Source organism: Camarhynchus parvulus, chromosome 5 (assembly GCF_901933205.1).
Source record: "Camarhynchus parvulus chromosome 5, STF_HiC, whole genome shotgun sequence".
In the NCBI taxonomy this organism is placed as follows: Eukaryota; Metazoa; Chordata; class Aves; order Passeriformes; family Thraupidae; genus Camarhynchus; species Camarhynchus parvulus.
In genome coordinates this window covers 24,390,792-24,534,970 of record NC_044575.1, presented here as the reverse complement: position 1 = coordinate 24,534,970, position 144,179 = coordinate 24,390,792, and the positions used below count along the sequence as shown (strand labels likewise).

Genomic DNA, 144,179 nt, shown 5'->3' with positions numbered 1-144,179 from the left:
ATTCCCTAATCCTTCTCCTGGAGCTTCTGAACCATTGCAATTGCAAAATCTTCAGTATTCAAAGAAATTTAGCAAAAAAAAAATCACTTTAAAATATTTTTATACTTTCATAGACCATAAGTACTATAGCTGGAAATGCTGAATAATGGTATTTGTGTGGCACCTATTACCCGAGTACAGAAACACATGTACACACACATGTGTACATATATATATACACACACATGAATAGTTCCAAAACACATTAATATCAGTTACACTGGCATATTATTTGCTCCAAGTAAACTAACTAAGCAGGCTGATAATGATTTAAAGTATTCTGATAATAAACTTACAAAGGTGTGTCTCAAGCTAGTTTTTCGTAGACATACCTTGGTCAGAGCTGAGCATGTGGGGCAATCCTCTGCACCCATTTGATAAGTGGAACTTTCCAGACTAAAAGAATGAAATTACAACAATACTTATTTGTGTTCCTGGTACATTTGAAGCCAGAAGAAAAAGAAAGTACCAGTACAGCAGCTCAGTGGAAGGTAGGGAAAAATCTCTGAAAAGAGATAACATTCTCAGTGGTTGAACCCCATTCTGTACTTAAGCCCTGTTAATCCCTTCAAAAAGACAACTGCAAATACATACATACTGATATGAGCATGGATACATAGAAGGTGAGGAGGGGATGATGGGTAGAAAGCCACCAAGAACAGGAAAACCAAGCTCTGGATGCAGTTCTGCATGTGTTGTTCTATTAGAGTGAGTTGCAAGAATAAGACCCTTGTTTGACCAAATCTGCAGCACCCTTGCTTCTGTACAGTTTGTGATGAGTGGACAGGAGGGAGAAAGACCCCAGAAAGTGGAGCCTTATCAGCCAGACTGGCCTGTCCATGAAGTGGAAAATCAGTAATGGGTTAGGAAACTCACACAAGTTACAGACAGCTGAGGGCTAGAAAAAGTGTCTGATCTGGGTCATTTTGCCAATAAGAGACTGCATTTAACATCATCTCATTTGCAGCAAGGGTTGAATGGTGTCAGGTGAGAATGGGTAGAAGCTCACTGGGGAGACAACATATGGGCTAGGCTGGGAGCTCCTGAGGATAAGGCTGACAAGGGTGTCCTACAGAACAACACAGCACTGAGGTGGGTACAAAGCAACAATTTCCATTACAAGCACAATCTAAAACTCTTGTTCTGTGGTCACCTCAGCCCTCCATTACTGCATCAGACTTCCTTCTGGTCTCAGCAACTGTAGTGATACCTTCCTTGCTGCCATCATTAATCTGCTTATTATTCCCATTATACCGTTTCTTATGCCTGCCTTTTAGCTTTTCCTTCTCTGTTTAATTCCACGTTATCTCCTTGTCTTACCTTCCAAACTTTTTTGTTATCTATCATTTCTCATGCAGCATTAAAAGCCCAGCTTTACTTTCTGATATATCATATTGGTAGCCCCTCTTGTCATTAGCCCTTGATAACAAAGAAATAGTTCCTCCTTTCTCCTCTGCTGCCCCTGCTTTTGGATTAAGTTTATGAAGCACCTACAGAGCCATTATATTTTTCACCTAAAATCACTCCTAAAAGTTTTCCCTTTCAGGGATGCCAACACCAGTTATGATGCCAGTATGCTAAAACGGTTACCAACCAGTCCACAAAAGAGCAAGCAAAAGGAAGAGCCAGTTTGGGGTTGAAAAGGACCAAAGTGAAGAGAAAAAAAAAGAGTTCATGGGGAAAGACAGCAGCAAGTCTGACAGAAAAGCTCCCAGAGAGAGGCAGGTAACAGAAACCCAAGAAAAAGTGGTAAAGCTGGGGCCCAAGGGAAATGGAAAGTTTCTGTAGCCTGCTCTAAGTAAGTTGTGAAAAAGTGAGGTTGAGAACTGGACTGAAAAAGACACAAAGTACAATTCAATGAAGATGAAGAAGAGCAAATTCAAAGAAATTAATATACAAAGCAGTATGCTAATTATCCAATAAACTACCACAGATGTTTAAAAAGGAATGAGAATATATGCACTGCAGTCACTCTTGTACTAGAACCCAGCCCTTAGTATGTGATCAATATTGTATTTCTTTTCCTTCCTGGAACTGCAGCCAGAAGGCCACGGACTTTTGATTTCCTAGGAAGAGATATGTTCAGTGGGAAGAGCTGGCTTGTGGGTGGGCCCAGACTGGCTGGAACCTGGGAAGCTGGATGCCAGCTCTGCTGCAGCATCACTGGGGCAGGGACTGGTGGCCTCAGGAGGCTGACACAGGGTCCTGGGCTGTGGGCAGGGGGGCCAGCCCCAGAGGACTGGGCAGTGCCCTGTTACTGCTTTTGGTGCCTGACATCTGGTAATGGGCTGTGGGGCCTTTTTATCTAAATACTTAATTCAAAATTCCATGCACTTCTCAACTGCCATTTAAATCCTGCAAAACCAATCACAGGAGAACAAACTTCACTGCTTTCTTTTATGGAATCTGGATAAGCCTAAAAAACTTGGAAAGAAGGAAAAAGGAGAAAAAAGAAAGCACAGAAGAAAAGTTTAGAACAATGCACTCTGGCCAGGGTGGCAGTTAATGATCTCCCCCCAAGCTTGTTTCATAGCAGATGGGCCTGACAAATCCCTCTGCTTTGTCACATGCATAACTAACTCTCTGCATACGTCTTAGTGTCCACTCCCATGTTTCTCTTCTCAGTTAATGTCAGTAATAGCAATGTTTTCCTTGTCATTCAGGTCTACCTGCCTTGTCTCAGACCTAGATCCTCTTTGTCCCCTCCTGCTTTTCATTTCCCTGTGCAAGCTTGATTCATTTATCCCTGCCATTGCACACCAAATAGTACAGTCAAAACTGTTTGTAAAAGTCCTGGTTACTTAGAACACCACCCCCAGGCAAACTCCTGTTTGCTGTTCACCTTGTTATACCCTTGTGTCCCCACCCCTAGTACCCCTTAACCATAATTGACGACAGCTATGACCTCTCTTTCCCTCTTTACACTCCAGTGAATACAAAGCGTTCCTGCTCAAATGGTTTTCCTTTTTGCTCCTATCTCTTCCAGCTTCTCCTGTCATTTTAGTCTAGATTTTGAACCTTATTTTCAGGATCCAAAGCTAATTTTGTCTGAATCCATACCTCTACTCTCATTACCCCCCACTCTTTCTTTTTTATACTCCTTCAAAGACTCCCTTAGAGGAATCATGTGCAAGTCCTATCACCAGTGATTTGGTGTCTGCTCTTTTACAGAAATAACCTCTTTGCCTGAAACATCCTGACACTTACTGACAAAATTTTCTTTTCTCTTCCTACATGAATCTAGGCTTATTCCTTCTTTCCCTTCTGCTCTCCTGCGCGTTGCAGGGCAAGCTGTTCAGCAGAATCATTATGTTTAAAGTCTGTTTCTATGAAACATGTTTTTATAGCATACTATGACACATGCAGTATCAAAAATTAAGAAGTTTGGAGACAGTAGGATTAAACTGATAATTTAAATCATAGAGAGTATAAAATGAAGTGTCTGCTGGCTTTTGGCAGAACAGTCTTGAAACTAAAGACTTGACATTTCAGAGCATTTGATGTTACACTACACTCTAAGTTCAAAATAGTCTTGTGGATTCAGTTACAGATAGAAATGCTTGAAAAGTCTGCAAATCTGGTTTCCAGACTCTGCTTAAGTATCCACAAAATGGAGAATTGTTAGTCAATGAGTCTTTGAAAAGGTGGGTACCCCACACCACATGGGATTATCATAGCAGACAAAATACAAGCTCTCATCCTAAAAACTCTTGCCTGATTCGCTGCACACCTTCCTTCATCTGACACACATAGTGGGGATCCTGTTGGACAGCCTTTGAGTGTCTCAAGAACATGTTCATCCTCTGAACCAAACAGATGAAGTTGTGTGGAGTATTTTGTTTCTTTAAAAACCAAGTGTTGAAAAGGTACTCAAAAAAAGTATTCATGAAGTATCACAACAACATGCACAAAAGTCATTTTCAAGGTTGAATCAGCTCCCTTGACCAGTCTTAGGATACTCACTCTAATGGAATAATCAATAGTGGCAGCAGATTTCTATCTTTGGAACAAACCCAGCATGAACAGTGACAAGTCCCAAACTCACCAGTTTTACCTACTGGCAGCAACAAAACAGTGAGACTTGGTCGTGTGGGATGCCATTCCTGGCACTGAAGGAAAATGGTCCATAGCACAGCTTGTCCCTGCTTCGTCTGCTCCCAGCATTAGCATGGCCTGCCCAGACTCTTCTTCTCCTGGTACCCCCACCTCTTTGCACTCCACTGTCCAGCAGCACTCCCACACTCCTGCTCAACACATATTTATTTGCATGGGTACCAGAGCTTTTCCCTTAGCCCCCATCCCAGGTGTGACCCCATCTTTCCCAGTCCCTTCTTCTACTCCTCAGGCAAAACTTTAACCCAATCTCCAGCAAATTCTCACCTCCAAAAGCCTTCCTCATGTCGTCTCCAGGCAGCTCACCCAGCAAATCCTGTTTTCCAGCTTTCCAAACACCCATCAGATCTCACCCTGATTCTGCTTTCAGCCTTCCTCATGCACAAGCCAGCTCTTTGCTGGCTCCCCCTGCCAGACTCCTCCCTTTGTCTCCTCAGTCAGCCTCACAGCCCCCCCTCCAACAACCACACTTCCGAGCCCAGCTCATCAGAACTGTCTCTCCTTCTACTTCCAAGATTCCCACACAGCCCCATTGCTTCTCACTCTCAGTTCTGTTCTCAGCTAGTTCTGTTCTCAGCTTGTTTCAGACTCTACACTTCAGTTTCTATACTTATTTTAGTATCTCCCAAACTAAACTGACACATTTTCCTTTTTTTTCCCTCCCACATCAATTTTACACTAGTCATCAAGGCGCATTTTCCTGCTGATTTTGTTCCTTGAATCTATTTTGCCAGCAATCCCCAACAATTTTTCCCTAGAAATCTTGCTCATGCTTGTTCTTTAAAATGAATTGTTTATTCTCCTGTGCAGAAGAGGTTCCACTGAGAATGTACAAGAGGAAACTCTTAACCTCGTTTTTGAAAGGCTTATTTCAAAATCTGCAATGTACCTGAAGTTCTTAGAGAAAAGGTCGCTGGAATAATTTAAGGGAAGAAAAAAGAACACAGATTTCCTGTATAAAAATCAATAAATTATTTTTGCTCAAAGGGATTAAAAATATCCTCAGGCAGATATCTAGCCTGAGGATAAAACTTCTGCTGAAATGTTTGAAATTTGACAAAATCCTATGTAGATGCAAACTGTATTGAGATTAGAAGAATCAAGATGCATACCACCCTTAATAAAGTCAGAAAGTGAATGAAAGCCATTGTCATTTCATTTCAGGCACCTGAATCCCTGTAACATCAACTTCTTAACCGAGGAAAGCCATACCAATGAATAATAGGCTGCCAAAAAAATCCTCTGTAGATTCATTTCATCACGGTATGATTTGAAAAGCTAAACAATGTCTCAGTTTATGCCTTAAAATATTTGATGTCAATTTCTAAATATATAAACAAATAAAAAATCCAATCAACTCTGAAAAAGAAATCTCTTTTTGCAGAGATTTGCCTATACTTACAAAATCATGGTGACAGGAAAAGCTACTAACAATCCAATTTTACTCACCAATCAGACAGCCTCAGTGGAGATTTCCCATGCCTCTGAGTGATGCTAAACAAACAACAAAGATTCAGACAAAGAAATGTCAGTTCAGAGAAACATGTCATTTTAATTTTATGCCTAGGGATGGAAAGGAAATAGGGGAAAGGTTTTGTGTTCTCCTTACCTGATCTTTAAGGCTGGGCAAAGTGCTTCTGTATCCACACAGATGCTTTCACAGGAGAGCATTTGAAACACTTTGTACACTTAATATTTGTCTCTGTTTTGATTAAAAGCCCCACTAAAAGTTGCGAGTGTTTCCCTGAGGATGTTTAGGTGAGCATCTCCAGTTGCCCTTTCCAAAGCACTGTGCTGTGCCTGTCTCTAGTATAAGGAGCAGCGTTTAACCACTCCCCGCGCAGGGCCTACAGCAGCTGTTCAAGACTGCCAAGTGCTTCAAGAGCAGCCTGCCAAGAGGCTGCCTGCTAAGCAACCAAGAAAGGGGATGGTCGGGAATATGAGGGCAAAGGTAATTTGGTTGAGAGTAATTGTGTTGTGATAATATGCATTATTTTTAGGTGGAGAACAAGAGGCAAGATCAATTCAAACCCAAAGAACTCTATCCAGGAAAACTCCAATAAACTCTGGGAACTGGAAGGTAAGTTCTCATGGGAGACATGGCTAAAGCAGAAGGAATTCAGTAGAGTTGGCACTTCCTTAAAGAAATTATGTTTAGGGTACAAACACAAACAGTCCTACAATGTAGGAGGATAGGAAGTATAGTCAGAGACTAACTTGGCTACTTGGCTAAGCAGCACAGTCTTCAGTGACCTGAAACACAAGAAGGAAATGTACAGAAAGTGGAAACAAGGTCAAACTCCTAAAGAGTGGTATGAAAGAATAGCAGTAGATGCTGAAACCAAATCATAAAGGATAAAGCACAAATTTAACTGCAAAAAGCAATGGATATAAAGAGATAGTAAGAAAACAAATCTGGAAGGAAAAGAAAAACCTAATGATAGTTCACTTGCAGAAGGCTGATGTACATTTTCCATAATTCTTCATAAAAGAGTGAACTGCAATTACATGACTAATAACTAAACTCAGCAAGAAAGAATTTATCTAAAATAGGAAAAGAACAGGACCAAAAATAATTTGAATATACTGCAGTTCACATCATCCTCAATTATACCACTACAGCATGTCTCCAGGAGAGCCCTCTTAGTTGTGGTTGATGTACTAAGTGTCCCTGGACTGATATAGGAACCTACATCCCTGCACAGATACAGGAGGCTCCTTCATTGCCTGCTGAAGAGGTGAAGTGAGTGTTATACAGACTGGCACCTGGGCCTGAGGAAGTGCATGTTAAGGTACCTTGGCAATGGAGAGAAGAAAGGTCAGATCTGTTTGCTTTGTCTGAAAACTCTCAGAAGTTGTGTGAGAAATGTGTGAAGTGGTGAACACAGTGCTACATTGCTTTATAAAGTCAAGAAATGAAGAAGAGATCAATTCTGGAAAAAATACTAGAAAAAAATGAAAATATAGATTATTCATAAAAGGTTGGAGATACTCAAGCTACATTGCTTTGTATTTTTTGGCACATTGGCCATTAATTTCTGTAACATGCCAAGAAGTCTTGCAAATACAGATGCAGTAGGTCACATAATATGTTTTAATTTTAATAATGGTATTGACATTATAGCATTGACTCATAACATTTTCAAAAGTATATTAAAGTGAAACTGTTTCTAGAAGAGTGAAAAACTAGCTGGGCATAGGAAACAAACAAGGAAAACAAATCCAAGCAAAAAAACCCAACACCAAAACCACAGACTAAGATTAGTTTTTTATCATTCACTATCTAACTCAAAAAATATAATAAATAAGATTCTAGCTGGGTCCATTCTGGGCAGAGTAATGGTGCAGGTCATTAATGATTTGGATAAAGGAACAATCCTTCCACCTCATAGATAGCAGTAAGCCCATGTGAACAGTAAACTCACTGCATGATACATTAAACTCAGAATGCTTTTGACAAATAAGATAAATTATCTCTAGGAGAAAACACATTACAATGCAGTTGTGTTTACAAGTATTAGGTTCTAAGGGGGAATAATAGTTCATAAAAATGTGGCAGCCGTTCTGCCAAAAAAGGGATAAGAGGGGTACCAGTCAGCCACAAGTTACTCATGAATAAGTAGCGTTTCATCATATCAAGAATGCAGACTGCATATTAGGAAGAGAAGCTGCTTTGACTGTGTATTTGGTTGATACATTAAGGAATGCCTTCTATTATATTTTTGTCTAGCACAGCAACCAGTAGCACTGTGTCCTGTTCAAGCAAAACTGTTCCAAGAGAAGGCAGACCAACTGGAAAGAGTCCAGAGCAAAGCAGAGAAAATGGTCAGTTGTCTTGGGAAAAAAGAAAAGTCACAAGAAAAAGAGATTGAAATAATTTGGGTTACTCAGTTTAAAGAACAGGACAACTAAACACATGAGAACCATCATCTACAAAGGTACCTCTAGGGACGTAAGGAGGAATTATATTTTTTTATCTGTAGTGGATAAAGTGATGGGTTCAAACTGTGACACTGAAGATTATGCTAAATATTAAGAAAATCTTATTAACAGTAAAGACAATTAGATAATTTTTCATTTCTTTATTCTCTTTTGGAGATTCAGAATGCAAAAGATGAAGTCTTGAGGTCTTTTCCAGTCTCCTTTCCTTTAAGTCTGTGGTTCATCCTGTTGTATAATTTAGACACTCCATCTTTACAAAAACTACATTTATCAAAATTTTCATGCTAAATTATACAAACCCAGATTGTTATTTCAATATAGTGACTCCAAACCAATGCAGTCACTATGGGGCTTGACACAGTCCAGACTGGCACGAAGTCATTTTTTTTTCTACTGTAAATCCCATTAGCTCTCATAAAAAATGTGAAGAGTTTTGGCAAAAGGACTGCTACCTTCCAGAAATGTATCTGGTATTTGATGGTTGTACACTGCTATTTCAACTGCCATAAATTTGTTCTTTCCTCAGGATTCCAGTGGAGTCTTCTAGAGAAGTCTTCTTATCTGCTGAAGCCTGCCCTTCTGGTAAGCTACTCCACCAACTGCTAACAAGACACAGAGCTCATTTGCCTCAGGGGTCACTTATTACGATCAGAGACGAAAGATACAGAACTGAGTGAAATGAGATGTGGGCAGAAAATATGGAGACACACCTTTTTAGAGGGCTGCAGAATCAGGTTGCTTCATCTAACAATTTTTTCATGTGCTCGTTCTTTGTATTAATCAAAATTCCAGATCACATGATTTTAATAAAATATCCTCACTTGGCAGAAAATATTAAATTCCTTTTGCCTGCCTTCCACCAAAGATCCAATTCTGTCAAAGTACAGACATTCTTGGCCAAAGAACTGTGTCATTTATATGAACAGCTGCCCTGGTTTAGGGCATATTTGGAAGGAAACTCAAAGAAAATCTCAGAGGGATGTTGCATCATTACAGAAGTTCCAAGGACATTGACTCCATTGCCAACAAATACCATTGTTGGTCATTACCTGTATTGCCTCTGCAATTTGCTTATAGACACATGGTCAGGTGATTTTGTACAGAAAAAAATCTCCTTGAAGCAGTTTTAATCTTGCAGAAAAAATACATTTCTCACATTTTATAAACTATTGGAACCAGGAAAAATCAATTTGATACTCCTTTGTGGCCTTCTGAATTTCTATTGAACTCTGCATTTGTCTAAAATATATAAGATAATCTGTTTCTGTGAAACATACATTTCAAATTCAGAGTAATATCCAGCATAGCACAAAATTCATGCTTGCTCTATAATAACATACTGGAGGAGTCATACAACAAATATTTTTTCCATAAATTCATTAGCCTACAATTTTTCTCTGGGTAAACCTTTCAGATTTTGCTGAAGTAAATTTTTGGTGAGGGCTAGGTATTTCACCTCAAATAAGGCTGAGAAGAAAAGAACAAATAAACTAAATCATTCATTTATACTATCAGAGTTTAAAAGCTTTATAAATCAGGGAAAAACTTTACACGTAAAAGCAATGTCTGTCCCTCTGTTTAAGCAACCATGGCCACTTCCATCTAAATCCACAAGGCAACATTAGTGATTGAGTCCCAAAGGATCTGCCAATAGCTGTGCTTCTGAGCCCCTGTTCCATTGAAATTAAAATGTAATAAAAGTTTAATAAACTTAATAAACAGAATCCCCAGGGCCAAGTTCCAGTACACAAAGCAATGGTTATCCTGAGAGAAAAATCCTGTTTCCTCAAAGATAAAAGATGTCAATGACATTTTTGGATATGAGATTTTTTTGACCATGTGGAATTGTTTTATAATATCAGTGTTCTTATAAGGCTTCAAAGATGAGAGATGTTAAACTATGTTAATCAGTAGCAATGCTATTTAGAATTAAGTAATAAGTCAGATAAACTTCAGTTTTCTCACAACTTCTACTCTTCCAGAAAGAAAAGTAGCACTAGCAGCATCCAGATTTCAGATGAATAATGCAGCCTCAGAAAAGCAGTTCTGAATGAAACCTTGCAATGAAACTGTCTGGAAAGATCATAAATTTTTAAATTATTGACTCTTCACTGCATTCTCTTCCCCCTCAGATCCTACTTTAGCCTGAATGTAGTAATACAAATAAAACATGGCTTGTAATGGCCCTTTTAACAGATATTTAAGAAACAGGCCATGGTACCATGTTGTGTAACCATAGCATGGGTTGTACAAATGTGGCTAACCATGCCTATGTCCAGCTGTGAGCCAGGGCTCACTCATCATGGGAGAGCAGAATGAGGAATGTCTACAGGAAGACGGCAGAAGCCTTTTGTGCAGTCACAATACGGTAGCACTGGTAGAGCTATCCCTTGCTTTGTCCACACAGGCATGACTAAATGTCTAAAGTATGTCTCTGTTACACATTTACATGCTTACTCAGAAAATCTGCCAGTACTGTTCACTAGAATTTCTAACTAGTGATGCACTTCAAGTATATGTGAAGCCCAAAGGGGAACAAACCCACAAGATGATCCTTCATTTCAGTTTTATTTGCTTTAAATTTAGAATTATTAAAATCTTTTAAAAGGCCAAAATTAAAAAAAAAGCAGAGTGTGAAATTGAAGCAATAGAAGAAATAGAATAATCTATTAATTTGTATTGTCAATTTGCAACCCCTATTCAAATGCTACAAGAGCTGAAAAAACGGCAATTTTCTGCTTCCAAAATAATGTAGTAGAACCCATCTTACAAGTAAAAGTGCTCGGAAATTTAGGATTTTTATTGGGGAAAGATTTACCAAGCAGCTTCAGATTTTGGCAAGTAAGAATCCAAAAGGAAAGAGTTTTCTAGAAATAATCCCAAAAATAAAATGTCAGTAAAAGGAACTTGTGAGCACTTTTGTATTTTCTGTATGTTTTCATGAATTAGAGTCCATGCACTACTAAAAAAAACAGGTTCATACATCACCATATCTATCATATTGATAGATAAAAAAATTCAGAAATTTGAAGGGGCAAAAAATCTCTTGCATTAAGAGACTTTTTTAGGGTTTTGAGGCCAAGAGTTTGAGATATCAGCGAAGAAAGTGAAGAAGTTAAATAGGACTGTGTTCTGGTTTTTGATCAAAGCAGACCGAACAAAAATACAGAAAACATAGAATGTAATAACCCATGCTGTTCAAATGAGTCTATAAACAATATCAACAGTTCTTGTTTAAACTACTACTTTGAATCTATTATCTAAAAAACATTTAGCTTCTTATGTGATTTATGTGTCTCCTGTACACGGATAGTTACACATAATATTTCCCAGATAATAGGAATTAATCCTGGATATCTGGCTTAAATCTTGTGCTCTTTTTTTCCCCCTGAAATTAAGACAACATAACAAAAAAACTAGCAAACCACATGGAAATGTTAACAACTGCAAAATTATTAAAATTATTTCTGCATCTGAGGAGATCAGTTGAAAAGCCGATTGCCTGTGACATCACTAAACATAAATCAGAACTCAGTGTCTTTTAAAACACAAACAGGAAACACAAAAGTTTTAATTTACTAAGAAAACACCTAGAAGATTAAAAAAAAATCCTACTACTCTTCTAAAAGGAATAGATAAAAAACCATAAGTACCTCTACAACATTTTCTGTCTCTGGAGGTTCCTGCTGGATACGACTTTCTGCAAGTCTGGCTGAGTTTACTGCTTTCTGTTTACTTAATGCCTTAGCTCAGATAAAAAAGAAGGTGTATCCTTGAATACTATACATACAGCACGGCACATTGTGGTCTTTCTTCAGCAAGCAAGTTGGAATCTTTTCTTAGCAATGTTTGACTTCTGAAAAAAGGGAAGAAAGTATTTACGCTGAGTGACCTTTACCTTAATTTTAAAAACTTCCTTGATTTTAAACAATTTCTTTCATCCATTCCCTGTCCCTGCACTATGTAACCTTTCAATTTCTACTTCAAAAAATGTCTGACTCAAAGCTCAGAGAAGTTCCTCTGAGACATTTCAGTCACTGATGTCAAATACATTGATTTCTACCTCTTCTGATGAGGTATGCAATCATTTCACTTCTAGCCTGCCTGAGTGTCAAGAGCTGTTTAGTGACGTAAGGATGGATAAAAGTGCACATGTGAAGTACTCAAAGAGATGAAAGTGTATGCATTGGATTCATCTTGAGACTGACATTGATTGAAGGATTGAAGAAGATGGAAAAAGGAATTAAATACTTGAATAGAATGCATTTGTAAATATTTTTTAAATATCTGTCCTTAACTCTCACAGCTCACTGATGATACTATGAAATAACCCTTGTCAAGGGGATGCCTGAAGCCCCTGCCATCCAAAGGGACATGACAGACTTGAAAAGAAGGCCTTTGAAAATGTCATGGGTTCACAAGACCAAGTGCAAGATCCTGCGCCTGGCTTGAGGCCATCCCAACAACAAAGGCTGGCTGGACATGGAATGACTGAGAGCAGCCCTGAGGAAGACTCAGTGAATGAGAAGCTGGGCGTGAGCTGGCAATGTGTGTTTGCAGCCCAGAAAGCCAACTGTACCCTGGGCTGCATCAAAAGCAGTGTGGCCAGAGGGGTGAGGTAGAGGATTCAGCCCCTCTGCTCTGCTCTGGTGAGACCTCACCTGCAGCGCTGTATTCAATGTTGGAGACCCCAGCACAGAAAGGACATGAATCTCTTGGACTGAGTCCACAGGAGGGCCACAAAAATGACCAGAGGGCTGGAGCATCTCTCCTGTCAAGACAGGTGAAGAGCTGGCATTCTCTCAACCTGTCTTCTCTCCCATGAAGACAGGTTAAAAGAGCTGGCATTATTCAGTGTGGAGAAGTGAAGACTCCAGGAAGACCAAATTGCAACTTTCCAGTACTTAAAGGGGGCTTATAAGAAAGATGAGGACAAACTTTTCAATAGGGCCTATAGTGATTGGACAAGGGGCAAAGTCTTTTAACTGATATATAAGGAAGGTGTTTTTTATTATGAGGGTGGTGAGACACTAGAACAGCATGCCCAGAAAAGCTGTGGATGCCCCATCCCTGGATATGTTCAAGACCAGGTTGGATGAAGATTTGAACAACCTGATCTAGTGGAAGGTGTCCCTGCCCATAGCAGGGTGGTTGTAACTAGATGATCTTTAAGGTCCCTTCCAACCCAAACCATTCCACGACTCGATGAAAACAGTTGTTCAACTCTAACAAATACATAAATAGAATATGGGCCTGTCTTATGCACAGCAACCTGTATGTTGTGACTGCCCCTTTGTCATGGGCAGGAAGGGGATTGGAAGAGGTAAGCTGGACTTCAAGCCTAACTTATTACCTACCGAAACTAACAGCAACTTGAGCTCACGAGTTTTAAGTCTAATATGAGTCACAGTAGTGCCCTGTAGTCCTGCATCAGCAGCTTTGCCTAGGCTTATCTTTTAATTCATTTCACACATTTCTTTGGACCTCAAAAGTGAGACTCTGCAGTCTGCAATAGAGTTAGATGTTCATTTTGGAAGAACAAAATCAGCCCACATCACTAGACCACAGTGACTGCCTAAAGACCGATATCACTAGTACTAACCTATCCAAAGAGAAGAGCAACACTCTAACCAAGTCCACGGCATGAATCTGATTCCTTCAATTTCTGTAAAGCCTAAAAGCGGTATGGTTGCAATTAAAAATGCATAAGTGCAAGTGACTTTCTTGATAAATTTGCTGATTTTGTGCTTTCTGGAGGTATAGCACTATGTTACCTAATGTACTTTAAACAAAATGGAAGAAAATCAACAGAAGTTCACTGGAAGTTGCCTCCCAGTATGCTTCTTTGTTGTCAGTGACTTAGAAATCCTTTGCTGAATGATGGACTTTATTAGCCAATCACAATTAATAAGATTATAAGATTTAATAATTTTGCACATAACCTTTGTTAAAGTTGTACTCTGAGGCAGAACAACACCTTATCAAATAAAATCACATGTGGATCAGTTATACATTATCTTTAGAAGTTAAACTGCCAACAAAAGCAACTGTGACATAAGTATGATATACAGGCAATTATTTTCAGTTATGACTGTTTTTAGGAGAGCAATACCTAGAGAAGAATCAGAATGTAATTTTTCTACCCAGAAGACCTAAATTACAAAGGAGTACTGCTGATAGAACAAACTAACCTTGATGGCATATGCTCATTATTAAGGAGGCTAAGCAGAATGTTTCAGCAAAAGTGACTTTGGTATTACAGAAATAAGGGAGGAGTTCTTACTCTCATATTTTTATTAGAAGAATGGGGCAAAATGTTTGTGGTACAGGAAAGGAATAAGCAGATCATGTTGCAGATGTGAAGGAAATAAGCAAATGCTGGTATTTTTACAGAATAACATGGTGCAAATTGAAGAGAATCTTTCTATCTCAGTCTTTTAAAACAATTCTCTGGTGGAGTTTTTTAAAATTTACTTCTGTTTCTACTTGTGGTGGGAAAAGAAGTACAGCAAAGGGAAAAAGTGCCTGTTCAATTGTGTTGCCTTGTGTTACAATGACCCACAGCTTCTGCAAATTTGGAAAATCCAGCTTGTCACTGACTTAAGAGACTTTTTAGAGAGATATAAAGCACCCCACTACAGATGTAGTATCATGAGGACCTGTGCCCAGAACAATATTTGTACCATCCTGGCTCACATCACAGATTTATGAGAGCTTCTTAGTGGAATTACTGAAACCTTTAGTTTGGGGAAAGCTTTCCTAGATGTCATGGGGCAAGGGACTCTGGTTTTCTAAGCTAGTCTCTTACAGAACTCACATCTGACTTAGTTACTGCTTGAAACTAGGTACATACATTTGGGCTAAAACACACTTCTCCAAAAAGCACCCAACCCTGTTTGTAATGATATGAAATATTTTAATGATAAGGAATCCATCCTCTGGTCTTCCATCTTAACTCATCATCACTTGAGTCTTCCCTAATAAAAATTGCCACCTTTTTCTGAGCTTGAATTTGTGAAAACTCAGTCACCAGCCCCAGAATCTTGTTAAATGCTTCTCCAGCCAGATTGAACCAACTTCTGCCATCAAGCTTTGCTCTGCAAAGTAGAACACAGACAGGAATAAAAGGAAACCAAGAGCAGCTGGTAACTTTGAAATGTACTCTACATAAACACATTTCAGTTATTTTGGTTATTCTTATGACTCCTCCCAATCTTCAATATCATCCATAAAGTACAAACAGAAGTACTGGAGCTGGTGCCAGGAAAAAGCATATATCAGTATCACAAAGAAAAGTTTCAGTTTCATTTAATCAGTATTTGAAATGCAGTATTTTCCTAGAATATAACACATTGGAGCCTAGAGGGCTGGATGCATGCCGTCTTCTCATATGATGGTTTGTAGCAGGCATTATCATTACAGTCTTTTATCCTTTATCTTCTAAAACAGTGACCTGCAACACAGTACATTTGATCTTGCTTTGAAAATATCAAATAAACTTAGTTTTAATTGGAAAAAAGTAACACATGAAAATCAAATGAACATTTTCAATCTGAACAAAAAATTTGGGAAAGATGATAAGAAAAAAAATCTTAAAACACTAAAAATTTGTACAAGTTTAAAGTAGGAGTAGCTGTATACCCTTTACCTCCATACATGGATAAACATTAACATACTTACATGGTTGTTCAGAAGCATAATAATATCAGTTACCACTGCAAAGCACTGTAGTATTTGTCCCAAGTAAACTGATGAAAATGGCTGATACGTATTTAAATCTCCTGGAGATAAATTTCTAAGTGCAGGTGTGTCTCAAACAAACATTTGGTGGGTAAAAATCTTGGTCACAGTCAAACAGGGTGATCTTCAGCACTTGATCTAGGGATAAGATTTTCCATGCAAAAAATAAAATTACAATAATACCCATATATGTTACTGATATGTTCGAGTGTCGAGGCAAACAGTTGAAGTGGCAGGGTTTTCTAATAAAAGACCAGCAAGACCTCTGGAAGCAGATAGCAGGAATAGTCATTGGGCTGAGTTCTCTGCATAAGCTCTCTTAATCATTTGATGGTTGATATGCCAGCTGGCTTTTTCATAATTCAAAACTATTTCAATTTGATTATTTGAATAATCAATGCAAAATAAGTTTTGCTTTCATTATTTTATAATCAAATTCCTTCAAAAGTCTTGAAAAGAACCTCAACCAACCAAAGCCAAACACACACACACACACACACACACACACGACCCCAAAACAAAACTGCTGATGCTGTGATCTGAATTTGGAAGAAAAATATTTTCTCTCCTGATGGAAGAAACGAAGGAAAGTAGCATATACTTGCTATGCATAAAAAAGCAATATTCAATAAGGAACACAAAAAGGAAAGGAGAATATGCATAGAAACCCCCATGGTCCCTCTATTAATATGGTTCAGAAAAATAAAACTCATAATTAGACTGTTGCTCTTCACACACCAGTTATTCACAGTGCTCTTCTCAGACCTTATTAACTGCAGTCTTACCTTGCTGTAATCACTACATTCAGAAGTCTGATATATCACATCCAATGTTTACATCTCTTTTCAATCCTTCATTTTGATCACACCACACATCAATTGCTTGTCTGGGTTTTGAAGATTCAGAATGTCTTTGCTGTGTTCACCAGAAGTGCTCTCTCAGCTGCAAGACTGCCAAACTGGTGCTGTATTACTGGTTCTTCTGAAGTTGAAGAAAATTAAATCAATAGCATTCCTCTTAACTAGACAATAAATTTTATCAAAGCTATCAGATCAGTACAGCATGATCTACCTTTGGAATAATTTATGTTTCATTTATTTTTTCTGCTTTAATTACTTTCTTTCTTTAAAATCTTGGAAAAAAAATGTAAAAGCTGAAGTTGTTAGGCTTAGAGAAGACTGATATGAAACATAACAGTCTTCAAGTAAAAGAAACCTTTGCAAAGAAAAGGAAATAATCTCTTGAGTTTTGAAGAAATGAGAAATAATGTGTGTGTACTACAGTGAAAACTTCAGTTAGACATTAGAAATAAACATTTCATGATCATGCTGTTAAACTCCAGCAAGAGGCTAAGTAGGCTGCAGTTTCTCTGCCAGCTGGGGCTTTTTTGGCTGATTTGCATGTGTCCCTTCTCTACTTCTCTGTCATTCTCATGATGTGGCTTTCTTGGTTCTCAGTGCTTCCCCTCCTGCAAGACCAGAGTTAATGAGACCCAGCCCTCTGCATGAGAAGGTCAACTCTGGTTTTCACTTTTGTAAGGGAGAAAGAGCGGGGTTTTTGCTGTTCTCAACCCCAGCCTATGCAGCCACACCATACAGCAGCCACAGAGGTGCCTCTGGAGCACCATCATTATCTTCTCTCATAAAGAAGGTTTGTTCTGCCCTGGTAACCTAGAACAGGGACCAAAATTCTGTTCTGTTGTGGAAAGTCTATGCACAACCCCCCCGCCTCCAGCCATGCTGGGGTTGCTGCCTTTTCATGCTTGACGGCGAGTACCACACAATGAGCACATCAGCGGCCACGGACGGACAGGAACAATGACTTTCTTTCTTTATGAAAACTGCTTGAAGAGGGCTTCCAAAAGCCCAAAGCATACACATTAGGGTCCAAGAAAGAAAGAAAGAAAGAAAGAAAGAAAGAAAGAAAGGTAGGTTTCATTTTCCCTGGCTTTATGAGCATTTCTCAGTCAAGTCAGGGTCACAATTTTGTCAAAAGTCACCTGTTTGCATGCTAAGATAATTATCTTTTCACATACCTCTGCAGATGTGGATATACCTCCAGAGGTGAATTATGCAACATACACATATGAGAAAATGCATTTGTCAGCTAGGCAGAAAAATTGGGATGTGCAGCTTATGAATGCCAAGGGAAAAAAGGACAGATATTCTGTAATTGCCTTCAGACTCCACAGAAGGCTTAACTGAGCCCATTGCAGTGAGATTATAATATGGAATAATATGGTTTCTCTTGTTCTAAGAGATCAGACCAGTCTGAAATTTTCTAGCCATCAGATCAAAGGGTGAGTTCTAATAGAAAGGTATGGATGCAGTTCAATTCTTAAAATGCAATCATCTGTGACTCAACTGCAATAATTAAAATAGTGCTGGCACCAATCAGTATAATAATTCTAGAAAGCTTCTGACAGTGCTCCTCTAGCTGTAACAGAAATGTAGTCATCAAGAATGGGGCTGTCAGAAGGTAGTGCAATCTTTTGTTCCTTCATTTTACTTATTGACTACTGATACAGCGTAGGTGACCAGTCCTTGGATCCTAGCCTTCAGACCACAGTTGTTTATCTACCCGCAAATTGGTTCATTCTTTTAAAAACTAGTCTCTTCATTGCCTCAACTCCATCCATATTTTTTCCCCTAAACAGAGACCAAAGTTTCCTGATAGCCTGTATGCTTTATTTGGAATATCACATTCTCTGCTCAAATGCTGCCCTTGTGCTGGCAGCACAAGACTACTTTAATAAAGACTACTTTATTAAAAAAATGTCAGAAGAAACCTCTGAAAGTCACCTGGTCCAACCCCACACTTAAAGTGGGACACTCACCAATACCAAACCACATCATCCACAGGTTTGTCAAGATTTGAAAAACTGAAGCATAAGAAGGTAGAAGGTCCTGTAGGAGGGTACTACTACAGCTTGTACAGTGTCAGTGTTAATTCACGGAAAATGTGAATTTCCCTGAGATGCAGCCATGGTAACGAGACAAAAGCCTTTGGACACTGTTCTGAATGCACACATTTCTATGCTCTAGTTGTTGTGATACAACAAAAGGGTGTTTGAAAGCATCTGAGGTAAATAATCTCTTTATTTACCTTTTGCAATACAGAATGAATGATGGTTTCCATTACCTGTATGTTTATGATTGCTTTGACAAAATCCCAGAGCAAGGTGGATCATTTAACACAAATCTGTCGTGAACAGCAAGGTGTATTAAGTTAAGCAACACTAAAAAATAGCTGTCTTTTTCTCTGTTCCACAGTAAAGCTTTCACCCAAACAAATGCTCCAAATTAAGACCTAAGGCCTCATGAAGAGGCACAGCTGATGTTTCACTGCTAGTAGAAGTGCTAGCTGTGAAACTAGGATAGTGGGGCTGGGAGTGAAATCAAAGATATTGTTGTCACCTGGAGCATCTAGAAACTGCTATAAGGAAGTTTTCCCTGACGCTCAGAATAAGTCGTCCCACTGAGAAAGGATCAGTGCATATTCACTAAATTCAGGCCAGTTCAGGAAGGAACTTGGCCTAATGAATCATAAAATAGTTTGGGTTGGAAGGGATCTTTAAAAGTGATCAGGTTCAGCCCTCATGCCATGAACAAGGACATGTTCAACTAGACCAGACTGGTCAGAATCTGATGAAATGAAGTCTTTCTGACAACCCTAATACACAAAGAAAGTAGTGCTCCCATACCATCTCTGGTAATAGTTGTATAGGCCTTGGCTCCTGACTACCTTCACCTGTCCCCATATGAGAGGACAGGTTTTTTTCTAGAGATACCTCCTCAGAAGGTTCCTGCAATCTTCTTAGCATCAGCATGATCATTTTGTCTATTTCAGAGGCAGGAGAATATCTTCATTTCTGACTCTCCTGGGACCCTTTCCATAACCTCCTGCTGTAGAGCTGAGAACAAACTGATGGGTTAAATAAAATTGTATTTACCTTGTGCAATATTAGCCCTTATAGCCAGGTATGCTAACTGGCTTTCATAGAGTGTGTCTTGATTCCTTTCTTCTGCCTTGTAGTAAGAGTAAATTTACCATCAGCTTTCTGATGGTATCTCAGAGCAATGACATACAATATAGCCATTGTGCAACCTATTCTCCAATTCCACTATACATTTACAGATTTTTACATTTACTCAGATTTTTGATAACTTGGAAGGAAATTTGGATAAAGATATTTGTCTTAACTACATTCTGCCAAGAGTGATATGATTTTATAACGTTAAGCAGTGTTTAAACAGCACTAGAAATGTACATTTTCTGAGGAGAGATGGAAGGGGTCTGGGAAGGCCAATCTTAAGGGAAAGACAGACTAATATATTTTGGGCTGTCATCTCAAAACTGCCCTAGAAGCTAGAATATGTTAGGGATAAGGGACTGCAAGAATGCCTTCAAAGAAGTGCAGAGAATGCTTCCTCTTTCTATGAGCAAAAGCTTCATAAAAGTAGTATTTTTTTTCTCTGCCACACAAAAGACTCCAGCCTTTGCAGAAGACTGGAAAAGGTGTGCAAGCACTGTGTAGTCTAATACATAAGTGACAGGTAATTGGGGAAGAAGAATTTTTTTTAATTTTGTTTAAAGGTTATCTTCCAACACCAATAATTGAGTATCTTGTAATAAAACAGAATAGCCTGGGCTTTTGCCAATAACTTGCAAGAAAGCATTACAGAGACTTGTCTTCAAGAACTGCTGGTTCTTTCTTCCTGTATCCTATTTTTGCTTACATTTTTGTAAAACTAACAATAAAGGTTAATCAGGCTAGACATTGCTGATTTTAACCCCTGCCCTCTCTTTAAGATTACCTCCTTAAGACATCTAAAAAGTTTCCAACTAGAAAAAATTTACAGGAAGTCTGATTAAGATTTCAGACTCTCTTTGCAGGGATTTGGCTGGATATTGATTTGGGAAGGCAGATGAAAAATACAGAAACAATGAGAGGAGAAACAACACTAAACATGGGCCCTCCATACTGCAGGGAAAATCCTAAAGTTGTAAAACACTGTAAGTGCCTACTGAAAAATACTAGCTGTGGAAAGTTACCTGACAGTCTTCCTGTATGCAGGAGTGCAAGTTCTGTCTTCACTCACAGAACTAGGCAATCTTCATATCTAGATCTTCTGCCGGGTTTTCTTCCTCCTACATGACTCTTAACTCTGGTATCTGCCTGGAGATAAGAAGTGAGAATTTCAGGCATCTTGCTTTTCTGAATGTGATACATGTTCAGAAACTGCAGGTTTTTAGTTTCTCCTGGTCTAGCTATTCCATAAAATTCCATATCATATGTAAAAAAGAAAACAGATACATAATTTTTAAAAGGTTTTGTACTGTAAATAAAATATTTGAACTTGTGGACAAAGATGTGCAAGAACTGACTAATGGATGGTGACTATAGTGTGTTTTTCTGATCATGCAGAGTTTGGCACTGTATTTTTGGGAAAGTGAATCAGAAGAGCAGTTGTTACACTCCAAATGGGCCTTTGTATTGCTGATCACTATTATCAGACAGTCACTTCACCATTGTTTTCTAGAAATCACCTGAGCTGGATCTTCTGGTATAAGACTGACGAATGGTTGAGATTATTTGCAGACACTAAAATGTTAGACTTAAAGCTTCCCTTATTATTCTAGGGGATATTGGCTACTTTTTGAGGGAAAAAACAGGAAATTTCTTGTTAACAGAAGGAATAGAATAATTTCAGGTAAAACAATCTGTTTGTAGTTTCTTGGGAACCACCAGTACCATCAGTTAAAATAGAAGTAGGAAAACAAAATCTACATCTTTAAAATATGGTATACGTAGTAATTTTACCAATCAAGGCTTTTTACCTAGCCTGGGCCAAAAGAGTGCTAAGGGAAGGGAGGGAGTTAAGAGACAGCCACACTACCAGCACAGGCTTGAGCTCTGCTCTGCACTGGTGCAGCCTCACTTGCTGTCCCGTGTGCAGCTTTGGGTGCCACAGTATAAGAAAGACATTAAACTATTAGAGAGCGTCCAAAGGAGGCCATGAGGATGATGAAGGGCCTCGAGGGGAAGCCCTTCATATGAGGACTGACAGAAGTCACTTGGTCTGTTCAGCCTGGAGAAGAGAATACTGAGGGGAGGCCTCACTGCAGTCTGCAACTTTCTTGTGAGGGAAAGAGGAGGAGCAGACATTGATCTCTTCTCTGTGATGACCAGTGACAGGACCAAGAGAACGGCCTGAATTTGTGTCAAGAAGTTTAGACTGGATATTAGGAAAAGGTTTTTCACTCAGAGGGTGGTTGGGTACTGGAACAGGCTCCCCAGGGAAGTGGTCACAGCACAAGCCCGACAGAGTTCAAGAGTATTGTTTGGACAAGACACTCGGGCATATGGTGTGAATCTCGTGGATGACCCTGTTCACCCCAAGAGCTGGACTCGATGATCTTTGTGGGTCCCTTCCAGCTTGGTATATTCTGTGATTTTGTGATTTTACCTCCCACGGGCAGAACTGAGAGCACGAGGGAGCTGGCGGATTCAAGTGCCACAAAACAATCATGAGGCAAAGGTGTGACCTGGCTGGCATAGAAACAGAGTCACATTAAATGCACTACTCACCTGCTTGTACGTTAGTCACCCCACAGCTTTACACTAATGACCAGAGACTAAAGCCACAACCCTTCCTCTGGGTAGCAGTCCTGGAATGAAGACTGAGTGCATGGAGAAGCTCCTGCATCCAAGATGAAGATGGAGAACAGGATGGTGGCCAAGGAAATCCCCAGGATGGCAGAGAGATATCAGTGTCCTGCTGAGAGAGACAACAGCCAGGTCCCACTGACAGGACCAGGCTCATGGTCCTGGGCCAGGGCTGGATAAAAAGCCAATGCAGAGGGCTGGGCTCAGCTCCATCATGGCCATGGGGACAGGCCATGCCAAAGCACTGGCCCAACACAGGCCCAGAGCCAAGGTTTTCCACAGGCACGGCTGAGCTGGGGGGCCAGCACCTGGCAGGGCAGGCAGAGGCTGAGGGCCCTGGGCTGGGCTCACAGCGCCCCTGGGCCTGTGGCTGTGGGCAGGCAGAGGCTGGGGCAGGTAAGGCCGGGTGGAGCCCCCAGAGCTGGCCCTGCTGCTCTGGGGGGCCTTAGGGGTGACATGGGAACTTACAGAGAGTTGTGGGCCTGGGCCCCTGACCGCCTGACAAAATAACAGTGCTAAGGTTCTTCTATTTCTGCTTTTTGAACTCCTATATTTCTTCTTTTGCAATCCTTTTTTTGCATTATTTTCACTGGTTTGCTGCACTTTGTGAAAACGACTTTTTAGTAGATTTCCTTGAACTCATTCCTATGTTTGAGCTGATTGGTCCTCAGGAGGATTTAGCTCACTTGTGGGAGCCACAGCTTCCCTAATCTATGGCTGAAGAGAATCCTTGGGCTGTTTTCTCACTAGGTCCCCACACTCATGTTGGAGACAAACCACTGGTCCCCTCTAAGCCTTGGCGAAGAGCGGCTCCCTGGGGCTGCAGCAGCCTCCACAATGTTCTCCCATGCCAGTTCCCCTTGTCCTTGCAGTGCTGCAGCCAGGACTGCATGGATGAGGCTCACAGGGATTTGGTTTCCCATGGAATGCCCATCAGCTCTTGTTCTCTTGTGTGCATGTAGTTAATCATTTTTGAAAAGCAACCTTCCCACAAAATTTCATATCTGCTGTTGGAGCTTTAATCTCATTTGCTGGAGAAAGTCAGATAAATAGTGAATGGAAATAATCGAACTGCTGCACCATAACAGCATATTTTCTTTACATTCAGCTTCTAACAGACCCTCAGCCCTCTGAAATGTTCAGTTTGCAATTCAAGTTTAAAAGCTTTATTTTTTGTTCCTCATCTTGTTTGCTCAGTGCCTCACTCCCACTGTTCTGCTGAAAAATGGGCAAGTGTGAGTAATGAAGCCAGAAATAATACATGCACCAAGCTGCTACAATTAATCCACCAGTTAGACTAATGTAGTCCAATTTTAAACTCTAGTTTTCCTGATTTTTCTGTATAAAATGCTGTACTTTTAAATCTATCACACCAAAACTTCTGCCTTGAACCAAAAAACTTATAAGAAGGGTATATTTTTAACAGAGTTAAAAGACTGTAAGGGGTAAACATGGAGCTTAAGACTGAATGAATAAGTGACAGAAATCTGGTACATCCTGCACTTCCACAGATCAACAGATGATCTGGGTTGATTGTGCCATTTTCAGAAAGGAACAATTATCTTTACAACCCTCTCTTCCATAAGAAAAAAGATTACACAAGGCATTTTCAAATGTCATTTGATGGTTTCCAAAACAGCTCCTACCATTTGCTCTCTGCAGTGATTGGCTCACTCCTGTTCTTCAAAGATGTCAAAATTTAACAGCCTTTTCTGTATTTTAACTTAAAAACTCCTATTCTCTTTCCCACCCCTTCCCCTTTTTATGCAATAATTCATATTTTCACTGTTGCTTTTATATACCTGGTATTGCTAGATAAGAATTTTGTCCCTACCTGATGAAAATTTAGAAATGCCTCTAGTCTTTCCAACTTGTTTGCCACTGTCTCAAGTCTGCTTTTTTCTAGAATATTTTGAGGTTTATTTTTTGCTTGTGCAAGTAGCAGATCACAATATTTATATTTTGAATATTGCTAATTATATTCTAAGGAAGTTCAGTTCTCAATTTTTTATTGAAAACTACCTGAATTCAAATATTTTTAGCTATGCCAATTAAGAGTTTGGGCCTAACTCACTAGTTTAAAAATATCTATACTTTTTCTTCTATGGGAATATTGGGTTGTGGATACTCTACACTCAGTAGAAAATGGACACAGTTGATCATTTTGCAAAACATTTGAACTTACGGTAATCACATTGCGTACTATTTAAAAGCAGTTATCACATTTAGCATGGCTTCACATACATACCAGATATTACTTATAGCTTTTTCAAAAATTACATTAGATATTTAGTACTTGAATTGAATTGTTGCTGCAAATTGAGAAAATAATCCAAACTGGAAGAGAATTTCAAGCACATGCAAGCAAATCAAGACCATTTTTCAACTGCAGATCTGAAGTCTCTGAAGATACCTTTGCAAATTTTTCTTGGGTATTTCTGGTTTTTTTCAAATTTCCCATTCTTTGATATATTTCTAAATCTTCATTCCTTTGAGTCTAATAGTATACAATTTTAGCCATTTTTAGTTTGCATTATTCCCTGGAGCTAAACCTAAATAAACTTTTACACCCTCATTTTCCATAATTACTACAGAATTAAGCAATTTGATAGACTTCTCTTTGCTGTTCTATTTATCAAATTCATCTCCACACTTCTGCTGGAGCACTAAGGAAACATTTGTAGGTGTGCTGTAGGTTTTTGGCAATACTGCCACATCTTGTATTACAGCAATTTCCTTCTAACATGTTTTAAAACATTTTTACATTGATCATCCTGTCTGTGAATATATGTCTACCCAATGTACACTTTCTCCTAACAAGCCCTGGCACATTTTACAGGCATGGAATAAATATTTTCTATTCTAAAACAATTGAAAGCTCTGCATTTCCAAGATTTTATATTTACAGCTAAATTATTTATGCCTGGGAAATTATTTCTGTGCAACATATTCTGAGTCATGTTTAACAAGAATACATTTTTCTCATTTTTTTCTTAATGTACATTAATACCTCACTGCCTGATAAATATGTATTAAGATTTCACCCTACAGGTAGATGTTCCAGTCTCTTGACACAGCTCTTCCTTTAATGTTTTCAAAATAATTGTGTAGCACAAAATCCTGTCACTTCAGAAATGCTGGGAGTCACTTCAGTCTTTGTTGCTGCCTCGTGCAGTCCTGTGTGCTGCTCCCTGTCAGGGCTCCCTTGGAGCCTTATTGGTTTTATTTTGCTTCCTGGTGCATTTGATCGTTGTTTACTAAGTATAAATTGGGTAATTCTAACTATATTTTCCTCAGTTGTGGATATTGACATCTTCTTGCAAAACGGCCTTGGACCAGATAGCCTTTCCCCAACATCTTTTAACTCAATTTTATTGTAAGGACTTTATTTCTTTCTTTCTGGAAATTCTGTGTTCTTTGATACCCAAATGACTTTTCTTAACTTGCCTTCTATTTTTAACAGATATCTAGCCTCTGAATCAGCCTTTTTTAACACCTGCTTTACTTCCCTTCCTCATGGTGCTCAGGGTTAAACACGACTCACACATGTGCTCCTCCAATTTGCCTGCCACGCTTCTGCAACACTTCAGGCACCCAGGGGGTTTGGTTTCCTCGTCTCATATACACAAGGTCTTATGCAGTTTCTTGACACACTCTTTTTCCTACCCTGCCCCTGGCATAACTCCCTGTGTTTGGGTGCTAGTGAAGATGGTGGTCCTGCTTCCAAGGAGCACTCTGCCACAGTAGCTAGAATGAAGTCAGTTGGTGACTTAGACTCCAGAGGAGACCTTAATAAAACACCATCAGTTTCCCCAGCCAGGCGCTCCCGTGCCTCTTCCTCTTTTCCCAAGGTTTCCTCTTGGCAGGGCAGACAGCAGTGCAATGGTGATGAAGTAACTGTGAGCACAGTATGTGTACCCTGAATAGACAAAGCACTTTCCTCTGCAGGGTTACAAGAGGAGCACCTTTTACCAGCACCATGTTTGTCCAGAGTAAACAAAGGCTAAGGTATTGCAGATCAAAACATTAACAAATCAGGTTGTCATAACATCATAATACTGAGATTTCAGCTCCTCTTGAGTGAAATTCAGATCTTTCTGTAGTATCATTTTCTTTCATTCTGCACCAAACACACCAGTTTAATTATATTATCATGAGCCTGGACAATTGATTTTTTTTAATCCAAAAGGATGAGTTTCTGTGGAGGACAGTCATAGTTTTCTTCATTCTTCAGTTTTCTGTGAAAGACATATTCTGTGTGTCAGAAATATTCAGTCCTAACCCTAATGCACTTAGTCCATGAAGTAAAGCTGAAAGCATGTTCAGGCTTGGAGAGAGAGAGGGAAAGATATGATGAAACAGCAATTGTGGTATACTCATTGTTTGACCATTTGAGAACTGTATGACCTTTGAGTTTACTGAGAAATATGAATAAACATGTGAACATAGTGAGCAATTTCTCTTCTCTGAAAGCTTATTGTGTCTCTTTTGGAAGAGACTTTTATAGCATTTGTTTTTGTCAAAGATAAAGGACAATTCCTCCTAGCTACCTTTACTCAGCTTCAATGCACACATTGTGAAGTTTTTTCTGTAGAGCATGAAATAAACAGAAACTCCAATGAGCATAAATATTTGAGGACAGATTAGAATTTTCTGTCCCAATCATACATTTGTAAAATAAGCCTGACTTGGTTTTGTTCATGTTTTTCCAGGAGGCACAAGCAATTCTGCAGAACTGATCTAGATAGAACAGAAAGTTATGTGCATTATGGTGGGGAAAGAAGAGAGTTACCAGCAGTCCTGTGAGGACATGACAGACACCGTTACAAGCAAAGGCCCCAGGATAAAGTGTATGAAGAGGAACACAAAATCAGCAAAATAGGGTTCAGCAAGATCGCCTTAATTGCTTACAAGCAACTGCTTTTCCATGCAGAAGCAAGGAGTGCCCACAGGGCACTGTGAAGGGAAAACCCAGCAGGACACCAGTGTGCCCCTTGGGAGTGCCTGCACACATGCATGCAGCACTGGGAATAACCATGAAGAGCTAGAGATCTGCCTGCCATCACAGGCCATGATCTTTTTGGGGCCACAGAGACATGGTGGAATGGCTGTCATGGCTGGAGTGCTCCAGCAGAGGAGTACAAGCTCTCAGGAAGGACAGGCTTAGAAGACGAGAAGAAGTTGCCCTTTGTGACAGAGCAGCTTGTGTGCATGGAGCTGTGCCTGGGGATGGATGATGAGCCAGCTGAGAGCCCAGGATGTACTCCATAGTCCTGCGTAGGGAATCAGGAAAAAAGCATCATGAAATGTTTTGCTGAGCACTAAAAGAGGTCATCAAAGAGAGGTTATGAAATCTCCGTATCAAAAAATAATATATTAAAAAGCCACCTGAACATGATCTTGGGCAACAAGTGACACTGCTTGAGCATGGGGTTGGATATTTCTTCTAGCTTCAACCATTCTATGATTTTGTGATCATACAAAAACTGAAGACAAGTGTTGTCTGGCTAATCCAAATAGAGTCTTGGCTTTGGCTTAATAAAACAGTCAAAAATAGGTAAATTACCAAATTCTGTTGGTATGAGTCCTTTCAAACCACCACTCTGTGAAGTCTGGAGATACAATCAGCAATGAACCCATTCTTCATCACAGGAGCAATCTCTGAACTCTAATCATAACAACTTCATGATGACTTAACTCTTTCATAATGAAAAATAGCACCTGGAGTTTTAATGGACTACACTGTCTTCCAAGGCCACAGAACGCAACAGTTACTGCATTGGACAATGTCCTCTGCCCACACAAAAATGCCTATTCAGGATGCTGGAAGTGGGCACCAATACCAAAGAAGCAATGTTTTGAGACAGAAGTTTTCATTTAAGTCCTATGATTAATGCAAGGAAGTACCAGAATTAATACTTTCAGTAAGAGCAAACTACTCATATGTTGGAATCACATAAAATACATTGACACAAGACATTTGCTTTGTTGATTCAGATGATAAGTACCTCAGTAAAAATTCCTCAGTGTTGAACAGAGTAAAGGGATCAAGTCATTGTGCCCTTTCTGTGATACTCATCTGAGACTTTTCACAAGAGTTCCTCTGTGGGTTTAGTGGTACTGGTAAAATGTTAGCAACACTGGAATTATTTGTTTGCTTCAAACTGGATTGTCACTAACAGGCAAGAGATCAGTATCTTTGAAATTAACCTGTGTGTTCATTACCTATTGGAGTGGTATTTAAAAAATGAAGTCACCTGGTTTACTCTACCAGTTCTTCATCGTAAGATCTAGAGATTATACTTCCTCCTATTCCCTTTAAAAACATCCTGAGATTTGGGGGCAAAAAAGAGAACATTCAAATCAGTTCATCTCTGTACTTATTTACTCCTAAGAGGAAAAGAGAATGTGTGTTACACATAATTTTGAAGTGGAAAAGTGTGTGATATGGAGAGAGGACAAGATTATTTAAAAGTTATCTGAGAACAAAAAAATAAAAGGAAAATATTTATCCAATTTTTCATAAAAAAGTTAAGTTTTAAAACATCCTTACAAAAATCTCAGGCTTGAATAAAGGAAGGAGAAAATATGGGGAATGTAATACAATTACTAGCTTTATGGCAGATGAAAAATAAATATTCTGAAAACCCAATGTATGGATATAAACTTTTAATCTAGAACACTTAAGTAGCATTAAGATTTATAGTTTAGTTTCTTTTTCAAACACGTTAAAGGAATAGTAAAACTAAAAAATAGCACTTGTGACCATTTGGGAAGGCCATGACCTGAATGAGGGGATCATGTGCCCTCTCGGTCACTTTGCAGGCAGTACCAAGTTGTGTGGGAGTGTTGATCTGCTGGACGGGAAGAAGGCTTTGCAGAGGGACCTGCGCAGGCTGGATTGACAGGCTGAGTCCAGCTGTGTGAGCTTCTGAAGTGCTGGGTCCTGCATCTGGATCACAACAATCCCATGCAGCACTACAGGCTGGGGGAAGAGTGGCTGGAAAGCTGCCCAGCAGAAAAGGACCTGGGGTGCTGGCTGACAGCAGCTGAACATGATCCCAGCTGTGCCTAGGTGGCCAAGAAGGCCAGTGGCATCCTGGCCTGGATCAGCAACAGTGTGGCCAGCAGGGTCAGGGCAGTGATTGACCCCCTGTACCTGGCACTGGTGAGGCCACACCACGAGTGCTGTATCCAGCTTGGGCCCCTCACTACAAGAAGGACGTTGACCCTGCTGCATTGGCACAGAACTTAGCTGCTGTAAGTTGTCAGTCACAGGTAACAGTAATTCCATACTCTCTCCTTTGAGATGGAGCCCTTAAACCCCACCGAGTATGCCTAAGCCTGTAAGCCTTGTCCCAAGGCCGTCTGAAGTTGTAGTGAATGTTACAATGATAACAGAAGGGGAACAGGAGCTTCTAGCAAACAGTCGAACTCTTGAGATGGCAAAATTGCTTTCTTTCAGCTTTCAGCCCTTTACATATTGTGATGGTGGCTCCATAGGTTCTAAAGGATCAGAAAATATTGATAGGTTTGAAAAACATAAAATTCACCCAGCAAAACCTCTTCTTCTGACCTTACATTAAAACAGAAAACTAAAGCAAAGGAAAGGAAAGCTGCACCAGCTATTAACAAACAGAAGTGGCAGTTCAGCAGCAGTGCTTTGCCAACTGGACAAACCAAACGGCAGTGAGTCTGTAGCCTGACCTCAGCCTTGATTTCCCTTTTAACTGCCTGACCTCAGCCATGATTTTCCTTTTAACTGCCTGTTAGAAAATTGTCAGTGACTTGCAGCCCAAAATAACACGGCAGAAGCTGGTGCTGCACTGGCACCTGCCACTAAATGTGAGGTTAAAAACACAATGGGGAAAAAAACCAGCTCTACTGCTTTCTCCTGCTGAATGGCTGTGGCACACTGCCCAGGGAAGAGCCTGGGGAGAAGACTGAGCCTGACAGGGAAGTGAACACAAAAGGAGGGTAGTGTGGCTGGAGGTGCCAGGGTGGGGAACTGGGGCTCTGTAGAGGAAACAGAAGGATGAATCGATATCCTTGAGAATATTTACATAAATATTAAATACATAAATTCTCAAAACCAGACAAGCAGCATGGTAAGGAAGCATGGAGGAACTTTCTGCAAGATATTTAAGTCAGCCATAGAGATCAAAGACAGGAGTCAGTGCCTCATTAACAATGACAGAAAATTAATAGGGTGGGGATAAATAGCCTTAAAAATGAAGGCATATAGCAAATGTCTGATGTAATTGGAAAAGTATATCCCAGAAATGGGATATAAAGAGAAAGAGAGAGTGGATTATATATTGTCAACCAAATAAGACCTTAGGACAAGCCCCAAGCAAAGTGATCTTGTAATCAAATTAAGAAAGATGGCAAAGCCGTGGGGACAGCAAGTGACAGACACTATAGCAATTTCTCCTAGACTTTTCTCAGGGCAGCACAGCTCAGACAGCTGAATCCTCACAGCAGAGGAGATCATGAACATACATACCTGCCAGAAGAATGATGCTTGTTGCCCCACACCAGCAAAACTTCTGTATTGGTTCTGCTTACACCTCAGCAAGGAGCACGTGCCAACAAGCCAGCCAGCTAAAAAGCATGATGGTTGGGCAGGAACTCTGTTGCTCACTATGCTCATGTTGAGGTTTGCTGTCTTGATCCAATAAAAAGCAGAGGCTTTGAAAAATGTCACTGACACCTGCTCAACACAATACTGTTTCCTCCAGTACCACACTTCCTTTTAGCTCCTCTTCACCTATTCATTGCTTGAAATGAGAAAAAACTCAAGATCTTTAACAACAAGACTGTTGTTAAATACTGACTTTTTTAGTCTACAATCACACCCACAGTACGCAACTCCTCTGCAAATTTTGGATCCACCGAAGACCATCATAGTTTCTCCTTGACCTTTGTTCCTCCTCCAGAGATCTCTGGACCAGTGAATCCTAGAAATTCCTCATCATGTTTCTTAGCTTCTATTAGCTGTAAAAAATGTTGTATTTTCTGCCACTTTAGTCTTCTCGTGCTTCCAAAAGAGATTGTGAACAAACAGGAAGAGGCTAGGTCTGCTGATGGCTTATTTCTTACATTCGTGTCCTAATCATCCCACACTGGCTGCTGTCTGAGACAGGATAATGGCTCAAAGGTATATTTCACAAGACTCAGCCTGGCAACTCTGATGGAAGCCCTTCCCTGCCTAGAAGGGGAATGTTGCTTCTCCCACTAAAGAAGCAATGGAGCATTTCCTGCTGAAACTTCTGACAGTCTGCCTTCTTGTGGGAGCCCTTCCCACCCAGCACAACTTTCTTTCTCCACTAGGCATGTTTGCAGTATTCGTAAGACCATCCTGTTGGGAACCTGTCAGAAAACCTACTATATTTCTCCCTCACAACACAATTTTATTGTGAAGCTTTCAGTCCCCTGACAGAAAAGAGAGAAATCAACCTTCTACAGCCTGGTCAGATAAGTAAGAAAGTAAAGCTTATTAGAGTTGCACATCTGTCCCATACAGGATGTCTTTACTTTTTGAGAGAAATCCTTGCAAGGGATGGTCCAGTGCACGGCCAGGAGTCAGACTCAATGGTTCTTTTGGGTCCCTTCCAACTCAGCATATTCTGCGGTTCTGTTTCTGCTTTCATTTTTTTAAATTAATCCCAAATCACTTTCAAGACCACAAAGAGACTAGCAAAGATTCCCCAAAATCCTTGTCTCTCCGCCTGATTACCAGCTTCAGGAGTGTTTGTTTAATTCTTGGAAACTGAATGCAGTGTTCACATCTGACACAAGTTAGCTCTGTAGCCTCATGGTCTGCTGTTGTCTGGGACAAGAAATTTCACCTTAAGTATCTTATCATGACAAGCAAGTGCTCCTTCTCTTTTTTCTTTCTAATCCAATTACCACTTTTTGAACAAGTCGCACTTTCTCCTAGCTTTGTTCATGTCTGAAGATAAAGTCTGGGATAAATGAAACAAAAAAGAGCACATAAATATTTTCATAGGTATAAGCTAGAGCACCATCTCAGCCTATTCAGCCAGTGAGCCACTAGCTCCTTCCAGAAGCATGCAAGCAAACCAAACAATTTTATTCACATCCAAAGGATACAGTCTTAGTCGTCCCACACCAAGGGAAACCCCTCAGGAAATTCACCTTTTGCTGTGCTTGTTCAATGCTAGAACTAAAAGGGCACCTAGAATTGCAACAATAGCCTGGCTCCTAACCAGGGTTTGACCCTAAAAGGGTCAAATGCTGTCACTCACTTCACTTGCAAAAAGTATAATATCTGAATGTGCTTGCCCAATGGATTGTTACCACAGCTCCCTGCCATGGCTGAATGGTACTTTGCCTCCCTGAACTTGACAAATCAGTTCTTTTTATTACTGAATGAGTTTCTACAATACCATGTTGGTTTTTCCACAGGATTAATTTTCAGGCTTGGTAATAAGTTAAGGATAGAAGGATGCATAAATATTTTTTTAATAAAGAAAACAAAGGCAATAGTAAACTACATACACGTTTTTTTCCAGATCCTAATCAGGTACAGCTGTATTATTACAAGCTTGTGGCAAAAAGCCAGTGCAGGCATTTGGAGAAGGGTGCTTAGGAGATGCTGCTGAGCTGTGCCAGCTGTTCAACGTGCTCAGGAGCAGCCTTACCTCCCTGCTCCCTGGAGCTCAGGGAACTGGAAAGACAAGCCAAGAGACCACAAATGGAGCCAGGCCCTGCTTTAGAAGCACAGTTCTCAGGTTTGAATGGGCTTGCCTTTGAGGCACTGCCTTTCATTCTCTTTGCTGCCCAGGCACTGCAGCCCCAGCATCACATCTTCGGTGTTTGAGAAAGGCCATGCTGAGAGACCAAGAGTTAGAAATACCTTTATGCAGCCTGGACCACTCACTCTGTGACAGCCCGCTCTGCCAGCCCCGCCTCTCAAGGCTGGGGTTCAGATCACATTTGTTGTATTTTTGTCAAACTCCCACTTCAATTCAGCCCTACTTTAACATCTGAAAAAACATCTGTTGTTCTGCTGTGACCATCTGCTTCCATCCCCAAGAAGGCAGGCCAAAAATACCCAGGGACTTTGAAGAACAGTGTTAGCTAAGACATATTTATATTAAGACAGACCAGCAAATGGGTTATCTTAAAACTTATAGGAATCAATGGAACTTAGTTTCTACCTCCAAGGGTAAGTTAGCATCATTATTCCCTTTGGAAAGGGACTGCAGCAAATGGAACTAATATACCTATAAATATGCAAGGTGTGATAAAATGAAGAATTTACTCAAGGCAGAAGTTCATGAGCAGGAACAAAGAAAAACAGAGGGGCAATAATCCTTCAGAATTTAAATGCTTTCTAATTTTGTAGTAATAACTAAAGATTATTACTATCAACCAGGCATCAACAAATTTGTCATGAGTGATGAGACACTTTATGGTAGATTACACTGGATCTCTTTATGCATCACTTTTTGAAGAGAGCAGGACCTGAGGAAATACCCAGGCTGTCTCTGCCCATAAGTCAAAACTTTAGCGTGTGGCAGTCCACAATGAACTCTGCCTTCACTCTTAGTAAATAACACAAAATAATCATGACAGGAAGAGTCCTGTCCTGTGACTTTGCAATTCGAGTCACATGTGAATGAAAATATTCCTCATGAGGACTCTATCCAATTCCCACTGCCTTCCACAGAGTCTTCCCTTTCATTGTAACATGGCTAAATAGACCATAATATAACATTTGGGACTGTATGTCTTCAGGTTTCTGGGCATTCAACCCAAAAGTGTTTCAAGATACAACTTATTTTTCCTCCTCTGTACTCTTATCTGCCTCTGGAAGAGTACTAGCTGCGGTGAACAGATTGTGCTAGCTGAAACAGGCAACACAGTGACAGGAAACCCAAGGGTACACTCTGTAATAGTAATGCTCTAAAATTAAAAACTCTTCATTGTTATGCACTAAAGGGATGTTAGCCCAAAGCAAAGGTGTTTGTTAAAGACCATATACCCCATGCTGTTATGAAAGTTCATTCCCACTTCCAGACTTTGGTTGCTAAGCTAAATTGCAGAACTCCTCATAGCAAATCCTTTACCAGGAGTAGAGCTAGAAGAGGATTTTACAAAATGCTAAAATGGTACTCAGCTTATATTTCACCTCAAGTTTGGCCATCATAGTTTGCTATCTTCAACTTCCTACCTTTGATCATTTGAGAAAATATTGCAGAAGTTTGCAATGGAAATAAAAATCAATAATCAATTTAATATTTAACTAACCCTGATTCAAAATTGAAAGTAACTGCTTTGTGTTTGAAATTCATCTAGTCTTTCTCAGATGAAGACAGCAGTTATTCCAACATTTAAGTTTACTTCAATAGTGGAAAACCAATTTGCCTCCATAGTCCATTACAATATTTCTGGGAGAGAGCTTTATTACAGTAAAAATAGCTACTCTCTGTTTTCGACAACTGAGAAGTCTTCAAGAGCAAAGAATGAAACAAAAGTCTGGGTTTTTTCCTTTTAAGTATATATGTTGTATATAATCTTCTTTTTCTAGTCACAGATCAGTTTGTTCCCCCAACCAAGGAAGACTACATTAAACTGACTGTTGAGTGAGAGCTTGTGCTAACTGCAACCAGAAAAAACATTGCATTAGCACCACTCGTGGGAGAAGCTGTAATTTCTCATAGTAACCTTCTAAAGCACACGTGGGATATGAGCAATAATTTTGCTCTAATTTCCATAGCATTAATCAGTACACAGAGTTGGTTGGGCAGTAACGGTTTCACTAGAACTGTCCTGTTTGAAAAGAGCCACACAACAGCTGCCAAGGCACTGGTGTTCAAATCGCTTCCGCTTCTGCTACTGCTTCCAGCACACGGCCTGAAAACTGATTGCCACGTGGCTACTTTCAGGAGTTGAGCTTTTACACAGCAATTTCACTATGAAAAATAATGGAAACAAGTTACCTGTTGGCACATATACCACAGGAAGAATTACAAAGCGATGAAGTAGACACCACTTACACTGTTGCACTCCAGGCAAATATTCTTGCGTGCCAGGCGAAGATCTGACAACTGCATGTTTGTCTATAGTCTTGAAGGAGAGCCAACAAATTATTCAAGAATGGTCTTTCAATAAAGCCCAAATCATCTTGAGTCTCACATAAAATTTTATCTGTTTAAGGCCACATTTTACAGCTGTTTAAATATCCCCCTCCCTGCCCTAAAGCAAAGATATTTTGAATTTCTTTCCTGGAGCAGGCACATTGAAACAAGGCATCGCATCGTGATCTTGTTTATGCCGTTTACAAAGGCAGATCACTCCCAACCTCTAATGTTCTACTCTACTGCCCCTTCCTTCAACCCACTGAATCATAAATTCAATCTCTCCAAAGATTGAATTGATGTCTTTTGGTCATCATACATATATACTCATGCCAGAAAAAAACCTTTATTCTTTATTTCCATTCAAATGGTCACTTAGCATTAAGCTGCATTTATGAATCTTGTCTAACATGGTCTTTAACAAGTTGACAAAGTTACTCATCTGCAGTGTAATTTATTACCCTATCCACCCTTGTATTTTCTGCAGAACGAGCTGACAGAGGTTTAATAACAAAAAAAACCTGCCTCAGGAAGACTGAGGAAATATAAAGTTTTTACTTGAATGTTAGTGTGAGATTTAGGACATGAACCTGAGACTTCCAGCAAGTTTTTTTGCCAATGGCTTTCTTCCCTTTCTCTTTTTTTGTGATCATGGGTTTCTGTACTGACCAACTCTAATTTCTCCAGAATAGTACTCAAAAACCATAGCTCTCATATAGCAAAATTGTACACATTTACTAAAACCAAATAAACTTGTGCAGAATCCACAATAATTTATGTACATTCAATTAAGTCAGGTATGTTGCCTGCAAGCATTTGTATGAGTAACCACTAATTACCCAATTGACCAATTTCAAAACTTTATTGTTTCTTACAAATAATTTTAGAAAATTACTTCCTGCATGATGGTTTTCTGTAATATGGGTGAAAACAATGTGCTCCGCTCAAACATGGTTCCACATTTGGCAGAAGTGGAAGGCTAACCATCAGAAAGCATATTTTGTCTTTAAATTTGCACAGTGTTCCTTCTCATGGACCAGAGGTTCCTAGTGTTTCCAGGCTACAACTACTCTTTTCCCACCCTCCTTATGGCTCAGTGTTTCTTCTGTTGCCAGAGGATTACAAATGCGTTGAAAGACAGAAGCTCAGAATGGTATCTAAAGACTTTTAGTGGAGCAGAGACTCTGCAGTTAGCTTTCAGGAACTAGACATCAGCTTTTGTCACAAACAAACACACCAAGAAATTAAACCAAATCTTTTTCTAAAGCTTGATATGAAGAAAAGAAAAAAACCCACAAAGAACACCCCTCCATAACTATCTCTCTTAATACACTCCCCTGCTTCATGCTGCTTAAGGGTATTGAGTGTCTTAAAGTATCCCCCTCACACTTTGACACCGAGTGCCAGCACTTAAGAAAACAATTATTCTTCATTTCAAATAATTACTCATGCTCCAGTACTGAAGACAGAATGCCAAGTTAATGACACAGAGTACATTCTACCCAAAATACATTCTATGCAACTTAATCACACTTAGGTAAATTATTTACTCTACAGAAAATACACTTAACAATCCACAGTCTGCTGGAATGCAGCACACAGAATTTAGAAAGAGAGTTGTTAAATTAAAGGATTTTCCCAATGAGAGAGCTGCTGCCCACACCAGCAGTGGGCTACAGTAACAGAACTGCACTTTACATTTTGCATTCATTTAAAAGAAAAAACTTAAGAAACTTATGTGCACTGTATATTTAGAGAAGCCAGACCTCACAGAAATCACTCATTGGCAAATAGCCAAGTCCTGTTTGGCAAGCTGGGTAACTCCTATTGGTTTTCTTAAAGCAGTTTCACTATGGAACAGACAAGCTACAGCAAAGTAAACTCAGGCTTCACTCAGAATCTACTGTAAATAGAGTCATAGTATAATTTAGATTGCAAGGGACCTCAGGAGGTCCCCAAGATTAGCCTCCTGCACCCAGCAGGATCAGATCCAAGGCCACATTGCTCCAGATTTATCCAGCTGAAAACCTTCAAAGATAAGCTCTTTGGGCAGCCTGTTCGCTGTCCTCATAAAGGAGTTCCACCACCTTTAATCAAAACCTCTAGTTTCAAGTGATACCACTGTCTCTAATCCTCCCAGAACCCACAACAGTAAAAAGCAGACCACTTTCCTGACCACCTCTCCACATTCACTGGAAGGCTGCTATTAGCTCCTCTTGAAGTGGCATCTTCTGTTACACTGAAGATTTTGTTTATGGGTTAAGAGGAAGCATAACATATATACAAGTAAAACTAAGAATTTATTATTAACCTATGGAAATCTTAACCCAATTAGTCTATTAGTCTAGATGTAATTACTATAGGAAAAGAACAATAATGCAGGTTGTGTACTTTTACATAGAAGTTGCAGTAATAAACTTGTAAGACACATTTCTCCATTTCCCTCCTTTTTAGGGGTTATTTTCACCCTTCTACTTTTACTCTGCATCTCAAAATCAACATCTTCAGACTGCTGGAAAAGATAACTTGAAGCTAGCAGCATCTGAAGTCCGTTGTGAGGAATATGCTGCTGCTGTCTTCTTCCTCCCTCAAGGATCTACTTGGGGTGGTTTTTATGTTTGCTAACATGCTTTTACAACTTTATTTTTCCCTTTTGGCCTTCAGATCCAAATATATATGAGCCCTTCACATATGTTAGATGTAATTTCTTTTTTCCGTTACTTCCTAAACACAATTTTGTCCAGTTCTTGTTCTGCCTTAAACAATCAAACCAAACCAAACAAAAAACCCACCCACCAACCAATCACAAAATCAGGAAAACCTACTAAAAAACAAACCACACCAAAAAAACCCACAGCCCAAACAAGGAACCAAATACCCCCACCCCCATATTAGACTGTTGGTGAGTAACCACTCACCAATACAGAACTAGGGGGTTTCCAGTTCCCCATATGTGCCCCATCATTAATCTGTACTCTTCTATGCTACATCCTTTGTTTCCAATTCTAAAGGCCTGCTATTATACAACATGCCTGCATATCTCTCCACATCATTATTTTGGTCATAAATGTCTTATTGCACATAAAATACCTGCTTAATACTCCTACATGTATAAAACCCTGGTTGCACCACCTGAAGGTAAACAGAAGAAAAAGAAATTAACCACAGACACCTGTCCAGTTAGAGAAATTGTTATAGCAAAGCTAAGTAAAAAAAAGATACAGGCAGGCCAAAGAAAGTTCATAAGAGGAAGCATGATATTCCTCCTCAGGCCTTGCAGGCTTTGCAGACTCAGTACCAAGCTTATGGCCTGTTACTACCAGCCCTAATACACTATTACAGTGCTTGTCATGACCTTCTTGGAAGAAGCTGAACAAGCCCTAATCCATGACCATCTCAGTGGCCTTTCACTAAATTTGTTTCAGGTTGCTGAAATCTTCCTTGAACTGGGAAACCCCAAAATTTGACACAGTCTACATGCAGTCTCATATAAAATACCAGATACATCATCCTAAGTACTATCAATACTCACCCTGCCTTCTGTTACTGATAGGTAATGGCAATATATTGGCTATTTCTGAGAAGTTCTTACTTTAATTTACCTTCTTTAACTGCTCATTCTCTTAGCTGAACACTGCTTCTTCTCAGTAGAAAGAAGTATGCTAAATTAAGAGAGTCAAATCTCCCTCCAAAGGCTGGAATTATGCGGGTAATGCCTACCTGTTATGGCCTGACACAGCTGGGCCACAGGAGCCTTTAAAATCCTGATACGTGTCAAGGCATAAAGAACCCCAAGCAAATATTGAATGGCTGGCTTTCCAGAGTTGTCTGTAGAAGTTTAAGATATTACCACTACAATTCTCCATGTTTACTAGCCCCACAGTACACCTAACCAAGCAGAAACCTAAGTTGGTGGTTGGGTTTTGTTTGTTTGGGGTTTTTACCCAGATAATTCCACACACAATAGACTTAAGAAATTGCTCATTTGAGATTCCTTCAGCTACTGAGTGTAGAGGTGATCTAAAATCTGAAGTAATTGATGATGGTGGTAAGGTAAAACCAGTGAGTTCAAGATAAAAAAAAAAAGAAAACAAACCTATTTGTTTGGCTACTTAAGAATTTCCCTCTAAAAGACTAAGCGACTGTGCCGAAAGTAAGACTGCATAGGTATCAGTAGCTTAATAACCCAATTTACAATTCACAAGTACAGCAAAGGAGCACTTTGCTAAGCAAATCTCAGTTACAGCTCTTAACTCAAACTTCCAGGCCAAGTCTTCCAGCCTGCTCAGTGATTAATCTCTAGGGACAATCTTGTTTCACAGACAGCCCTATCAGGAACCCTACAGGCGTCCACAACCAGGGAGTCTCAGAAAGTATGTGTTGGGAAATCCTGCACTGCTCATCCTAAGCCACAATGTCTGTGAGAAAAATTCTGGGTACTACATTACTTTGCATGTCAAAAGGGGGATGAGGCGGAGACAGTACTTGCAGGGAAGACAGACAAAACTGGAGAAAGTACAAAATTACTTACAGACTCATACATTAATTCAGATCAGAAAGGAGCTCAGGGTGATCCCCAATCCATGCTCCTTCTCAGAACTGGGTAAGCTACAAGATTGCTCGATTAAGGCAGGAGTAACACAGTCCATTCTCTTTTTGGAGGAAAACCTCCAAAAGAGACAGAAAAATCTCTCAGGCAACCTAGTTTACTGTTTAACTGTCCTGAGGGTAATTTTTTAAATATTACATCTTGGCAGAGCTTACCCTGTTTCAAATTATGCCTGTTGTGTCTCATCCTCACACTGAGCGCCCCTGAGAAATCTTGCTTCATCTTACTCAGTAGCTTCTTGAAGTTCAGCTATATGCTTTAGCATTTTTGATTACAAAAGTAGACTGGATTTCTACAAGACAAGCAAAGTCTGTTTTAAGTGAGATGCAATAGAGGTGCAAGTGAACTAACCTTCCAAGAAGCTCCATTTGAGTCTAGTGATAAGGACCAATTCCAGATGTTAGAGAGTGATCCAGGAGTCAACAGCTGCTCTTGCAAAGAAAGAGGGCTCACTTTTCATTAATTATTTCACAATATTAGTATTAAATATAATAGTGTCAGTTTCTGAAAAAACAAGATCCAGACAGGAAACCCTTAGCACCTCAGATCAAGGGATAAACAATCAACCTTATTAAACCAACAAACCAAGTTTATTTATATAAGTCTGTACAATTGTGATGAACTATGCTAGGACACCAATGAAACAAAGTAAACAAATCTCTCCCTCTCTAACAAGTGGGAGGTGTAGTCACTCACCTTTACATGCACTTAAAGGAAAAAAGATTACAGCTTTCATACAATTATGTAGCTATTCAAGAGTACTTTCTTCATGTATTATTCTTAATATAAGAGGTTTGCATAATTTACTGACGGTTGCCTTCTCTGAAAAAACAGCATTTTAGCAAAACCCAGAAACTTTGAGAAGGTAAGTGGCAGCTTCATAACTGCAGATAACTAGGACATAGTCCATCATTCAGACTGGCCTCCTAAACACACTGCATCTCCTGTGTTTCAGTTTTCTCCACTAAAAGTTATTTGCAACACTGTATGGATCCATCATCCACATTTTGGTGTTTTACAGATAGTCTTGTTACCAAGTGTAGAAGTTAACTAAAACTAATACATCAAGGCCAAGCATATTAAAAATACTGTATTTGGGTTAAGTTTACCTTTAGAGAGCACTTGTCACTGCATCTCAGAGCTCTGAGGCATTTCTGTGGAAAAAATCAGTTCCTGAACTCTTTGATTTGGCAATTATTTCTGCAAACCGTTAGAGAGTGATTATTTTTAAAACTGTCTATTGCCAAGTAAGTTTAATATTGTTTTTATCACAAATCACTTTAGCTGTTGAAAAAAACCAGATCATATCAAAAGCTTATCTACACAGTGAATCACAATGTTTCCTATGAAGTCATGATGGTACGCCCCATAAATCCAATCTTAAAAAGTTTTAAGTATGTATATGTGACAGCCTACTCTAACTCCAGAGAAGCTGCTAAAATAGGCCATCAAATCAAGTAGTCTATGATTACATATTTACAGAATAATCCACATGTCCTAGAACTATGGACTATTCAGTAAATAAGTACTGAAATAATTCTATTTATTTGTTTACATGGTAGGTTTCATACGTTGATTTTCTTTTTATACACAGTTTGTAGAATCAATCTGCACAATTACATGATGTTTCTTTAAAGCTACTGTTAAAAAAGGAAGAGAAAGTTAAATAAGAACTAGATTAAAGTTTCATTAAGAATCCAACAAGAAAATATCAAACACAAGGTTTTAAGATAACCAGTGTATGATTTCAGAAAAACAGCGATGCTCTGACACAAGAAGAGCATTGCATTTTTGCTCCTTAGAGTCCCCCAGAAACATTCCTATCCAGTTCAGTGCTTAAGTTGTTATATTCATACTGGCCTGAGTAGGAACACACACGTGCTTGCACGCTTACCTGAATGAAGGCCTCTAACTTTTAGACTCCTAATTCTCTTTTAATTTAGTTCTTAGTTTCATATATTCAGCTGTATCTTGTTTGGAAAAGGTCTTTTTTAAATGTCACTTATATTTACATTTGAATTTTTTTTCTTTTTTACACCTGAGTGATAATTTAGCTGTCAATTTGTGCCTAGTCAAATATTCCATAAAGCCATATAATTCTTGTGCTCGTGTTGCACTCCACTTGTACCAGTTTATATATGAAAAATGTCCATCACCTACCTCTCATATTACCCACTGATCTTTCTATTATGTCCTTCCCCTTCCACAGAATGTGATTTTTTTTAAAAAAATTTTGTTTATGATAGAAGCCCCATTTAAATGGTTCAGAAAGCAAGAAACAAAGTAAGCTGGAGTCCAGTGATGACATGATAACTTAACAAATATGTAATATTGAAGGCTTGGAGAAGAAACTAAAGCCCAACCAAATGAGCTCCCCAGGATCACCCCATAAAAAGCTACTTCACCCAGTTACAGCTGTAGAGTCTGGATGTGCTATAGATGACAAGCCCCACATTAAGAGCTGTGTACCTCTTTCTCATCGGTTAAGTGTAATTCAAAAAGAGAACATGAAGTTAAACAGCTATATCAGCCAAGCCGTTTTAGTAAGAAGAATCACATTTAATGAGTTTCTTTCTTGCAATTTCAGATGCTCAAATACAGCTGGTAGAAATTCAAACAGCCGTAAAGAACTGTGACAGACGGATACAAATAGTACTGCAGCTTAAAAATGATAAAAAACACCTGAAAAAAAGTCACACAACCCTCCCAAAAAAATTTACACTTTGAACCTAGGCCAGTTTTTGAAGATTCCCTTCTCCAAAGCTAGGATGAAGGAGGAAGAAGAGGGAGAAAGTGCAGATGACCTTCCAGCCACAAAGGTCTTGCGCCAATGTTTATTCACTGTGCCTGTGGTGGTATGTAAGGGGAGATCACCAAGTGCTGATTCTGCGACTGCCAAGAGATTCCTATGGAAATCCAGACCTCAGGTTAATACTGAACACAGAGTGGACCAACGAGCTGCATCAACAAAATAAAAACAAAACTCAAACTAAAAGAAATGGGAAAACCCCAAATAGCACAGATCCACATTTGTGAGGGGAGCAGAGGAAAGGGCAAGAAGGGAGGTCTATACAGTAAATAGTTGAATGGTTTATGTTACAGATGACTGGCAGTTTTAAAGAGTCTCTTCCCAGCTCCAGTGCTGCTCCAACCCAGAAGGGAGAACTGAAAAGGGAGGAAGAAAAAGTAGGACATCATCATGGAGCATGCAGGATCAGAAGCAGCAGAGTGGGCATGCTCAAATAAGCCCCCGTCTCTTTTTGTAGTCCTCCAAGTTCAATGATCGCCGAGGGGCACCATCTTTTGCTGGAGGAGCCTTGGAGGTGATGGCCAGTGCCTTAGATTCTGTTGGGGACAAGAAAAGAGTAAGGACAAAACTACAGGCAAAATTTTTACTTGTTGTTTTTGCTGACAACTTCACCACAAAGTCATGTTTGGCTTCTCTAGTACACATCTTCAGTTAATAATGCAGACAGTATTGCGGACCTTATACTCATAGATACAGCACATGCAATTTTCACTCTGTATATTAATCCAGAGACAGATAGTAAGCAGAAAAAGTCAAACATTCTATCTATGTCTACAACACACATTTTCATCAGTCTCCAGATTCTTCTGCTAAGCAAGGAGACTGCACAAAATAAGATGCCAAAATGGTGTTCTGTCTAAGGAAAACTCCTCATCCTTCTCTCCTCAGTGTCCTTCAGTGCCTAACCCTCATCTGCTTGCTAACTCAAGTTCCTAACTCTCGCTAGCTGTTACACAAAGTCTCTCATTCTTGAACTCCTGCCTCATTCTCTAGTCTTACATCCAGAGTTGACCTTGTTTTGAAAAACAACTTCTCCTGTTCTTGCTTCTTGTCTTTGTGCATTCTTACAGTACGTCCTAAATTACTGTCCTCCAAGAAACTGCAGATCTAATCCTTCAAGTAATGAAAGAAATGGATGTCACTATCAGACATCCCCACCCTCCTCAGTTCAAGATACTTGCCAAGATGGTAAACAGAGTTCTTACTCACATTTCCAAAAGCCCACCAAATCCTTGAAAGAATTATTCTGGAAGAAGTAAGTTCTATCAAAATGGGCTGGACGATGACATCCCCAAACTCAGATGGAACACCTACCTGAACTGGGAACCTGAAGATCAATCTTTACATCAAAGTCGTGCACTTTGAAAAGATCTTCTGAGAGGTCACTAGCTGATTTAGAGTTCACATCTTTATCTTTTCCTTGACCCTGAAATGAAAACTACAGGTAAATCTCCAAACTTTATCTGGCCACAAAAACAGAGATAAACATGTTTTTTCCCCTCTTCTGTCATAAACACACTTAGTGTAGCTTTCATACTGCTAGAGCAACTTAAATTTCCTTTTCCAAGTAACCAAGAAACTGTTGCTTTTTACGATAAAGCTCTACAGGATACCCTGTTCTAGAATTGAAGCATGCATCTCTGTTACTCACAAGCTTCACAGAGTAAAAAGGTGACAGTGTGAGGAACATAATGGAGACCAAAATGGAAACTTACCTTATTTATGTCCTTTGGAGCATCTGGTAACACACCAGATCCATATTTTGCATTTAGCTGGGCAAGGATGGCAGCTTGGACAGCAGGATCTCTGGACTGCAAAGGTGAAATATTAGGCAAGAATAAAAATTAAAAATTCATGCATTTAAATTTGCAAAAGCTAGAACTACATTTTGTTAAAACAGTTTTCATATCCATGAATCTAAAACCATAGGAGACTGTATATGCGTTCACCCAACTTTCAGAATCCCAGAAGGCCACTGAAATCATCCTGGCATTATCTGACAATAACAAACTAAAAATCATCTTCAGAAAGAAACCAGAAATACATTCCCTGATTATATGGTTTGTTTCTGTAACTACTCTTGATGCTACTTAGTATGTATTTGCTTTCAGCTTACAGTTCTGCTTGAAACACTGGCAAGCAATCTATAGAAGACTACTGTCTTTACCTAATAGTTCTCTAGCATAATAAAGCTACTCAGTTACAATTCTTTTCTATTAAAGAAGTATTTCAGAAATATTTCATTCAAGCCCTGCAACAGAATTTCTCTTTTATTTCCTTGCTGGTTTGTGGAGACTGATGAAAGCCAACCTAAGCAGTTGGTTTTTAGGTAGCTACACCGCAAGGCCAGATTACTTAGAAGGAGGAGGTGATCACCTTGCTACTCATCAGTTATATATAGAGGAATTGCAGGAGAAGGTTTTGCCACAGTATCACGAGGGAGGTTTCTGTTGAACTACTTCATCCATCACAGGCCCAAATGCTTGTTCTCCTCTCACCCCAAACTGATCTTTCAGGAAACTTTAAGCTAATTAAAAGTGAAACTCACACCTAAAGCAAACTGTATTCTCAGAGCTAACTAAATCTGAATAATTCAACATAGATGAACTCATGACAGAAGTCTCAATCATGGTTGCTTTTGCAGTACATACCCACATCACTTATGTCCTTCACACTTTGCATTAAAAAAGAAGAGGGACCAGGATCTCACTCAGCTGTATCTCACACTGCCATTCAGGGCGTTAATAGCATATGGCACAGTTGTTCCTGCATTCTGCATTACACTGGTTTCTGTTTTTCAACAAATTGCCTCAACTGAACTTAAATCTTACACTCACATTAGACACTATTGTGGGCTTGCACTGCCGCCTAGTAAAGGGGTCCATTTGTTGGTTCTTCATGCTGTGACTTTCAGCCTGGAGAAGAAATAGCACATGGTTTTGCAGAGTTTGCTACTTGTTCTCTTTTAAATCCTCCCGCAGTCCCCCATCCATGCAATTACTCATCTGCTATATACAATACTGAGATCAGAGGAAAACCAGCAACATTACAGATTAGAAAGATTTTAATGCACCCATTGTCCTGTGCTTCACAGGACAAAAGTGTCCTTATTGCATGCAACAACAGAAAATAGGCACACAACTCTCAGGAAAGTTAATGCTTAAGCATTTGTTAACAAGCTTAACTCTTCCTTAATAAAAATGTAACTACAAAGAACCAAATATCTCCTTCACTCTTCTCTTATTTGAAGTCTCCTTTATGAGGGGACATTTTCTTTCCCATATAACAAGCATTAAGTCACTCTTATAGTGACTAATCTGCTGATAACTGAATTGAGGAAAAGGATAAAGCAATGTGCTTTCAAATCATATCATTTGCCTCTATGAAAGATTTTACAGATTTAAAAGAAATAGTGACTTTGCCATGCAATTATCCCTCTGCATCATTTCATCTCTACTTGTAGAAAAGTATTAATTCAGCACTATTTACCACAAGAGCCTTCTCAGACTCAACGATATTCCACTCTCTGTTTCTCTGGTTGATGTAACTGCAGAAAGGAAAAAAAGGAGGGTGGGGGAAAGAAAAAGAAAGTGACTGACTGTCATTTATCAGTCCCTACACAGCAAAACAGCTGAAAGCATTCTTGCCGCTTCATCCTGACCACAAATTACTCTTATTGCCCCCTGGGGTATATAGAAGAGAGTTCACATTTTTGACAGTTTTAACAGCATGACAGATACAAGAAAGTGAAGATAGACAAGCACTAACAGAGCCATTACAATACACATTAACACATCGTACAGGAAAAAAGAAACAAAATCCTGCAGTTAATTTGTTAATGCATTAGTTTCTCTTTTTTACATATCCTCTGATACAATTTAAGAAAGAAAATTCCCAATATCTGCTTCTTACCTGATTGCAGAAATATTTTTTGTTCGCTGACGATCCAGGGCCTCTGCTCTCTCTTCAAGTTCATTAAGCTGATCTTGAATCTGCTTGGCCTTATCTTGGTCCCCCAAATCCTCAGCCATAGCCTTCAACCAAAAAGGAACTCATTAGGAACTATTCTCCACCCAGAATTACTCAGAGACAAGAGATATATCCATGAATCAGTCAGCCAACCCTACTTCAGTCGTGAATGTTCTTCCTTGCATGGTAAGCGTACAACAAAGAGCTACACTTTCCTTACAGCTCAGGGCAAAACTGGATTTCTTATTCTGAAGAACTCTGAAAACCCTTACACTAAGGAGGATGTAGGAGCACCAGCCCCAGCATGGGGAGGACAGGTCAGTGAGATGACTTAAATTACAAGTTTTATTCAAATTTAACATCCCCATTTAGCAGATCAGGAAAAGAATTATTTCCACAACTTCCAGTTGCTATTTACTTCAGGGAGCGGGGAGTCCCCTGAGGCACGACAACAGCTTATTGCGCCACCTGGTGACAACAAGAAGCAACTGCACTCCCTGTGACAGGAACCTCATCATTTACATGTTCATGTATAGTAAAATAGCAACCAAAGAAAAAAATAAAGTTAAACCAAGGAACCAAGAAAGGTACATTAATACGAACTCCTGGGTTTTACTGTATATGAAGCTTTAATGTCTCGACAAAGAGAAACAAATTTTGGCTCTATTTGTGCAGTCCTATCTTCGGAGATACTTAACATTGCTCCTTTTCTTCACTTCTTGGCTTTGGCTTTTATGGACTGTTAGGTCTTCTTGTTCCAGAAAGACTACAGGTAAAAATAGTTCATGGCAAGTAAACCTTTCAGCCACTTCTTTTTTTTCAATAGAAATTACCAGACATAAAGTGACAATTCAGTTAGTCCTGAGTAAAAAACGTAACACAACTTCTGTTTTTCCTATCTTAAAATAAGAAGAGGAAATCAACTTCCAAACATTATTATGAAGTATTCTGAAAACAAACAAAACCAAAACAAACAACAACTAAATGGACAAAAAAAAAAAACAAAAAAGAAAAAAACTAAGAAAAAATAAAAAGTTTCTGAGGCAGACCAGTTTAAGACCTTGTTTAATGGACACAAGAAGAGACAGCTTAAATTGTTGGCAATTGCCCCTAAAAAAAAGGGGTGCAATAGCTGACTGGATTCTGAGTATTCCGATCCAAGCAATGAACCTTGAGAACCCCCTTCCAGCTACACAGTTAAAGTTGAGCCTAGTGCTAACTTTTGCCAATCCAGATGAGCTCCAGTTCTTTGAAATCAAGGACTGCATTAAGCTTGCAGGCATCATCTCATCTCTCACCTTCTCCTTTAATAGCTGAGTTTTCTTCATGGCATAATTTGGAGGTGCTTTTCTGAACCTTTCCTTCTCCTTCACAATCTGTAAGATGCAGAGGAAACAATATGAATATGCAAATATGAAATCTCTATTTCAGTACTTGGACATTAGAACCAACAGATGAGTATCACCTAAGAAATTTATTTATTGCCACTGAACTTGATGTATGCTCTGATAGTTCTGGTTTTTAGTTTGTGCCCTTGGTAATGAGTTACAGCTTCATTCTGCCCCCTACCTACAAAAGCCTGATGCTAATCACCTTTGGTCAGTACCAAGCAAGTACAAAACTGCAAAACTTGTGATAAATGCAACTACCATGATGCTGTCAAGTTTTTCACAACTTGAGAACTAAGCTGCCATACTCAGGAGTTCAGAGATATGCAACACAAGTTCAAGAGGAGATAACAGGGCACAAATGATAAAGAAAAGCAGGAGTGAACACAAAACAACAGCAGGATCACCAAGCTATTCTATCCAGTTATGAAACTTCCTTTGAGCCTTTTACTTCCTTCTTGGAATGCAAATACCATGATCATTTGGCTTTGTAACGGCTACTGCATGAATTCCTGTCACTTTTAAGCACTGACACAGCTCCACTACAATGCACCATTTACCTCTTCAATGTCCTGATCATTAAACTTGTAGTTGAGGGCTTCTTTGATGGACACTTCCTTCTTGTTTATCTCATCTAGTGTGGGTAGCTGCATCCCAGCAGAGAACATCTAAACACAAGACAGAGTTACTTTCTACTTAAAGTATGTTTGGCAGAAGGCTGCTAAGAAGAAACTGAAGTCTAGCGAACTTACTGCTTCCTTCCACTTCATAAATTCACTTTCAGTAAATTCCTGATTTGAGACAAACTCCAAGCGAAACACACGCGAATCATTGCCATGCCTGCAACGATAAAATGCAAAACATCCCCTTGTGATGGTGTAAAGTGGTGACATTGGATCTATACGTGTAATCTGATTAAAGAAGTCCAAAAATAAGCAATCACACATCAACATAATCATAACACCCTGCATGAAATTTTTGGGGTATTTTATAATTTCCACTATGCACAAGGAGGAAAAAAACCCAAATAAACCCAAACCAAACATTCTAGCATAAGTAGCGTGACAAGGCTCAGTCTACCTTTCAGTTCTCACCTCCAAATCCCACACAGACCATTATTTGCTATGAAAAGGACACTGATTTATGAACTAAAGAGGATTCCTTTAGTATCTTACCGCAACTGTAGGCCTTTGTTTGTCCGTGTGCCACCAAGCTGGTAAACCTTTGCAGTCTCTACCACACCAGTTATTTCAGCAACCTGTATCACAGAGTATAATATATGAGAAGAAGGATGCAAGAGAGGTTTAAGGAGTTTTTTTTATGTTTCTGGAATGTATCGGGCATATTCAAACCTTTTCATTAGAAATAAAAAACCTTAATCTAGCTAACAATTCTAACCAGATCAAGGAAAGCAAGACACTTCAGTATACATTATCAGGTACTGAATGAGTTGCTTCATACAAAATTTTTGAGTTAATAAATTATACCATCCAAATGCCTGATGCAGTTTTTGTATCTTCTCAGCTCTGCCTTCCTGCCCAAATAGTGTACACTCTCCTACCTTTCCTATTTCCTTCTCAAATAATGTTGGTTTGGGTTAACATATGTTTCAAATTAAATACACAACTGCTGCTCAGATACTAAACACAACCCTTCTGGGGCCTTTTAAAGGCAATTTTAGAGACTATTATTGTACCCTATGATTACAACAATGAAACAGAGAAACAAAACTGTGTTCTCAGTGCAGTCTCTTCTGTAGGCACTGGGGTGTACTAGAAAGAGTTAAGACCACACAATAACTTCAGAACGGTCCTAGAAATATGGAATGAATCTTACTCATCCTTACTTGGTCTAAGCAGAGTCTGAAACTCTAGTTTGCAATACAAACGATAAGACAGCATGAACCAAAACTGGAAGATCAGGCTTTTTTAGTGCTCCATCTCTCTCACTAAATTTATCTCCTCCCCTAGGTGGTCACGCAGATTTATTTATTATTAAACCAGTCTCCTCCACCTCTTTGGCAGCAATTACATTTTCTGGTTATAAGCAATCTTTGTTTATCAGTCAAACAGCCCCTGGTACCTGAGACCTGATAAGCTGCAAATATTTTATTACAGCACACAACAAAGAACTAAATCCCTCAGTGCTAAACTCACCCGATAAACAGGTTTGCTGTTGTGATTGCCGATGCCAATGCGGACAAAGCAGCCGGTGACGGTCTTGGCAAAGAAGGGCATGTGACACCAGCGCTCCAGCTTGTGCCGCGACAACCGCACTCGGTTCAGCTCTTCAGGCAGGGACACTGGCTGGGACTTGGGAGGAATTTCTTCTTTCCTGATTTGGGAAAGGTGAGAGAGAATAAAGAAAAAAGTAGAGACATAACTGAAGCCCAAAAAGGGGGTCCTGAGCAAGGTGCAGCATGAGCACCTTACATAATTTAAATTACCAGTAAAAGGAATGATTTATCATGCACTAGTTGACTGCAGATGTGTGAATTTAGCACTCAAGAGAAAGGCTTAAGGTGAAATCCTAGACTTATTAAATACTGCCCCTGCTACCAGAAAGCAGAAAGACACACACCGAGGCAGTTTATAGACAAATGCTTTAAGATAAGCCAGCACATGTATCTGCCCAGATATATGCCAGAGATCTGCAGCTGCTGAACTGCAGGACTAAACAAATCAGTATACAACAGTGTAATTTGGGCTAAATCTGACAGCAGGGAACTGAAGTTGCAAACCCACCCAAGGTAACAAGTCCCATGAACCATGTTATAGTGTCAAGGACTCAAATCTGAGCAATGCAATTTTGCCCAGAGGCAAAAACACTTTAGAGACACTGAACTGCCCCAAACAATCCTCTGAAAAAGCATGTGTCTACCTAGAGTAGATCTCTATTTTTGAACATACTTACAAGTAATCATAGCCTAGTGTTTACTACTTACTCTTCCTCTTCATCAGAGGATGACGATCTGGATGAGCGATCACTTTTCTCACTAGACTTATCATCCTCCTCCTCCTCTTCATCATCAGAGTATACTTCACTAGTTTTTAATGGCTGTTTTTTTGCAAGCAATTCAGCTGGGTGAAGGACAGAGAACGAGGAAAAGCAAGCTATAAATATTTAATTAAATGCTTCCCTATAAGAGCTGAACCTTAATTGCTTTAAAAAAAGTCCAAGAGGCAGACAGGTATTAATTTTACACTAGATATAGGTGGCACATGTTCAAATCCACTAGTAAGCTGTGCACTTCATTGAATTCTCTTTTTGCATACACATGAAGTATTTAAAATCATTCTAAACCTCAGTTGTACTTAATATCAGTCTCCCAATCTGACTGCACATAGTAACGTAAGATAGGTGTAACAACTGGATATACAAGAAAAAAATTATTATGATCAGACAATTCATCATTATTTTACAAGGAAAAATAAAAAAACCTCACATTTCAGAGGATTACAATGAAGTCCAGTAGAGTAAAAAATACGGCTGCATCAAAAGTCAGTGGCAAGATGGACAAGATGATGTGTCAGTGAAGAAACAAGCAAATATAGACAAGGTATCAAGTACAATAAGCAGGAGTTTGAATGATTCAGAGATTAAAAACCTGAATCCAAGTGACCAATTAAGATACCGTAACTAAACCTTACTAAGAACCATTCAGTGGACTGTGATAAAAGTTCTGGTGCTAGGCCACTCCAGGGAGGGGCAGGGGTGAGGAATACTCCATCAGTGGTAAATTGCCAAGTATCACCCCAGATGGTCATGTTGGGCAAAGGCCAAGGAAAACACAGACATGGAATTCATTCACTTCAAGGTGTAGGATTTTTGCATTAATTTGAAACAGGAAGTAGTGCTTTCAGAAAGCTGCAATAATGCCTCAAAAACTGTAGCAAGAGTAACATCCTTTCATACCTGTTCTGTTCTTCCTTTTCTCTCTTTCTGCTTTTAGCTCCTCCATTGCCTGAGATTTCTTGTCTAGTTTTTCATCCCGCTTTGATCTCCGCTCTTTGTTATGTGACATGACCTAAAAACATATACAGAAAATCCCTCAACACTATAAATCCATAAGTTGAAAAGCATCAAAACAAATATTTGTTTGCATACTTTGAAATTTTTTCAAATACAAATTACTAGCTTATTCCTTTTTGAAATCAGTTTTTTTCAGTTCATTTTTTATGGAAGCTAGAGAGAGAAATCAATCTGGACCATATTTCTTTATTCTGCTTCATATCAAAATTAATGAACATATTTATAGTTCAACATTTCTGCCACTAAGTCTTAGTCTCAAAATTCCTCCTTTAAGTTGCGAAAGGATAGAGAAATAAAACAGAAATAATTCAGCAAATAACATGTAATGAGGAAAAACTGGATGAATAGTCTTCTCATTTGCTGCTTCTGCAAGGCCAAATCAAAGCACTAGTTTTCATTTAGTAGCAAAGGAAAAAGTCAAGTTAAAAAATACTTAAAGCAGAAAGAAAGCTGCTTGTAAAATCTGCAAGATGGATCCAAATCTTAAATGTTTACAGTCTTTTTGTGTTTTCCATTTCTAACAGGTCTATCTCTATAGAGAAAGCAGCCTCTATAATAAGCATAAAAGACAGTAATTTCAGCTAAGTTGAAGTAATTTCTGCAAGGCACTGTAAAAGAACTCTACATAAGATCCTTTTACACATGCATATATGTATTTGCAAGTACACTTTGTGTATTATAAATGGACTATTAAAGCATAAACAATGTACATATATGGAGTTGAGGGAGTAGGGAAATGTGATTCATTCCACTCAACATGTGCCTAAGAGAAAACTCATCTTACCCAATTAGATTTTAGATTCACTAGAAAATAACACAGTGAATTGTCAGCTGAAGATGCCCTCTTCCATTGCACAAAACAACAGGCAACAAAATGTGTAAACAATCAACTGGTTCTTAAATGGCTGAAGTTAGGCAAGATGAATCTCACCCCACTCTGAGAGCCTACCTGCCCTGACTCTGTATTAATGGCAGGATTTTCACTATTTGAAACCACAGTTCAGTTACAGAGGCCTGGCCTCAAAAACTAGTGTTGTCCTCTTTTTACTGGAGGTAGGAAAAACTATAGAACTACTTCTGCTCCTCCTGGCATTCAAGCTTTTCCTTGACATCCCTGCCAGAGGAAACTAAGCATCTTTGCCACTGTATGTATGTGCACACAAAATAATTAATATGATAGCTGAGCAGTTTTTAGTCTGCTTTCTCACAAACTTTTCAACAAGAGCATGTATGGAATGTTTCAGACTGAACTACAGAAGTTTGGCTAAAGGAACTGTAAAAGGTTGCTTTCCTTTTCTCTTGTGGGAGGGCTATCACAGCAACTGCAGACATAGCTGCAATTTTGTATTTTTCATTAAAGTAGTATCAGTGCATCCCTCAACAGGCCAAAGATGTTAACTTCCTTAAATGAACTGGAAAAATTGAAGATAGCTTGAGCATATAAATTAACTAAATTCTGATCTGCTTACTACACTGTTTGACATTAAGGGAAAACATTAGGGGTAGAGAGGCCATATCCTCTCCCCTTTCTCCAAGGAAAAAGGGCTTATTACAAAGAACAGTTTCATTTCCTACCTGGGATTCCTGGATCTGTGTGAGTTTTTTCTTCTCCTGCTCTTCCTCTTGCTTTTTCTTTTTCTCTTTCTTTTCTTTCTTTTTTGCTGTTTTTAGTTTTTTCTTGATTTCAAATCTAGTAGAAGTTATTGGAACAAAAAGAATGTATGAAATGCTCTTCCTGAGAGAGCAAAGGATTGCTCAGATGCTATCACAATTGCTATTAGGCTGCAAGTAACACTTCAACTGCTTGTTCCTTGTCCCTTTTATGTTATCCTGCTCCCTATTCCCATCCCCTCCTTTCCCCAAGAAAACATAGTGAAGAAAAGCTGAGCACACCAAGTGCAGTCCTACAGACAGCTAACCTAAAGGGTTGATGAGACCATGTAGCAATTACTATTCCACAGAAATATGCCCTTACTCGATCTTCCTCTTTGCCAGTGCAGCGATCATTGCATGCTGCCTCAAACTCTAAAATCATGTGGCTATTTCACATAATTTGAACCTAAACAGCTAAAGATTATTTTTTCTTTAAAGCCACTATCATGCTAGCTTTTTCATGCTTAAACTTCACCTTTTTACTGGCACTGGTCTGTATAAGAATGACTGCCATGTTTCAAGTCCTCCTTCAGCAGCTGAATTCTCATCAGACTCAGTTTCTGCAGAATAATTTAGGCACTTCCATGTCTACCTTCATGAAATATATCACCCTGATGTCTTACTTTCAGCCACTGAATTCAGAAGAGTAGTAATTTCAATGGAACAGACCCGAGAATGAGATTCCACTGCACCCTGGACTGGTCATTGCTTTAGTGAAGTGTGCATATGGACATACACAAGGAAAAAAATAGTTTCCAAAAACTGAAATTCAAAATGTGTTATCTACATGCACGCTACACGGTTGATTCTTCTTCAGTCCTTGACACCTGGATTTTGTAGACAACAAACTGAAGTGTCAGATGAGCTCATTGCCCTTTATGCCCTTAACATGAAGCATGACACACAAGGCACAGGCATTATAGCAGATGCAATGTCTGCTGTAATCCAAATGAACTCACAGCATAATATGCACACAAAGAGCTTTTGAAAGATTCAATTTATCATAAATGACTACCCCACCACCCCCTTAGTTCTAACTGCCAAGACTTTACACAGACAGCACAAATTCATTTAAGATTAAATCAGTAACTCAAGCTTTGACTGTTTAGCTTGCTTGTATCAAGTATTCTCCAGCATTCATTCTAAAACAGAGACATTCAGTTACCAGGAAATAGAGAGTAAAATTTGAATAATATGATGTCCTTCTACATGATCTAAATCCAAACTTACAATCATTCTGATCCCTTTGAGGAGAGCAGCAGACCACATAAGATTCTGAATGTGGTGTTAAAATCAAGGCAGGCAGGCAGTGCTCTAGCTATGGCTTGGCCAAACACAGTTTGGCAGTTGCTTGTATTGACATGATTTACTCAACAGATGTCAGTCCTCTAGGGAAATTTCTCAGCAAGTGAGAAAAGAGAAGGCACTAAAGAAGAAAGAAACTTGAGAAACCTTGTCCCATACATGCCAAATCTTTTTGATTAAGACACATGGGAATTAAAATACCTTTACTATAAAGAAGCTGCCTGGACAGTGTAACAGCTACAGACATACAACAAAACAACAGTACATAAGGTACTAAAGATTCCATGAAAAGGACATATCCAACACCACTCATTATTTCAGTATCTCTACCTTCTATTAGGGACCAAATCAGTTTCACACCCATATACAGGCAATCCTAACACTGACCTGTGCTTCATCATGGTTTTCTGAAAAGTTGCAGAAACTCATGTACACCTTATGCTTTGCTTGCCTTTTCCCAAAGCATCACCACATGACGTTAACACAAAAAAGATGAAGAAAAGCAGGCCTTCTGACTGTCTGGCACCTAACCTATGGGGCAGTAACATAACTACAAGAGTAGCTGATAGAACCAGGCATATTCAACAGCTGAGAAACTTTTAGATACTGTCTCCTACAAGAATATGCAGAACTCCCGCTGTGTGCTTCTTAACTACTACAGGGACAGTTCAGTTACAAAAAATATACAATCAAGCTTAACTCAACAGTACTGAGAGCACAGTCAGCATACTTCCTATGCAGCCTTTAAGAATTTGCCACCAAATATCAACAGATATAAAATTCACCTTCTCTTTAGCACTTCTCTCTTCTCTATCCGGTTAAACAGTTCCTGCTCTCTCTCCTTTTCCGTCATTTGTTCCAGTCGAGCTCGGTCTTCTTCATCTCCCATCAGGTCTTCTCCATAGCCATCATGGAATTCCTCATCTTCCGATGAAGAATCTGAATCTGAGCTAGATGAGGAGCTGTTGCTTTCTGAGTCAGAGACTTCTCCTAAATCAAAAATATAAGGTAATGAGATTCAGCTGGGGCAAAGCCCAACCACTTCATTATAGCATATTAGCAAGGGATAACATGTATTAATTCTACACTTGTCTTCCACTATACTAAAAACATACATATAATGCAATTTAAGGCCAGATTGAAATTATCATAATATATGTATGCAAAAAAAATTCTAAAATGAGTGGTACTACATTTGAATACAAACTGGGTTATAATTAAAAATTCTTAGTAGAACAAACAAATTTAAAAGGCCTTTTAGTAATGTGTTGCAGTCCTACAGTTAGACTTCTATGCCCATATGCTTATGTCCCTGACAAGTTGCTTATACAGCCATGAATTTGTGTGCACACACCTCAAACACCATGATCAACCACCACAGAATTAACCACCTCATTATAGCAACCTAAAGGACCAAAATTAGTCATGCGAAGACTGCAACACTATGAATTGCTACACCAGGAGATAAAGTTGAAACCAATATCCTTAGGGCTGGCAATACCCTGTTACTGTAACAAGCCCTCCCAGCTCCACAGGGGTTTAGGGAACAGCTGACTCCCCTCTAGTATTGGGTAATACCACCTTTAAACTTGATCCAAGTCCAAGAGCTTTGATTATCTCACCTAATTGACTAAATAACATTGAATTACGAAAGCAGGCCATTAGCATTCCTTCTTTCATTTCCATTCTGGCATTAGTATTTCTGGAAACTTCCAGCTTTGCAAGCTCACACTGTGAAAACCCTTGATTTGTAAGCACTGGTATATACAGGTGCAGTCACTCCATGCCTTTGTCTGTATCTGCTGTGCTTGATACACTTAAAACTGTAAGCTCCTTCATATACTTTTTTAACTTCCTTTTTTAGCATCAATGGAAATTGCAAGTAAGCACCTGCAAACCTTCATGGACACGATGAAAATAGAAGATAGGAAGTTTGCCCAGCATTGAAATGTATTCAATATTAATGTAAAAAAATTCTGACAAAGTTATAGAATGATTTTTCTTCTTCTATGTCAGTATAAATGTGCAAGAATTCCAATTCAGAGCAAATGCATAAAAGATAAGCTCTTATTTGCATCACAAACACTATGTACCTTTCCCTTTGTTATCACAAGAAGTTTGGGGTGGGAAAGTACATCAATGAGAATCAAAAATGCTTCCCACATGGATAGATAGGACATGCTAGAAGGAAGCAAGGAAGCCTCTTTTCCAGGAGGAAGTCAAGCAATGAAATGTCATTCATTCTTCAGATGAAATAGGATTTACCTTGTAGTTGTAATGGAGTGCTCACAGCAATGCTACACTGAATTACTTTAAGCCACAGTAAATGTAAAAGTTACCCTGACTCTAAGTTACACAACTAAAAATCTTTGAAGATGGTCTTCAATATCACCATGTAACATTTCTCTCCAGGGTGCACAACAGGTAAGTTCACTTAGAATCACTCTAAACAAATGCACAAGTGTTATCTCACCCTCTTCAGGCGCCGAGCTCTCAGCAGAGCTGTCTTTATCCGAGCTGCCGGAAGAGGCAGCTTTGTTCATCTGTCTCTTCATGGCTCCTTTCTTCTCTGCCTTACCCGCTTTTCCCTTTTTTTGGTTTTTAGAACCTCCAACAGTCCACTGCAAGGAAAGAACCGAGAAAGGGATCATGAGACACAAACACCACTCTCTTCTGCCTTCTCCAGAACACTGGAGTAAAACCAGCTGAGAAATAGTCCAACACCTGACAGCAAAAAAAAATCATACAAGTGTAAAGAAGAGAAAAAAAAAAAAGAGAAGCCAATAGGAAACTTATCACATAAATGAGAGCCTTTTACAAGGTTTTCAGGAGTAGAGTGTTGTGCGGTTGGTTGAAGTTTTTTCTTTGAAAAAAAAAAAAACAGTTTTAACAGTTGGTAGGTGACTGCTTTTAAAAGATAATGAAGACTTCAAAGTTGGCAATATCTGCCAAGCGAGGAGGTAATGAAAGTATTTCCCTAAGAAAATAATTTTAAAAAATGTGTCCAATGTGTTTGTAAATATTAGCTTCAGTTTACTATTGAACAGAAGCAACTGATGTTTTTCCAGAACTAGTTTAACCAGGAGCAGATTTTACATTCATGAAGGACAGCAATTATACGTGACAGCCTCTTCAAAATCTCAGTTTTACCAAAATTACACAGTGTCTGTATTTGTATGCAACAAGCCAACAGTCCACTCATAGAGGCAGGTGGTGGCACTACCCCCTATGTACAGAAAGTAGAATCAAATCAGAATCAAAGAAGTCAAGAAAAAAGAAAGAAAAAATAGAGTATCGAGTCCTAATTTTAATTTTTTTTGAATGTCATATTTTCAGTTAACTTGGACCAAGTTTCCAAGTACAAGACTTACACCACCACCAGACAGACAGCCATTTTAAATCTCGAAGTCCCAGAAGAACTAGTGTTTACCTTACAGTGTGATTTCTTAATAGAATTTTTACATTGTTTAAACTACCTGGGTAAAGACAGAAGGGAATAGAAGCAATAAAGGTTGCCCATATATTACTTAAAGGCATTACAATACTTTGCACTCCACCACCTCTTTCTAAAAATTCTCCAGGCATAAGACCTTCAGGCTTTTTACATATACACACACACACACACATAGATCCTCTAAATACCTGCATATTATTCTCATCTTTCATGCACATCACCATCTGGTTGAACATGGAGTCTTAAAAAACCAGTCATAATGCAAGTGAGCAAATACAACTGTGCATAAGTGAGGTCTTGCACTAAAACCTACTCTAAGTGGAAAAAAAAACACCTTAGATTTGACCTCAAATACATAAATCTTCCGGCTTCTTACCCAATCACTCTATCCTGGGGGATGAATCAAGTCTATCTCTGCAGACAGTAATCATTCCATCAAATTTGATAAATTGTTCTGTCAGATAAGACACCATCCTCAGAGATCCCTGGTGTTCAATTACTCTAGATGAAACTCAAGCAAGTAATTATAAGCCACTACCTAATCTAACAATATCTGAACAAATACCTTTGGAATTTGCCAGGTTTTGATTACTCTCACACCCAACCTTGTACTTTCCATATTACCAAATGCTTCATCATGTACTTTAGGCACCATCAGAGTATTCAAAAGTCTCTGTCAAGGCCAAAGCTGTTTTTTTTTTCTTTTTCCTGAGGTAAAAGTACAGAGGTGAGCCTTGCAATTCATACCCTATGCAGGTACCCCAGAGTCTGCTATGGTCCGTAGGACTGGTGAGAAAAAACTGCACAGAAAGTTTCTGACTTTAAACCAGCCTGAGCTTGTACTGAAGTTTTTACCAGCTTCAGCATTAAAATTTTATTTGTTCAGTGTTACAATATTGCTGTCTAATATTATTTCTGGTTACTATGCTCATATAAATCAGTAAAGAACAAGCTTGTACTCTGTCTAAATCTACTCAAATCTCAGCATTAAGGAATCATCTCCCAGGTGAACAGAAAAAGTGTATTTTTGCTATTTGCTCAAACACTCACCTACTACTGACATACCAGAGAGGACACAACAGCAAGAAAAGTGAAACTCAGTGTTTAGCAGTGATGCAGAGGTGCCCCTCTCCCAGAGCTCTGCCACCTCTTTTCAGTGTTCTAATGCTGAATTATACCTCATGTCAGCATGCTGCACAGCAAGGAAGCAGCACACAGAAAGCCACAGTAGAGCAGCACAGTTATATCAAGACCTTGAGAGGTCATGCTGAGATTAAAGAAGCTAAGATCAGATAAAAACCAGCAGGACTTCAGTGAATAAAATGTTTAATAGCTGTACATACATGTGTTACTTATCACTGTTTTCAGCTTTTAACTCACTAGTAGAATTGTGGATAAAACCTGTGACCAGGAAGATAGGACTGAAAAGAAACCTATGTGACAAACACTTGGAAAAACAAAACAAAACAAAACAAAAAAACAGCAACAAAAAAAAAAAAAAAAAACACAAAGAAACACCAAACAAAAAAAATCCCACCCAAACAACAAAAATCGCAAACACACAAACAATGACAACAAAAAAAAAAAGACCAAAAAACCCCAAATCAAAAACAAAAACAACCCACAAACAAAAAAACACACCACCAAAATGAAAAACCACCCAAACAAACCAACACAGGACAAAGTAAAAATCTGCTCTCTCATCTAGGGAAGTGTGCTTTGGTTTCTATTTCACCCTGGAGATAACACTTCATCTCACTTTTGTTCCTTCAAGTGACCTCTATGTCCATCTTTCAATTTCAGTGCTGTCACAAAGCCAAATTGCTACCCAGCTTAGTTGCTTCTGGGCTTATTCATTTACCTCAGTCTCTCATGAATGCCTGGTTATTCCCAGAACAACTACAAGACAAGACAATAGCTAGGACAAATCTTGGACCACTCAGAACCAGGACAAGCACAAGACTCCTAAGCTCACAAAGTGCATTTGGACACTACTGCACTTGCTGTTTGGACACTCAATGATCTATCTGCTCTGCTCAGAGAGCATGGCCCATATGAATTTCTTCTTGCAACAGAGGAGGACACAGAGGAGGACCAGCTTAGCTGGTCTAAGAAGGAGAGGGAAGGAAATATTGGAAAGCCAAAGTCTTGAGTCCCTTCCTCATGCCCCAGCACACCAGCAGAAATCAAAAATAAAACATGTTCACATGCAACATCAAGTAAAAATGCACACAGTTATAGTCAGAAACATTTCTTTGCTCTTTTTCCCTTAACTCCAAACAACAGTCACTTTCCAAAAGGCGTCCTCTACTGCAGTTTCTCCAGGTCCCCTCTTCCACTCTGCTGAAGTCAGGCAGCCCCAGTCAATGCCTCTCATGCTTCCCATGATTGTACTGCCTGCTGGGAACAGCCCCTCTATTCAGCACTGCCTCCTCGGCCACCATCTGGAACCCTCCATGGTTCCAGACACAGCAAGTTAATAAGCCCGTGCACAAGTGTACTGCAACGTGCCTTTCTGCTTATTGTTCAGCACTACCAAACAACAGAGCTTTATGGCTCTCTCACAAGAAGTAGCCAGAAGAGCCTTTTGAATTTCCCTCTTGCTGCCAAGGTTCACAGTGCTAATAGCTTGCACATCTCCTCCAAGAAACAGTTGGACATGATGATCCTAAAGGTCCTTGTCAACCAAAATAATTATTTGATTCCAAAAAGTCTAAATTAAGCCACAGTAACCAGAATGGATTTAGGGGAAAAAAAAAAACCCCAACCCACCACACTAGAAATCACCTAGATTTAAAACTCAGCTTCTAAAACACAACTACACAAAGTGATTTAAGAAAACAATTTGTAGCTCAGCACATCTGGAACCTATTTCCAGTAGGGAGATGAAATGAGATTGTGGAGAAAAAAAAAAAAAAGTAAAAAGAAAAAAAGAAAAAAAAAAAAAAACTATACCTGAAGTGAGCTCAGAGTGCAGAATTGTTCTACTGCTCAGGTAGTTGCTGTTTCCTTCTATTCACACAGTACCTAAATGCATTAGACACTGAGACTTTCATTTGCAAACAGGTGTTCTCCCAGTTTTTTTTTAACCCCCTATCAAGCCAGAGATGCACAAGTGAGGTTGCCAGCCTGTCTTGCCATATCCAATGGCTCTATAAGCAAAATGCAAACTACAAACCACAACATTAAAACAAAATAGGTCCCTTACCAATGTGTTCCTTTCCAAGGCCAGATAAACTTCAGTTGTCACATTGTCATTGCATTTAAGTGCACCAAGGTAGGTAACATCAGCTCAGCTTACAAACTTTCATGCATTCATACAGGAAAAAAATAAGGTAGTCCACCAGGCAAGCCATGAAACTACAGTTTCAGCCTATCTGAATTCAGCAGCAGGAAGCACAGATACAAAAATAAGGCAGAATTTACTGTCTTCAGGCTTTCTCAAAGCTTGGAAAACTCTACAGACAGCACTCCAAGAGCTTCAAGGAGGAAAATACTCTCTACCACTACTTTTAAACAATAGTAAATAAAAAGCCCCTGTTATTTATCCTACCTTTCAGGATCTATACCTGTCATTTGAACACCTCAAACACTTTCATGATGACAACAGCCTAGCAATCAGAAAACTTTAAGAACTATTTTAGACACAGAAAGGAAAACTCTAGGTACGAACACCAAAATGGAAAGGAAATAAACAAATAAAGAAAACACCTTTGGAAGCCACAGAAGAGGCTTTCCCAGAAACTGACTGAAAAAGGCTTCATGGACCAGAGTATCACCAGACACCTGACCTACCCTTTTCATTCAAGTACAGCTCCAAGAAGCTCCCAGAAATCAAATCCCAAGAAGTTACCCCCATGCTAGTTTGCAATTTAAAGAAGTTAGTTACAGACTAAATTTTACACCAATTTTGGACACAGCTTATTCACATTACTCCTTTGGACATGCCAGCCTTCATACAATTAGCCTGTGCTATTCAGATTTGCACTTGCATTTAATTTGGAGCGGAGGACGTAACACTCCCTCTCTTACTTGAGAAAAGCTTTACTACTGCACCCATTAATAACTGAAGGAAACTGTCTCTAGGGAAAGTCAAAGTTACAAAGCACACAGTCTATAAGCTGTGTATCTGTGTATAAGAAGATTAAAGCATGGCCTGTTTCAAATTTCCTAAGCTTGAAAAAAATGTGTGGCAAAGGCCTCATAGGACTGGAGAACCCACTCATTTTTGAAGGTTTAATTAAGCAGTATTATAAAATAAAAGTACACAGGAAAAGACAACATTCATACTGTAATTTCTACAAACCCACAAAAAGACATCCCCAAAACAGAAAGAACACATGCACTATTCTGTTTAGCTGTGCTTTGCTGGAGTGCTCTAACCTAAAGTGCAGTAAGGAGATACGAAGAGGCATAAAACCCTCTAGGCTGTTACTTAAAACCAATCTCCTCACTAGCTGCATGACTACTGCTCACCTCCTCCTCTGTCCCATAGCTCTTGACAAGATCTTCAGCTATACAGGTCCCTAACAAATTAGCACATTTGTAAAAAAAGGTATAAACAGATAATCCTCACTAAACTCCAGAATAGTACTAAGCACTCATTATATAAGTTTTCTTGTTCTGGAAGGATATGCTGTCCTTACCCTGTAGGTGTTGAAAGGCAGAACTGAACCCTTCCTGACATTAGAATGAGTGTACTTTTCAAGAGAAACAAACAAGAGCTCCTGTAGCATTGTGCCTGTCTGTCTAATCAACACTAATGTCAGTGAAGTTGTTGCAGAAGTCATCCCCTCTTCTCATACAATAGAATGAATTACCTTACTGTAAGCAAAGATGCTTAAAAGGAAAAGAAAGACCCCAGAATAAATCTACTGCAACTGAGGAACATCATCCACCTAATGCCCTCAATCAGTAACAAGAACACGTTGTGGACACACAAACCTCTGGCATGGTAGCCCCAGCAGGAACCTGGCTAGCACCTAATTGGTTACATACAGAAAGCTACCAGTTTGACATGGTGAGCTCTCGAGCAGACATGGTCACACACCAGATAAAGGAGCCATCTGTGTCCAGACTAGTACATCTCTTTGCAAAGGTGGCTCTCCTCATTGCAAAGCCCTGCAGTCATTGATATTTATCAGCTCTATGAACAAAAGACCAGAGTGATTCAGTCAAGAATGCCCCACAGCCCCACCAGAAGACAGTTCAGAGCATCCCTCCTATTTCATTGCTTGCAACTCACTTTCAGTCTGGTGGCTAGGAAATTTGATTCAGATCACAGAGGTGGTTACAGAAGTGTTACAGAACTCAGCATCTGGGTGAAAAGTGCATTCTCACTGATACACATAAATATAACATTAAAGATGTAGTGACATCCCTTGGGCACTATTGTATAGATGCAGCATGATTTGTACCTGCTGTTATTCAGTAATTCCAAAATGTTTTTCTCTCCCCTGTGCCCCACAAACTTTCCTCCCTCTAAAAGAAAGCAGCATGCTGCATTACACTCTGCAATAGATTTAGGCTTCTTTCCTGTACATGCAACATAGTGCCAATCTTGGAACATATAGTGCTTTCCAGGAATCACAAAGGACATGCACATTGAAAAGCCTCTGTGGAAACACATGGGTATGATTAGGCACATTCGTCCAGGGCAACAATTTCCATGCTTTTGCCTCAAGGTCTTCACCTTTCAGGAAGTCAAATAATACAAATTCAACTTTTAGATCCCCCCTATTCCAATTCCCAAGGTTGAACAAACTTCAAACCAACCACAAGAATACTTATTAAAACGTGAGTTATTCAGCAGAACTAGCGTAGTCAAGCCCAGGAAAGGAATGACTGGCAGAAGCAGAACTGTTGTAAGCCAGCCGCTCATCCTGCTGTGACAAGCAGCAGTTCAGAATGCATATTTCAGGCACAGGAATAGAAGCAAGTGTCCTAATTACCTCTTCTCTAAATCTTTTTCCTCTTGCTGCATGGAGGTCAGAAAGAACATAGTATCAATTTGAAATGATACACAGATTAGAAAGAGTATCAAACATGCTGGGTGCAACAGTAGCACCGCTGATCTGCAAGGTCTGTGCAAATTTGTGAATAGGTATTGTCACATACTACACGAAAGAGAAAGGTACACCTTACTTATTACACAAGTTAAAATTCTGACAGCTTTCAGAGATAAACACAGAATGGAAGGCTTTATCATCCACATGCTCTCCACACCCAAGTCTACTTTTTCCAGACAAGCTGGTCTCCACATAACTTAGAATAAATAAACTGTGAGCCAGCAGATCTGAACACACACCATTACGTGACAGACTGAGTAGTTCCCCAATAAGAAACCTAAGATATCTAGGTTGTCCGCAATTTTGTCTGTCTTCATGCCTTAAATGATTATTAGATATACAAGGAGCAGGTTTTTTAAGAAAATGATTGATTTGGAACAGAGTTCCAAGCATATTTATTATAAAAGGGCCTCGGAAAGAAAATTAAAGTGCACATTCTTCACAGTTTTTGGAAGAACTCTGCTACACTAACAAATACTTTACAGTTTATCACTGGCCTACAATGTTAGGTTACAAGTTGGCACAATGGATAATCTGTACTGTTACTTTAGAAAGAAAAAATACAAAAACCCACACCAAACATTTCCCTGTCAAATATTTAAGAATTGGTGGAATAAATGACCTCACTATAATTTGCAGAAAGTGTGCACAAATATTTGTAAGCTTTCCAGAAATTGCTTTTACTCACATACCTGTATAACATTTGTGAGTACCTGTTTTAATATTTTTTTTAATTTTTCTTTTCTTGATGCACAGGCTTTTAACCAGCTCTAGACTATAGTACCAAGAACAAATACTAAAAACAGAACCAGCAGATAAGCACTGTTATACAAGAAATTGAGAAACCTTAGAACAAAGTAATGCTGAACTCTTTCTTGCCTCTTTCTCCAAAGATATCAATCAAAACACACCCTGTTGCATATCCAAATGGCCAGACAGCTAATTCACAGCACAGTTCCTGGAGAATAAAAGCAGCTAAGTAGAACAGTTTTACTACCTGTAAATTAGTACTATCTGCCTTGACCCTTCTCTTGGGAAGGAAGCTCCACTCAAAAGGTGAAAATCTCACTCCCTGAATTCAGAGTCCAGCTCTAGCAACTTCACTGCTACTTCAACAGCAAGCACAACATAGGAAAGACACTAGTTTAAAGCAGGCAGCTCACCACACCATATGAATGTGGGATTAAACTGGCAGTCATCTTTTCTATGTACAGACTATTTTGTATACAATTAGAATTCAAAACATATTCATTAAAAAAAAATTCTCTGGCCTTAATGGGTCTCCATCATTGACAGCCAGTCCCACCTCATGAAGTCAGCAGGCTAAATATACTGTATGATAAATACACTTTCACTGCTTAGGTACGATCAGACAAATAACCCACAGCAATGTCACTGATAACGTGATAAAGTCACCTCATCATCACTGTCTGATGTCTCAGAGTCTGAGGATGCTGTAGGTTTGCTCACAGGTGGTTCCTTTTCTTCAGAGTCACTGCGTTTCCGTTTGGCCAATGACAGGAGCTCCTGGTGTAAAAACACACACATTTATTTCAAAGTGTTGTGATTAGTTTTAACAATCCAGGTCAGTGCACGTGCAGATTCTCTGCAATATCTGAGCACATCTCAGTAGCATGATCATTGCCACCTACTAAGGAACAACTCTACCTGTGTTTCATGTGCACACACAATTTTAATACTGGATGCTACAAAAGGATTTTAAAGATAACAAGCTATAAAAGGTAACTATTAGTACCATTACTTTCTTGGCATAAACAACGTAAGACAAATTACTTTCAGAGTCATGTCCAGATCTGTCTTATTTGGATTGGGTAATAATTCAAAACCACCCTAACTATACCATGAAGCATCAGTCCTAAAAAGCCAAATACCAGTAGATAGAAGCTTCTTCTCCTAAACAGAGATATCTGCAAGTATACACTTTAAAGGGTAAATGCTTTAGGCATCACTTTTACATCATGTTTGGTAATATTTAGTCAGTGTGTTCAATTCCTTTTCACTGCTGGTGCATGCCCCAGAATGCACTTAAAGCTTTGGACAGACACAGAGCAGGTATCAAGCTCAAAGTCTGTGAAACTTAGTAGAGCTGTTCTGCTCAAAGGAAGCATTTTCACAGGCAACACACATGCACACAAAGAACTACATGGCTCTCAAATACTCTCATCATCTACTGTTCATCACTTGTTCAGGTGACACAAGCAATAGTACAAAACAAACATTTTTGAAGCTGTGTTACTGTCTTTGCAGTCTGGGACACAGAATCTATTCTCAGAAACATTACTCTGGGGCTGATGAGTCTTAGCTGTGTGTAGAACCACAGCCACACCAACTTCTGCAGTCTTGGGAAGTTGATGCTGGATTGGTTTCCATTAGTTTCACAACTGGAAGATTATCTCAACAAATTGATTACAATTTACTACCTCAAATGAGAACATAAACACTGCAGAAACTGATGGTCTGCCTACTTATCAACAAAAAAACTTTTTATCAGTTCATTAGCAATGGCACTTTACCAACCGTTCTCTAAAGAAGCCCTGCAACATCAACATAGCACATCTGTACAATTAACAGATCTCTGGAAGCTCTTGAAGAAGCTTCATAGTGCTTCTCTTTGGGAAGCTCTTGAAGAGAAGCACCACTTTAAAGACATATTCCTTTTTTTTTCTTTCTTTCTTTCTATACGTGTTCTGTGTTTTCCAAAAAACTATATTTAAAAGGCTGCTAACCCTTTGATTCAACAAGCCTAGATTGCCATGGGAATCTGTCAAACATTTAATCTATTCAGTATTTAATATTTAAGTCAGTATTCTCTCATCTCAAAAACATGGCTTCCCTGCTACCTGATCTTCATCTCTGCACACACACCTCCCTGCTGTCACAGTTGCTACAAGCAGCTCAGTGGAGGGGGAAGCACCTACTACTCAGGTCCAGCTGCAGATGCCTGCTGCCAGTGAGGGATGGAACCGATGCAGAACCACGTGGTTACTCCTACCACCATCACTCCGATTGTCTGACTGATGCTAAAGCTAGTCCAACTCCCATTTTCAAGTTCTAAAACTATCGAACTGATACACTAGCAGCGAGATGTTGGCAGTGCTAAGGACTCTAGAGGTATACAAGATCAACCACATCAGCTCCAGTGTATTTGTTTTAACAGAGTATCTGATTGATTTTTCTGAAGCCCCAATCTGCAAAAGTACTTTTGTGTGTTGGGGAAGACTTTTTATTGCAACATATCTGCATTAAAAACTCTGAAGGTCCAACACATAAATTACATCAGACATGCTGGCTTCAGCATATTCGACCTGCCAAACTTCTCCCCAGAGCAAGCACTGCCATCTAAACTGCAACACACTTCACCTATAACGTCTTTATTTACCATTGGAATCACACCATCAATACCTGCTACACTAAAAGGTGACTCTTTGAAAGCAGGCCGCTCCACAGGGGGAGACATCCCTTTTGCAACCCTGACACGCTCGAATTCACACCAGACATCGCACTTACAACCCCGGGAGATGCTCTGATGACAAATACGTAAATACTACCCCTTCTTACATCTACAGGCTGGTTTCCCACCAACAGAGCTCTCCAGCGTGGTCACCAAGATTGAGAGGGTCGCATTAAACACGCATTAACACTCCGGGAGCCTGCCTGCCCCGAGGAGGGGCAGGGACCTAACACGCTTGTTCTCCCGGCGTACCAAAGTAGCATGGAAAAGTTGCCCAGCCCTTTGGGCCTCTTTCCCCACTACTCGAGGTGAGAAAACTGCTGGCAGCCGGGCCTCGCTACCCCCTGCTCAGGGCCACATCGCCCGGAGCATCGCCCCGGAGCATCCACCGCGCCTCCGTCCCGCCGGCGCCGAGCACCGGGCCCGCTGCAAAGAGCCCCCGCCAACGCGGGCCTCCTGCCAGGGGCGGGCCGGGGACCCGCCGGAGGGACGCGGGCTCTGCCCACGGCGGCCGCGGGGCCCCATCGGGCTGAGGAGGGCGAGAGCGGCGCGGGACCACCGGGCGGGAGCGAGGGAGGGATGGCGGCGCCGAGCCTCGCGCGGGCCGGCGATCCCAGGCCCCGCGTTCGGGCCGGGCCTGCCCGCGCACCTGGTCCAGGTTCTCCTCGCTGCCGCTGTCCTCGGTGTCGGAGTCGATAAGGACACGGCCTTTCCGCTTCTTCACCATGGCGGAGGCGGCGGTGCCCCCTCCCCGCCCCGGCGGCGGCGGCGGCGGCGCTCGCACGGCCCGGCCCGGCCTGACCCGCGCCGCCCGCCCGCCCGCCCGACACAAAGGGCACCGCGCATGCGCGGCGCGTGGGCGGGGGCGGGGGGGGCGGGGCCGCCGCTGTCCCCCTCACGGAGCCGCGCGCTGGCCCCGCGGCCGCTCCCCCGGCGCCCGGAGACCCGCGGGGAATCACGGATCGCACCTCGGCCGCCGCTGAGGGCGGCACGTCGGTGGCCGCCGTCGCTGGCGGTGGAACCGGAGCGGCGCGGTGCTCGTTCCTTGGCCCCGGGCGCGGCGGACCCGGCGGCGGGAAGGTGGAGTGGGTGCCGGGGTCTGTCGGTCACGGAGCAGCGAGGGGGTTCGGCCGCTGCCCCCCCGCCCTGGCCTCGCCTCTGCCCGCCGGGCTCAGTCGTGCAGGCGGGATCCAGGCCCGGTGCCCAGGCCGCGGCGCAAGTGGGGCCGAGGCGCCGCAGCTGCCGGGCCGCGCACCGGGCTGGCGCTACAGCGGCGGGCAAGGCTGCTAAAGAGACAAAAACCGGCCTAAAGTAGAATGCATTCAAACTCTCCGTTCTCTTCTGGTACTCGGGTGAAGCAATAAGGAGACAGGGTTTCTTAATCGCGAACTTGCTCCGATCGTGTGAAGTGCGCGATAGAACATAATGTGGGTTTCTTCAGTGTAGCTTTAGACATAACTTAATTAGAGTGTGAGAATAACAGTAGTAAATTTTACAGTGAGTAAAGGAAGGTGAGTGACATATAGAGGACATGAGTGGTGTGCCTGACTCCATTCTTAAAAGCTCACAGAAGTTGAATGCATGTGACATCGTTTTTGGTTTTGTTCTGTGGCATGAAAAAAAGAAACCCGAAAAAAACCCCGTTTAATTTTACAAGTAAGAAAAAATAGCCTCTGTACAGAGCATTGAGCAGAATTTTCCTGAAGCCTTATTAAAAAAACCCATATTGAATTGTAGTCTTTCATACTAAACTTTTCACTCTTTGCAAATGCCTCTGTAATCCTAACACAGGTATATTGAGGATGACTTGGAAGAAGATTGTGGGACTTAGTATTTGAAAAGTCTTGTCGTCTGTGTCAGATGGATTGTCATTTTTGTCTGTGTGGCAGCAGCATCTGCCTGTCGTGAATTTGTGATTTTCTTGCAGGAATAAATTTTTTAGTTATATAGGTGTCATCTTTCAGAAACCTTCATGAGTTGTTTTTGCTGGTGTTATCCATAACACCTAAACTTATTGTTGGAAGGGATGAAGAGAAATTGATTTGCTTTTCTCTTTTCAGTTTTATTTGAAGTAGTTTACTTGGGTTTTCTTATTTGCATGGGGATTTTACACCATGGGGAGAGGTGAAAGCATAGGGTGGAAGTCAATAAATAAACTCAAGCTCTGAGGAAGTGTCATTCCTGATGGTTTTTTTCATTCTGTTTTCCAATGACTTGGATTTCTAGCTAGTATTGATTTTAAAAGTTAAATAATTTCACAAGCATCCTATATGTAATTTTTTATAATTTTTTCTCTTTTTCATTAAAGGTGAAGATCAACTATAGTAACTACAATAAGATAGCTCTGAATACTAGTTCTGTTGTTAAATTAACTTTCAATATATTCATTGCCTTACTGGACGTGGATTCTTCAAGTTACCAGTATGGCTCTGGCTGTGATGCTGCTGAATGGTGCTTCCTTCCACAGTGGATGCTGCAGGCGTAAAGTTTTTCTCTCCTCACTTGGACCTCTCCTCAGCAATTCAAAATTGTATAGCAGCTACAGGAGGCCCGGGGCAGAGCCTGAGAAAAAACTGTCTTGGCAGAATGCTGATTTCAGCTTTAAGAAGAGCATTGATCACCTGAAGACTCAGCTAAGCTTGCTGAAGAAGGAAACCCAAGATTACTTAAAAGGACCTGGAGGCAATCCATTAAGTCAGCACTTGTTGGAACAAACAAGGGTGTTGTGGCAGTTTAGGAGCCAGGAAGATTTAAATAAATGGGTTATTTCCTCTGATGTGGAGATTGGAGGGAAAAGTAAAGTTTACATCAAATTGGGTAGGAATAACCAGGCTGCTCTGCTATATGGAACCCTCAATACAGAAGTGCCTCGTGATGGGGAGACAAAATACAGTGGATATTGCAGTATGAGATCCAAACCAGAAGTGGTAAGTACAGCTCCGTGTTTGCACAGCTTCTGATACTGGATCTGAGGATGTTAGTGGAATCCCAGTGACAGCAAGTGGCCTGCTCTTTACTGCTGATCACTTTCAGGAGCACTGCATTTTCTCTCAGACATGTAATGGCTGCTGTGCCACTTTGGCCTGGAGGGAACTTAAATTTTTTCTTGGATTTTGTTTTCCTTTCTTAGAAAAGGAATAATACATATTTGCTCACTTATTTATGTACAATAGACAGACCTGTTGCAGCATCCTTACAAATGAAGGATCTGGAATTAAACTTTATATCCAAAATTAGTATGATTAAAATAGACCTCTTTCTAAATTTGAAGTTGATTGAATGTGTCATAAGTAAGAATTTTCTGGGTTTTAACTTGGTCTATTCATCAGACTTTGTTAGAGTGAATGAATCATTTTCTCACAGGAACAGAAAACAGTGCTTTGAAATGTACTTTTTAAAGGTCTGCCTCCTACTGTACATCAGAAAAAAAGCAAGACACAGATCTTTGATAGCTTGGAATTGAGCAAAATAGAACCAGAAATGGGTGTGCTTATTATAGACACTGCTTGTTTCATCCCTTATTTCTAAGCACCTTTAAAAGCAAAGGAACATTTTCACACACTGGATAAAATCCTTAAATATTTAATGTGTTCTCTTTTTTGTGTCTTGGCACAAGTGCTTAGGTAAAATAATTTCTGGGCCAGAATCTTGGGGAGAAGAGAATATGAGTAAGCAAAATCAATTGGTAAATGAGAGATGTATGAACAGTGATTAAAATGGTGACATTAGATCAGATGACTGGAACAAGTGGAGTCTTGTCTGCGTTAAGCTCTCAGGACTGCTACTGACTTGTGCAAATGTGACTCAAACTTTCACCTCCTAATTCTGAACTAGTGGAGTGTATCAGTCCATCCTTATTTAAATAGAAAGGCTCAAAACTGTTAAAACCATTAAATGAAGTAGCTACAGGCCTTATATATTCATCATCTACTTATTCTGTTACTTACCAGATGAGTTGGTAGAACAATAGCTGATAGGTAATCATAGTAGTGCTGTAAAATAAAGGAGAAACATGTGAATTTTTGGTGCTAATTTTGACTTCTTGGCAAGTCTGGCCAAGAATAACCTTACCCTCTCCCCCTCATGGCTCCAAGTGACTTCAGTGTAGCTCTCTGAGGACTCTTAGATATGCCATCATGCAAATGACAACATCAGGATTTTACAGGTCTTTGGAAAAAATTCAATAAAGAATTAGACATGCTTGCAATCTCAGTATTTTACACAGTTAATGAAAAAAAAGTTGGAAAACATTGAATGCTCCCAGTTTTCATTAGTCTTCTGTTGGGAAGTTATCAAGGAGGATAAATTATTTCACTGCTTCAATTTCTTGCCGTCACTTCTGAATGATCTAGAACTGACCACAGAATATTAAACTTATGTAGTTCACTAAATGCTGATCTATCACTGCAGCATTTGTGTAATTGCCTGGTAGGGAATTCAGTCCTAGGAAGGAGTTCTGATTTCTGATAGTTACAAGATTGTGGCTTATAATGAAAGTGTGAGTCCTCAGGCAGCAATATTGCGATTTGTGGTCTCTGATAGAGTGCTGAAGGAAATTCAGTGAGCTCAGCATCCAGGGTGATGATGACAGAGTAGCTGTGTTCACTGTGTTACAGTAAATACTATCTGACATAATAACAAGGGCAGTGATCAAAGCAACAATGCTCTGTTCCTCATGATGAAAGTGTCCCTCTATTAAGGAGAAATAATTCTATTTATCAATAATTTGTAGGGATCTTTTAACAGGAAGAAGTATTATGACTGGTCAAACTTCAATAGTCTGTACTTACGTGTCCGTGGTGATGGCAGACCTTGGATGGTAAACATTTATACAGACCCCTACTTCTCTCATCAAAAGGATGATCTCTACAGCTACTTCATGTTTACCAGAGGAGGCCCATACTGGGAGGAAATAACGGTGAGCTAAGGAATCTTTCAAACTAATGAGACCATCTTGAGGTCCTGGCCAAAGCACAGGAAGGGGAATTCTTTCCACATTCACAGTTTATGTTGCTGTCCACTCGACATTTTCATTATACAATAGACATGTGCCTTTGGCTTGGGAGTTCCCAAAACTGGACTAGGGGAGGGCACACTGTCAGTTGTGTTAAAGAATTGATCCACCAGGTATTTCTCTGAATGCCTACTGTTGGCTCTTACTGGAGTAACAGGATAGATACAGCAACTGAAGCTTAGCAGGTGTTGCCTGGAATATTCTCTGTGGTAACCATTTTATCTGTAATGCAAATGGGTGTGGACTGTTGTAGGATTTGTTCCATGCAACAGGATTTGCTTAACTTGCAGCCTCTCTGGAGTCAGTCAGACTCAAGAGTTGGCATTTGTAATTTGTGACCTTTGACTCTGTGACACAGAATAATATTTTTAAGTGTGAGTTGTGGCTCTTTTCTGGTGAAACTTGGGGACTTTTTGTAATTCTCTGATGACAGCTATAGGGAGGTTTGCACATCCCTATGAATTGGTGTTGAGTGCTCCATGATACCATTGTCCAATCATGTGGGAACAGCCTGCTGTTCCACAGACAAGAAGCCAGGAGGATGAAAGTTGGAGTGTCATTGCTGGCTTGGATGTTTTCCTCTCACCCTCACCAGCCACCAGCCAGCCCTGCTTTCTTGCTCCCACTACTTTCAAATAAATTGTTACATTACCCTGAAGTGCTTTGCTAGAGATGCCGATGTCTGAGTATGAAGTTTGCACTGTGAAATCCACACCCTGGGTACAGATGAGCTGTCAGTATGAACCCATGGTAGACTTTGCAGTAATTTCTTGTTGATATTTCCATGTTACTGGAAGGAGATATTCTCTCTGTAAGCAGCCACCTTCTGTGCTGCAGCTGTCCTGACAGGGTAGCGCTCCTGTGTGATGGCTGCAGCCACCACAGGACAGGGTGGGCCTGGAGCTGGCTGCAAGTGGCCAGTTGAAAGGGTTAATGTGGCCCATTTCTTTGTGCCAGTTTTATGTACCCAACTAATGCTAGTACCAGATACAGCAGAGTGTTACTTTACTAACATGTTATTTTCTTTTCCCTCAGTTTCTATTTTATACACTGGTGACACTAAAGTCTGATTTTGTTTTGTTTTGTTTATGTCAGATTCCATTCTCCAAATTCTTTCTCTCCAGTCGGGGAAGAGTCCAGGATAACCAGCATCCTGTCTGGTTAGACAAGGCAAGTTTTCTGTAGGTTTTATTTAAAATTTCATTTGAAAAGGCAGTATAAGGAACACACAACTGCTCTGTAAGAAATTCAGAATTTCCTTCAAGATGGCCTGATATAGATAACTTACAAATTCTCTAATGTTTGTGAATTTGCAATTGAAGGGCCTCTTCATGTTATAAGGTACTTATTCTCATATGTGGTAAATGAAAACATATATGGTCTATTTAAAAATATTTACTGGGAGTTAAAGGGACAAATCAGTACTTGATCTAAGTATCCTCCACTGAAGTTTTGTTGATGATTATTTTATGTATAGCATTTGACAGTAAAAATTATGCACTTGCAGTGTAATTTTGCAAACATATTTTCAAGAAACCCAAAAATCAGGGAAGCAGTGTGAAGGTAGTTTAAGAAATCTTAATAAAATGTCTTGGTCACACACTGAATATTTGGAGTTGGAAGGGACCCATAGAGACCATCAAGTCCAACTCTTAAATGAATGGCCCTCATGGTACTAATGTATGCTTTCCTAGGAACCTGAAAAGGCAGAAAATAATTGTTAAATAGGAATTAAAAAGGCAAGAAACAGTCAATGTATCTAGGGCTTGTAAAGGAATAGATTCTTTAGAGCAGAGTTTAGGTGACTCCTGTAGATTATTTGTAACAATGTGATTTGAAAAAAGGAGCTTTAAAAACTCTCTGGACTCCATAAGCCAAGGGGCTGCTTGTAGAGCTTGCTGCTGGGGAAGGAATAGCATGGAAAGCATCAGAATGATCCAGAGGAGTGTCAGTGCATTTACCTCGCTTTGTTCTGTTTTTTATTTAGCATATAATTGCAATGTAGATTTAGATTCAGTCCACATTTATTCATCTGACACATCCTAGACATTATTTTCCCAAACTTACAGCAGTCCTTAAAATCATGGGCACTGCTCAGACCTGCACTTTCAGCAGGGTTTTGGGGCAGCTGAGTTTATGAGGTGGCCTGCACTGGTGACTGGACTGAGCTGTTAATGATGGAGGTGTTTTGTAACATGTGAGAGCTGAGGGAGCATTTGGGCAAGCCACAGGCTAACAGAAAGCAGGCATGAGCCACACAGATTTGTTCTTATATTTAAGAACATTATTCTAATTGGGAAACAGTGGCTAAGAACCTTGTCTTACTATTAAACTCAGTAATTAAGTTTCATGCCAGCCTAAACTTAAATTCTAAAATGTCTGGTTTGGTGTTTTCACAGAGTAGATGGTGTATCACTGTCTAGAATGATCCCTTCCATCCTTAATTACATCTTTGTTTCTCCTATTAATGAAAGAATTGTGATTTTATGAAAATGTGTTTAGAAGCTCAATTGTGATCAAAAGCATGAAGGATAAAAGTAACTGTTGCTTTAGGCTCAGGCCATTTTAAATCAAGGGTTCATTTACACAGTGGTAGAAAGGCACATGTGGAGTCATTTCCCACTGGTGTCTGTATTGAAAATGGGGTAGGGAAGTGTTCAAGCCTTAAAAAATACTGCTGCATTTTTAACAATACCAGTTTAAAGAAGATCGCTGTGATCAGCATGTAAAACAGAGAATTGGGAGATACAACTGAGTTTGATTGTAATATTATAAATCCTGTTCTACCCTCTGTGTCTTTTAACTAGGTTAGAACTCTCGGATTCACCATTGGAGATAAAGTAGATGGTCCATTCCAGCTGGAGATCGATTTTATTGGTCTGTTAAATGACAGAGCTCATAAAGAAAAGTTTGCCTATGAAGCATATGACAAGAACACTCCAGTCTAAGCTGGGCTGGTGTCCTTTGGAACATTCTTCAGATATTTGGTTTATTTTTATAAAATACTTATTAACATGTGGCTTTTAACAACTTGAAGGGCCTATTAAAGAGATAAGTGCATGAAGTGTGGCACCACTGGCATCTTTAAACTCCCAACTACAGAATCATGGAGAAGACTGTACAAAGATGGATGGACTGCAATGTAGCCTGAGAGCAGTTGTGATGCTCTTACAAAGTAGCAACACTTCTTGGCTTCTGTCCTGACTGAAATAAAAGTATTTCACAAGTTTGTTGTTCTTTTCTTGTCCAACACTTTCATTTTCTACATTGTGGTTTATTGACAGTTGTAAAACACTTGCATTTGCTAGTTTTAAACTGAAAAAGGTATGAGAATTAATACTCTGAGGACTGGTGTGACTCAGCTTCTGAAATTTACAAAGAGCAGCACCAGAAGTGGAAAAGGCAGAAGTATTTCAACCTTTAGCTTTGGCTCCTCTAGATAGCTAAAAAAAGAAAAAGCTGCTGCTGCCAAGATGGAAACAAGAGCTATGCAGCAGGCTTGAGTTTTCCTTCAGAGCTGTTGAAGATAATCCTACAATGATACAGAGCCAAGGTTGTTGGAAAGAAGCAATGCTCCAAAAGAGGGGTGGGAGGAAAGCTGCAGCTCTGTCTGCTCCCTGAGGAGGCAGAGCTTGGCTTACTGAGCATCATTACAGGGCAGAGCAGATCCCACTTCTGCTGTGTGCAGTTAGCCTAATGCAGCTGTGTAGCAAGAATTCACAGCCCCAACTGCTGCACAGACCCTTAACACCTCCCTTTTGCAGAGAAATCCAGTTTTCAGTAATTCAAGATGAACCACTCAACACTTGTTTTGTAAAGGGCATGTTTCAGCTGTCAAAATTTAATAATCAAAGCACTGACCTCCTCCACAGTGACCTTGTTTAAGTGTACTTTAGAAATATTAAATGTACCTGTCTTTTATAGGGAAGAGACCACAATGAAGCAAGCTGAAACAGAATCTTGTACTACCATTTTCATTTTGCATTGAATTCAGCAGCTTAATTGTAGAAGAATGATGATACCAGGAAGATACCAGAGCTAACATCTTTCATGAAGTGGGAGGGCAGGTGAGTTGGTGAGGAAAACTTGGCACAGGAAAACACAGCAGTAAATACAAGTGTGAACAAAATGAGTGCCAGAGTAAGGATGTTGTAGTTAGTATACTAAATTATAAAGCCAGTGATAAACAGGACATATACAAAATATTGTCTTCTTTATTAAAAATTTCGCTTTTTCTTGACATTGCAACATATATTTGATGGGACACTAAACTCTGAAACATTTATTTGCTCAACAGCTGAGATTACAACTGCTAAATTACCTTTCTACTTCTATCCCTAAAAAATCCAGACAACTTTTCTATGCATTTTTTAAATGTGAAAATAACAGCTTATTTTAAAACCAAGGTATTGAGTGTACCTCAACACAATTATAACATCTTCTAAGCATCTTAGAGGTGAAAAGCAAGAGAATTTTAACATCTGCTATTTACCATAGAAAGGAAGAAAACCTTAACTGTTCAAAGCATTCAGTTGGTAACTTGTAAATTCAGTTGTGACTTTTTCAAAAAGGTAGTTTACAATTATGTTACGCATTAGTTTGCCAGAGAGCTTGCATATTTTTTCTTCTCTTTGAAATTCCCTACAATTTCATAGGCATTAGATTAGAAATGCTGAATAATTGCTGTAACTTAGAGCATTTAAGGATTGACCTGGAGAACAGGGCAAGCAGGTACTTCCAAATCTTGTCATTTTGAACACTGGGGAACATTTTGAAGCTGCTGCTATCTAAAGCCTGCATTCTAGCACACAACAAGTGCATTCTGATGCACAAGTCTATCCTAAGTTGCAAGGAGGCTTCTCGAGCATCTTTTTTCCACTTATGTTTTCTTCTTTAACATCTTTTAGTCAAGTAAATTAGTTAAATTAAAACATTATGAAGCAACATGAGAATTCTAAGTCCCTGAAAGTTTAGAACTCTCAGTGGAGATGTTGATAATCATTATGTTCAGAGTACATTACAAGGTCTCATTAATTGCTTTCTGGATTCCACTAGCTAAAAGCAACCTGAACCATACAGAGAGCACAAGCCTTTACATGAGAGGAACAGTATTTACAGTGAAGTCTTAGATACTTCTTGTTCATCCTAACACCCAGATAGGCCTCTACGTTTTCCAAGAGCATGAGCCTTTTTCTTCTTTCTGTCTTGCTCAAGTGTCTCACGCCTTTCTTCCCTGGAGGGAAAAAAAGAGACCATGTCAAGTTTTATTACACTAGCAACCAAAGGAATCTGAAGCTGACCACAGCCTAACACAAGTTTAATCAGTATGCTGCCTTTGCCATAGGCAGAGATAAGAGTACCACTATGGACTGAACCCAAACATTCAGGCAAATACATCTGCTGAGACATGCAGGTCTAACACTTGAGGTAACAGCATGGCAATATTGACAGCTTCTACCAAGATGAAGGTGAATCTCCAAACCCTGGAACTGATACTGTTCACGGAAAAAAAAAAAGTCTGAAATTCAGAGCAGCCTTTTGTTGGCCTTCTTGAAATTTCAACAGTCATTGGAAGCAAAAATGGCTTTAATACAAAAGTATTCTTTCCTAAACTACATTTAAATCCTAAGAAGAAGAATGGATCATCATATTACTTTAAGTAACACTATCTATAAAAAGACAAGTGGTGTACTAACCTTGTCTGGAGATGTGGCTGTTTGTAATCTTTCCTGTGTGAACAGATACCACCAGACCTACTGAGAACAGCATTTTCTTTAAATTCTCCCCACGGTTTTAGTCGTCCTACAATTTAGGAGCAAAAAGAGAGACTAGTTTAATAGTTTAGTAACTAACTGTGTGCTTAACTTCCTATCATGAATTTATCCTAGCTAGACTGTTTCTTACTGGTTGTTTTGAAGATGAAATGCCTCTTAAAGCTGTGTTATCAGTTTCACCAGCCTGTTCCCTACAAGTAGTTCTTCTGTAAGTAGAAACAGGTGACTGTACTTAGAAGTAACATTCACCATGCAAAGTTGAGCTTCTCACATGAGATTAAAAAAACCTACCTTGTTGTGTAAGGAATATTTTGTATTTCCTGTACATGCATCTATTCAGTGGAATGCAAGGATATTTATTCTCGTATTTATGGGCTTTAGGTCATAAAATCCTAATATTCAGTAGGGAGGCTCTTGAAGCATGTATTATGAAGAAATTTAATATCAGACTATGTGGGAACCCATAGAGAAAGTAAAAGGGGCAGGAAAAGAGACTGTAAACTTTGCTCTCACTGTTTGTATCAAAGCACCCGGTAGGAGCAGCTGAGTGTAAGGGGTGTGACCAACACAGGCTGTGCAGGGTCACAGTACCTTTGTGTGGCTGATACCGAAGCGGCCGAGAGAGACTTGCTTTGAGATCAAATGTCTTCTTTCCACTTGTAGGTTCTGCAGGTTGAGCTCCAAATTTGAAGGGGGTAAGAACTACAAAAGGCACCAAGATACCATCATTAGAGTAGCAGGAGCATCAATGTACACAGAAAGACCACGCTGTGATTACCAAGACCAAAGAGCCATTAAATGCCCCTGCTGCTACTTCTAAAGATAGAATTGCACAAACAATGCAATTCTCACTTGAAATAGAGAGGGACAAGAGTTGTAGAGTACTGGCCCTTCAGCTACGATTATACTATGGAAGAACATATACAGTGCCGCCATGTGTTTTTCTAGTCTTTCAAGGCGAATTGTGTTTCTTCTGTGCCTATTTGGGACCAAGTGGTTTTTCACGTTAAAGAAGAATTCTTTTGGAACAGGTCAGCTTCAGATCAGTGTGGAATTTTGCTTGCCCCTTGAAAATATCAGTATTATTATACAGCAAACCAGGAAGCTCTGGGTTCTTGAGCTGTGCAAATATCCCTGTAATGCTAAGGGTGTCAACGGCTGGACAGCAGAGCTGTGCTGCTGCAGAAATTGTTAGTAATCAGAAGATTTCTGATTTTTCTTAATTTTATTTCCTGAGTTATCAGGATGCTGAGGCTGATAACAGGTTATCCTAAAGCACAGCTAGAAGCCTAATGCATACTAACCCCACAAGAAGAACGAGACCTCTGGGAAGGTGTCAGGAATTCCTTTCTGTGCTGATGGGGTGTCCCTGTATCTGCTATATGAATCTTCTGCTATGTAGTCCCTAAAGGTCTAGAAGACTTTCTATCCTCTTTTCTGTAGGTAGCTAGGTACCATATGTTTAAATTGTGGCACCTAAACATTTTAGTCAAATCACTGGAAAACAAAGGAAACGAAGAAACTACTTCAGTTTCTGAAGATCCAATCATAAATTAGAGAATTAAATTAAAACCTGGGTCTACAGGACATTTGGTTGTTAAAAACTTGTACAATAATTCAGTAAGACAAAAGTCTTGACCTGAAAGAGCCAAATACTCACCATCCACTTTACCCTTCGATGCAGTCAGATCATTATTTCTTGCATTTCCCTTACTGTTCTTCTGACTTAGTAGTTTGCAGCTCTTTTGAGTGTCAGGTGTGCAGATCTCCTCCATGTATGGAGACATTCTAGATGGCGTCTTGGTAAGAGAGCGTTTGTGCTCATTATCTTTTGTGGCTTCTGAGAACCTGAAAGATTTTAGAAATATGAAAAGTTTAGTCACCTACAAGGAATGTAAGCAATGTGCCAGAATACAGAAGGTCCTGCCTTCTATATTATTTATTATTAAATTATTTATTACAGATAGAAATATTTACTGTGTGAAAGATGTTCACAGCTCATATAAAAACTGTACTAAAATACTGTGCTGGTATAACACTAAGTTTCGAGCCAGTGTCAATAGCAGTAAGTACTACTAGAAACTACAAAGAGCTGACTTTCTTGTTATTTGGAAAGCAAATATACTTGGGTGCAATAAGCCAGTAGATTTATTCACCCACAGATATGATTTACTTTAGACCTGGATTCTGTAGTAAAGCATTGCATATTTTGTTAGTTTTAAAATTCAAATGAAGAAAAACTGAAAGACAACTAACAGAATGCTGGACCTCAAAGACCTACAAGAGGAAGAAGCTGAAAATTTTGAAACACACAAGTTACCTGCATAGCAAGACACACATTCCATATGTATTCCAAATGTGTATATACACATTTTTAATGAACACCTATGATTACTCATATATGTGCACATGCATAAAATTCAAAATCTTGCAAAAACGCATGACAATAAGCCATGAGCTTGCAAGATTTAGAAAGACAAGGAGTAAATGTTGAAGAAAGCTGTTTTTGTGCACAAGCAAGTTTATGATGAAGTACAGCTTGCAAGGTCCACCACCACAGTGCAACTATGGAATGGAATTTTGGAAGCAAATTCTGAAGGTAATGTTTTGGTCCACATATTGCTAGAAGTCAATTAGGGCTACAGTGAAAACATCCAAGCTCATCCAAGAGGACACTAGAGGCAGTGTCGCAGACATCTTTTCATGAAAAATCCTTTCCTTAGGATTTTTTCCTCCTGAGAAGCTGAGAGGCCTCAGGAACAAAATGTGAACAATGATTATCTGCTGCTGTGGAACACAACAGGTGGATCTGTGATTGGTCTCATGTGGTCGGTTGTAATTAATGGCCAATCACAGCCCAGCTGGCTTGGACACAGGGCCGGGCCACAGACTTTTGTTATGATTCTTTCTGATTCTATTCTTAGCTTAGCTAGCCTTCTGATGAAACCTTTTCTTCTATTCTTATAGCATAGTTTTAATGTAATATATATCATAAAATAATAAATCTAGCCTTCTGAAACATGGAGTCAACATTCTCGTCTTTTCCCTTATCTGAAAACCCCTGTGAACACCGTCACAGAGGCAGTGTATTTTTTACATTTGTTGAAATCAAAAAATCTATTTGAAATCAAAATACATCTATTGAAATCAAAAAGATATTTAAAGTAAAAACAAAGCCATTAAGTTTGTAATCTTGATTTTGACCTTTAAACAGCAGAAGACCTGCATTCCAAAGTCTCATAAATATATATAATCAGACAGCAATATTAGAAGTTGCATTATCTGACTTAAAAACAACAATCCCACATACACTTTAGTCAGGGACAAAAAAAGCCCCAGCAGCCGTGATCTTGGCATGCAGAAGTGGAAAAGTGAAGGTCATCAGAGCAAGGAACACAACCAAGGCCTGTGAACGACTGTGTATTGTTAGCAAAGGGAGAATATCTAATCAGAACTTCAGTCACTGTGGAAGGTTAAGGAAACTGATTAAACTCAAAATTAGTGTAATAGTTAGAAATCAACAAAGAAATAGTAGAAATAAAGGCTTTCATTAGAAATCCAAGCAAAAAGAACATTTATCAATAGGATACTGTAAGGACTGTCCTTTCAATTCCTTCTTTTAAAATGTTTTTGATCAAGACTTTAGGAAAATCATTAAGAAGCTAGTAAAACATACTGATAAGAGATGTTCATGAAATATTAACACTAATACAGAATTAGATTACTGTGGAGGAATGATGACATACACATGATGTTCCAAAAGGAAATGAGATGAGGTATGATAACATTGAGTAAGAATTCATCCATTTAGCAATTGCTCATGACTTCTGGTGTCAGTTCCCATCTGCTAGAAACAGTCTGCTTATAGTAGTCAATCACGAGAGGACCCATGCTGTGACACTAAAAGGGAGGGGAAGTAGAGGACAGAAGGAAGAAAGTACCTAAAAACCATTGCAAGACTCACCTGGAATACTGAAGAGAGTTCCGATTTCAAAAATATACAGAACAATTAATTAGGATAAACAGAAATTACTAGGCTGCCTGGCAAAATAGAAAACCTAACACAGTAATAGAAGAAAAATAATTTGCTTGATTTTGCATCATTTGGCTTTAGAAAAATGAAAGCCAGGACTTGAGATTCTTCTAACAGACATAAAAATGAAGAATGAAGACAGTAACAGCACAATGAGGCTTAAACCACCCAAAAAACCAGGCTGAAAGTTAGTAATCAGAATTAGTCTTGCATAGTTCATTTTTGGAAGAGAAATAATGTAGTAAACTCACAGTCAGTGTTAATTATTTCATGTGTATCACATCAAATGGCTTGCTGGTAGCTTTGGTTTGTTTTTTTACCTGACATTCATTTTGGATGTTGAAAGTACAGAAGGATGAAATGAAGATTTCTGGGATAAAATGCTCCAATTAGCAGCATTCAGAGAATTGCGTGGTGAGCGCTGGACATTACAAGGTGTGCTGGTGGTGGAGAACCTGCCTCTTTCTGGATTTGGGCTGAATAAAAATCTTTTGCCACTGGCTTGTTTCTAGGGAAAAGCAAATTCTGAGTTACCATACTCTAATGAAAATTTATCTACAAAGCAGCCAAGAGGAAGGGAAAACACACAGTGAATCAGAAGCATATGGCCTCTTCAGTTCTCTCCCTTTCTTTCCTCTTTAAAAGCATATTTTAAATGTAAGTATTTTTATAATTAAATTGACCTGACAACACATACCTTAGAATATGGAGTGTCTTTTTCTGATGCTCTTAAGGGATTTGATTTTCTGGTCAGCACCTGCAGATAGTAATTTGTCTGAAGTATACATTGATACAATATATGCCATTAAAAAAAAAAAAGTAGCATTCAGGAGTTTCATTCATTGTTACTGTTTAATATGGACAGTGCTAGAGGAACCAACCTGAACAATTCTATGGCCATTGCCATGTTCACTCACACATTCATTGATACATTACTGTCACTTTTTTAGGCTCTACTGCACTTTGTGAGATGCCCTGTTAGCAGCTTTCACCCATGGGAGGGTGAAATACAAGAACTGAGAACAACACATATTGAATGTATTTTTAAGGAGAATCATACACAGTCATGGGATGATAATTCAGGCACAAAAGAGAAAACATTTAATTCCTGCTCTTTGAAAAATAACCTATCCCTTTGGTTAAATTTTGCAGCAATTAAAAAAGTTGTAAACAAAAGATCCAGGAGATCTTTCACAAAAGTAATTGTGACAATTATTTTTACTCAAAAACCACAACTTAGTTGTTGGTTTCTACAGCTGTACACTGTTAACATGTAAAACCTTGTATTGTTATATAAGTTATATACAAATAACTATATATATTGGTTATAATATTCCACTGCAGGTTCACATGACCAGCTACTTATTGATCTGAAGAGACCTGGTAGGACTTTTACAGAAAGGCCCTCGAAATAATTGAAAATGCCAATAATGGGTATCTTCCCATGCTATCTCTTACCTTGACTGCGCTGCAACTTTCATTCAGTTTTTTTTTCCTCTCAATGTAGTCAGCAATAGATTCCATTTTCTTGAACTGAGCCTCATGCAACTTTTTGAAGTCTAAGAAGTTCCAAAAATAAGAACATTCACAGATATAATTTAGTGCTAAGGGAGTTTAGTACATAATAGGAGAATTTTGTGACACCTATTGTCATGGCCTCAAAGAAGCCAATGCATCCCTCTAACTAAAGGCTGTAGACACAGCTGACCAAACAGGACCAAAAGAATCTTTCACCAGCTACATGGCCCATTACCTGGTAACCTGGAAGATTATAGAATCATGGTCTGGGTTGGAAGGGGCCTTTAAAGATCATCCAACCCAACCCCCAAATTCTGCAGTTAAAGAAAACAATAAATACTTCTACATTTGAGATGATCTAACATTTTAAGAAGTGATGAACATGAGCTAATGTATAGTAGTACAGCACAACCATAGTATCTATGAAGTGAAAACTAAACAAGCAGGAATAATAGCATGTATGTGCTCCTGTTCTTTCAAAATCATCAATACAAGTTTTGTATGAAAAAGTACCAAAATGTTAAATAAGCCAGTTTTTTAACATACATGCCAGTCATTTACTACTATAAATTTACAAGCTGGAATATGAACCTTGATATGTAACATTTGGGAATTCTTTATTCTTGCTTGCTTTTTAAAGAGAGAATATTCTTTCATTTGAGCACGAATAGAAATCTGAGTTTTAAAAAACTAAGTCAAGTCTCCCTTTACACAGAGAAAACACATCTCTTCCTAGAGATGGCAGGTTATCTTACTTGGTGTGGTAGCTGTCACTCCTGCAGACCTAGGTGCACGGCCTGCACGTAAAGGGATCTTCCCTCCTGCAGGATGAGCATTACCTGGTACAGCAAGATTAGACAAAATCATTATGACTCCTGGATGATTTAAAGTAATCACAGTGGGTTTAAATATTGTTCCAATGTTTGTTTCAAAACACACTTTATCTCTTCAAAGCAGGTCATATTAGGTTAGTATCTTATGATAGTAAAATATTTTTCAGGGAAAGTTTATGAGAGACCTGTGCTTGCGGTAAAAAAAAGCTTTAAACTCACGGGCCTTGGTCTGCGTTTCTTAGATGTTGATACTAAAGAATACCTTTTGACCAACTTTTCTGCCACTGCCTTATCCACATACAAAGTCCAAGCTATTTTTGTCGTCTCTGTTCTCAGGTGTAGTAATATGCTCACGTTCACATTTTAATGATTAATTTTCTTAAGAAAAAAAAAATCAGGTAGCAACTTTACATCAAGTTCAGCTTTTGCTTATCAACAGCAAACACTTGTATTTCTGGTCATTCACATCCCCTCAAAAGTAAACTTAGATGACTACAGTATATTGAAAGAAGTCCTTATTGGAAACAAATAATGGCATGCAGTTAAAAAATCAATTTGATATTCAATGCAGACTTGTTACTACAGCTATAGGAAGAGATGAGCACTGTACCAACTGTCAAAACGAGTGATGTCCCCTCATATCCTACTGCTTTTGTTTTTAAAAACAAAAAATCGTTTTAGTTCATAGAAAAACCCCATTTCTGAGCTAGTTCGAAATTATTGGTGGTCTCCCATAAGACGGTCCTTGTAAATTCTATGGAACAAGAAGAACATCCATAATAAACTTACAGACTACATACACTGAACCTAACAGACCAAATGCAGAAGTGTATCTTACTTGACACCCCCCTCAATATCAAGAAATTATCAGATTAGGTGGACAAACTAATTTCTTCATGTCAGCTGCATACACAAAGCAGTGGGGGATAAATTAATTCATATTTTGAGTGGCATCATGTTTGAAGGACTAAAGACATCACCAGATGAAAAAGTGATCCAGTGGAATACATTCAGATACTCTTAGGTAGTTCAAACAAATGGTAAAGGATTCTATGTTTTCTGCTGATTTTACTCCTGGAAAGCAAAAGATAAAACTGTTCATCGTAGAAAAAGATAAATGGACCATAACAAAGCAAGTCCTCCCTTTCTTGCCACCTCCTAGAGGCCAAAAAACACCTCAAGGGTATTCCAAAAGGCATTGATCTTTTTGGAAGTGTAAAACTCAAATACGCTCATCTCTCTGAAAACTCCTTCACTAAAACAAGACTCCTGAAGTCAAAGCCAGCAAAACTCCTACATTGCAGAATTTGTGGATTTGTGTTACAATGTTAAACAAGTAACACAAACTCAAACCAGACCAATTTTCTTCTGGTAGCCCCAAACAAGTTACTGATCAACAGATGCGCCACAAAAATTGTATGAAGACACAATAAAATTATCTTTTGGTTATTCTGAGCAGCACAAATTGAAGTTACTTTTATCCAATTTCTACTTACATTGTCCTCCCCTGCCTTTAGTAGAAGTTTTCTCTGCCTGTTTCTTCTGTCCAGCACCCATCCCTGGATTCTCAATAGCTCTCTCTTCAGTTATTTGGGTTTTGTTTTGTGATATCTTCTGTCCCTTTTTGTGCTCCCCCTGAGGCACTTCATTTTCTTTCATTTCAGAATGCACCTGCAATTTAAACATACCTTGTTTAACCAGTTTATTCCAACTGGATATAAAGCAAGGCTGTTGTTCTGAGAACAGTGAGTCAGTGGAACTGATTGCCCAGAGAAGTGCACAGCCTTCATCCTCAAGGGTTTTCAGCATCAGATTGGATAAAGCCTAAAGCACTGGGCTCTAACCTCACAGCTGAGTCTGCCTTGACTGAGAGATGGAGCAAGAGATTTTCTGAAGTCCAAACTGAGTTAACTTGTGAAATGCCCTGTTACTTCACGAACTTAGATGTATTAGAAAGCTTTGACCTGTATAGCTCTCACATTTTAGTATAAAATTGCCTTTATGGATTAAAATTAATGATTTGTAAGTAAGATTAAATTCACTGGGGATGTTACTTTTTACTGCTGTATTTTTGCATACTGTACAATTCTCTAACACTAAAAGACTAATACTCCTCATTTTCTCATTCCCCTCCTCTACCTCAGTAAAAGTCTTTCAGACAGTTCTTAATTTACCTACTCCTTGTAACTCAAAAAAAAATTCAACCTTCATCTCACCTGTAACTTTCTCTCCCTAAGTCACACAACCCTCACAATAAAAAAAATTATGATATTTAGGCAACTGTGCAACTTCTGATAATTTTTTCTGTACCAAAAAAGAGAGAACAGCATTATTTTAGATAAATTCTGAAACTAGCCTAAGATTCAGAATATTACGATGAACTAGCAGCCATACACTCAGATAAAGTGTTTGGAATTGTATATTTCTTAGAGGAATTTATTGTCTTGAAGCAGTGACTAGAAGTAATGTCTGTTTATTATGGGACAGTGCATAAAGGGACAAAAGCCAGTGCTACAAAATACAAAAGACCAGAATGCTTGCATATCAATTTCTGTAGGTGTCTATACACACACACACATATGAACACATACCATCTATAAATGGTGACTGAAAAGAAATCAAGTGTGCTTAAATTATGCTCAGAGGAAGGGAGGACAGCACACAAAAGCATGCCAAGCAAATCACCTGTTTCTCATCAGAAAGCACTGGGTTTGCTTCACTGCTGTTAATTTCCTCATGGGAGTTCCTCTTTTTTCTGGTTATTTTCTTATCCTGACCACGTCTTTTTGTAATGAAACACACTGAATCAGACATTTCCTCCTGATTGCTCAGTTCATCCGATTTAATGGAAGCAGATGCACTCTTTACAGGACCCTGTAGCAGAAAAATACTATAACTGGAAGATATCTGACACAAATATGAATTAAATACTCCAGGGACAGTTTCAATTTCATTATCTAAAAAAATATTTTACACTAAGGATAAACAGTAGTATGCCACGTAGCAGCATAGTAATCAAGAAACTGCCACAATCTAGATTCCCCTAAGCATCAAACTCATTGTTTGGAGACTTTAAATACAATTCCTATGACTGGTTTATCACATGTCATTTTAATAATTTATAATAATCTTTTATTTTTGAAATCTAACTTGCATGATGTCATGACCCTCCCATATTTGTACATTTGTGGAATACTCTTCACCAGTAAAAACAGGACTTTCCTGCTCATAAAAATTTTTAAAAAGCTGACAAGGTTTATACCAGTTCCTCAAGCCTTTAAAGATTTTTAAGGGATACGCTTAAAGGGAGATGTATTTTAGAAAAAGGAGATAACAAATTACTTTCAATCAAAAACATTGCCACACTCAACAGAACAATTCAGCTTACAGGAAACTTTGTAAAAAGTTAAGAAAACAAAACACTAAGAGGCAAATAAAGGAAGTAGCACAACTGTATTGCTTTCATTATAGGGAAAGTAAACTGTAGTAGATTCAAAACGCTTTCCAATTAGTACCTAGTCCTCTTTATTTAGGCATGCAAAATGAATAAAATATTTTTATATTCACTACTGAATAGTGTCTGGAGCCAAACAAGCAAGAATTAAGGTTTGTTCAGTGGAAATTAAATGTAATTGTTCACAGAGAATAGGTTTGTACTGATGCTGAAAAATACATTGGTAATTTTGGCAGCTGAAAGGAAATCAGCTTTCAGTCATAGAGGCCACTTCAAAACTAACATTAGAATATCTATCTGTATCAGCATATAAGTACTTTAAACTAAGGGCACTATGAAGAAAAAGGTATTTCTATTGCAGTTCCCATTGTGGTCAAAATCACTCTTCAGGACATGCTCTGTTCTATGGGTTACAAATTAGGTTTACATTTCTTAAAAGCAAGGTCTGATTTATTATGTTACCATATTTTCACTTTCTTCATTTGTCCTTTCAAAGTGTTGCTTCAATGATTCCAATAATTTGTCTGCCTGAAGAGAAATCAAAACAACCCATGAACCAAACAGTCCATTAAGTCACTGAAGAGCTGCCCAGGCCCAACCCACATCCTATAAACGAAACCAACGAGCGAGCAGAACATTTTCTAAATCCAACAGCATAAGGCATACCTAGGATTCGTCTGAGTCAGTCAATGAGAGAAAGTGCCTAAGGCCACAGATAAATCTGCAGCATATTCTCCACGGAGGCACAACGGCAAATTTCCTTGACTAGGTTATCCCTGCTCTATTGTCGAGGAGGTTAATTGTTCAAGGAAGGAGACAAACTGTTTTAAGCCCCACAGCGCTGCTGAACTTGAATTAAAATTGTGTCAAATTTCTGCGATTGCTTCTGCCTTGCCCATGCTACATGCAAAGCATTCTTTTTATCCCTCGCATACGTTCAGCAGTAACAGTAATAAAACAAGGATGAAAACACACCATTGATAATTCAAGCTATGAAAGACTCTTAAACACCTAAGTAGACAGGTCAGCACAAAAACAAAGAAAGCACCCCAAAACTAACATTTCCAGAAGAACTCTGAGTCCTGTGAGGACAGGGAGCTGCCTTGTCCAACCAAGATCTTTCTTTTAAGGCTCTATGAGTTGCGCCATTGCTGCAGGAGGAGCCGGGCTGTGCCTCACAGCACCCGCAGCTCCAGGCAAGACCCTGGGGCGCCCTTAACCGCGACCGCCCTCCCCTCCCGTAAGGTGCTCTCTTGTCACTGTTCCTCCCTCTCCGAGTCGTTAGAAAAAAAAACCAAAACAAACAAAGCCAAACAAACAAACACAGCTACCCGCGCGGGGGACACCGGCGTGGGGAGCAGCCGGGCCAGCCGCCCCTTCTCGATGCCCGGCGGACACCGGAGCCCCGCTCTTCCCCTCCCCGAGTGCATACCCGCACCCCGGACGGCAGCGCAGCCCCCGGGCGCCCCAGGGCGGAGCCACCGCCGCACCCCGCGGCGCTCCAGACCCGGGAGGGTGCGCCCCGGGAGGCTGGGAACGCGTTCTCGCTACCGGGCACAGGGGCGCCCCAGAACCCGGAGCTTCCTGGGCAGCGCTCCCTCGCAGCCGCCCCCGCCTCACCCGAAGGTTGGCCCTCAGCCCAACGGCCTTAGCGATGCGCTGGAGCTCGGCGTATTTCAGCGCCTCCAGGGGCTGCAGCGAAGAGAGCGCCATGACAGCAGCTCCCACCGAGCGGCCCTGCCCGCCCGCGCCAACCGACACCGCTCGCACCGCCCCCGCCGTTCGAACTGGCCCGCTGCGCCAGCCCATTGGCTGGGCCAGAGAAGGGGCGTGGCCAAAGGGGGCGTGGCGCGGGAGCCGCCAATGGCGGCGCGGTCCGCCGCGCGTGCTTATTTTCAAAGCGCCATGAGGCGTTCCCGGTAGAGAAAGCCGCGCGCGGTGCGGCCGCTGCCCAATAGCCGCGGGCGGCCAGGATTGACGCGCCCACTGACCAATGACAATGCAGATATGTGAACCACTCTCCAATCGCGATAGTCGGGGGGCGGGCTCCGCGCCCGAACGCTTGGCGGGAGGAAATGGAGGTGCGGCAGCAGCTGGAACAGCTGTTCCAGGACCCGCAGCCCATCGGGGCCATCGTGCTGGAGCGGACGCCCCCCCCTACCGCTGCCGCCTGGGCCTCGCCGCCGCCACCCCCGCCCCCGCCACCGCCGTCGCCGCCGTCGTCTTCCTTGCCGCCGGCCGCGGTGCCGGCATCTCCGCCGCGGCGGCAGGGTCCGCTGCCGGAGGAGTGCGCCGTGTTCCACTGCCGTGGCTGCTGGACGGTGCTGGGGGACTCGCTGCAGCTGTGCGGGCAGGAGCCGGCGGGGCTTAGCGTCCTCATCTGCTTCAGTCAGTGCCTCGTCGGGCCGGCGGGTGCTGCGGACGCGCCGCTGCCCCGCGCGGGCCTCGGGCGGGCAGCGGCGGCCGGGCGGGGGCTGGTCCGGGGGCTCTCGGCTGCAGCGCGTCTCTCTCTTTCTCCTCAGAAGTCACCAGCGATGTGACCTGGGAGGACTCGCTGCTGGTCGGCCTGGAGGGAGCCCTCCTGGGATGGTGCGTAGCTCCCGTAGTTCTGGCCCCGGGCCTGCCGTGAGCAGCAGCCACGGTAAATCGTGCGGGCAAAGCCGGGCTCCGGCACGGCCGGTTCTGAGGGGCTTGGGAAACTCTCAAGTGACTTCTGTGCCTGTTTCACACTTCGGATGGAGAAACCTTTTGTAGGGATGTAGTTTTCACTTAAAATCAAAGAGTTTTGCTGCTATAATCTCTGCAGGTAGAGAGAAACATTCGAGCAATGCAGTAGAAGACAGCTTACCTTGTAGGTCCCTTTCTTCCCTTCCTTGAAAGATCTCTTATTCAAAACATCCCTGGGTTTTGGTTGGTTTGGTGGGGTTTTGGTTGGTTTGGTTTGGTTTTGGGGAGATGGGTGGCTATTGGTTGGTTGGTTTTTCTTAATACTGAAAATAAAAAACTTGTGCTGCCTTATTCAGGAACCTACCGTTTGCAAGGTTTGGTAACTCAGTCTAACGGAAAGAATGTGAAATGTCATCTAGGGGCTTACAGAAGCTGTAGCTTGTTTAAATTATTTCTAAAGGCTGTTTTACAAACTGTCAGGACTGGGAACGTTTCCAATATAAGACTTGCTCTTTTTTGACTTCTTTCCTTGCCCCTCCCTCTGCATAGGGAATAATCTATTTTATCAGAAAGAATTTACAACTGGCACATGCATTATTACTTAAATCATGTTTGAGTAGAATACTCTAAACCACTCTGTGATAATAAGATGTGCGTTTTCTTCCTTAATAGCAACTTCACTTATTAGAGAGATTACTTCTTTCACAACATGCCCAGTTTCTTATGGTCATGTTGTTTTTGTGCATATTACTTTTTTGAGGAGGAGGCGTTACTATGCCTTGGATTTTGCCCCAGTGGAACTGAAGATTTGATGCCCTCTGACAAATATACAGCATCTGTGGTTTCAAAAGCTTCTGTTAAAAACATTTCCCTTTTGCCTTTTAGTGCTTATTATTTATTACTCTGTCGATCTTGTGGCTCAGCCGTGGGCTTCATTCTTTATTCTTCTGGCAGTGAGCTGGCATATCTCCGGGACTTGTTCTGTTTCTTCAAGGACAGCATCATGTGGTGAGTACACTGCATTCTTATGGTCAGTGACTTCACAGGTAGCTGTAAGTTACTGTACAACTGGCCTACAGCTAACAAAAGTGGTTTGACTTTTGTCTGAGCACATTGGTGTGGGATTTTAATATTCTTGATGTCTAAACTGTGTTGATGTGAATCCCTCTTTGATTTGCCTTGCACCTCTTGAGTGTCTTTGTGTAATGTAAGACTTAATATTTACTTGTGTGCAATGCTGAAATCTCTTCAGTTCCAGATTCATTTAGCTAACCTAAGGTATCAAAGTGATTCCATGATAGGTTGAGGACTTGACTGTAGCACCTGTAAATTATTTATAGCCGGTGATGAGAGGATCTTGATTCCAAAATAAAACCATTGTTATGTTTTGAATATTTTCATAATTACTACTTTTGGGAACAACCTTGTATCTGCTTTAAAATCATTTTAAATCATCTGTCTAAATAGTGCAACTATAGGTTTTTTAACTGCTTTTCTTGTGGTTTTTTTCCTTTCCCCTTTTGTTTTCCAGTTACTTCTTAAAAAATCAAATGATTATAGAAGCTTCTAAGGTGAATTTTCCAGCTGTGACCTTAAAGAAACACATGCAGAGTGTAAGAAAATACTTTTAAAATGCTGATAATTTTGGACATTGACACAAATGTGGGGTTTTTTAGTGCCTAAGATTGAGAACATGCTGCCTTATTTGACAATAGCTGACTCAATGCATGAGATGTGAAACATTTTCTAAAACCTCTAAACTGCAGAACACACCCAATTCTAGCTAAATTTTGGCAAAAGTTTGTTATCCTTTTATCTCTATACCTTACAAAGAAAAAAAAAAACTAAAATCATTTATACATACTTGGCCTAAGTATTACGACTTGTGTTGTCATTGTTGAAGAATTTAAAAATAGATTTTTTTTGAAAGGGATTTTTAAATAGATTTTTTTAAAGGGATTTTAAAAATATTTTTATGTCTGTGTAAGCTCAAAAAACCATGGCAGTATTTGTAGTTTCAGAGAGAATTCCAGGACCTCCCTCCTGTTTTGGTGTTCAAGGTAGATGTTCTTATCTGTAACCTGACTAGTTGTTATGTTAGTTAATTGCCTGTGCCTTAGCTCAAATAAAGTTATTGTATGTATAAGCCAACATATCCAGTATTATGTGATAATTTGTTCATTACTTTTTTGGGGGGCTGAGTTTAGGCTTTAATTTCTCTTGTAATGGGCCTTTCACATTTCTTTGGTCCTCTTCCAAGTCATCTTCCAGTTTCTATAAGATCAGAGTGTTTTTACAGGTCAAGTGAGGCTAAGATACAAAAATCTTATCTATATAAAACTTCTGAAGTTGAGACATGATTTAGTAATAATACATGATTGAAGTAAAAATATGACAGCACTTCATTGCAAACACAAATTACCTGACGGTAGATTTCCCTTGTTGACTAGAACAAGCTCAAGCATCTGTCCTTTGCTTTTTGAGACATAACGTCCACATGTATTCCTAAGCTAATGATGAAACAGTTTATCCTTATATTGTTAAAGAAGGTCTCTGGCTGTGTGAAAACTTGGGTTAACTAGGAAAGGTCAGGTTCATCATAGTAAAACTGCAGCAACTCCATCTTCATCTTCCATTATGTCCCTGGAAGGGCTGACACTGGTACACATTGATCCATCTCCAGTTTTTAGTGCAGCCCGCTGATCTGGGTGCTGTTTTTGTCAGTACTAAACATGCAGTATAGAGATCAAGCCCCTCTATATTTTCCCATCTTGAAAGTGAGCTTCTCTTTAGCCACTTTAAGTGGGGTGCAGGTCATTCAAAGATCCAGTGTTAGGACTATTTTTGCTAATTTTAATACTCTTCTCTTTTTTCCTAGATGAAAGAAAAGCTTGTGGAGTTAAGTAGTCGTGCAGAATTATTGACAAGGAAGCTGGATAAAATAAGTATGTAACAAAATAATTATGTAACAGAATGGCAAAACTCTTCAACAGATCCAGATGACCTACTATCAGGATATGCAAGAGTTAATGCCAACTAATACCCATTTTCAAGAACTGCTGGAGTTGTTTCTGCATCTCTGCTGAGTTTGGTCATTACAAAGAAATAATGCACCAGACCAGGTCTGAGTATTGATCTGTCACTTTATCTGTGTGTGGAAAGAACTGATGATGAAGTGCGTGCATCCCTTCAGGAACACCTGAGAATCTGACATACTAAAGTTATTCTTGGAAGACTGAATAGCTCACCCATGCAGCATGTTACTCTCTGAGGCTGTGTAAATCTGACTTTGGTTTTTCTAATGACTTCAGGGGGAAAACCAGCCTTTGAAATAGTGAAGTCAGGTTTCTGGAGCTATGCAAAACATACTTAACAAGGTGACGCTATTCAAGAGCCACCATTACAAACTGAACATTCTTAAAAATCTGAAACTCTTGTCCTATCTTTCAATACAGACACATTGTTAATGGCAGCTAGATTTTGGTCAAGTGGCTCGTTAGCTACATCTGATGTGTGAGCCACTGTTAAATGGACTCCTGAAGAGTTCTGAGATTTGCTTGTGTGCATTGCCTGCAAAAGCAGCAGATGAGCATGTCACACACAGATGCTGCAATGTTCTTGGAGCATGAGTCTGGATGACACCATGGAGGCAGAACACAAGGTTTTCGATTTCAGGTAAAGGGCAACCCATGTGCCTGCCAAGTCTGCTGAAGTGCAGCCCCAGGAACAGGACTGAGTCAAATTTTGCCAGCTAAGGCTGTGAGCAACTGCCTTGAACAGATTTGAGTGTCTCTTTCTGGAATGTTAACTATGAAACCAAGGAACAGTCTTCTGCACAATCCTGGAAGCACTGCCTTCCTGAAGTTATGACTGCCTGTTGCCTTCAAGTGGCCAGTTAGGATGTTTCATAAAAAATACCTACTCATGGCTCATTGGCATCTCTCTGTTGAAAATTGGTTCTGCTTATTTCCAAATATTTAGAAAATAATTTTACAGAAAAGAAAGCACTACTTACCCTTTGTTACTGGGACAGAGTATCCCTAATTCTTGTTTTTTGGAAGATTAAGGTCCCTTTTCCTCTCCCCTTCCCTGCCTAAAGGGCTAATGTTTTTCCCCAAAGGAATAATGAATTTTATGGAAAGTTTAGTAGTTGTCTGTAGTAGTCTAGAGAGGATTCTATTTTCTTGATCAACTTAATTCCAGTGATGCAAATTGCCTTCTCCTAACATATATATGACCAGCAGGTTGCAGACCTCATTGCTGCTGCTGCCAGTTCTGTGTTTTGTCTTATTTGTAAAATAACTGCTTGGAGCAGAGGGTACAAAACTCACTGTTAAGGCACCTCAGAGGTTTTAAGTGGGCAACTGGTACTTAGGCTACTACTAATGCTCACTGTGCTGCTTTCTGTTTGGGAGTTGTTATGGACTCTCACAAATTCTAATACCACCTTTGTAGTACTTCCTTAGTGTTTGTGTTGTTGTTGCATGAGTCTAAGAAATGTGATTGATAATGGGACTGTTTGCTTTTGCCCTTTCATTCTTTCTGCATTGAGACTGGTTCTTGCTGTTTTATGTCTGTATTACGAATAACGCTATATTGTTTTGCTTCATTAGTGCTGATCCCTAAAAGAAAACTGTCAGTTACATTTTTGTACTATATTTAAAGTTGTGAAGAAGGAACTTCTTAAATAAAAGCTGAAACTCAGAAATTCATATAGTCCAAATCACTGCCAATATTATGTGAGTCCTAGGCCTACTTTTTTTCCTTTGATTATTTTGCAGAAAAAACCCATCACTGCATCTCCCCTGGGTCCTCATTTGTTATGAAGCATTAAAGTACTGGTTCCACAAATTATATTACATAGCATGGATTTAAATAAATAATAAGTATCTGCTGAAGAATAGCTGGTAAATTTTTAAACTGCATTTCTGTAATCTTTGAAACTGGGAGGACCTCCACCAACCACAGAAGAAATTTTTTGAAGTGTAGTCACCAAAACAATAAACAATACATCCATAAAACAGTCTTCTGAGGGGCCTTGTTACTTTTAGGCAATCAATACAAGAAGCAGAATTTCTGCTACCCTCTAAAATAACCCTTGAAGGGACTGTAGTGGAATAACAATTTTTGTTTAGCTGCTATTTAAGTCAGAAGCTCTTGTGCCTGAAGTCTACTAGGACAGCTGGATCCAAAGCAGATATCCAGCATATATGAATTCAGCTCAAGTTAAGTTTTGACAAAGCTACAGCAAGTACACCTCAGAAGTGGGGTGGAATGTACAGTAATTTGGTTAATTTGTCTTCTGAACAGATGACACATCCAGTTTTAGTGCATTCTCAGCCTGTGCTGCTTTATTGCTAAAAAAGTTTGTATACAGGTGCAGAGTTTCCAGGTTCATTTTTAAACAGTTCCTCTTTACAGTGTCAAAAGAATAAAATCTTATCTTGAAATCCTCAAAGATGCATAGATATAAAAGCAAGCTGCCTTTTGGAAAAAATCAGAATTTGCAGGGAGACATTCTTTCACTGTTACCATGTAAAACATGTGCAATGGGAGTACATAAGTTTGTAGTCACACCAATAATTTCCTCCACTAATCCATGCAAGAATGCTATCAGAAATTCAGTATAAGTATTCTTTAGCCTATTAAGTACTAAGGTAATTTTTAGGAATTTACACCTAATACTTCTCCTTTGCTGTTATGTTTTTCAAAAGGAAAATAACTTCACTGATATCCTGAAGTAGCTTATTCCCGAGGTTATACTGAAGGGAAATACAAAGGATACAATGGCTTACTCATCACAATATTTAACAGACTTTAAAACCATGCATAGTGTTCTAAAGAATTAAGAATGACCATGGTTAACCACTGGGCTAACTTTGTCTTAGAAATTTTCTTGTTTCTTGAAGAAGTTGGCTCAAAGACTTTCATTCAGTCTAACCTGTGATACCATGGAATAGTTATCTTCTCTTATAAAATTTGTATCTTCATTTGGCAATCCTTACATATTTAAAAAGAGCATTCATGGGTAAAACCACAATTCCCATTCCAAACCCAAAACACAGTGTTTATGAATGGTTGGCTATGAAGTATGAACAGGAGTTAACTTGACACACCTTTTCTTCCTCCAAGACACTCTACTTAAGAGAGAGGACTGAACCTCAGTACATGGAGAAGTGTTCTGCACAAGTTAAGCCCACTTACAAAATTAAGCAAAGCTACAAGAATGGAATTCTGCAATTACAAGCCCATATTCTACACATTTAATTACAAGTTTAAACTTGGATAAGTATTAGTGATGTAGACTATGCCACATATTCTCTTATTTTCAAACTGCCAGCAGAAATTGACTGCATTATCCACTAAGAGACCTGAATTACAGAGAACACACTAAGAGTTTACAGAAAGATGGCACCCAAATTCCCTTTTATCTAGTAAGCAAAATAAAGAAAAAAAGACAATTGTAACCTCTGTTGCAGAAGATAAAGACCTTCAGTGATCAAATCTAATTTTCTGTTTTTAAAAATCTCTTTAAGAACTTAAAAAATATACAAGATTACCAGTATTTTCAGGTTCATTCCTGCAGATGCCATTATTGCTGGCTGGTACCAGTATGCTTCAGTACAGCTGCCTATGTGGCTAGAGTTACCTGAAAATACTGTCTCTTAAAAAGCTATTCAACACCTGAAAAATATGTACTGTGCTTATTAATTTCAGTATTCTCCAAATAATTTCTCTCACTACACTCAAGCTATTACTTACTGCTGTCTGGCAAATACTACACTCAATTTGAGTCTGTGGTTTCTGTTACTTGTTTGTCCCTTGGGTTTTGGGGTGATTTTTTTGTGGGTTTGGTTTTTTTCTTTCCCACCAGTCGCTCCCCTGCACCGTGTAAGAAACTCTGCACCCTTTTCCTTGCTACAGCTGCAGCAGGTGAGAAACCTCATCTCGCCCCTAAACATGCTTAGTTCATGCCCTGCTTTTTACATGCTCAGGACAGTGATATGAACCAGACTAGAGGTTATAAAGGCGAGTTCTGCTGATCCCAGTTCCTGGTTTACAGTTTTGGTGCCATGCTTCTGTCCCTATCTATACATTCTGCCCCCTTCTCTACAGAGGCAGCACATTCTCTAAAAAAACCCAAAATTTGAGAATCAAAGCAGGAAGTTCAAGCTATTGGTATATTAATTCCTATTGCTTCATTATGTATAAATGCATATCTCAATTTACTGGTAATAACTACATTACACTAGACATTTTGAATCATGCATAATTAGAATACTAGCTCTAAGATTTGGTTTGTGGGCCTGTGCCACTTTCCTTCAGTTTCTCCATGCAGTTCTTCATGCCTAAGGCATTACAAACTACCTGCCTTTCATTTGACCTGCAAACACACTCATCTGGAGGGGAAGTGGAGAGAAGCAGACAGGATTTACATAGGACACATTGAACAGAAAGTTACTTTCTATCTTTAACTTGAGATGGGGTAAAAGTCTTGGGAGTTTGTGTATATTATAACCCGGTACATAAGCTCAGAGACACAGACACGCTCTGCTGACATCGTGAACACTGACGCTTTCTCTAAAACGCAGGAGGAAGTGTAGAGACTGAAAGCGAACAGACTTCAGAATCCATGGTTAGTGTCTGCACTGTTGAACAAGACACCCTGATTCAACTGTTGGCATTTGTATGCCAGTCAAAGTGCTACAGGGGCAAAATGCTGGATCATTCCATAAAGGAAATCCAGTGGAATATAACTTGAACTGTCATTCCGCAGCTCTGTACCTGATCAGCAAGCAGGATTATTAGTTTTGGAGGAAGACCAGCCAGCTTCCTAAGGATGCAAGAAGCAGTAATTTATATGATTCATTTACATCAAAAATAGTTCTATCTTCAGTATTTTTTCCTTTTCTGCCCCCCCCAAAAAACCAGACTGCCAGTTCTTGACAATGTAATCCTCATGTAAAGTTTCAGTATCCTCAAGCTCAGTACAATTTCTTCCAACTTGCTATCAAGGAGTCTTTGCAAGCCTTCTTTTTTTCTCATAAATTTGACAAATACCCTCAGTTACAGAAGCTACAATTCCCAACACAAGTACTGGCTAGACCTTCTGCAGCAGCACTACTGGATATACAAACAGAATATATTTGTATCATCTGGGTTTACTATTGCTAAAGGAGGCACGTCCATACTGGTCATTATACTTTTTGATATACCACACCCAAGAGTGGTAGAACCTGACACTTCCACTTAGGTTTAGAAGCTGTTAAATCAAGGAAGTTGAAGCAAAAGTCATGCCATAGTACAAGAGCTGAAAGGCAAAGGGACTCCTTTTGTGAGTGTGAATAGTAATTCTTAGTCTAGCAGCCCACAGAATTCAGATAATTATTAAAAGCCTGAACTGGGAAGTGTATGTAGATAGCATGCCTGGCTACATCAGTCTTTACTTCCTCCCCCCTGTTCTGAGTGGATATACCCTTGAAGAATTCTGTTCAGCCACAAAGTTCATACTTCTGAAGTGTGAATGTGACTTTGTTTTCATTATAATTTCATTATTATGTAAATGTACTTGCTGATCACAGACAACATAATTTCATAATTTCTCTAATGTAATAAGACAGCAATCAAATGAAGGTCCCCTATTGCCAGCTTCCAGTTTTATCAAAAAATCAATAGTTGGAATTTAAGCTGATTACAATCTTTCAGATCAATTAGTTTTCATAAGCATATTACATATTCACCAACACTTAATTTAGACATTCTCATGCTTATCCTGTTACTTTATACTGCAAAAATGCTCACAGCCCTCACAGTTCCATTATGAATTTATGAAGAGCCAAAGTGCTTCACCCCCATGCTTTAAAAACACAGGAAGCTTCCATTAAGCTGGAAGCTTACAGTCTAAATTACTTCAGCTTTCCAGAAGAAATGCAGTCAGATTGATCTAAACCTCTCATTCTGTTCAGAATACACTACTGTATGTTGGGCCATACTGTGTCCATAGATGAGGTATCTACACTGAAAAGTGTCACGAGGAACAGTTCAGAACTCCTGTGGCTCTTTTATGCAACCCTTTGATAGCAAGTAATTTTGTGGATGCAGATCTACAGGTGAAGATCAATAACCCTTTGTGTTACCAGAGGCTTCATTGTACTTTCCTCTGCAAAACTTCAGGCATCAGCTGAAATCAATTATGGACTGAAGCAGTGTTTAGCAAAGCTGAAATTATTTTCTGCTGTAACATCTTTAGAATTCTACAGTTGTGCTTGGCATGCACAAATGTTTTGAGTGTCAAGTGCTCTCTAGTGTTTTGTTATTTGTTTGTTTTTTTTTTAATTTAAAGACTACCTCAGATTGGTCTTTATAAACAAAGAAAACAAAAAGTACTTCCCACCACAAAAGCTTCTAACTTTAGAATCGGATTCTCTTCACAGTACAATATTTGGAAAAGTTTAGTTTCTCAGAGAAATAGCAAGTGCTAGGCTACAGAGAAAGAAAAAAATTACAGGGAAACTTCAGCTATCCTTTCAAAGAAAACTGTCTGCCCTTCCCCCAGCACTCACTGACAGTGCTTCAGACATGTGGCAAAGCTAGTTTTTCTTTTTTTAATATATATATCATGTTCATTAACTTAGTATTCAAGTGCCAAATTCCCTCCAATGAGAGGAACATAAGAAGAATTCACCCTTCTTCTCAGGAAGACTCTTCACACAACTCCCTGCAGCACAGAGCGCCACAAACTTATTTGGTTATTACCCACTTACTCTACTGTACAGTCTTGCTAATGCAAGTTATTTACTATCACATGCAAAACAGTTATTGCTACTAAAGTTCTATTTTCTTATTAAATCATCTTATGGCTTTGTTTGCATCAGGGATTCTTCCCCCTACATACTGTGCTATTTTGCATTCCAGTTTCAGAGGTATTTTTCAATTGATTCTCCCAAGCACTAAACTACTTTATTCAATGGTACAGCTACGTCCATTTAGAATTGAACCTGACTCTTAGCACAGGTCCCCCAGAGCTCTGCTGTAAATGGCCCACCTGTCCAATTTTCTCAGAAATTTATTAGATGCAGAGGGTTGTTTGGTTGGTTTTGTTGGGGTTTTTTTTTTTCCCTGTTACATACATTAACTCTGCCTGGATTACTGTCATTGCACGGAAGTACATGCTTTTTGATTAATTACTTTAAAGATATATCGTACCAAAATTACAAAACCAAGTTACCCATTCCCTCCCTCCCCCTAATGGCCATTTACAGGCAGGTCTCAGGAAAAAAAGATGCAGTATCCTCTCTAAGCTGAAAGAGAGAAATGGGTGAAGAGCAGCACTGGCATCAAATAAAAGACATTCCTAGGAAATCAGGGGATGCCATCCACAGAGCAATGCACATCTCAAGAATCATACCAGTCTCCTATTCGACCAGTCTAAGCTGCCCATTGAGTGCTAAGCCAATTTTATTTCCCTGATCTAAACTTTCCTTCTGAAAAAAGCAGAGGGAGAGACAGAAATCATTAAAATTGAGCTTAGAGCTGGAAAGCAAAACTGGAAGTTACCTAAAATACAAGATACTGAATTCTCAATAATACAGGGGTGGGGAATCTCTGATTCATTGGCTGGAGACAGCCTGCTGCACAGATACAGTCTGCAACATCATTTTCCAACAGCCTTGGACCTTAACGCATTCTGTCTTATTAAGATGTATGTAAATGCAGGATCCACCAAAGTTATTTTAAGATTCAATAGGATTTCAGCCAAAAAAAGGTTCCCCATTCCTGCAATAATGGAGAAAAGTCTTCTACGCATAATTAGCACATCAAATTTTGCAACTATTAACTTATCACACAATAAGGATAATGTTTTGCTAGCTATAATCATAGAGTCAGATCTGAAAAAAAGACAAGATTACTTAACAGACTTTGTAAATTAACTGAAGGTAAGAGATGCGTACAGAATGCACACAAACTCCTTAGCATATTCATACTTTTGTGAGTATATCACAGGATGGGTAATAGATGGTTCAATAAAATTGAAAATGGAAGAAAACACCAACAAAGATTTAAAAAAAAATAATCACACTGACAGGGATGAGAATTATGGATACTTGCATACTCTTAGCTTACTACTGTAGTTGGACAGACAGACAAATATCAAAAAGTCAACTATGATTCTATGAAGCCCATTAAGTGAATGAGTTCCATTTCTAAGGATAGCATTGCCGTTGTCAAAGGGAGGATACTGCATGTTTAGACCATGTTTGTGACATTCCTATTGTATCCTTTCTAGTGTTAATTACATTATCATCACTGTTTACTAATAAATTTGTCACTCAGAAATTGTAAAAATACTACTAGGCTCATGCACTGGTCCTAACATGGCACTACAGTTTGCTACAAAGCACTAATGCTTATGGAACTATACACATCTCAAAATGGAAGACATTGGTGATTTTGTTGTTTTCAAACAACTTGTAACATCATTTTGTCCACAAGTATTAAAATATATATATGTATATATATATATATATGAGCTATTGCACATGCCCCTTGTTTTTGTAATCTTTCACATGGGAAGATTTCCAACCAACATAAAGAAAAAGCAGAACAAGGAAAAGTGAGTCAGATGAAGCAGCATTTCCAAACACAGCAGCTCTTTAAAGGTGCTGGCCAGGAAGGTACAGCAATGGGGGTCTTCTGGGTATGCACTATTGGAGTATTACTTCTGTGAAAGCTACAGATCCTTAACTTAATAAAATCCTGATGTTCTAAAATTAAACACAAAAACTAATGCTGTTACACTGTCATGAATAGGAGTTAAGAAAAAAATCAGTAATTCTACTTTTTTGTTTTAATACTGGGTTACAAAATATTAAGGAGCTTAGATTATCAGCTCTCTACTCAGGCAAATTTGCAATTTTTGTACATGTCCACAGAAAACAAAAATACCTTCCTGTCCCCCAAGTATTTTGTCATCAAGCTATGCAAGAAACAACTGCTATCTCTAACATCAGAAGGTTAAGTATGGGCAGAAGGAAGAAAATTCCCAGATCTAAATCAGATATTTCTTATACCACATACTTCCCAACCACTGTAATCCTATGATATTGACAGTATTTTCCACCACTTAGAGATGGATCCTGCTTCTACAGACATCTCCATTAAATCCTATTGGCTTCAACGTAAGGAGGCCCTAAAACAAAGTGTGCTTTTCTAGTTGCCTCCAATGCCAGGAAGTTCAGACCATATTCAGCAAGTCAGGCCAAGCTGGTGGTTGCCTCATCAAGCTCAGTGTTAGCTCTTATCACACAGCTCTTATCACCGCAATGTTACACACAAATTTAGAGCACCTCTCTGCTCATTCAAGTTGGCATTACTTTGATAGGCAGCGTCCTGCCCACCACTCTTAAACTTGCGTGTCTGCTCTTTGCTTCATGGAAACACAAAATGGGTGAAGCTGTCATTAAATCCTATTGTTACAAAACAAGTCTAAACACAGACATTACTTGGAGGATTAGAATCAACATCAATGTTTGTCCTCACTCTGCTATGGAACTTGGTCCCATAAAATGTCACCACATTTCTGACACTAGAATGCTGCCCTGGCAATCAATCACCAAGATTTAAGAAGGATTTCAATTGTTTGCTTTTTCAGCCATTTTCAGGCTGTCTGGCTCTCTCCAGCAGTCTTCTAAAAGGAAAAATAGAACAAGAAATCTAGAACACTTCCCCGGCCATTTTAGTATCTCCCGTACTTTAAGCTAGCAGGCCACACTTCTAAATCACAAACTTGGAATAAGGTGCACTAAAAAAGAGTTTCGGATTTGAGGTGGAATATAATACAGATCCCAGTTCTGGTAGTTTTTTGCCAAAAATCTTACTTGTTATAGATAATCCCATAGCAGGGAGCATGTAAACAATATATGCTCCCATCTCAGAATGACAGAAAATATCCTATATAATCACAAATTACAGAGACAAAGAATCTTGTGTAAACATGAGAACAACCAGATTGTGCCTTAGTTTGGGAAGGAATAAGAAGAGCCAGAAAAAAGGACTAAGTATTTCTGCTCTCAACTCATCCCTCTTATGTGGCTAACATTCCATTTTCTTGGGCCTATTTCTACCTAAATGGAGGAAACATAAAGGTCCTCTCAGTCATGAAAGAATCAAAAAAAAAAAGATTTCATCAGCAGCAGAAAAAGCTGAAATTGTGTCAAGGAAGCCAGGTAGATAAACTGCAACTTTACGGCTCTGGTCTCTTCCATCCCATCAAAAGTTAATTTCTATAATACAGAAAGATGTTCTTCTCCTGTAGAATGGTCTTGTTCCTTTTGATGCTAAGGATTCATTAAAAGCCTGAGGAAGGTAATGATTTAATGCAAACCTAGTCATTATGCTGTTACCCCAGAGGCCTTCAAAGCTTCCTTTTTCTTTGCTAAAAATGAAATGATGCAGAGTAATTTCTTCTTCAGCTCTTCATATTCTGCACTTACAGAGGTTCACACATGCAAATATACATTTTGATCACAGCCTGGGATACACAGTACAGACAAGGTGATTCTTGTATTTGTTCTTGTGCATTAGCTGCTTTATGTGAGTTGACACTTATCTACAAAGTCAAGCTTGGGACCTGGACTAGAAAATACCTGTATGAGATGCCCCTAGTTGTTTAGTAAGTTTCTTCCTCATGTCAGAGCAGAAAACATTCTGGTTTTCCTGCTGCAACTTCTCATATATATCAGGTCAGTCTGACACAGCAACGCATGCAGATGCTTTATCTGCTAGGAATTCCAATTTGACACAGCAAAGTATTTAACCTTCCTAAAATTAAGAAGGAAATGCCAGTGAAAAACACCAGCTTCCACTTGCATCTGATTACAAAGTATTTTTCATTTTAAAACAGAATGCAGAAAGCTGAATGAAGAGCTGGCACAGAAGACATTTTTTCAGGAAAACAAATGCCAATTTCTGTTACTCTGCTTCTGAGTTTTGATAAAACAGTTGGCTACTTCTGTGGGGGAAGTCATCTGGTGAATCAAATGTTTGGTGAGATGATTCAAACAGAAGTGGACAGATCTTTGTTCATTTAGCTCCATGAAGAATGGGTTTTGCTTGCTAGAAGAGAAATATCCACATTTTATAGCCTTTGACCAAATAAGAGGACCACCTTCTTAGAAGAGGATCTGGAATTTCAAATTAAAAAAAACAGGGAAGGTAGTTTAGTAATCAGAATAAAGTACATGCAACGTTAAAATGCCCACCAGTTCACTACTTTAAAAGCCTGGCTCTAATGGATAAAATTACCTGGTTTCACAAACTGCAATAATCCTTTGGCCTGTAAGATTCTGTATCTAACTTTAGAAGGCCATAAGCTGGCTAAGGAAATACTTCAGAAATGCTGAACTATACACTTAGAAGTGATGCAGCTAAAAATACACCACTGTTAATTAGCTGTGGGGCTTCAGCCATGTCTCCAACATAAAGATGACAACGATAAGGCAGCAGCAGAGCGCGCATGGCACAGAGTGTAATGTACTCTGCTCTAGCAGGTCACAGCTCAAAGAGACATCATAAACTACCACCCAACTAATTATGAAACTGTCAGTGCCAGAGAGGAAAAGAGCATTTACAACAGTTTTAAGATCACATACATTAGCTTCTTACTTTTACTCATTTCTCCCCACTTATCCACAGCACAGCCAAATTTCAGTAACTCATCTTTTCACAGATCTCCTGGCCTTCCATCAGTGATACTCACCTGGTACTATTTAGCTACAGCAGCTGTTAACACTGATATTTTTGCATTAAGTTGGAAGCTAACATGGGTGCACTCCTGCATCGCTATTGACAGAATGTTTATTAACATTCTCTTGTGATAAAATAAGAGATGCAAAATAGAGGAAAAACAATCTTTCTCATATACGAGAACATGAGAATAACTAACCTCTTCCTCTCTTTTCCCTGTCTGTATTTCTTATTTTAATTACCTTAACCATTCCGTTGATCAAGTCCAGAAATAGTCTTCCAGTGACAATTTTCAGTTCCTATGTTAGAAGCAGTGAGTAGACCATGAAAATGGAAATATAGTACATGTCACTATCCGTATCTCTCTTGAGTCATTCAAATATTTCAGCTGATCATTGGGCTGACCATCGACTGTCGGGAAAGTCTTATTCTTACGAAGATGTGGAAAAACAGACCTGGAGAGCTGCAATAAAACATGCCAAAGGTTTGTGACAGAGCTGAGAACAGAATATAGCCCTCTGTTGCACACCTTAACTACCAGAATATCTTTATTTCATTCACTGGAAAAAAATAAAACAAAACTACAGAAGTTTATTGTAATCTCAGAAATTCTGAATGTACTTTTTTTCTATTTGATAATTTGGTTATTTTATCATCCCTCCAATCCTATCATTTAACAAATAACACTTTCAAGAAAACTATTCCAAGTTAACACAATTTGTCTTAGCAGAGCAAATGACATCACAGGACAGGGATTCCATTACTTTCAAGGCATTTATTCTTGTTAGAATATACAATAGTCAAATCAATGTTTCTTTAAGGTGAAGCCCAAGCTGAAATCTGACATTGTGGCAACATTCCAGTTCTCTGAAAGCACACTACAAAAATTAAAATCTCAATGACAGATTTCTTTGGTCAGGGAAAAGGGAACTAAATCAACTGACAAACTTGGTTTAGTACCTTACATTTAGTACCTAAATAAGCTCCCAATTGTACTCACCATTATTTTTGAACATTCCACATCCTCTTCAGTGAGCTTAGAAAGAAAGAGATGAATAAACAAAATTAAATTTGCATCTAGGAAGCAGCTCAGATCATACATGATTATCTGCATAAGACACAAAAGATTAGCTGTACCTTCCATGAACCAGGTAACATTTTTAGATTTCCTACACAAAGCATGCTGATGTTATTTTTCAAATTATCAGATATACCCCCTCTTTTAGTTTAAATCAAGAGAATTGGACTCAAGTGTGGAAGAGCCAGGACACACAAGCTTTAATTGGAGGCACACATCTCAGTTTCATGGGAACTGAGATGGACACATATTCAGTCTCCAGTAAGGCAAGAAATTCTTTCACATTAATAACAAACTACTGTAGTGAGGATGCTGAGCTGACAACCTAACTGGAAGAATAATAGATTGCTATAAGCAGAACTATCTCATCACAGAGAACCTAAATTATTCAAAATTCATCAGCAGAGTATTATTAGCTTCCACACTCCTGCACAGCACAGCATTTCTACAAGCACCACGCACCTGGACCTTCAGAAAATCCCCAGCCATGAGACAATCCCTATTTCAGGGTAGCTACTTCCTTCCCATGTTGTCAGTTCTGACCCTTCCTACTCAAATTTTCCCTCAAGAACCAGCCAAGCACTATGTGACTTTTGAGACATTATGGAACCAACAGCAAATGCTTCACAAAAGAATTAACTTGAAAAGGAACAGTTACCAGGATTGGTAATTAATTGGTAATAATCCCAAATTGCCTTGTCATAATAGAAACCACATAGTAGAAACCTATCCAATCTTTGAAAAGCTGGGTCTTCTTTCAATAAGACTGTGAATTAACTAACTAAACACTAAAGTAAGTCTTATTAAAAAAGAAAGCAGCTGGTGACAAAGCAACTCAAGCAAAGGAATGGTTCATCCAACACTGAAATTCAGTTAGCTTTGACCTACTTTTTTTAATTTTAACAAGTTCACTGACTTTGAATGCTCCAGTTTTTAACTACTCTGCTTGATACACTCTCTACCTGACTTTTATCAATTACGTGAGCACAAAGTTCACAGCAGTCCAACAGAACTTGCAAATGCAACTGGATATATATCAAGGTTATTGAAAATGAGCAGGCACTGAGACTGATGGTGACACTATCAACTCTTCAGAAAAAAGCGAGTGGACATTACAAAGAAAAAAAATGCCATTTTTCTTGTTTCATACTGTACTGAACATACAATCAATTGTTTTGGAGCAAGAAATAACTGTGAAAGCTCAACACTGCCTACATGACTCCTTCTTTGTTAAAAATTCAGAATGTATTATTTTTATTAAGTCTTGACCTATTGCCCATTAATTTTTTTTGCTCTACCATAACTAAAGATTAGCTTCCATGAACTTTAAATCTCACATTCAGAGAGGTGCCTGTATTGAAGAAGTTCGGTAACTTCAGGAATTCCAAAGCCAAAAAGAGATGAAGTACTATCTCATAAATAAATTTACTAGCAAAACTGCAATATTTGTCTTCTCATATATATTAACATACTGTATTACCAAGCCACCAGTATGGCAAAAAAAAACCCCACAAAAGTTGGTGTTCTGACATAATCAGCACATTGGAATTGGAGACGATATTAATATAATAGTATACAGTTATGCAACCAACTTCCACTCCACCCTCCATGCTCTGTTTTAAGGTACAACAAAAACTGAGATCCATCAGATCTGGCTTTCCAAAATACTATCTCTATCTCTGACTCTTATACAGACACAAATCCTCCAGGAGATAAGCAAAACTAAAAAGACTCAGAAGATGGTTCCTCTTCTCTTGCCTAGAGCCTGAGAAGTATGAGGAAGCAAGAAATGAAAGATCTAGAAGCAGGTTTATATAGAAAGACCAAAACACAAAAAATTGGAAGTCTAATGGAGACCTACGGCGATACAGAAAGCAAAACTGGCCCCACACGAGTCCGCTGTGGTTTTCCCTATGGCTTAAAACCTGCCAAATTTAACCTGGAAAGTGAACAACAACAAGCACTTAAATTACAAACACAAACACAATATAAAGTAGCTTACAGTCCTGCAAAAAATTAGCTGCCTTCATGCTCTTTTTGCTTTCTAGGCAACTTTGAACTAAGCATCTAAATCCGAGCTACAAGGCAAAGGTGAGAACTTGTAAAAGAAAGTCTAAGACTGGTGTGACTGGAGAAAGAACAGGAGTGCCTGAGTGTGGAGGCACCCAATGTAACGCTGAGCAGGAACTGGGCTCTTATAAGCAGCACCCAGGTTAGCTGGTCACATCCCTCTGCCACTTCAGAACACACCCAGACAACATTGATAACCCAGAGTCAGGACAATGTAGAGACACAGGGCAATGCCCCCTCTAAAGGAGTTCAAAGGCACATCTGAAGCATAGAATGGCTGCCAGTCCAGGAAGAGGCCAGGAGACAGTAAGGACCTGTCAGCTTTTGTCCCCTGCCAACAGAGACTGCCAGTCTGCTGGATCCACAGCATGGTGCTTGGCTGCTGTAGAGACATCTCAGGCACCTCACACACTCCACCTTAATTTTTTGTTTCACTCTGTATTTTTCAATAAATCCCCTTTCCTCTTTTACCAGGTTTCCAATACACATCTACTTCATTGCTGGTACAATATTTTAACAGTACTTCGTACCACAGCAGAGGAAACTGCTTAAAGATGAGCTTTCAATTCCATGATACACACACTGCAGGAACGTGCTCTAGGAACACTGCTCAGGCAAAGAAACAATCCTTCTTCCACACTCTGTTTTGGAAAAATCCTCTTCATTTTTTTTAATCCCCTTAAGACTGGGCAGGTTTTGCATCTCACACTCACATAAACTCCGGCATGTCAGGACTGGTTTCAAACACTGCTCCTTTTTTAGATTTTAAGAATGAATGTGGCAGGTGTTCAAGTGATACTCCAGACTCTTCACAAACTTGGTCAGGACTTTTTAGCCTTGGCTGGCCCAAGACTTCTGACACCCCTGAATAAGAAGTGACAACCATGAGATGCATAGCCTGCTCATGCAAATTTTCACACTGCAGACCCACAGCACTGTGGGCAAGACTGTAAACCAATGCATATTGACTTGACATATACCAGAGCAACAGCAAATTCTGATATTTTTAAGATACTACTTCTCACAGCTTTTGTGCATTGAAAGCAATTAAGAATAAACACTAATCCATGTGAATTTCTTACTGCTAAAGTAGTATACAGCTTCACATAAAAGCAGCTGATTGCTTATTATTCTTCTAATGATAATATAAAACAGAATTATCTTTATATGTAGCATGCCAAAGACAAATCCCCTGACATATTTTAAAAGTTCATACACAGACATGTATAAGTAGAAATATTCATCAGTGGCAGCATACTGTGTCTTAATGTTATGTTGCTCCTCAGCTGCTATTATTGTTACTACATGAGTAATGTTGCACACGAAAATCAGTAAAATGTTCCTTAAGAAATTTTTCTCCTAAGTAGCTTTCAGAACTAATTATAAGACATGCTTATATTTCTTTTCAGTTATTTCACCAGTTACAAACAACTACTTCATTATTAGGCCATCTGTGCTAACACACCACGTTTCAACAAAATCTAAAGCTATGCTTCTCATTTAACCACTTCAACTTGTTTCTTTTACCTGACGTGCAGGTTGAAAATGCAGTCACAATTCCAGGACGAACTCGAGATTTTAAGAACTGCTAACAAATATACAACACAAGGAATCTCATGCTAGTGACATTAATTCTTTTGCTTTCAGTAAGAACGCCTGATCCCCCCATTTTTTTCCCTTCAGATTTAAACTAAGTACCATTCCCTAGCAAAAATTCCATGGACAATTCTGAAGAATTCAGGGCATACCTGGCCTGCATGGTACTAACTTGGAAAGAAAAGGTAGTGCATTTAGCAATAGTTTCACATGTTTCATGGTGTTTTAATTATTTTTTTATTTTCAACATGAATTTATAAGGCTAAATCAAATTCCACTATAATCTCTCTGCTTTCCTTGGAACTTGTTTTGCAGGGTAGATTATTGTACCTTCTGGTTTTGTCAAAAAATTAGGAAGCCATCCCTTTTGTGCACTCCTGTGTCAGCGTTACAGACATCATAAAAGGATATAACCATTCAGATTAGCAGAATTCATCCAGCCCACACATCGCATGAATAAGAACGATAACAGCAGCGTAGCTGTATTCGGCGCTATGCTCGTAGCACACATGCGAAGCCTCATATCAGATGATAATTCCGGTTTCCCTCCCCCAGGTCGCTGCCGGCCGCAGCTGTGCCCAGGTGGCTGCGGGGTACCGCTGTGCAGGAGCAGGCTCTCCCGCTCGGCCATCTGCTGCAGCCCGGCGCCTGAGCTGCCGGACGCCCTCGTCCCCAGCGCTGAAGTTGCTCAGACTTTTCAGGGTAGCGAGCGGGTGGGACCGGCCCGATTCCGGCTGCCGTCCGTCCCCACACGGCCACCGGCCCGCTCCCCGCTCGGGGCAGGCGCGGCGAGGGCGCCCGGCCGCTCCCACTGCTCCGGCCCGGCGCCGCGGGAACGAGCCCGAGCCCGGGCCCAGCCCAATCACAGGGCGGGACGGGGAGGCGGGTGCGCGGGCGCTCGGCCCCAGCCCAATCAGGGATCCGGCACCAGGCTTCGGGCCGGACGCAGCCGCCGCTCCTGCCGCACTCACCTGAGCGCGGCCGAGGCCGCGGGGCCGCGGCCGGCCCGGCCCCTCCGCCTCCTCCGCCCCTCACTCCGCCATCTTCCCCTCCTTCCCCCGGCCTCCCGGCGGGGGCTAGCTGCGCCCGGGCCCGCCCAGTCGACCGCGAGCCTATTGGGTGCCGTGCCCGTGCATCACCCCTCCGGTTTTGGCGGTGATTGGCCAACGGCACCGTCCATCACAGGACTGGCCTCCCGCCTCCAAGGCGGCCCGCTCTGATTGGCCCCGGGCAGGGCACAGGGAAGGGATTGGCTCGGGCGGCGCGAGCGGGACTGGCCCAGGGCGAGTCCTCCGGTGACCTCCAGGGGGATTTAAAGGGGCCGCGCCGCGCCGGCGGCCGCGCTGAGCCGCCGCCCCGCACCGCTGGCCGGGAAGGGAACGGGCGCGGGGTCGTGGGGTCCCGGTCCGGCGGCCCTACATCACCTGCTGAGCTCACCGAGCATCGTGCGTGCTCCGAAAGGCGGCCTTCGGTCGTTCTGCCTTCAGTCATTCTGCCGGGTTTTTGTCATCCGCAATTTTAATTTTTTTTTTTAGCAGCGGTAATTTTGCACTTCAAGCTGACGGGTGGATGCATTGAAGAGTGTGAAGAGGAGTACGTACCCATTCAGAAAACTCTCGAGAAACACCCCCGTCTCACCGTGATTCATCCCACATTACTACAAACCATTTATCTCGAAATCTTAACACGTGTGTTCAAACATTTAATACAATGCTTTTCTGCGGCGTCACGTTTTAGAGCAGACTGGAATGAAACGCTTTTGCTAACTTCAATATTATGGCCACGTTCTGTTTGCAACCAAAGCTCCAGTTTCAAAGAACCAAAAGCACGTTTTTATGTTCCATTCTACAGTTACAGAACATAATTTTTACCCCTGCTCTTCATGAGTCAAATCCTGTATTTGGATTCTTTTTCCCAGTTGTTGCCAAGCTAAGGGGCCTACATGTTTCAGTACTGATTAGATATCAAACCTATTTCTGCTTTCTACAGTCTTCACAATTCTCTGGTAACCAATTGCAACCACATAGTTCTGCAGTCAAGCCTCCACAGCCAGCCTCAACATAAACTCATGGCTGCAGATTTGAAAATAAGACTCTCCCTCAGTAGACTGGAGAATGGTTCATCTGTATTTAAAATCCTATCCTTTGTACTACTTTTTCAAAACACAAAGATGAAATATTAAGTAGCTCTGTCTCTGAGCTGCCAACACATTCACCTTCAAGATGACCTTTTTCAAGACAAAATACTTTTATAAACAACCAGGTATGCTAAAAATACTACTTTAGTGGAAATCTGCTTGTATCTGTACAGCTTAGTTAAATTTAACAAATTTAAGATCTCAGGTCTCTAAAACTCCTCTTACTGTCTACCACCTTTTAAACTGTATGTTATATATATAGTTTTCAGAATATTGAGTAACATAGTTATTTACATATGATTTATTCTGCTAATGGCAAAGTTAGATTCCGATAGTTGAGAATCTTTCTTTTATTGTAGGAAGGTTGGTTGTTCTTTGATCAGTTGTGGTATGGGGATTTTTTGCAGTACATGTGTTAGACGATTTGTGTTCACTTTCAAGCACATTAGCAAAAATCTCTGACATCTGAGGTGGGAGCTTGTAGGAACAAATGTCACGAAATGTCTGTGTGTCCTCTTCTGGAGCTCATGTTTTGCACTGGTTTCTGCCAGCAGAATAAAGGATTATCAATACTCTGAAAATCAGCTCAGTTATAAGAAACTGATCTGTAAGACCAGATCACCATTCTTACTTATTTATTATTTAGTTTTTAGTTTTAGTATTTAGTTTTTCCAGTAATTAAAGGATAGTTGGTTGCCCTACAGGAAGAGCTGGGGGATGGTTTCGTTTTGATTTTTGTTTATACAGTAGAAGGTTTATTTATGGATTGATAAATACAATATCCAGTCTCACTGGGACAATAAGGCACAACTGTAGGTTACAACTATAGTGTCAGAAGACAGCAACACCTACTTCTAAGCAAATCACAAAGCCACAAGCAATTTTTACTTTTCATTAGTACTGTTACATTCCTATTTTACATGAGGCAGTTATAAAAGTATAATGTTTCATTCTCATACAGAATAGAGCTTTTTAATTTACATTTCTTTCTGGAACTGTGCTGCACTCTGCAAAACTATGAAGTGCAACATTTTACTTTTGAATTCCTTTATTTATAACAAATCAAAAATCCTTCAGAGACTTGCATGTTATTTTTCAATGAAAGTGATGATTGAAGGAACTGAGAAAAAAGGGAAATGCACATTTAACAGTAGTTTTGAGACTGGTAAGTATTTATAGAAATGTTAACACATGACAGAGAAGCAGTTATAACACCGATTCTTCAACAAACAAGCTCCCAGGATTTTTTGGTTTTATTGGAAGTATCTCCCTCATTGTGGAATGCTCCAGCTGAACTACACGAGATCATTTGTCAATCTAGCCACAGAAAATTGTTACTATTGAACCTTCAAGGATTCCGATCTCTTTAATTTATCAGCATTACATTAATAGTATTAATCATCTTACACTTGCAAAGAGATTTGTATAGAAATACATTCTGAAATATTTGGGATAATATGATCTTTCCCAAATTGTATTCTTATGCCAGAGCTTTCTTAAATAGAGCTACCACCCTCAACACAAATATAACAGACTAGGACTTTCATACTGGAAAATATAAATAATTACTCATTATGCAGGCCACTATAATTGGGGAAAAAACCCTATAAAATCAAGTTTCACAATTTTGTGTTTCATGACACTGTTACCAGGGGCAGTTACAGAACTACAAATCCAGATTTTAGCACAACTGGTTTTCTTGCATTTTGTACACTGGTAAACAAATTTACACTTTCAGAAGCAAAACCACCCTGATGAGGGGAGGGATCTTAGATGAAAACATTCTGGAGAGGACACTTCATGGTCCACCAGCTGTCAAGCCTGCAAGCTATGCAAAGGAAAGAAACAAGTTTCTGCCTCTGCTGCTAGAACAGTTCAAGTGACATAGTGCAGATTTCCTATTCCTTTTGAGAATACCACAGCCTGTCCCCACCATAGATTCTACTATTGTCCCTGTGAATTCATTCCACAAAGAACAAAATCTATTCACAGGACTTTAAAGTACTCTTGGCTATCATCATGCATTTGTGCTAGTTGTACAATGAAGCCAGAGAAATTGAGACGTTCTCAAGTAAAAGGCAGACTTAGAAGCACTGAAGAAACAAGTCTGCATGTAAAGAGCCAAATGGGAAAGGGGCAAAAATACTTTTTAAAAAAAGGCAGCTGTAATGTGGCAGAAGTGAATCATTATCAATGCACCTAGTATTTGAGTAGATGCTTGTCTCTGAAATGTTTCAGAGGGCACTTCTGTGGCATGTTCTGTTTTTCTATTCTCAGATTCAGAGCTCAGAAGAATCAGTTTGTAGATTAAACAGTAGTGTTTTAAGGAGAGACATTTTTACTGAAACGGTAGTGCAGAAGGAGACAAGAAAAAGGGCAAAAAACCCAGGATGGACAGCATTAAAAAAAGCTTTTCCAAGTTGCATGGCAGCCATTTCCCTTCGTTCCTGTAGCACAGGGAATGTTGACATTGGGAGAACAAATCAGGGAGGGGTTGGAGATGTACTGTATATGCACCAGTAGCAATGCTCTGGGGTATGGTGCTAAGGAGAAAATGAAGTTCTATTCATTACATAGTTGGAGTAGAAAGGAATAGGCTCTCCATCCATCAGTGAAGGAATCGAATGCTCATTTTCTGCTCTACATCCACCTTCTCCAAAACCTGCAATAAAATTGAGAAACAGCTACTTAAGTTACTGTACATCTCTCCTACAAGGTTTCTTAGTCTAGTAGTGAGGGAATGGGCAGGAACGTGGGATGTCTTCAATTCAGCATGCCAGTCCTTCATCTAGATGGAGACTGCTGTTTCTCATTGTGGGCTAAGGTCCATCCAAGGGAAGGAACTTAGCCATCAAAGCCACAAGAAGGCCATCAATCAAAATATAACTCATGTGGTTTCAGTCTGCCAACAGCACAGAAAGGCCTGGATTTCCAAAACTAGACTGTGTGGTAATGTCCAGCCAGGAAACACAAGGGAGAATGGAGTAGAGAAAGGGATGTGAGCAATTACTGAAGAGCAAAATCAAGACCAGAGCACCACTAATGTAGGTCATTGTAAAACTGGGGTGGCAAATTCATTCACTAAATTGCTATTAACACTGAGGCATGAAGACATTACTCTGCTCCAGGCTATTTCAGGCAGCAGATTTCAGTGCTCCAAGATGAAAGTAATTTATGTTTGATGAGACCTCTGGAAGTCTTTCAGTCTAATCCCTCAATTCCTACTTAAAGCAGGGCCTACTGAATCAGGTTGCTCAGGCCTTTGTCCTGCTTACACTTTAAGTATCTCCAAGGAAGAAATTTCTACATCTTTCAGAAGCTATGACCATCCTCCTTGTAAAATATTTTCCTTAGAGCAAACTACGATTTCCCATGTTGTAACTTGTTTCTGTTGCCTTTCTGTCATCTCCAAGATAAGTCTAGTTCCTCTTGTCAGTACTATCCCATTAGATAGCTGAAATTGCTCTGCTACAGGATAACTTTCTACACTGACTATCTAAAATGGCTCCCTACTATTACCTATTTCAGACTATCAAAACATGTAATTCAAAGTACCAGAGCTAGGAACTTGAATACCAGTATTAGTTGTGCTGCTAGCAGATGAAAACCCATGAAAGCTGATCAGTGCTATTACAGTAGAAGAATTAATCTGTTCTAACTGTGCTAGTCAGGTTACTTGTGTAGAAAGAAGCTGCAAAACAAAAAGTGAAAGTTCTTCAGTATATTCAGGGCTGTAGCTTTATTTAAGAGTATAAAGAAACATGTGGACTAATTATTAGCACCCTGACAGTATTGAAAAAAAACAAAACATGACTAATAAAGGGATTAAAAAACTAGCAGAAGGCTTTGCCCAAATGCAGGCACAACTATTTCAATGACTTCCTCTCTGTTCCTATTTGCATTTGTCTGAATGACTTGCTCATTACTGAGCAGCTTCACTTGTCATTAAAAACATAGTTTACAAACCTTTACAAATTCTGCAAAGGAGATGGCACTATCTCCATCTTGATCAGCTTCCTGGATTGTCCTGTCAGCAATGCTGCCCAGCTGTTCATCAGAAATATTTACACCAACCATCATCCGTAATACCTGTAGTATACAAAATAACCACCACTGACATAGGAACAGAAGTATTCTTAGTGTTTTCTTTTTATGTGTACTGTCAAAATAACACCACACAAGATTTTCACTGAATTAATTTCTAGCCAGACTTCTGTTGTCCTTTGTACATTAAGTCTTTCAGGAAATATAGGTATCTTTTGCAGCTACCACTGACAAAGAATCCTGCTTTTTCACTAGGCAGCAGGAAAAGGCAGAAGCAAGAGAAAATTTTTGGAACTAGGAACAAGTAATTTTGTTCAATGCTTCTACTTTTTCCCCCAGAAAACATACCAGCATTTGATTGAATATCTGCTGTTTGAGATGTTTGCCTACAGGAATCTTGAAAGTACATGGTCCAGTGCCGTTACCCTCCACATTCAGTAAAGCATTTTCTGAGCGGATAGAAGAGGGCAGTTCCAGTCAAAAGCAAACCTTTTTCTTACATCAGGAACCACAAATTGCCATGTGTACTTCCCAGGATTAGTAGCATGTAATTACTCCTAGCACAAGACTAGTTTCATACATATGCAGAACTGATGAACTTTGATTACCTTTGATTAGTTTTACTGTGTACAGAGGATGCACAGAGGATCAGGCAAACAACCTAATCCATCTCAGTGACTGTCCTTTTGAAATCCTTTTAGAAGCACCTTTGAAAGTTACAGAAGGTAGTTTTTAAGGAGCTTAGTATATTTGTTGAATGTTTAGGTGTCACTAGCAAAGTATCTGCCTAGCCTACCAAATAAGAATAAAGTCCCATACTATATTTAAAGCTTTAAGGCAGAGGTAAGCAAAGCCACCACATTACTCCAGCAGCTCTTTTGAGAAAACCGTTGCAACTTCCCTCTTCTAAGTGGGTATGAAGTGACAGAGATCATCATGATTGAGTCATTCAAAGCAGCCCTGTGCTATTTACCTGGAGAAGCTCATCCCTGGAAATTTTGTCATCTTTATCTAGATCATATAATCGAAAAGCAACTACAGGGAAGAAAGAAAGAGAAAGAACAGTTAAATTCAAGTGACGTTATTTATATTCATAATAATAGATGTACCTGAAAGAAAAACAACAAAAGTACTTGTAAATTATTTTAAGAGAATTAGCTTAGAATTTTAATTCACCATAAAACTCATCCTCAGTTCCATAAAGTATTGTTAGCACACACAGGAATAGCATTACTGCAAATAATGGGAATTTCTTTTGTTCACAAGCACTCTGCTTGCAGGATATTTCCTAAAAACCTCAAGTCATGGAAGAATAATTATCACTAAGATACATTCAGACCTTTAATTTCAGAGCCAACCATTTTTACATGATCATTCGTTCTCTTTGACTATATTCTGGATATGACAAATTTTAAGTGCTCTGAGGACTGTTGCCAACTTTGATTAGCAAGAAAGAGCATTCTGCTCATAAACTGTAGGCAGATATCCAATACTTAAGAAAGTACTCAGCTGAAGGTGGGGAAAAAAAGCAGAATTATATGGAAGAACTCGAGAAATAAGCATAAATGGTCATTCATGTATGGGATGTGGCTTCTAAATCTGAAATAATTTTGATACAAACCATTTTGAAACACACTTCTGTTATGAGACATCTTGTATATTACTCAAGAGTCAACTAATTCCACCAAATTCTAACAAAACAATGGCTCAATTGTTGACATTCTGAACAGATAAGGTTCCAAGTAAGCTTTCAAAAGATTAGGCATTAGAAGAGATCATTCCACAAGAAATAACTGTGCAGGAAATCCCAACCCCCTTTCCTCCAATCCTAAGGGGAAAAAAAAACCCCAACCCAACCAAAAAGAAGATGGAAAAATAATTTATTCTATAGGAAGGTTCATATTTCTTACAGTGGAGCTTGTTACTTCTGCTGTTCAGTGGTTCTGGTCCATTCTGGTCTTTGCTCTTTTCATTATCTTCTATGGGTCGGAAGTGGGCTAGTGTCCTCATGAATCCACGGAAATTCACCTGGTCCTCTCTGTGTAAGAATTCAGCAGGTCAATTTTTGGCATGCCTTATATAAGCTCTTCATTTCAGTGAGGAAGACTCTTAATATCCGAAGCACCAAGACCATGTGAACTCTCATTCTCATCTCCCCAGGGTTTGGCTGCCTATGCTGTTGCACGCTGGGATTGTGCTGTTACAAAGTATGATGTGTAAAAAAACAGAAGCTGTGAGAAATCTTACTGAAGGCTCCCCTTCCCTGACCTGCAAAGTCTATTTAAGCTGAAGCCCTCACCCTTAACCACGCCTGAGCTATCTTGCTGATCTGGATTGACTTGATACAGTTTCAGCACTGTCAGACTGGCTGACCAGACTGCAGTCACTGGGCCTGCTCTGCTTCTTGTGTTGAGGTGTGTGCCCTTCTTCAGCAAGTACAGCACCCCCTCCAGCTTTGCTGTCACCATTGGCCCCTGCCTGTGGTGCTGTCATTGCTCAGTGCTCTCTGACAGAGAGTTCTCTAGTTTCTGTGGGAACCAGCCATGTAAGTACTTCCCAGGATGCCTTGTTTCTGTTCAGTAAACCCTGCTTCGTTTTAACTGGTATTATGACTTGATCAGACAATCCAACCTTCATCAATCAGTAATAGCAACTGTGTTCAAGAGATTCCATAGGACAATCCAGAGAGGCATAATGAAGAAAGACAATATTGAAAATTAGATCATCTCTTTGGATTTGTGTTAGAAGTGTCATAATCTATGTGTTAAATGTAATAAAAACCTAAAATCAACCAACCAAAAAAGATAATGTAATAACAATGGTACACTTACTATATCAGATACAGTAAGACCAAATTAGTTAATTGTAATGATTGTAATGCTGCTTAGCACAGAATAGTGTTGACACAAGTTTGCTTTAAGAACCAAATTCTATACATGGCCAGAAATTTCTTCATAAGTGTTCAGTAGTTTAAGAAGAAGAGTGGGAAATTGTGACAGGAGCCGTAGTTTCTCAATAAACAAAGCCCAAAAAAGTCTTGTGAAGTTGTAAAGTGTTTCTAATTAAGAGAATTAAAATATGCTGAGGAAATTATGTACCCACACACACTGCATGGCAAGTTTGAAGTGTTCAGGTATTAGTCAATCCAAATTCTGTGCCTTAACTATCAGCATTACACTTTTATGAAAACTTCTGACAAACCACAAATTTTGTGCCTGCTCTTAAATTCAGTTTGTTGAAACTCACCCTTCTGGAAAGAAGGCATTGATAATTCTGTCTCCGAGTGGATTGATGGCAAGCTCTGGAATCCGCTGGAAATCTTCACGGCTAAGGAAAGCAAGAACACAACCAGTCAGCATAAAGTTGAAGTCAGAGAAGTTGCTTAAAAAAAATTTACAGTAAAACATCAGTGGAATCCTATTTCTGCAGCAAGACATTTGGTGATTTTGAAAATGCAACTTTTTAAATCATGTTTTCTTTATGACTAATGGCAAAATAAAACAAAAGACAATGCCAAACCTATATTGCATTACAAACTAGCAGTGCTCATTTATCATGTTAACAACACTTCTCAGACACTAACATCATTTGTGCTAGAAACTTTATTGTAATGATGCCAACTAGTTTGCAATGTAAGAAAAGGAAAGCTTCTGAAGTTGTTTTGAAAGAAATTCTGGCTCAATGAAAATATTCATTGGAGTTTTTAAATAATTATTTTGGTACTTAATCACATGAATTGTCATGACTTTTCTAGACTGCCTTATTTCAGATTCTGGAAGAATACCATACTTCTCTAAGCAAACTACAGGTCATTAGCATGTTCTGATAGATTTTTTTTGTTTGTGTATGCAATAAATCTGTATCTTATTATAAATAGCAAATTTCAGATTATTTTCGCTTCAACCAAGCAGTATTCCTATTTTAAAATGGCAATGTTACACTTTTACAGGTACCTGTACACCAGATATAATTTCACCAGTATAAGCAAGTACTCACTGCTCTTGCCAGCCATTCTATTTTCTGGTCATGATTATTTGTACACAGCACAATACAAACACAGCTGTGCTTACACTATTATTCTTCTGATCTGAAAGACATCGTGAGCTGTACTGCATACACATTTTAGAACAGTATTAACATGAACACAGTCATACTGCAATTCTCCTATTAGAATTGCACTAGAATTTTCTCTTTTCTTTCAACCCAACAGACTGTCAGTGACAGCAGAGTGGGTAATCTTGGTGTAACCAAGGCAAACACACCAAATGTATCTTAGTGAGCAGGTTTGCTTGGTTTGTTTTTCCTTACAACAGAACACAGCAACTTATCAGTTAGTACTTCATAGTCATCTAGATTTTAAATTGCAAACAGCAAGGGGGTTAAGCTGTAAGAAATTCCCACTCTGTTCTGTCTGCATGTGTAACATCATGTTTCCTGCCCAATCTCCAGAAATATTGGCAGTTCCCTTCAAGTCAAATGCAGTCTTGCTGGTTTTGAAATTGGGGTCAAAGTCTCAAATGTTTGCTACTTTTCAAAACTATGCTCACTAACTAAACTGGCAACAAGGTCTGACTCATGACATCATTAAACCAAAAACTTGGCTTAGTAAAGTAAACACAACCACATTTTGAGATTATTTAAATATAAAACCCTTTAATATTGCTGTGATATTAAAGGGTAAAAAAGAAATTGGCTGACTTTATCACTAGTCTAGCTTGGGAAAGGCAGAGAAGCAAGATGTTCGAGTTTTACATGTATTCTAAAGCACTTTTTGCACCCAGTCACCACCACAGCACTGTTAAGAATCCTAATTACAGTCTGTTACATCGTGGTTAAACTGTCTGACCTTCTAACAGAGTGACCTGACCATATTTTTAAGTTATCCCAGCAAACTTCTCTGACCAGGTCCCGTGTTATTTTTAATAGGCAAAGTTAACATCTGTTTAGCATGATCAACTTGTTACCAGACCCTTCAGGACTGCAGCATTTTAAGCTATTGCTGAAGGGCAAAGTATGCATTAGTGATTTAAGCAGGAGATGCAGTGATATGGAAAGCCTATGTCCTAATAACAGTATTTTAACAGCAGAACTTCAATATCAATGCTAACTTTATAACCTAAAAGCAGCAGCTGCTCTCTCTTCCATGTAGACCAAAATCCTAATCCTTCAGAAATTTTTACTTGCATGTAATGACTTTTTAGTATTCAGCCTCCAGTGAGTCTGTTTTCTAACAGGAGATTAATAATTAACCACAAATAATTCCCTGGTTTCAAATCTATTTGTCCTGTCATTATCAGGGTTGCAGTAGAGCACTTTTGCTTATTAAGAGCACATTACTGAGTGAGTGTTATAACTGAAATAGCTGCAACAGCCATAAAAGCAAATGAATGTGAGGCAAGTTATTCTCCACTTTATAAAGCTAAGCTTTCCTGCAGTCATTAGGGACCAACTTCACCTGGCTGAAGCTGGCACTTACATGAAATTTAATACCCTCTACTTCTTATGTATTCATGGGCAACAAGGCTCTTCTAAGGTATCTTTACATGAACCTGGCTCTTATGAAATCTTTGCTTAAATGCAACAGGTAAAGCCACCTTTAATTGTGGACATTATGCAGGCCAACCATTTAATACATACCCCAGTGTATTCACAATTAGATGTCATTTGCAGCTAATAATTTCTAGAGTCTAAGCAAGACAAGTGTTCCTAAGCATGAGTATTCCCTCCAAGGCACAGAGCAAATCCCTACTGTAAAGGTAGTTCTGCCTGATCCTAAAGACTGCAAGAAGCCTACAAGACCCTTTTCTTCCTTCTCTTTCTGTTGTTCATTCTCCTGTTACTTCTAGATATTAGCAAAACGCTGTTCTATTTGTTCAGGGTGACAGGGATGAGGAGGGGTATCTAGAGCTGAGGGAAAGTAAAACAATGGAAAGGAAAAAACTCCCATATATATGAGCATCAGAAGTGGTAGAGGAAAGGAAAGATGCCCAGACTATACAGGTAACAAGAAATGACTTGAAGAAGGGCAATAACTAAAAGCAGTAAGACATATTATGCAAGTTAGTAAAAAATATTTAAGAGCTTGCTGCTGAAGAGGTTCCATTGCTCCATTCCCTTTGCTAACATCAGCTTTGCATTCATCTAACCTTTTGATGGTCCTAACGTATCCCCTATAAAAAACTCCCTACCTTCCCCCTCTCCAATTAGCTTTCTGTTGAATTCACAACTTGAGGCAGTTCAAAAACTTAAAAAAAAAATCTAAGAGCACCACAGCTGACAATGAGGTGCTGGAAGCCTGGAGAAGTTATGGGGAATGAATACCAATATCTCCCCCCTTCAGGATTGTGTCATCCATCTCATCTAACTCCATCTTACGCATGCTCTACGCAAACATTAAAAGTTGCTTAACTATCACAGCACTAATTGGTTCATAAACATAAGGCCAAGGAGTATGCAAAAAGGTGATAATTAGATGAGCAATAAGGAAGGAAAGAAAAAAGGCAGCATGCATAAAGTGTGGTTGAAGATGCAAGTATAGACTATTCTTGTACCCTGTCTTTTCCAATCCAAACCCATATCCTTCCTGTCTTTTCTATTTTAGACAAAGCTAAAAATGCTTTGCATTTTCTTGAGCGAAAGTAAAGAACTCCACATTCACAGAGCTAGCTTTTACATTTTGCAATCTTGAAGTATCTGTTTTAACTAATAAGACCAAGCCTGACATCTTTCCAGACCCAGATGGTTCAGTCAGCTGACAAAGACTGACAGATGGCCTGGCTGGCTCATGTTACCCTTCTCTCAGGATCAGAGGCTTTCTGAAGTTCTCCAGAAGACATGTGTGAACAGCTTTCACAAACACAAGACATGTATAAACAGCTCAGTATGTCTATTCTCTGTAGCTACCAGCTTTCAGATCCTTCCTTCTTCCATGGTTACCAGGCTATACCAATTACTGTACAGTAAAAACCACTTCTCAAGCGCTTAACCTGTCTTTTCCCCAGTGCCCAAGAAACTACTGTTAAGTGGGAGGTTCCATACAAAAGTTACAGGCAAAGACTGCAGTGTACATAAGTACCTCTATATATGTCTGTCTAGAGCTACTTACTAGTTGATAAGCTTTGGAACCAAGGTATTCTTGTGTGGTGTACACTGCAGTACCAATCCAACAGGGAGACTCACTAAGCAATCACATACTTGCCCTGTTCATGCTATACTACTTCCCCATATTGGAAATCAGCATGTAAGTAAGGAAACATGCACTCCTTTCCTCCTGAGCTATAGTTAGGATGTAAACAGAACAAGTATATTCCAGATTTCACAATTTAGATATAGCTATGGACAACCAAGGGTATCAATCTTTTGTTTTGACAACTCAGCATGTCACAATATTTAAATCAAAGGTGACAAAAGAATTTTCAAGAACAGTTTTGTCTTGTCTTTCCCAACATGGTTTTGTTTAGAAAAAGTGAAGCTAAGGAAAATTACAAAATTTTTCTACACTTTTAAAGAAAGGTGAAGGTAAACCTGATATTTTTATCTTTACAGGTAAAAATGGCTGTAGTCTCTTAGAGAATAAATATGTGAGAGGGGAAAAAAGGAAGCAAAAACCAAAAACTTTTTGAAGACCGAGCTTTGTCTTTATCAATAACCATCTCTAATATTTCATTTCTGTAACTCTTTAAAAACAAAGTGCCTTGAAATTGCACATAGGTATACTGGATAGAAATATCTGGCTATGAAAGATTTCTGCTTTTGATTATAGTTCCAGAACTACCAGGATTAATCATCATCTATCAGATTTTCTGTACAAAGTGCTCTTTACTTTGCCCTTCTTCAGAAGTGTGGTACATATTTAAAGATTTATTTCATGCCATAAAGAACTGACTGACATTTCTTTTCGTAATCATGGTCACATGAGTGATTTTGTCATGTTTGATTTGTAAGTCAAAGGTGCAAGTCATCCTTACGGAAACAATAAATCTTGCTCACAGGAAACAAATATAAGACATACCCTCTGAACTGTTTGGTGGTGGTAAGCAAGTGATAACTTCTTCTTATTTGTCTTAAAGCATCAAGTTCTCTTTGATCTGTATCTCAGAAACCAACATCTATGACCTTCCAAGCTGTAGTTCTTGCTCTCTCCTCAATCTATTTTTCAGGAAGTAGTTCTCCATTACTTAAACTTACAAAACTGCATTTTGAGGGTACCAGAACAAGTTTAAAAAATTGAATGCCACTCTTAAGTCACACATGTTTGAGAGTGGGCTATGCTTAGGGGGCAAGACTGCAAGTCAAGGGATCATAATAAACACGGTTGCTAGGATTTCCCAAACAACCTCCACTTCTTTTCCTAAGTACTACATGATTATCAACAATGGAAGTTTGCCTCCTCCTGATGCATAATACCGTGAAACTAGGCATTGCGCAACAGACATTCATAGCATATTTAATCAATTACTCCTCTTACATAAACTGAGCACAATCACTTTGACATTTATACAAACCTTACGGATTCAGTAAGTGAATTTAGTGTTGGAAGAGAATATGCAAGAGACGAGGAAGAGCATGTCCTAGGTTCAAATTGTGCTAGACTAATTCAGTAGCCATCACCTTTATTCATCAATGAATATTAAATTCACATATAAAGTTTGAAAAGGCTGTTAATGTTCTTTTCCAAATAATTTTAAACATAAGGAATATTAACCTTATCCACAATCTCATCAGTTGATCTCTACATCAGAATTGCCAATGTTACAATTTATATAATGCATTGGTTTAAGTGTCAGAGTGGGCTTTTGGAAGTTCCTGCATATCCCATCCCAAGCCAGTATTTTACGTGCACAATTAATTTAGTCATCCCTTCAGATATGCAAGTCTAGAAATTTACAGTACAGCCACAGTCCAAATCACTGGAGTCAATCAGCCTCAAAACCTACAAAAGGCAAAAAGGGAGGGAGAGTATTTTTAACCCAAAATAATCACATTCTAGTCCTGTTTACCATACAATTCCATATCCAATTACTTAAATGCTGAGAAGTCAGGAATTCGTGGCACCAGAAGGAACTGCGCATTTCCTCCAGGAAAGGAAACTGCAGTATGCCCAAAGTACTGCCAAAGACCATGTATCTTGCCACTTTGATCTTTTAAGAGGTGATTCCAGCATTGCAGTTAGGTTGGTTTAAAGGTAGGCCTATAGCTTTTCTGGGTTTATAGCGCTTCCTGCAATCATATTTTACAAGATCACATATAAAACCTCAGGTGATGCCTGACTCAGGTCACTGAATTTGACTGGGATAGAGCTGCTATGAAATAAATTAACTCTGTAAGAGCCAGATCTCATGTTATGCTACAACGATGTCCCTTTCCCCTTCCCACTCTCCTGCATTCTTCTCCAGCCTTCCTGTGCCACTGTGGCTATATGGTGAATGGGAAACAAAGTCCATGAAAGCGGGAAAGGCTACAGAATGACAGCAAGCAGGGATATATTTTAACAGGCCATCATCTCACCACAGTTAACCTTTTGGTTGGGAATACTATTTTCTAGCAGAATTGGTCCATCAAAATGAAAAATATTTTGCAGATAAAGTTAAAGACTCATCTTTATTTAATTGACTAAGCTGTGAGAAACCAGTTTACTTCTGTAGCTTTCAAATTGTAGATAGGAAACAAACACTAAAGATCTTAGAATGTTCTGCACTACCACTTTAAATAACAGAAAGTTTGTTTAGTCACAATGACTTGGTTCCAGCTCTTTTTTTATTTTTAAGCATGCTAATAGATATGGGTGTTCAACAAGAGGTGCAAAATTAAATATAGTAAATGGACTGCAGATTCAAGTAGTGTTTTAAGACACTGGATATCAGAGACAAGTAAGTATACATCCTTTTTCTTATGAAAGCCAGGATAAAGATGACACAGCAGAACCATTCTTGTATTAAATAGTAGAAGCATCATATAAAGAAAGGTAAGAAATAACAATCTAAAAGCGTTGTTTCACAATTCTGAACATTTTTATAAGACTCTGAATACCAAATCTGAACTTTCTCCTATTAACTACTACAAACCTTCAACACAACAGTAAAGACAGTTGGTACTTAGAGCACCTCAGCTCAACAATTAAACCTTTCATGTAGACAGTAGGTATGAAAGAACTTGTTACAACAGCCTCAGTGATTTACCAATGCGAAGAACAGGTAGATATCCTGCAACAGCAAGCCACCAATACAGATGTGCCAATGCAAGTACAGCCAAATTACCCACCTAAGAGTGCCATTTTCTCCTTTGTCCAGGCTGGTGAAGCGACTGTACAGGCGGGTGATTTGACTGTGTGAGACTGAAGAAAAAAAGAAAGAAGATGACAAATTAGCATGTCAATGATTCCTCATAGGAGAAGACCTCATTACACTGAACTGCGCTGTTGCCAGAAGCTGTATTCAAAAAAGAGTTCACGTAGAACCAGTTACATTGAAAGCAAATGACAAGGAGCATTTAGGGACTCTATGAGCTATAAATCACAGCTCAATATTCAAGAATCTACAAATTAGCTCATTCCTCAAAAATCTGTCTAACTCCATCTTCTACCCATTTCTATTTTTTATCTTTAACAATTTTTGGTTATCTGACTCAGTAAATGTCAATTAAAAAGAAAAAACATTTGGTTCACAGTTCCACTTTATTTCCTTTAATTCTTTTACAGCTAGAAAGAATCTAAACACAGCCTACACTGATAACCTCTATATCACTCATGACACTAAAAACCCTTGCTATAGAATCTTTCCTTCACTTTTGCTTATCTCTACTCCCATTGTCTGTTTTCCACCTAAAGACAGAAAGTGAGCTCAGTTTCTCTGCATCTGGCAAGTGGTCAGAAAGGCTTTAATTTTTACTTTACTTTTCTTCCTTTACAGGACTGCTGAAATCTGAACATTTTGGGTTTCACAGAATAAGAGAATAACCTGACTTGGAAGGGACCCAGAAGGATCATTGGAGTCCAGCTCCTGGCCCTGCATAGCACCATCCTCATGTGCCTGAGAGCATTGTCCAAACATTTAAGGAACTCTGTCAGGCTGATGCTGTGACCCCTTCCCTGGGGAGCCTGTTCCAGTGCCCATTCACTCTCTGGGTGAAAAACCTTGTCCTAATATCCAACCTAAATCTTCCCTGTCACAGCTTCATGCTTCTCCCTCTGATCCTATCACTGCTCACCAGAGAGCAGAGACGAGGAAGGTTTTGTTCCAGAACTTGGAGCCAAAGATAGATTTATTATTAAAATTAATAGTATTTTTCAGATCCTGCATTCAACCAACAATACTTTGGTGCCCAGTCCTCTGTTAAGATCTCTCTGCCTTCGAGGGAGTCAACAGCTCCTCCCAGTTTAGTGACACTGGCAAACTTACTTAGTACGCCTTCCAGTCCTGCATCCAAGTTGTTTACAAAGATGTTAACGAGATCCGGCCCTGAAATGGAGCCCTGCAGAACCCTACAAATGACTGGTCACCAACCTGATGTTACCCCATTCACTGAAACCCTTTGCATCCAACCTGGGAGCCAGTTGCTCACAAAATTAATTTCCAGGTTCTAGGACATGGAATTAAAAATTAAAAAGCCTATTTCTAAAGAAATTTGAGAAGGAGTGGAGCTACAAAGCAAGCAGAAAGTTATTGCAGACTTTAAATCTGCACTTTGAAACATAAATTGCAAAGGCAATATTAAGTTCAGCATAACTGTGTCAACATTATCAAGGTACTAGACAACCCAAGATATTAGACAGCTAGATCTTTGGTCTGTGATGTGAGTGGGATAAACCTCCATAGAACAGCAATTCCTTTAACACTGAAAGAACACTTGTCCTGGTTTCAGCTGGGACAAAGTTCATTTTCTTCTTAGAAACTGGTACAGTGCTGTGGTTTTTGGATTTCATAGGACAGCAAGGATGACAACATACTGTTGTTTTGGCTGTTGCTAGGTAGAGCTTACCCTAAGCCAAGGGCTTCTCAGCTTCCCAGGCTCTGCCAGTAAGGAGGTGCACAAAAAGCTGAGAGGGAGCTCCGCCAGAACAGTTGATCTGAACTGGCCAAAGGGATCTTCTGTACCACAGAACACCATGTCCGGTGTATACAATTCTGGAGGGAATTGGCCAGGAGGGGCCAATTGCAGTTTGGGGACAGGCTGGGCATTGGTCAATAGGAGGTGAGCAGTTGTACTGTGCTTGATTTGTCTTTCTTGGGGTTTACTTCTCATTCATTACAATTAGTATTATCATTGTTATTATTAACATCTTTAAATTATTATTATATTTTAGTTTATTTAAATTATTAAACTTTTTATCTCAACCCATGGGTTTTATCTCCCCTCTCCCCGAGCTTCTCCCCCCACCCTGACAGGGAGTAAGCAAGCATCTGTGTGGTACTTAGTTGTCAGCTGAGGTTAAACCTAAGGCCCTAAAGGAGATCTTGGCTTTTCAGTCTCTTCTGATGAAGTTGATAAATACATGAAATAAGACTGAATTGAATGTTAATGTGTATTCAGTAAAGGTGTGATTGTCTACAATGTTAAACTAGGACTTACTATAATTTTCAGATTAAGTAGTTTAAAAAGCCTTCACCAGAACACGCACAATGCTTCTCTTACTTGCTCAAACTTATTTGGGAAGAACTTGCACAGTAGTTGTTTGATCTGTGACAAGTGAGGCAGGTTTTTTTTTCAGATTTGTTCTTTCTTTCTCGAGGCTATTTGTTTAGGTTCAACAGTTCTCTCCTTTAGCATGACCTGCCAGCAACTGGGTTTTCAAACACATCCCCTCCAGCCTTCTTGTCTCCTCAGCAACTTGCATTCTTTGCATAGGATTGGGCACTTTGCTCAGTTTCACCTCAGGCAACTTCTCTACGATAAGACTGGGCAGCTTGCTCACTTCCAAGTTAAGCAACACACACAGAGAAAACAAGTACCAGTACTCTAAAGACTTCAACCTTCTGCATTTCTGATTTAATGTTTTAGATACCATAACAACAACTAATGGTGAAAAAAAAAGGCTGGAGCCAGGTCTATTAGAAGTCCCATACTCCCACTCCTCCCTGAAAACAAAGAAGGTGATGAGAATTCTACTCAGCTACCATTCCCAAACTGATGTCAGCATCTCCATTTTTGGAACATCACTGTAACAGTTAGTATGTGAGAAATAGTCCATAGCTGTTGACAGGAGAAGTGATATTTTCATTAACGTCACACTAGACAAAAAGCATATCACAGCTCTGTGAAAAAGAAGGATGATTCAGGTTCACCAGTGTCTTCTGTCGTAATTTCCTTTTGGCTCTCATCCCTCACAAAAGCTGTGTCACTGGACATTTTTCAGCGCATTTGTAAGCAAAGTAAAGAGTCTCCTGAATACCTAGGAGAATTAAGATCTGCAATTTATGACTGCTTCTAAAGTTATGACTGAAAATCTACAGTTAAGGCTTAAAATTAGCTGAAACACCATTTTATCTATACTGGTACTCCACTAAGATTCTCCTAAAAATTTAGGGTCAAGACCTCTAAATTAGGAGTTGCTCTCTCTATTTTACTTATGTTAAATCACTATAAAGTTTTTAGCAATTACATATTCTTGTCTACAACAGTAGCATAAACTGCTATAAACATATTTATATACTTAGAAAAATATATAAATATACATCAGAATAATCTATTATCTGCTACCATGCAAACATTTTTTCCTCCCAAATTAAAGTATGAGCATTAATTTATTATTAATCCTTAGGCAGAGTGCTTCAAAGCATGGAAACAAAGGGTGTGAACCAAATAGTTTGTATACTGTTACATTCCAACAGCTTTCCAAAAGCTTGCAACAGAATGCAGACAAGCAACATCTTGGGTCTCTCATCTGGTTTTTTTTATAGTTGTTACTGAAATATCAAAGCAATTAGGATGACTTCAAGGTGTTTTCCTGCTCAAATCTCAAAATGTTTATATGCAAAGCAAACACTTTCCAGACAACACCATGTGAGATTTAGGACTGTCAACTTCAGGCTTCGCACCTGCTGCTGAGAACCTCATGCATTACCGTTGCACATGTCTCTGAACTTACCCTACAAAGTGCTTTTCAATACCACAAAAAAGAGAACAATTTTAATTCAAGCAAATTTCCTTCAAGAGATTGTGTCATTGCTTAGCTTTTGAAAGACTACGCCTCTAGTGCCCTAAAAGACATGCTCTTTATCTGTTCTGCTGAAGAACATTAACAGACAGTTTCTCACTCATGTCAGTATCGTTAGCTATTCAGTTTTGTGCTACATGAAATTGAGCAGAAGTTATACAATTCCACAGTTGAACTCAATCAAACTGGTTAAGTGTTCTGCTCAGTACTACACACCTACCCCAGACGAACTGTAGAAAACACATTTCACAGTAAAGAGGCCAAAAAGGAATCCTTGGGAGCACTTATCAGACCACCAGTTCAAGATGGACTTGTAATGCTGCCAGATTTTTTCATGTCTACAAAGCCCCTTTCTCAAACTCTTCAGTAGATAAAGTATCATCAGCATCAAGTTTCCAACAGACCACAGCAGTCTATTCAGTAACACCACCTTAGCATTCTGCCTGTGAACTTTGATACAGTTAACTAGTGTTTGTTTGGGTTTTTTCCCCACCTTGTATAAATATTTTCACCTATATGACGTGTATAACAATGCTAATATCTTGGCGGAATTTTCCATCTACCTAGAGAAGTATAAAAAGCAGAGAAAAATCACATTCCTAAACTGCAGTTACAGACTGGGGAGAAGAAGAAAATGATTGATAACATCAATGAGACACTGTGATGACTTACAAGCAAGCATGAGTCAGAGATTAGCAAAGTGGTATTAATTATAAAATTTACTAGACAAAAACATGGGGAAATGAATGGACGTCAGGTCACAAAGCTTAAACCCACCAGTCATAACTTTGATCACAGTCTGGTGATACAAGAAGAGCATTTAGCGGCTAACTAGAGTCAAGTGGATTCATTGCTTACAATGCCTATATAGCCATCTTAATGGTATTTATTTAACTATCACATAAGTAAACTTTAAGGAATAAAACACAACAGACAATAAATCAAGTAGCAGCATGAGGAAAAATGTAAAACCTTCTGGAAAAATATTCCAGATTTGGGGTTTGGATTTTGAAGCATCTTTATAAATGAGAGGAGGCTACCTTTACTCCATGATCTTTGTGATGAAAAAGAAAAAATCCATAGAAAGTTATTGCTGGATAAACAGACTTTGACATTTCTACTTGTTTATGACAGCTTTCCTGTAGAAGGTTTTCATAACAGATGGAAAAAGGATCATGGAAACTATGTTAACTCAGCCTGCCAGTACACTAGCTCCAGTGCCTCTTAATTTTCTTCTACTCCTTTCCTGTAGCCACTCATTTTCCTGACACAAATAAACTAACACTTAAGAAGAATATATTATACCATTTATATTGGAAAGAAAACTGAAGAAAGCATTTTCAAGTAGCAAGAACAGATCAGAACATATATTCAGAAGAAAAATTGGAAAAGCTGGGCATGGCATGTTAACCTGAGAAGTTCCCTGGGGAAACAAACAGCAAAGTGATACCTATGATGTTATGACCTCTGCTCCCCAGATAGTCAGGAAGGCGTCCTGCATTTATTATCATTTAGTGGAATTAAATCATTTATTATCATTTGCTGGAACTCTCAGGCAATCATTCTATCAGGCAAATTAACAACACTGGAGTTTCACCTTCTCTAAGGTACTTTATGTTTATGCAGAACAACTCGATCAAATACTGTAGGGTAAATATCTAAATATCAGAGTCCAGCTTAAATAATGCTCTCCCAGTTGCTGGCTAGTACAGGAATTTCACTTATTTTTAGTTAATAACACTTATCTCTCGTGAGATACATTACTTCCTTTATGGTTTAAATGCCACTCAGCATTCATTCTGAATACCCTTACAGCAACTTTAGCACTAGCCCATAAAACAAATAACACTTGGGCGAAAAAATTACTATCCAACGACAGTTTCTTTGGGTTTAAAACTGAGAGAAACTCCAGCACCAGGCACCGAGACAGACAACTCTTCAAAACCCAAGGAGTTACCTCTGACGGAATACAATACTGCACACCCCAAGAGCACTGCTTCCTTTCTATCCCACTGGGATCTCGCTGCTGCTACCGGCAGCGGTGGGGGGGAACCGAGAGGCGCTTCCCAGGTTTCCACGGGCCTGCCACACATGCCCGGCCCCGGGGGCTGCGCTGGCTGGGGCCGGGCACTGCCCTAGCGCGAACGCCGGGGCCGCGCCGGGCAGGGCCTGCCCGGCCCCAGGGACTGCGAGCGGCCCCGCTCCGGCCGCCGAGCCCGCGTACTGCCCGCCCCGCCCCGCCCCGCCGCACTCAGGCCCCCGCACTCACAGCCCGTCTCCTTCTTGATCTCCTCGATCTCCTCGTCCCGCAGCAGAGTGGACGCCCGGGAACCCATCGCCGCCGCTGGGCCCGAGGGGAAGGGAAGGGACGGGCCGGGGGAAGAGTTACGCAGCCGAAGAGCGGCGACGGCGGTGCCACAGCCGCCCGGCACAGGCCCGACCGCGGCCGCCCCTGCTCTGAGGCGGAAGGCGAGCGCGTACCGACTGCCCCGGCCCCGCCCGCCGCCTCCGCCCAGCCCGGCCCGGCCCGGCCCGGCCCGGCCCGGCCCGGCCCCGCCCGCCGCCGCCCGCCCCTCACACGCCCGGCAGCCGCCCACGAACGCCCGCGCGCAGGCGTGCGGAAAGCTCCTGTTCGCCGGCAGAGAGCGGCCAGCTAAAGTAACTGCGTTCTTTATTTCCCAGGTTGATAGCGGCTCCCGGTCCTGCGATCTTGCTTTGTTTTGCAAATCGCAGAATCACAGAACGGGGAAGGTTGGAAGGGACTGCAATGGGTCAACTGGTCCAAGCTCCCTGCTCAAGCAGCATTTGGCACAGGATCCTATCCAGATGATTCTTGAGTATCTCTGGTGAGCGAGGCTCCACAACCTCTCAGGGCACCTGATCCAGTGCATGGTCACCGACACAATAGAGTTTTTCCTCATGTTCAGGTGGAACTTCTGTGCATCCATTTCTGCCCAGTGCCTCTTGCCCTGTTGCTTAGCACCACTGAGGAGAGCCTGGCTCCATCCTCTGACACTTTCCCTTCAGATACTGATAGACATTGAAGAAGTCCACACTCAATCATCTGTTCTTGAGGCCAAACAGGCCCAGCTCCCTCAGCCTATCCTCCAGCTGACCATTCATCCTCATTGCACTCCACCGGTTGCTCCAGGAGCTGCACATCTCTCTTGTACTGAGGAACCAAGAACTGAACACACCACTTCTGATACAGTCTCACCAGGGCTAAGTAGAGGAGCAGAATCAACCCCCCTCGATCTGCTGGCAGTGCTCTTCCTAATGCACAGGACACCATTGGCCTTTTTGGCCACAAGGGCACTGCTGGCTCATGGCTTGTTGTCCATCAGGACCCCCAGGTCTTTCTTTGCAGAGCTGCTCTCCAGCAGGTCAGTGGTAATGATAAGCTTTCACCCCAAAGAGTGGAACCTGATGTATGTCTGTATTTTTTTTTCCCTCCTTCATGTCAGTGAACAACCTGGAAACTGGCAGAAGCACTCCAGGATTAAGGATAATTTTTGGTCATGGAATAGTCAATAGTGAGGTTTGCTTACTGCATTTTGGGGCAGCAGGGTCATGCCCACCAATATTTCAGCATTTTAAATCCTTTTTGGGTTACATCTGAATTACTCAGTTTCATTTTTTCTCCTAAAATCAGTAGGAATTAGAATGATGTATAAATTTTGTTCCCCAATTATCTATAAGTGAAATAATAATAATAACAGCTCACTTTGGGAAAATCTTGGGACTGTATTGCATTAAAGCTTATTGGTTAAATAACAATGGTTAATGTCCAGTAAGTCTGCTAAGGAAACTCCTCCAAAGGTATTCAGTTGAGATGAGTGCCCCCTGTTTACATCCTGAAGGCAATTTCATTGCATATGTTGTTGTACATGTGCAAGACTTTCCCTTATGGACTGTGCTGAGAAGTTAAAATTCTTAAAGTTCATGTTAACTTGGTCTTACTTTTATTCACACAGGCAAAAATATCTCTATTGAATGATCTGTTTATCGGAGCCTCCTTCACTAATGGCATAAATACGGGGGTATTTAAGAAAAACATTTCTAATATATAAAGGACCTGTGCATTTCTATTGGCATCTGCTTTGCCTCAGGGATAGGAGCAAAGTGCTGAGAGGCAACTAGCTAGAAGGCATCTACTGGACTTACCAAGTGATTAACTTACTTCATTCTGCCTTTTTTTATGTACTTGCTTCATTCTATATGTAATAGTCTGTAAATTAATTAGTTGTACTTCAATGCTGACTTTGTTTTTGATGGGACGTTTAAGTCATTAGACTTAACTTGTCTTTAACAAGTGTCCAAATGTTGCTTTTCAGCACTAGAATATAAATTGCTTCTGTCATTAAATTAGACAGATTCAGGGAAGGGAGCAGCAATGCTTTTTGAGTATAGTGAAATGCTTCCTTCCCTTCACAGGAGGAGAAAGGATGGGCAGTGCTTGCTGCGGGAACCACAAATAACATTGACTATAATTCTGATTTTCAAACTCAGTTGTGCCAAGTTTGTTTTCCTCAGCTCTGAAAAGGTGAACAAGGTGGTGAGTATAAGCCTTCTTCCAAGGTAAAAACTTCCTCCAAGGTATTATTTACAATTCTTCTCTCTCACATTTTTCTCTCTCTTTTTAATTTTTGTTTTGTTTGTTTTGGTTTTGGTTGGTTGGTTTTGATTTTGTTTTTTGTTTCTTGTTCCCCAGTAGTGTTCCTAGGTAGAAAAATTTCCTTGGTTTGTTTCCTTGTCAGCTTGTGGTTTCAGGGAGAATTTCCTATGAGCATTTCATCTGTGTTGGAACGGTTCCAGAACAATTGCACAGGGAAGTTGGAGTTGATGCTCTCAAAACATTTATAAGTGTGCCTTCAGAAAGCTAGTAAAAATATATTTCAAACTCCTGCATACCCATGCTCTGAGATGGTTTTACTTTAAGTCTTGTCACAAGACCACATTTGAATAGTTTATTCAAATATTATATTTCTTCTTACGGTCCCGTGAAGTTACCATTTTTTATTATTTTAGTAACTTCTATTTGACTACAGTAAAGTTTCAGTGATGCAACTGTTTTTTTCATATTGGTGAGCTTGTATAATTGCCCTCCATTTACACTACCTAACTAATGGATCAAATATTATTGATTGAGGGTAAAGACTTACAGATATTTAATTTGCATCATTCTTGGGCTCCAGTCAGGTACTTAATTCTTTGTACCTTGAACTGCAGTTCAACTTAAGACTGTTGCTGATCTTTGCAGTGAACATCTGTTCAGGTTCTGCTTTCACTTTATATTTTCAGAATAAAGGCAAAATTTTATCTGAGATAAGGGTTTTTTTGTGGAAAATAAGCTTATTGTTGGCTAGCTTCAGGATCTTCTGTAAGGACCACACACACTGAATTAAGGAGTTGCTTCATCTGGAGCAGTTCATTTTCTGAACAGAGGCAGAGAGTATTGCCTGAAATATTTATCTTTCACATTGCACCAGCATGGATATTTTAATAATGTTTTGACTTCTGTGTTAGGTTTGGTTGTCTTGCTTGCTCAGGTGCACTTTAAGTTGTTGAAGTGAACAAACAAGCAGACACAGAACCAAGAAGACTGTGGCCCATGGAGTTCTCCCTGTGTTTCCTTAGAGAGGCATGTCAGGGCTTCAGATAGCTCAAAATATTCCCTCTGAGGTAACATGGATATTAGCCAAGCAATGTACTTAGTCTTTGTCAGACGTTTTTCCCAGAGATTGTTATCTCTTGGTTTGGCTGTATCAGAACAAGATGTATTCTGAGAGAACAATGGTAACAGAAAGGTAGGTACAGAGCTTGTTATCTGCAGACATCGGAAAGAAAGTCGCCTGCTTTCCAAAATGTTTATCCTGTAGCCCTTACCAACTGTAAAAGTGGCTGAGCAGCACCACTGATCTTTTGGAGAAATCAAGGTGCTTCGGCCAGTAAGCATTCCTCTTGATAACTATTTTAATCTTTTACTTGTTCCTGAAATGTACATGATGTGATATATAACTCAAAGCTCAGTAAGTCTGTTTGTAGGGACACAGTTTGTGGTAATTGGGAGTGGGGCTGCAGCTGAGCCTCATCCCCAATGGGCTACAGGTATGAGCAGCAGGTGAGCCGCATTGGCAGCAATGAGCCATGAAGTGCCCAGGTGCACTGACCCATCACCAAAGGGAACAGAAGGCCCACAGGTGCCGTGCATGAATGATGAGGGGTATAAAAGGTTGGGCTAAAGAACAAGAAGGGTAGATGCTTGTAGCCTTCTGAAGTAGTATGATGTTACTCTGTATGGGTAGAGGCTTGAAGCCTTCTGATGTGGTATGGTGTTACTCTGTATGGGCAGACACCTGAAGCCTTCTGATGTGGCATGGTGATGCTCTGTATGGGTGAATGCTTGAAGCCTTCTGAAATTGTATGGTGCTTTGCATGTTGTGGCTGTCTCAGCTGTGCCATATGCTGCAACAACGATTGTCCTTCGGATTTGTGCTGGCTGTCAGGCGCTGATCTGGTTGTGTGGTTCCTGCTCTGACACGTATGCAGGTGTATACTTTAACAGGCACAGATCCAAAATCAGCTCCTTCTGTTCTCAGGGAATGGTGACAAGAGTGCAAGGCCTGAATAGGCTAAAGAACAGGTACTTGTGTTTACCTGGGTAGTGGGAGAGAAAAGAGAATCACAGAATGGTTTGGGTTGAAGGGGACCTTAAAGATCACCTAGTTCTAGAGACACCTTGTATTAGACCAGATTGCTTATAGCTCCACCCAGCAGCTTTGGTTGCATATCCCCCAGCAGGGGTTGTATACCTGTTGGGCTCTAGCCTTGAACAATTCCAGGGAGAGGACATCCACATCTCCTTTCATGTAAAATATATACTTTGATCATTTTACAATAGTCTGCTGTTTGTATAGTCTCCACAGCTGAGTTGTTAAGTGTTTCAGCTATTTCATTCTCGGTTCACTTTTACATTTGATAATTCAAATACCAAAGTATGAGAGTAAAAAAAAAGAAATTAGCAAGGGTTGATGTGATCTGTCTGTTAGTTTTGTCTTTGCAGCAATCTTTTCCTTTCTCTAGCCAAGCCTGGAAATTAGGGTGCACTCTGTTTTTAGTGCATGTAATATTTAAATCTGAAACATTTTTGTTTCATTGTGCATCATAATGAAAAAGAGTAGTGCTGCAGTTCACTCTTAAACAGACAGATTTGGGTTTTTTTTTTTGTCAAATAACAGCGTTGGGGTCATGCTCTAGACTGTAGGCATTTAAATCAGACAGTTCATGCTTGAAGTCATGCATGCCTGCTGCTGTGTCTCAGACTGTCTCTTTCACCAGTACAGTGTCCTTCAGTGTCCTGGATACACTGAAGGTGCCCTTCAGAGGTATTCTGGTTGGGAACAAAAATTTAACCAAGAGAAACTTCAGGGCATTCTCTCAGAGAAGGTCAGCGTTACTAGGATGTGACAGTTGTTGAACCGTGTGAATGTTCTGGCTAGAAAGAATGTTGTTCTAGCTAGAAAGAAACTGCAGACAAGGCTGATAGTTAGAATCTTGTGTAGACCCATTTTAAAAGGTAGTTACTACCCAAAAATAGCAGCAGGTTTAATGTGCTTTTATTTTAAAGATGTGTTGGCTGTTCTTGATCAAACTTGGAACAACCTGAGGCCACTGTGACTTAAGCAGGAGCCAGGTCAGCTTGTGCATTATGTTCTTTGTTCTTTCTGCCCCTTGCACAAGTGCAGAAACAAAATCAAATACAGGCATCTAGCAGTGGGAAGCATCTGCTCATAAAAACAGAGGTGAAAATGAGGGAACAAGCCAAATTATCACAAAAATCTGATTTTGCTGGTGCTGCCCCTGGTGGTGTGGTGGTTAGTATGTGACTAACAGGAGAATTAAGAGCCTTTTGAAGAGAAGAAAGTAAGACAACGACTATGCTCCTTCATAATGGGCATGGATATGTTATCCTTAGTTGACTTGTGCTTGCATATATACTAACTTTTCATGTCATAGGTATGACTGCCTGTAGGAACTCTTCAAATCCCAAACCTCGGCTATGTAGTAAGCTTTCTATGGCACAGGTTTCTCTCAGTTACATTCTAATCTTAGTTTGGCCTTTTGCCCCTAAAAATTGTTATTTCATTACAGATCAAATATCAGTCAGTGTTAAGTCTTCACTGTATGAAAAAGGTAGAGCTGAAAATTCCCACCAGCGTTCCCAAAGGTACTGGCTAGAATATGTAACAGAAACAGTGGCAATAATTAACCAGAGCTGCCCATAGCAGGATCCAAGGTACACAGAATTGCACTCATTGTTCTGTTGTCTTGGTGTGAGCTGCTTTCCTCGCACTGATAGCTCTCTGTGCTCCGAGAGTCAATTACTCTGATTCCTTGGCCTCAATCCTACTTCTAATGGAAGTAAGCGACTGACAGAGTCTGGTTTTGGGTACCCTGTAGCTGATAGTGTGGAATTATTTGTTTTCTACTCTGTACTGCTGGAAGAATAACTGGGAGGTACTTCTGAGCAAATTCTCACAGATGCTTTTTGTGAAGCACTTCCTAGAGACAGTTTCTCCATGTTAAAATGGGAACAGACTGGGTGCACAAGTGAGACTCTGCATAAAAAGGCAGCAGTGGAATTAAGAACTCTGGCTTACATGGAATCCTGCCTGTGTAATTTGAAAAATGTTATCCCTGGTTTTATCCAGTGGCTGCAACAGTTTATTCCTTACAATAAGTAAATTAATATAATTAACAGACCATTTAGAGTGTAGCAGTGTTCTGATGTCTTGTAATACTTAAAAAATCACCTGCTGAAGTAACTTTTAATAAAGTTTGTGGAAGTTTGATACTGCTGTTTTACATTTGACTTCCTTGGGGGCAGGGGCTGTGTACCTCTTGGGCTCTAGCAGCCTAAAGAGCTGCATAGTGAGCAGGCAACTGGCTGTTGTCAGTGCTTGCATCCCTAACCTTGCTTTCTGGGCATCCTCACACTTTGAAACCCCTGCCTTTGTAAAATGTGGGTTGCATATCTGTGTACTACCAAAATAAATACTGCACTTCTTAAAGGTGTGTGCTGAAAAAATACAGAAAATTTGACAGCTTGAGAGAGACTTTCCATAAGACAGAAGTCCATGAGTCAAGGTTTAACCATAAAATGTACAAGTGAAGAACTCACTGCTGCTATCTGATTCCACAGATCAATGCAAACAGGTAAAAAGGATGAAACCAGGAATAGAAACAAGAAAACACCATGCTATGCTGTTGCCTGCTTTCCTTCTGGCCCTATGTGTTGTCAGAGATGAGTCATGGCAAAATCAGTTTATAGGCAAAAGGTTTGACAACTTACCTATTCTTTCACCATGTTTTTCTTATCTTGCATCATTATTTTAGGTTTTGGACAAAAGGTAAAACTGTAAGTATCCTGGGAAAGTATCACTGCATGTTTACTCTCTTCTGATACTAAGAGTACTGGGCTAGAAGGAGCCATAGACAAATACAACATAAAACTTATATAAGTCATTCTTAAAACCTAATCTACCCTTTTACATAACAGCTTTAAGGAGTCAGATTGCTAGCTCTGCTTGCAGTCAGAATGGGGATTAATTTGCTTGTAGCATATTTTACTTCTAATATGCAACCCCACTGTCAAACCTCCACGTTCTTTGCCTTGGACTAATGGACATTGGTCATGGCATATTGATCCCTTCCATCACAGGCTGCTGATGCTCTGCAACTGTTCTGCAGTTTTCAGTGACAACTTGTGGCTTCCTTCTGCACCATGTCTGCACATTACAGGTGAAGATAGCTTCCAGTGAGATGCAATCATGAAGTGCAGACAGCAGGTGACTTCAGTGAGTGATTCTATGAAGCACCTTCTGAAGACTCAGCTGTGAGCTGTCCTTTGCCCATCTTGAGATGTTTCTGTGAGATTCTTTTTTAAGAGCAAGGCAGTAAGCAGTGATTAAATTGCTGTAGTTAAGGACATTTTGTAACACTGCCTTGAGAGACAGGTGCAAGCATTAGTTGGCATCAGTCCTTATGCTGGTATTTCCTAATAGCTCATTTGAAATTCAGGTTTTGAAGAACCACAAAGGTTGTACAATACAGGCTATATATAACTTGGGTGGGAAAATGTTCTGGATATGTTAATATTTTTGACTAATTCTGAAACCTAGTTTCAACAGAGCAAATTGCTTAAAATGAATCCTGAGTCAAATGGGAAAAAGGGAACTTTTATTGACAGCACTATTAGAATGAAATAATTCTTGTGCAGTTCAGCAGCCAAATTATCATTCTGTTTTCCTTGGTTTTGTTCATCTTTCAGATGGGAACAAGCAAGGGAAAACTTGATGGGTTAAGAACTGCTAAGATTTGGGGAACATAACCTTGATAAAATGGACTGTTTCATATGGAAGGGACCTACAGTGAGCATGTAACCCAGCTGCCTGACCAGTTCAGGGCTGGACAAGTCAAAGCCTGGTATTAAGGACATTGTCCAAATGCCTCTTAAATACTGTTAGGCTTGGAACATCAACCACCTCCCTAGGAAGTTGGTTCCAGTGTTTGACCACCCTCTCAGCCAAGAAATTCTTCCTAATATCCAGACTAAACATTTCCTGGTGCAGCTTTGAACCATTCCCACATGTCCTGTCACTGGATACCAGGGAGAAGAGCTCAGCACCTTCATTTTCACTGACCAGCTGGTGATGCTGTGTTTGATGTATCCCAAGATGCCAGGGCACACTGCTGACTCCCACTGAGCCTGCTGGCAATCAGATCCCTGTCTGCAGGGCTCTTTTCCAGCCACTCTCACAATCTATACTTGTGTCCAATGTTATTCCATCCTAGATGCAGAATCTGGCATTTCAACTTCGAAAATTTCGTCACATTAATTATAGCCCAATGCTCCTAACTATGTAGATCCCTCTCCAAGGCCTCTTGTCCCTCAAGAGTCAGCAACACCTCCCAGTTTGGTACCATCAGCAAACTTCCTAATGGTGCATTCAACTTCTACATCCAGATAAATATCCTGAAAAAAACAGGCTCTGGAATTGAACCACAAGGAATACTAATGGTATCCCTCAACTGGTGCCAGTTGCCAGCTAGATAGATGTAGCTTCATTCACTAGAACCCTTTCAGCTCTGTCCTCAGCCAGTTTTTCACCCAGAACACCATGCACCTGCTTATCCCACAGTTGGGCAATTTGTCCACAAGGATGCTCTGAGGGGCAGTATCAAAAGCCTTACTAAAATCCAGAAAGAATGTGACCAGCAGGACCAGGGCATTGATTGTCCCCCTGTACTCAGCACTGGTGATGTCATGGCTCAAACCCTGCAGTCAGTTTTGGACCCCTCACTACAAGAACAACATTGAGGGGCTGGTGTGTGTCCAGAGAAAGGCAATGGAGCTGGTGAAGGGTCTGGAGCACAAGTCCTGTGAGGAGCAGCTGGGGACCTGGGCTTGTTTAGTGTGAAGAAAAGGAAACTCAGAGGGCACTTTATTGCTCTCTACAAGTACCTGAAGTGAGGTTGTAGTGAGGTGGGATTGGGCTCTTTCCTCTGGTAACAAGCAAAAGGACAAGAGGAAATGGAGTCAGGCTGTGCCAGGGGAGGTTTAGATTGGATATGAGGAAAAGCTGCTTCACTGAAAGGGTGGTCGGGCATTGGAACAGGCTGTCTGGGAAAGTGGTGTAGTCACCATCCCTAAAGATGTGTGGATGTGGCACTTAAGGATGTGGTTTAGTGGTGGACTTGATGGTCTTTGAGGTTTTTTCCAAGCTAAATGATTCTATCATTTTTCTAGGATTTTTAATCATATGACCTTGCTTTTTTGTTCTGGAGAGGGGTTGAGGTGGGGTGAGAAGACTTCCAAAGAAGCTATTAAATAAGGATATCAGATACTTAATGAGACTTCACTATATAGGCAAGATTTTTAACCAAATAGGAACAATCTCTTTCCTACAAGAGCATTTTTTTATCCCTTCATTCTGGTCTTTTAACTTCCTCAGTAAATATAAGTGGGTTTGTGCTGCCTATTCATAGACTTAAAATCTTTTTCAAAAGCCTGGATTAAATGTTATTTGATATTACTATAAAAGCTACTCAGTCAAACCTCTAATTCGAACACAGCTTTATTTTTATCTAAGTTTTAGAATTCCAATAGTGTCTCTCAAAATTTCAGTTTTGAGAATTCTGTATAGCAAACCTAAGCCAAATGACAACATGCATTCCTTATTACCAGACCAAATCATCCTATTGCCCTGAAGACTAAAATGACCATGTAATGTGCATGCAATAAGTATACCAGTGTAAACCATTCTGTAGTGCAGTTTTGCCCAGGGTATCATGGTCGCGCTGTTTAACTGGGGCTTATTTTCATGTTCTTCTGGTTTCAGTTGTGATTGCTGATGATGTTACTATCCCTACCTGCTTCTCTAGCTGCCTTCATGGGCGGTGGTTTTCTTTGTCTGTAGGTCTTTTATTTCAGCTCTTAGGAATCCAACGTAGTTTTAGAGATAGATGAGAGAGAATCTAGCATTAAATGCTGGAATAGGTGTGTGTTGGTTTTTGGTTCATGTTTTTGTTGGTTTTTTTTGCTGGTTTGTTTTGGTTTTTTGGTTGTTTTTTTTTTTTTTTTTAAGGAAGCCATCCCTCCTTCCAAATTTCTGCTTCTCTAACCAACACAG

General features: G+C 39.8%; 6 protein-coding genes and 1 long non-coding RNA gene across 8 annotated transcripts in view; 2 read left to right on the top strand and 5 right to left on the bottom strand.

Annotated features, from left to right (window-relative positions):
• Window positions 1–4,496, bottom strand: part of LOC115904643 (carbohydrate sulfotransferase 9-like) — a 10,539-nt gene extending 6,043 nt beyond the window's left edge. Inside the window, exon 1 of the mRNA XM_030950179.1 lies at window positions 4,420–4,496. The gene's annotated coding sequence lies outside the window, so the exon portion shown is untranslated. The remainder of the gene's footprint in view (window positions 1–4,419) is intronic.
• Window positions 4,497–40,793: 36,297 nt separating this feature from the next.
• Window positions 40,794–69,213, bottom strand: RTF1 (RTF1 homolog, Paf1/RNA polymerase II complex component). Its single transcript, XM_030949208.1, has 18 exons — window positions 69,022–69,213; window positions 66,317–66,427; window positions 57,852–57,999; window positions 56,164–56,368; window positions 53,996–54,110; window positions 52,304–52,415; window positions 51,333–51,468; window positions 50,545–50,722; window positions 49,564–49,646; window positions 49,141–49,228; window positions 48,949–49,056; window positions 48,299–48,376; window positions 46,944–47,065; window positions 46,521–46,578; window positions 45,869–45,946; window positions 44,747–44,842; window positions 44,346–44,457; window positions 40,794–43,567 (listed from the first exon to the last, which is right to left on the bottom strand). The coding sequence occupies exons 1-18, from the start codon at window positions 69,097–69,099 to the stop codon at window positions 43,461–43,463; spliced, it is 2,013 nt and encodes a 670-aa protein (XP_030805068.1). The 5' UTR covers window positions 69,100–69,213; the 3' UTR covers window positions 40,794–43,460.
• A 51-nt stretch (window positions 69,214–69,264) lies between these two features.
• NDUFAF1 (NADH:ubiquinone oxidoreductase complex assembly factor 1) lies at window positions 69,265–76,937 on the top strand. Of its 2 annotated transcripts, none has more exons than XM_030949674.1 (5): window positions 69,265–69,452; window positions 70,681–71,299; window positions 73,105–73,290; window positions 74,482–74,556; window positions 76,194–76,937. In XM_030949674.1, exons 2-5 carry the CDS (start codon window positions 70,796–70,798, stop codon window positions 76,332–76,334), a joined length of 906 nt encoding a protein of 301 aa, XP_030805534.1. In that variant the 5' UTR covers window positions 69,265–69,452; window positions 70,681–70,795; the 3' UTR covers window positions 76,335–76,937. The 2 variants fall into 2 exon arrangements, with proteins under 2 accessions (XP_030805534.1, XP_030805535.1); XM_030949675.1 differs by lacking the exon at window positions 69,265–69,452 and adding an exon at window positions 69,711–69,724.
• A 723-nt stretch (window positions 76,938–77,660) lies between these two features.
• Window positions 77,661–90,761, bottom strand: NUSAP1 (nucleolar and spindle associated protein 1). The gene is made up of 12 exons (XM_030949673.1): window positions 90,619–90,761; window positions 89,461–89,526; window positions 88,230–88,418; window positions 87,041–87,215; window positions 85,467–85,550; window positions 84,652–84,752; window positions 83,891–83,950; window positions 83,514–83,701; window positions 80,821–81,008; window positions 79,752–79,862; window positions 79,083–79,188; window positions 77,661–78,619 (listed from the first exon to the last, which is right to left on the bottom strand). Exons 1-12 carry the CDS (start codon window positions 90,709–90,711, stop codon window positions 78,532–78,534), a joined length of 1,449 nt encoding a protein of 482 aa, XP_030805533.1. The 5' UTR covers window positions 90,712–90,761; the 3' UTR covers window positions 77,661–78,531.
• A 298-nt stretch (window positions 90,762–91,059) lies between these two features.
• Window positions 91,060–96,373, top strand: OIP5 (Opa interacting protein 5). Its single transcript, XM_030948560.1, has 5 exons — window positions 91,060–91,386; window positions 91,521–91,587; window positions 92,551–92,673; window positions 93,197–93,278; window positions 94,544–96,373. Exons 1-5 carry the CDS (start codon window positions 91,074–91,076, stop codon window positions 94,616–94,618), a joined length of 660 nt encoding a protein of 219 aa, XP_030804420.1. The 5' UTR covers window positions 91,060–91,073; the 3' UTR covers window positions 94,619–96,373.
• A 619-nt stretch (window positions 96,374–96,992) lies between these two features.
• On the bottom strand, window positions 96,993–112,204 carry LOC115903826. The gene is made up of 4 exons (XR_004060739.1): window positions 112,126–112,204; window positions 107,411–107,446; window positions 106,653–106,873; window positions 96,993–105,848 (listed from the first exon to the last, which is right to left on the bottom strand). It is a non-coding gene; the product is annotated as an uncharacterized LOC115903826 (long non-coding RNA).
• Window positions 112,205–114,023: 1,819 nt separating this feature from the next.
• Window positions 114,024–133,993, bottom strand: CHP1 (calcineurin like EF-hand protein 1). Its single transcript, XM_030948559.1, has 7 exons — window positions 133,757–133,993; window positions 127,596–127,668; window positions 120,582–120,662; window positions 119,246–119,373; window positions 118,309–118,370; window positions 117,258–117,380; window positions 114,024–115,953 (listed from the first exon to the last, which is right to left on the bottom strand). Exons 1-7 carry the CDS (start codon window positions 133,821–133,823, stop codon window positions 115,900–115,902), a joined length of 588 nt encoding a protein of 195 aa, XP_030804419.1. The 5' UTR covers window positions 133,824–133,993; the 3' UTR covers window positions 114,024–115,899.
• Window positions 133,994–144,179: the final 10,186 nt, after the last annotated feature.

Excerpts from the sequence above, each read along its gene's own strand:
- RTF1 (XM_030949208.1), bottom strand. The coding sequence starts at position 69,099 with ATGGTGAAGAAGCGGAAAGGCCGTGTCCTTATCGACTCCGACACCGAG. Across the intron at positions 56,369-57,851 it reads GAGCTCGGCGCCTGAAGAGG|GAGAAGTCTCTGACTCAGAA; the intron begins GTGAGATAACAC and ends TTTTTGATTTAG. Across the intron at positions 44,843-45,868 it reads AGCCCACAATAGTGTCTAAT|TCCAGAGATCCTGCTGTCCA; the intron begins GTGAGTGTAAGA and ends TCACCTTTGCAG.
- NDUFAF1 (XM_030949674.1), top strand. The coding sequence starts at position 70,796 with ATGGCTCTGGCTGTGATGCTGCTGAATGGTGCTTCCTTCCACAGTGGA. Across the intron at positions 71,300-73,104 it reads TGAGATCCAAACCAGAAGTG|GGATCTTTTAACAGGAAGAA; the intron begins GTAAGTACAGCT and ends AATAATTTGTAG. Across the intron at positions 74,557-76,193 it reads ATCCTGTCTGGTTAGACAAG|GTTAGAACTCTCGGATTCAC; the intron begins GCAAGTTTTCTG and ends TCTTTTAACTAG.
- NUSAP1 (XM_030949673.1), bottom strand. The coding sequence starts at position 90,711 with ATGGCGCTCTCTTCGCTGCAGCCCCTGGAGGCGCTGAAATACGCCGAG. Across the intron at positions 84,753-85,466 it reads AGTGACAGCTACCACACCAA|ACTTCAAAAAGTTGCATGAG; the intron begins GTAAGATAACCT and ends GGAACTTCTTAG. Across the intron at positions 79,189-79,751 it reads TCGGTATCAGCCACACAAAG|GACGACTAAAACCGTGGGGA; the intron begins GTACTGTGACCC and ends CCTAAATTGTAG.
- OIP5 (XM_030948560.1), top strand. The coding sequence starts at position 91,074 with ATGGAGGTGCGGCAGCAGCTGGAACAGCTGTTCCAGGACCCGCAGCCC. Across the intron at positions 91,387-91,520 it reads TAGCGTCCTCATCTGCTTCA|AAGTCACCAGCGATGTGACC; the intron begins GTCAGTGCCTCG and ends CTTTCTCCTCAG. Across the intron at positions 93,279-94,543 it reads TAAAGAAACACATGCAGAGT|ATGAAAGAAAAGCTTGTGGA; the intron begins GTAAGAAAATAC and ends CTTTTTTCCTAG.
- CHP1 (XM_030948559.1), bottom strand. The coding sequence starts at position 133,823 with ATGGGTTCCCGGGCGTCCACTCTGCTGCGGGACGAGGAGATCGAGGAG. Across the intron at positions 120,663-127,595 it reads GGAGAAAATGGCACTCTTAG|CCGTGAAGATTTCCAGCGGA; the intron begins GTGGGTAATTTG and ends TGCTTTCCTTAG. Across the intron at positions 119,374-120,581 it reads AATGCCTTCTTTCCAGAAGG|AGAGGACCAGGTGAATTTCC; the intron begins GTGAGTTTCAAC and ends ATTCTTACACAG.